Source organism: Scyliorhinus canicula, chromosome 17 (genome assembly GCF_902713615.1).
Source record: "Scyliorhinus canicula chromosome 17, sScyCan1.1, whole genome shotgun sequence".
Lineage (NCBI taxonomy): Eukaryota > Metazoa > Chordata > Chondrichthyes > Carcharhiniformes > Scyliorhinidae > Scyliorhinus > Scyliorhinus canicula.
The window spans coordinates 129,584,659-129,726,037 of record NC_052162.1 but is presented as its reverse complement, the minus strand read 5'-3'; the positions used below and the strand labels follow the sequence as shown (position 1 = coordinate 129,726,037).

Here is a 141,379-nt window from a genome sequence, read left to right as displayed (position 1 = left end):
CTACTCGCGTCCAGCAGCCGGGTGAGTCGATTGAGGACTTCTGGAGGGCCCTTATCCCTCTGGTACGAGACTGCGACTGCCGGGCCCTCACAGACACGGAACATTCTGATTTACTCATGCGCGATGCCTTTGTTACAGGCATTGCTTCGGACCCCATCCGGCAACGACTGCTGGAAGGGGCCGCCCTCGACCTCGCGGCCACAAAGACTCTGGCGCTTTCCATGACGGCCGCCTCCCGTAGTGCACGATCATACTCCGCTATCCGCTCGGCCCACCCGTCCTACCCCTCGTGGACCCCACAAACGGCCCCCCAGGTCCACCCGTCCTACCCCTCGTGGACCCGGCAAACGGCCCCCCGGGCCCACCCATCCTACCCCTCATGGACCTCGCAACCGGCCCCCCCCAGCAGCCGCCCCCGCGCACTACGCCTGCGCTGCGTGCCGCACCGCGCTCCTTGGGGGTCCCCACTGTTACTTCTGCGGTCAGCAGAAGCACCCTCGCCAGCGCTGCCCGGCCCGCACCGCGACCTGCAAAGTCTCGTACCAGAGGTATAAGTGGCAAGAAAGGCCGCTTTGCAGCGGTGTGTCAGTCTTGGATGGTTGCCACTATCGCGCCCCCGTTCCCCTCTCCTCAGCTGATCGCACAGTAGGCCCTGCCGTCCGCTTCTCCCGACCCCACGTGCGATCAGTGGACGCCGCCATGTGCATTCCATGGGTGCCGCCATTTTGTCCGCCGCCATCTTCTCCATCTTCTCCCACACAGGTACTCCAGATGCCGCCATTTTGTCCTCCCCTGGGACGGGACACGGGTCGCTACCGCTCCTCGTCGGACTCATCTGACTTGACTGCCGATCGCCCGCTACTTGCCTCCGTTACGCTTGACCAGTCGCGTCCTCGCAACCTGGCACCCTCTTCCACATTGGTGCTGGTCAACGGCCACGTGACCTCCTGCCTCATCGACTCCGGGAGCACCGAGAGCTTCGTTCACCCGGACACGGTAAGGCGCTATTCCCTTGCGGTCCATCCCGCCAACCGGCAGATCTCTCTCACCTCCGGGTCCCACTCTGTCCCAATCCGGGGTTTCTGCCTGGTTAAACTTACTGTACGTGGAATTCGACCGTTTCCGTCTGTACATTCTCCCCAACCTCTGCGCTTCACTCTTACTAGGCCTGGATTTCCAGTGCAATCTCCAGAGCCTCACCCTCAAATTCGGCGGACCCCCACTTCCCCTCACCGTTTGCGGCCTCACGACCCTCAAGGTCGAGCCCCCCTCACTCTTTGCCAATCTGACCGCAGATTGCAAGCCCGTTGCCACCAGGAGCAGACGGTACAGCACCCAGGACAAGGCCTTCATCAGGTCCGAAGTCCAGCGGCTGCTTCGGGAGGGTATCATCGAGGCCAGCAACAGCCCCTGGAGAGCCCAAGTGGTAGTGGTTAAGACCAGGGAGAAGCACAGGATGGTCGTGGACTACAGCCAGACCATCAACCGGTACACGCAGCTCAACGCGTACCCCCTCCCCCGCATTTCTGATATGGTCAATCAGATTGCACAGTACCGGGTCTTCTCTACTATTGACCTGAAATCGGCCTACCACCAGCTCCCCATCCATAAATCGGACCGTCCCTACACTGCCTTCGAGGCAGACGGTCGTCTGTACCAATTTCTTAGGGTTCCCTTCGGCATCACGAATGGAGTCTCGGTATTTCAGCGAGAAATGGACCGAATGGTTGACCGGTACGGACTGCAGGCCACCTTCCCGTACCTCGACAATGTCACCATCTGCAGCCATGACCAGCAGGACCATGATGCCAACCTTTATAAATTCCTCCACACCACATCTCTCCTTAATCTCACGTACAACAAGGAGAAGTGCGTGTTCCGCACAGACCGCTTAGCCATCCTCGGCTAGGTAGTCCAAAACGGACTACTGGGGCCCGATCCCGACCGCATGCGCCCCCTCATGGAGCTTCCACTCCCCACTGCCCCAAGGCCCTCAAACGCTGCCTTGGGTTCTTTTCTTATTACGCCCAGTGGGTCCCACAATACGCGGACAAGGCCCGCCCACTTATCCAGTCCACACATTTTCCCCTCTCGGCCAAGGCACAACAGGCCTTCGCCCGCATTCGATCTGACATAGCCAAGGCCGGGATGCACGCCGTAGACGAGACTCTGCCTTTCCAAGTAGAAAGCGATGCTTCAGATGTCGCACTTGCCGCCACGCTGAATCAGGCAGGCAGACCCGTGGCATTCTTTTCACGCACCCTCCACGCCTCCGAAATTCGACATTTCTCTGTTGAAAAGGAGGCCCAGGCAATCGTTGAAGCAGTGCGGCACTGGAGGCATTACCTGGCCGGCAGGAGATTCACTCTCCTCACTGACCAACGGTCGGTAGCCTTCATGTTCAACAACACGCAGCGGGGCAAGATCAAGAATGACAAAATCTTGCGGTGGAGAATTGAGCTCTCCACCTTTACGAGATCTTGTATCGCCCCGGCAAGCTCAACGAGCCCCCAGACGCCCTCTCCCGAGGTACATGTGCCAGCGCACAAGTGAACCAGCTCCGTGCCTTGCACGAGAGCCTTTGCCATCTGGGGGTCACTCGCTTGTACCATCTAATCAAAGCTCGCAATCTGCCCTACTCCGTCGAGGAAGTACGGACAGTCACCAGAGACTGCCAGGTCTGTGCCGAGTGCAAGCCGCACTTCTACCGGCCAGATCGCGCGCGCCTGGTGAAAGCGTCCCGCCCCTTTGAACGCCTCAGCGTGGACTTCAAAGGGCCCCCTCCCCTCCACCGACCGCAACACCTACATCCTTAGTGTGGTCGATGAATTCTCTAGGTTCCCCTTCGCCATCCCATGCCCTGATATGACGTCTGCCACCGTCATCAAGGCCCTGGATTCCATTTTTGCCCTGTTTGGTTTCCCCGACTACACAGTGACAGTGGATCCTCATTCATGAGCGATGAGCTGTGTCAATTCCTGCTCAGCAGGGGTATCGCCTCCAGCAGGACGACCAGCTACAACCCCCGGGGAAACGGGCAGGGCCGTCCAGCTGGCCCTACGGTCCAGGAACCTCCCAGCCACTCGCTGGCAGCAGGTCCTCCCTGACGCGCTACATTCCATTTGGTCACTACTGTGCACCACAACTAACAGTACACCCCATGAACGTGTTTTTGCCTTCCCTAGGAAGTCTACATCCGGGGTGTCGCTCCCGACATGGCTCACGACTCCGGGCCCAGTCCTTCTCCGTAGGCATGTCCGGCACCACAAGGCGGAACCCCTGGTGGACAAAGTACGCCTTCTCCACGCCAACCCTCAGTATGCCCTACGTGGAGTTCCCCGACGGCCGCCAGGACACAGTCTCGCTCCGGGACCTGGCTCCCTCAGGTGCCGATCCCATGCCCACGCCCCTTTTTCCCCCCGCGCCACCCTATTCGTCCCCACCAGGTCCATCCCTCGTCCCCCTGCCCACACTGGAGGACACGGAAGATTTTGGCTTGCTCTCGGAGTCATCCCGCCAGCACCAACACCGCCAGCACCTGCACCATTGTTGCCATCACCGCCTGGGCCGACGTCGCCACCACAGCTACGCCGATCACAGCAGAACGTTCGACCGCCGATTCGGTTCAACCTGTAACCTGCTAACCGATGGACTCTTGATTTTCCATGTTGGACCCTCTTGTAAATATATCACCCTTTGTATCATAGTTACACGTCACCCCCGCCGGACTCATTTTTACAGGGGGTGAATGTGGTGATAATCACTGTAGATATGCATAATTGCAGTAGGGGGATGTATGGCTGTACCTGTAATACAGGTTCCTCCGGTAAGCCCCTGCCGGCTAGCTCCGCCCACAGGGAGCTTGTGTATAAATATGCCTGTGAGTCACTCAGACCCTAGTCTACAGTTGCAGCCGGAGGAATAGCATCGCGCAGCAATAAAGCCTCGATTGAACTTGTCTCTCGCCTTTGAGTGCAATTGTTAGCGCCACAACAAGCTGCCTCAGCCATCTTTTGAAAACACCTTGGGGTGTTCTGTGTCCTGTCTCAGCAAAATATAAAACATACTGTCAGCAAAACGCTGCACAGCTGCATCATTGCTTACATTATACAACCTTCCAAAGGTCTATACAGAATTAAAGTAAAATATGGCTAAATATCCATCATGCTTTGCCAAGTGCCTATTCTTGTATAATCAAGCAGCTAGATAAAAATGAATACCCTCAGGTGGGCAACTAATTCACACCCTAAGTTCCCTTCCCTTCCCTTGGGTTCGATCCCGGCTCTGGGTCACTGTCTTGAGTGGAGTTTGCACGTTCTCTCTCCGTGTCTGCGTGGGTCTCACTCCCCACAACTCAAAGATGTGCAGGCTAGGTGGATTGGCCACCTCTGATCCACCTTCAAAATCTCATCCACAAGCCTCACTCCTCTCATTCCACCCGCTCCCTATGCACCGGAATCGAGGTTAATTTGCCCCTGTCGGCCGCCTTAAGTGCCCCCCATCACTCCCCCGCGTCATTCGGTCCACGTAACCTCGGATGACTGACCTCACCTTCTCGCGCACCCCGTCGTCTGCCAACCGGCCCACATCCGACCTCCACTGCGGCCGCTGGGCTTCTTCCTGAACCACCCACCGATCTTCCCTCACACCAACCTCATAAAGTCCACATCGTCCCAATACGGGACGTAGACATTCAGCAGGACCACAAATATCCTCTCCAGCTTCGCACTAACCTGCCCCCCCCCCCCCCAGGTCGGTTACAATACTGCCAACCGTGAAGGCCACTTTCTTGTTGACCAGCACCGCCCTGTCCAACCCCGAGTTCAACACCTGCCCCACCCACCCCTTCCTCAGCCACGTCAGATGTCCCAGCTTCCGCCGTGCCTCCTTCAAGCCCCTCAAGTGTGTGAAAACACCTGACTGTTTGACTGGCCCATTTAACCTCCATAGAATCAGCTTGGTCAGGGGTAGGGGCTCCCCACCCCTGCCGATCAGCCACATCCCTTTGTAAGCCAGCTTCCCGCCCCCGGTCTGCGTCTCGCACTTTACCAAGCCCGCCCAGGATGTCCGCCATCCTCCCTGCCTGATCAACCACACCCATGTCAACATCCCTCCTCCCATCTCCCCATTACCAAACAAAAAAAAACCCCCACTCCCTTCTGGCAAACCCCCCAATTTCACTCCCGTTAACTCACCCAACCAGCTAGCATGCTGGCCCGCACCCAATTGCCTCTGACTAACGGGGGGCTTTAAACTAGAATGGCAGGTGGGTGGGTACCGGAGCAATAGGTCAGAAGGTGAAAAAGTTGAGGGGGAACAGGGCCAGTATGGCTCTGAGGAAGAGCAGACAGGGAGATGTTGCTGAAAACAGCGGGACTGGTGGCCTGAAGTGCATATGATTTAATGCAAGAAGTATAACAGGTAAGGCAGATGAACTCAGAGCTTGGATTAGTACTTGGAACTATGATGTTGTTGCCATGACAGAGACCTGGTTGAGGGAAGGACAGGATTGGCAGCTAAACGTTCCAGGATTTAGATGTTTCAGGCGGGATAGAGGGGGGATGTAAAAGGGGTGGCGGAGTTTTGCTACTGGTTAGGGAGAATATCACAGGGAGTGTACTCAATAGGGAGAATGTACTGCGGGAGAACACCTCAGAGGGCAACGAGGCTATATGGGTAGAGATCAGGAATAAGAAGGGTGCAGTCACAATGTTGGGGGTTTACTACAGGCCTCCCGACAGCCAGCGGGAGATAGAGGAGCAGATAGGTAGACAGATTTTGGAAAGGAGTAAAAGCAACAGGGTTGTTGTGATGGGTGACTTTAACTTCCCCAATATTGACTGGGACTCGGGGCTTGGACAGGGCAGAGTTTGTAAGGAGCATCCAGGAGGGCTTCTTAAAACAATATGTAGATGGTCCAACTAGGGAAGGGGCTGTACTGGACCTGGTATTGGGGAATGAGCCCGGCCAGGCGGTAGAAGTTTCGGGAACGGTGACCACAATTCAATAAGTTTTAAAGTGCTGGTGGGCAAGGATAAGAGTGGTCTTCGGGTGAATGTGCTAAATTGGGAGAAGGCTAATTATAACAATATTCGGCGGGAACTGAAGAACCTAAATTGGGAGCGGATGTTTGAGGGTGAATCAACATCTGACATGTGGGAGGCTTTCAAATGTCAGTTGACAGGAATTCAGGACAGGCATGTTCCTGTGATGAAGAAGGATAAATATAGCAAATTTCAGGAACCTTGGATAACATAGATCATAGAATTTACAGTGCAGAAGGAGGCCATTCGGCCCATCGAGTCTGCACCGGGTTTTGGAAAGAGCGCCCTCCCCAAGCCCCTCCCCCCCTATCCCAATAACCCAGTAACCCCACCCAACACGAAGGGCAATTTTGGACACTAAGGGCAATTTAGCATGGCCAATGCACCTAATCTGCACATCTTTGGACTGTGGGAGGAAACCGGAGCACCCGGAGGAAACCCACGCACACACGGGGAGAATGTGCAGACTCCGCACAGACAGTGACCCAAGCCGGGAATCGAACCTAGGACCCTAGAGCTGTGAAGCAATTGTGCTATCCACAATGCTGCCTATGCTATGAGAGATATTGTAGGCCTTGCCAAAAAGAAAAAGGAGGCATTTGTCAGGGCTAGAAGGCTGGGAACAGACAAAGCTTGTGTGGAATATAAGGAAAGTAGGAAAGAACTTAAGCAAGGAGTCAGGAGGGCTAAAAGGGGTTACAAAAAGTAATTGGCAAGTAGGGTTAAGGAAAATCCCAAGGCTTTTTACATATACGTAAAGCCCTTACATATAGCCAGGGAAAGGGTTGGCCCACTGAAGGACAGGGGAGGGAATCTATGTGGAACCAGAGGAAATGGGCGAGGTACTAAATGAATACTTTGCATCAGTATTCACCAAAGAGAAGGAATTGGTGGATGTTGAGTCTGGAGAAGGGTGTGTAGATAGCCTGGGTCACATTGAGATCCAAAAAAACGAGGTGTTGGGCGTCTTGAAATATACCAAGGTGGTAAGTCCTCAGAGCATGATGGGATCTACCCCAGAATACTGAAGGAGGCAAGAGAGCAAATTACTGAGGCCTTGACAGAAATCTTTGGATCCTCAGTGTATTCAGGTGATGTTCCGGAGGACTGCAGAATAGAGAGGACTGTGAGGTAACATATTTTGGAAGGTCTAATACAGGTAGGGAATATACAGTGAATGGCAGAACCCTCAAGAGTATTAACAGTCAAGAGAGATAGAACATAGAACAGTACAGCACAGAACAGGCCCTTCGGCCCTCGATGTTGTGCCGAGCAATGATCACCCTACTTAAACCCACGTAACCCGTATACCCGTAACCCAACAATCCCCCCATTAACCTTACACTACGGGCAATTTAGCATGGCCAATCCACCTAACCCGCACATCTTTGGACATAGAGATCTTGGTGTACAGGTCCACAGGTCACTGAAAGGGGCAACACAGGTGGAGAAGGTAGTCAAGAAGGCATACGGCATGCTTGCCTTCATTGGCCGGGATATTGAGTATAAGAATTGGCAAGTCACGTTGCAGCTGTATAGAACCTTAGTTAGGCCACATTTGGAGTGTTCAATTCTGGTTGCCACACTACCAGAAGGATGTGGAGGCTTTAGAGAGGGTGCAGAAGAGATTTACCAGGATGTTGCCTGGTATGGAGGGCATTAGCTATGAGGAGAGGTTGAATAAACTCGGTTTGTTCTCACTGGAACGATGGAGGTTGAGGGGTGACCTCATAGAGGTCTACAAAATTATGAGGGGCATAGACAGAGTGGATAGTCAGAGGCTTTTCCCCAGGGTAGAGGGGTCAAATACTAGGGGGCATAGGTTTAAGGTGCGAGGGGCAAGTTTTAGAGGCGATGTACGAGGCAAGTTTTTTACACAGAGGGTAGTGGGTGCCTGGAACTCGCTGCCGGAGGAGGTGGTGGAAGCAGGGACGATAGTGACATTTAAGGGACATCTAGGGGCTGTTTAGCACAGGGCTAAATCGTTGGCTTTGAAAGCAGGCTAGCAGCACGGTTCAATTCCCGTACCAGCCTCCCCGAACAGGCGCCGGAATGTGGGGTCCAGGGGCTTTTCACAGTAACTTCATTTGAAGCCTACTCGTGACAATAAGCGATTTTCATTTCATGTCATTCATTTCATCTTGACAAATACATGAAGGGATGGGAAGTTTAGATGGGCAGCATGGTTGGCGCAGGCTTGGCAGGCAAAAGGGCCTGTTCCTATGCTGTATTTTTGTTTGTTCTAACCCTCACCCCCCCCCCCCCCCCCAATCTGCCCCTCAATCCTCATCCCTCCAAACAACGCACATACAAGGAAAACCAAAAGACACCCTCACCACTCCTCCCGTCGTGACCTTCGCCAATCCGCATTTTATACAAAACATCACTCCAAAGTTTAATGTCCTCATACGTCTCCCAGTCCCTCCCTTTACCTCCTCCGGCGAGTCAAAATAAAACTCTTCCTTCTGGTGGGTAACCCACAAACAGAACTCCAAACGTCAACCCCTTCTTGTAGAGGGTGGCCTTGATCTGATTGTCCCCGGCCCTCTGCTTGGCCAACTCCGCTCCCAGGTCCTGATAAGATAGGCAACTCGTTCTCCTCCCAAGTGCACCTCTTGGTCAGACTCGCCCACTTCAAGATCTTCTTGTCAAGGAACAGATGCAGCCTCACCACTACCTCGACGGCGCCCCCACCTGCAGCCTCCTCCTCAGCACCCTATGCACTCGAAGCACCCTGAGAGAAAGGTCTAAGACCCCCATCCCCCCATCAGCTTCTCCAGCATGCTCACCGTATGATTCCCAGCCTCTGACCTGACCTGTTAGCCACAGTATTAATATGGCTAGTCCAGTTTCCAATCAACACCCTGGGGGCTACCATTGATCAGAAACTGAACTGGACCCAGCCACATTAATACTGCGGCTACCAGAGTAGGTCAGAGGCTGGGAATCCTGCGGCGAGTAACTCACCTCCTGACTCCCCCCAAAGCCTGTCCACCATCTACAAGGCACAAGTCAGGAATGTGATGGGATATTCTCCACTTGCCTGGATGATTGCGGCTCCGACAACACTCGAGAAGCTCAACACCATCCAGGACAAAGCAGCCCCGCTTTGATCGGCACCCCATCCACAAACATTCACTCCCTCCACCACCGACGCACAGCGGCAGCAGTGTGTGTACCATCTACAAGATGCACCGCAGCCACTCACCAAGGCTCCTTCGACAGCACCTTCCAAACCCACCACCTCTACCATCTAGAAGGACAAGGGGGCAGCAGACACATGGGGAACTCCACCACCTGCAAGTTCCCCCCCTCCGAGCCCCACACTCACCATCCTGACTGGGAAATATATCGGCCGTTCCTTCACTGTCGCTGGGTCACAATCCTGGCCCTCCCTCCCTGACAGCACTGTGGGAGTGAGTGAGGAGGGAGGGTAAGTGTGGAGGGAGTGAGTGAGGAGGGAGGGAGTGAGGAGGGAGTGAGTGAGAAGGGAGGAAGTCAGTGAGAGGGCAGGGAGTGAGTAAGAGGAAGGGAGTGAGTGAGGAGGAAGGGAGGGAAGGAGGGAGTGAGTGAGGAGGGAGGGAGTGAGGAGAGAGGGAGTGAGTGAGGAGGAAGGGAGTGAGGAGGCAGGAAGGGGAGTGACTGAGGAGGGAGGGAGTGTGTGAGGAGGCAGGAAGGGAGTGAGTGAGGAGGCAGGAAGTGAGTGAGTGAGGAGGGAGGAAGTGAGTGAGGAGGCAGGAAGGGAGTGAGTGAGGAGGGAGGGAGTGAATGAGGAGGCAGGAAGGGAGTGAGTGAGGAGGGAGGGAGTGAGTGAGGAGGGAGGGAGTCAGTGGGGAGGGAGTGAGGAGGAAGGGAGTGAGTGTGGAGGGAGTGAGTGAGTGAGGGAGTAGGGAGGGAGGGAGTGAGTGAGGGGGGAGGTAGTGAGAGGAGGGAGTGAGTGAGGAGGGAGGGAGTGAGTGAGGAGGGAGGGAGTGTGAGGAGGCAAGAAATCAGTGAGTGAGGAGGCAGGAAGTGAGTGAGGAGGGAGGGAGTGAGTGAGGAGGCAGGAAAGGAGCGAGAGGAGAGAGGGAGTGAGTGAGGAGGGAGGGAGTGAGTGAGGAGGCAGGAAGGGAGTGAGAGGAGGGAGGGAGTGAGTGAGGAGGGGAGGGAGTTAGTGAGGAGGCAGGAAGGGAGTGAGTGAGGAGGGAGGGAGTGAATGAGGAGGCAGGAAGGGAGTGAGTGAGGAGGGAGGGAGTGAGTGAGGAGGGAGGAAGGGAGTGAGTGAGGAGGCAGGAAGGGAGTGAGTGAGGAGGGAGGGAGTCAGTGGGGAGAGAGGGAGGGAGTGAGGAGGAAGGGAGTGAGTGTGGAGGGAGGTAGTGAGTGAGGAGGGAGTGAGTGAGGAGGGGAGGGAGTGAGTGAGGAGGGAGGGAGTGAGAAGCGAGGGAGTGAGTAGGGAGGGAGGGAGTGAGTGAGGAGGGAGGTAGTGAGTGAAGAGGGAGTGAGTGAGGAGGGAGGGAGTGAGTGAGGAGGGAGTGAGGAGGGAGGGAGTGAGTAGGGAGGGAGGGAGTGAGTGAGGAGGGAGGGAGTGTGTGAGGAGGCAGGAAGGGAGTGAGTGAGGGAGGGAGTGAGTGAGGAGGCAGGAAGGGAGTGAGAGGAGGGAGGGAGTGAGTGAGGAGGGGAGGGAGTGAGTGAGGAGGGAGGGGAGTGAGTGAGGAGGGAGGGAGTGAGTGACAGGAGGAAGGGAGTGAGTGAGGAGGCAGGAAGGGAGTGAGTGAGGAGGGAGGGAGTGAGTGAGGAGGGAGGGAGTCAGTGGGGAGGGAGTGAGGAGGAAGGGAGTGAGTGTGGAGGGAGTGAGTGAGTGAGGGAGTAGGGAGGGAGGGAGTGAGTGAGGAGGGAGGTAGTGAGTGAGGAGGGAGTGAGTGAGGAGGGAGGGAGTGAGTGAGGAGGGAGGGAGTGTGAGGAGGCAAGAAGGGAGTGAGTGAGGAGGCAGGAAGTGAGTGAGGAGGGAGGGAGTGAGTGAGGAGGCAGGAAAGGAGCGAGAGGAGGGAGGGAGTGAGTGAGGAGGGAGGGGAGTGAGTGAGGAGGCAGGAAGGGAGTGAGAGGAGGGAGGGAGTGAGTGAGGAGGGAGGTAGTGAGTGAGGAGGGAGTGAGTGAGGAGGGAGGGAGTGAGTGAGGAGGGAGGGAGTGTGAGGAGGCAAGAAGGGAGTGAGTGAGGAGGCAGGAAGTGAGTGAGGGGGGAGGGAGTGAGTGAGGAGGCAGGAAAGGAGCGAGAGGAGGGAGGGAGTGAGTGAGGAGGGAGGGAGTGAGTGAGGAGGCAGGAAGGGAGTGAGAGGAGGGAGGGAGTGAGTGAGGAGGGGAGGGAGTTAGTGAGGAGGCAGGAAGGGAGTGAGTGAGGAGGGAGGGAGTGAATGAGGAGGCAGGAAGGGAGTGAGTGAGGAGGGAGGGAGTGAGCGAGGAGGGAGGAAGGGAGTGAGTGAGGAGGCAGGAAGGGAGTGAGTGAGGAGGGAGGGAGTCAGTGGGGGAGAGAGGGAGGGAGTGAGGAGGAAGGGAGTGAGTGTGGAGGGAGGTAGTGAGTGAGGAGGGAGTGAGTGAGGAGGGAGGGAGGTGAGTGAGGAGGGAGGGAGTGAGGAGGGAGTGAGTAGGGAGGGAGGGAGTGAGTGAGGAGGGAGGTAGTGAGTGAAGAGGGAGTGAGTGAGGAGGGAGGGAGTGAGTGAGGAGGGAGGGAGTGAGTAGGGAGGGAGGGAGTGAGTGAGGAGGGAGGGAGTGTGTGAGGAGGCAGGAAGGGAGTGAGTGAGGGAGGGAGTGAGTGAGGAGGCAGGAAGGGAGTGAGTGAGGAGGGAGGGAGTGAGTGAGGAGGGAGGGAGTCAGTGGGGAGGGAGTGAGGAGGAAGGGAGTGAGTGTGGAGGGAGTGAGTGAGTGAGGGAGTAGGGAGGGAGGGAGTGAGTGAGGAGGGAGGTAGTGAGTGAGGAGGGAGTGAGTGAGGAGGGAGGGAGTGAGTGAGGAGGGAGGGAGTGTGAGGAGGCAAGAAGGGAGTGAGTGAGGAGGCAGGAAGTGAGTGAGGAGGGAGGGAGTGAGTGAGGAGGCAGGAAAGGAGCGAGAGGAGGGAGAGAGTGAGTGAGGAGGGAGGGAGTGAGTGAGGAGGCAGGAAGGGAGTGAGAGGAGGGAGGGAGTGAGTGAGGAGGGAGGTAGTGAGTGAGGAGGGAGTGAGTGAGGAGGGAGGGAGTGAGTGAGGAGGGAGGGAGTGTGAGGAGGCAAGAAGGGAGTGAGTGAGGAGGCAGGAAGTGAGTGAGGAGGGAGGGAGTGAGTGAGGAGGCAGGAAAGGAGCGAGAGGAGGGAGGGAGTGAGTGAGGAGGGAGGGAGTGAGTGAGGAGGCAGGAAGGGAGTGAGAGGAGGGAGGGAGTGAGTGAGGAGGGGAGGGAGTTAGTGAGGAGGCAGGAAGGGAGTGAGTGAGGAGGGAGGGAGTGAATGAGGAGGCAGGAAGGGAGTGAGTGAGGAGGGAGGGAGTGAGCGAGGAGGGAGGAAGGGAGTGAGTGAGGAGGCAGGAAGGGAGTGAGTGAGGAGGGAGGGAGTCAGTGGGGAGAGAGGGAGGGAGTGAGGAGGAAGGGAGTGAGTGTGGAGGGAGGTAGTGAGTGAGGAGGGAGTGAGTGAGGAGGGAGGGAGTGAGTGAGGAGGGAGGGAGTGAGGAGGGAGTGAGTAGGGAGGGAGGGAGTGAGTGAGGAGGGAGGTAGTGAGTGAAGAGGGAGTGAGTGAGGAGGGAGGGAGTGAGTGAGGAGGGAGGGAGTGAGGAGGGAGGGAGTGAGTAGGGAGGGAGGGAGTGAGTGAGGAGGGAGGGAGTGTGTGAGGAGGCAGGAAGGGAGTGAGTGAGGGAGGGAGTGAGTGAGGAGGCAGGAAGGGAGTGAGAGGAGGGAGGGAGTGAGTGAGGAGGGAGGGGAGTGATGGAGGAGGGAGGGAGTGAGTGAGGAGGCAGGAAGGGAGTGAGGAGACAGGAAGAGAGCGAGAGGAGGGAGGAAGGGAGTGAGGAGGCAGGAAGGGAGTGAGAGGAGGGAGGGGAGTGAGTGAGGAGGGAGGCAGTGAGTGAGGAGGCAGGAAGGGAGTGAGAGGAGGGAGGGGAGTGAGTGAGGAGGGAGGGAGTGAGGAGGCAGGAAGGGAGTGAGAGGGAAGGGGTGAGTGAGGAGGGAGGGAGTGAGGGAGGCAGGGAGTGTGAGTGAGGAGGCAGGGAGTGAGTGAGGAGGCAGGGAGTGAGTGAGGGGAGGGAGTGAGTGAGGAGGGAGGCAGGGAGTGAGTGAGGAGGCAGGGAGTGAGTGAGTGAGGAGGCAGGAAGGGAGTGAGTGAGGAGGCAGGAAGGGAGTGAGAGGAGTGAGGGAGTGAGTGAGGAGGGAGGGAGTGAGGAGGCAGGGATTGACTGAGTGAGGAGGGAGTGAGTGAGGAGGCAGGAAGGGAGTGAGAGGAGTGAGGGAGTGAGTGAGGAGGGAGGGAGTGAGGAGGCAGGGAGGGAGTGAGAGGAGTGAGGGAGTGAGTGAGGAGGGAGGGAGTGAGGAGGCAGGGAGGGAGTGAGAGGAGGGAGGGAGGAGGCAGGAAGGGAGTGAGTGAGGAGGGAGGAGTGAGTGAGGAGGTAGGAAGGGAGTGAGTGAGGAGGCAGGAAGGGAGTGAGTGTGGAGGGAGGGAGTGAGTGAGGAGGTAGGAAGGGAGTGAGTGAGGAGGCAGGAAGGGAGTGAGTGTGGAGGCAGGGAGGGAGTGAGTGAGGAGGGAGGGAGTGAGTGAGGAGGCAGGAAGGGAGTGAGTGAGGAGGGAGGGAGTGAGTGAGGAGGGAGGGAGTGAGGAGGCAGGGAGGGAGTGAGAGGAGTGAGGGAGTGAGTGAGGAGGGAGGGAGTGAGGAGGCAGGGAGGGAGTGAGAGGAGGGAGGGAGGAGGCAGGAAGGGAGTGAGTGAGGAGGGAGGGAGTGAGTGAGGAGGTAGGAAGGGAGTGAGTGAGGAGGCAGGAAGGGAGTGAGTGTGGAGGGAGGGAGTGAGTGAGGAGGCAGGAAGGGAGTGAGGAGGCAGGAAGGGTGTGAGGAGGCAGGGAGGGAGTGAGGAGGGAGGGAGGGAGTGAGGAGGCAGGAAGGGAGTGAGGAGGCAGGAAGGGAGTGAGGAGGCAGGAAGGGAGCGAGTGAGGAGGGAGGGAGGGAGTGAGTGAGGAGGCAGGAAGGGAGTGAGTGAGGAGGCAGGAAGGGAGTGAGGAGGCAGGAAGGGAGTGAGTGAGGAGGGAGGGAGTGTGGAGACAGGAAGGGAGTGAGTGAGGAGGGAGGGAGTGAGTGAGGAGGGAGGGAGTGAGAGGAGGAGGAAGGGAGTGAGGAGGCAGGAAGGGAGTGAGTGAGGAGGGAGGGAGGGAGTGAGTGAGGAGGCAGGAAGGGAGTGAGTGAGGAGGCAGGAAGGGAGTGAGTGAGGAGGGAGGGAGGGAGTGAGTGAGGAGGCAGGAAGGGGTGGGAGGCAGGAAGGGAGTGAGGAGGCAGGAAGGGAGCGAGTGAGGAGGGAGGGAGGGAGTGAGTGAGGAGGCAGGAAGGGAGTGAGGAGGGAGGAAGGGAGTGAGAGGAGGGAGGCAGTGTGTGAGGAGGCAGGGAGGGAGTGAGAGGAGGGAGGGAGTGAGGAGGCAGGAAGGGAGTGAAGAGGCAGGAAGGGAGTGAGGAGGGCAGGAAGGGAGGGAGTGAGGAGGGAGGAAGGGAGTGAGGAGGCAGGAAGGTAGTGAGGAGGGAGGAAGGAGGGAGTGAGGAGGCAGGAAGGGAGCGAGTGAGGAGGGAGGGAGGGAGTGAGTGAGGAGGCAGGAAGGGAGTGAGTGAGGAGGCAGGAAGGGAGTGAGGAGGCAGGAAGGGAGTGAGTGAGGAGGGAGGGAGTGTGGAGACAGGAAGGGAGTGAGTGAGGAGGGAGGGAGTGAGTGAGAGGAGGGAGGGAGTGAGAGGAGGAAGGAAGGGAGTGAGGAGGCAGGAAGGGAGTGAGTGAGGAGGGAGGGAGGGAGTGAGTGAGGAGGCAGGAAGGGAGTGAGTGAGGAGGCAGGAAGGGAGTGAGTGAGGAGGGAGGGAGGGAGTGAGTGAGGAGGCAGGAAGGGTGTGAGGAGGCAGGAAGGGAGTGAGGAGGCAGGAAGGGAGCGAGTGAGGAGGGAGGGAGGGAGTGAGTGAGGAGGCAGGAAGGGAGTGAGGAGGGAGGAAGGGAGTGAGAGGAGGGAGGCAGTGTGTGAGGAGGCAGGGAGGGAGTGAGAGGAGGGAGGGAGTGAGGAGGCAGGAAGGGAGTGAAGAGGCAGGAAGGGAGTGAGGAGGCAGGAAGGGAGGGAGTGAGGAGGGAGGAAGGGAGTGAGGAGGCAGGAAGGTAGTGAGGAGGGAGGAAGGGAGGGAGTGAGGAGGCAGGAAGGTAGTGAGGAGGGAGGAAGGGAGGGAGTGAGGAGGCAAGAAGGTAGTGAGGAGGCAGGAAGGGAGGGAGTGAGGAGGCAGGAAGGGAGTGAGGAGGCAGGGAGGGAGTGAGGAGAGGCAGAAGGAGTGAGGAGAGGAAGGTAGGAGGAGGGCAGGCGGTAGTGAGGAGGCAGGAAGGTAGTCAGGAGGCAGGAAGGTAGTGAGGAGGGAGAAGGGAGGGAGTGAGGAGGCAGGAAGGTAGTGAGGAGGGAGGAAGGGAGGGAGTGAGGAGGCAGAAGGTAGTGAGGAGGGAGGAAGGGAGGGAGTGAGGAGGCAGGAAGGTAGTCAGGAGGCAGGAAGGTAGTGAGGAGGGAGGAAGGGAGGGAGTGAGGAGGCAGGAAGGTAGTGAGGAGGGAGGAAGGGAGGGAGTGAGGAGGCAGGAAGGTAGTGAGGAGGGAGGAAGGGAGGGAGTGAGGAGGCAGGAAGGGAGTGAGGAGGCAGGAAGGTAGTGAGGAGGGAGGAAGGGGAGGGAGTGAGGAGGCAGGAAGGTAGTGAGGAGGGAGGAAGGGAGGGAGTGAGGAGGCAGGAAGGTAGTGAGGAGGGAGGAAGGGAGTGCTGCAGCCACCGAGACACACACCCCGCTAAATTCAGCCCAAACTGGGCAGAGGTTTTATTTGCCCGTCTTGATGGGGCTCGGCCCTGTTCAAGTGCAGGGATGTACCCACTCCCTTTGCAAAAACATGATGTGGATTGTCTATCTATATGTTTCTGGAAGCCACCTCCCCATTCACCTGAGGAAAGAGCCGTGCTCCGAAAGCTCGTGTTTGAAACAAACCTGTTGGACATTAACCTGGTGTTGTAAGGCTTCTTACTGATAACAAAAACAGTCATTTATTGGTCCACGGGCTGTGAGCATTCGCTGAACAAGCCCCGCACTTATTCGTAGAATTTGCAGTGCAGAAGGAGGCCATTCGGCCCTTCAATTCTGCACCAAAAGTGCACCCTACTTAAGCCCACACCTCCACCCTATCCCAGTAACTCCACCTAACCTTTTTTGGACACCAAGGGCAATTTATCACGGCCAATTCACCTACCCTGGACGTCTTTGGACTGTGGGAGGAAACCGGAGCACCCTGTAGCCATCTAAAATGGACACCAGTACACAAAATGGAGAACTGCAAAGACTGCAGGGAAAAACGGACAGTAAAGAGCAAACAGCTTGCAGAAGCTTGCAGCATTCAGACATTTGCAAAAACCGGTTTCCCCACAGCTGCAGAGTCCAGGCAGCGATGTTAATGGGAAAACGATCTGCATACTAATGAGGTGATACTGGGATAGTCCCAGATACAATAGATACATTTAAGTATCTATCGATACTTTTCAATAGCTAAGCAGACAGGATGGCGCCAACGAAACCAGGACAATAAGCCCTAAGAACCGCCCCAGCCATCAAGGAACGACCCTAGGATAGGGGGGTTCGAATCATATCGATTGGGTCTTTCCCCAGCAGGTGAGAGAGCCCGCCCCCAGGGGCACGGACCTCTGGGGACCTATAAAAAGAAGGTCCCGCACATGGTTCGGCCTGTTTTGTCTCCGGCCTCCGACTCCAGCATCCAGATCCTGTCTTTTACATCAGCCGTCGAGCAGCAGCCATCGATCAGTAAGTGCCAAAAGGACGATCGCTACGTGACCCAGGCATTGCTTATACTCTTGCCGACTATTAGCGAACAGAAGTTGCAGACCAGAAAGGAACAAAGGCCTTGTTCCCTGACCTTGCTTGTTCCTACTTAGATAAGTATTAGTCGTTTAATAGTAGAAGTAAGTTAGTCTTTTAGCGTGTGCATGAGTATTTATTATAATTGTTATAATAAACCCTAATTATTTTGGACTTACTAATCGGTGTATGACTTTATTCACTTGAACTTGACCTAAGCACTTGTGACGGTGTCTCTTACGGCACCTGGCGACTCCAGAGCATAGAAATAAGAAACAGAGCCAAACGAGTGTTAAGCACACTGCCTCTATTGGAGGAGTGTTAAACACACTAACTTAGAACGACCAACAACCCGGAGGAAATCCACGCACACACGGGGAGAACGTGCTATCAGGGAGGGAGGTCCAGGATTGTGATCCATGCGACAGTGAAGGAACGGCCGATATATTTCCCAGTCAGGATGGTGACTGTGGGGCTCGGAGGGGGGGAACTTGCAGGTGGTGGAGTTCCCCATGTGTCTGCTGCCCCCTTGTCCTTCTAGATGGTAGAGGTGGTGGGTTTGGAAGGTGCTGCCGAAGGAGCCTTGGTGAGTCGCTGCGGTGCATCTTGTAGATCAGGGGTGGGCAAACTTTTCCATGCAAGGGCCACATTCAGAAATTCACAATTTTAAAGGGCCGCATAGTATATTAATTAATAGTCCCGGTTGTAACCAATTAGCGTGCAGCATATACCTCAGCGCTTCCCCCGGCGGCATCCTGCCTTTAGCCCTCTTTTTCTCTACTTTTCAAAAATGGTGATTCACCCGGTTATGATTCTGGGCGCCTCATATAGAACATAGAACAGTACAGCACAGAACAGGCCCTTCGGCCCTCGACGTTGTGCCGAGCAATGATCACCCTACTCAAGTCAACGTATCCACCCTATACCAGTAATCCAACAGCCCCCCCACATTAACCTTATTTTTTAAAAAAAATTTCAAACAAATTTTTTTTTTAATTTTTATGACTTGATCTTGGTGGGCCGCATAAATACCTTTGGCGGGCCGCATGCGGCCTACGGGCCGTAGTTTGCCCACCCCTGTTGTAGATGGTACACACACTGCTGCCGCTGTGCGTCGGTGGTGGAGGGAGTGAATGTTTGTGGATGGGGTGCCGATCAAAGCGGGGCTGCTTTGCCCTGGATGGTGTCGAGCTTCTCGAGTGTTGTTGGAGCCGCACTCACCCAGGCAAGTGGAGACTATCCCATCACATTCCCGTGCCTTGTCGATAGTGGACTGGCTTTGTGGGGAGTGAGGAGGTGTGTTCCTCGACACTGGATTCCCAGCCTTTGATCTGCTCTTGTAGCCGCAGTTGAGTTTCTGGTCAATGGTAACCCCCCCCCCCCCCCCCCCCCCCCCCCCCAGGGTGTCGATAGACGGTGGGGGGGGGGGGGGAGGGGGCGGGTAATATTGGAGAATGTCGAGGGTGATAGGGTTAGATCCTCCCTCATTCGAGATGTTCATCGTCCGGTAGTTGTGCAGGGCGATCATTGAGTCTGGATATTGTCCAGGTCTTGCTGCTAATGGACGTGTACTGCTTCAGTGAAGGGTGGGGGATGCAAACCAGGAGCCCTCAACACAATATTGTTCTCCCCGTGTCTGCGTGGGTTTCCTCCGGGTGCTCCGGTTTCCTCCCACAAGTCCCGAAAGACGTGCTGTTGGGTGAATTGGACATTCTGAATTCTCCCTCTGTGACCCGGACAGGCGCCGGAATGTGGCGACTGGGGGATTCTCACAGTAACTTCATTGCAGAGTTAATGTCAGCCTACTTGTGACACTAATAAAGATTATTGTTGTTGAGAAAAACAATGGAGAATTCAGGAGAGAGACCTCTGCACCCAGAGAGAGAGAGAGAGAGATAACGCGGAAATCGCGAACAACAGGATGTTGTTGACAGGAAGTGGAGAAGGGTGATGTGAAAACTCAGGAACTTCCACTGTTGCAGGCTGTGCCCGTAACGATCGCAAGCATCAGGAAATTTACCCATTTGCTGACGAGGTTGCTGAGTTCCTGAATCACTCGCACTTCCTGAATTGACTGGGCTGATTGCGAGAGCATCATCACTGGCGGAGAACGGAGCACCAATTCTGCAGCCCCCCCCCCCCAACCCCTCCCAGAAACAGTGGCAGCAGTGTGTGTACCATCTACAAGATGCACCGCAGCCACTCACCAAGGCTCCTTCGACAGCACCTTCCAAACCCACCACCTCTACCATCTAGAAGGACAAGGGGGCAGCAGACACAGGGGGAACTCCACCACCTGCAGGTTCCCCCTCCCCCGAGCCCCACACTCACCATCCTGACTGGGAAATATATCGGCCGTTCCTTCACTGTCGCTGGGTCACAATCCTGGCCCTCCCTCCCTGACAACACTGTGGGAGTGAGTGAGGAGGGAGGGAGTGAGTGAGGAGGCAGGGAGTGAGTGAGGAGGGAGTGATTGAGGAGGGAGGGAGTGAGGAGGGAGTGAGTGAGGAGGCAGGAAGGTAGTGAGGAGGCAGGAAGGGAGGGAGTGAGGAGGCAGGAAGGGAGTGAGTGAGGAGGCAGGAAGGGAGTGAGGAGGCAGGAAGGGAGTGAGGAGGCAGGAAGGGAGTGAGTGAGGAGGCAGGAAGGGAGTGAGGAGGCAGGAAGGGAGTGAGGAGGGAGGGAGTGAGTGAGGAGGCAGGAAGGGAGTGAGGAGGCAGGAAGGGAGTGAGGAGGCAGGAAGGGAGTGAGTAAGGCGGGAGGGGAGTGAGTGAGGAGGCAGGAAGGGAGTGAGGAGGCAGGAAGGGAGTGAGGAGGCAGGGAGGGAGTGAGGAGGGAGGGAGTGAGTGAGGAGGCAGGAAGGGAGTGAGGAGGCAGGAAGGGAGTGAGGAGGCAGGAAGGAGTGAGGAGGCAGGAAGGGAGTGAGGAGGCAGGAAGGGAGTGAGGAGGGAGGGGTGAGTGAGGAGGCAGGAAGGGAGTGAGGAGGCAGGAAGGGAGTGAGTGAGGAGGCAGGAAGGGAGTGAGTGAGGAGGGAGGAAGGGAGTGAGGAGGGAGGGAGTGAGTGAGGAGGCAGGAAGGGAGTGAGGAGGGAGGGAGTGAGTGAGGAGGGAGGAGTGAGGAGGGAGGGAGTGAGGAGGGAGGGAGTGAGGAGGCAGGAAGGGAGTGAGGAGGCAGGAAGGGAGTGAGGAGGGAGGGAGTGAGTGAGGAGGCAGGAAGGGAGTGAGGAGGGAGGAAGGGAGGGAGTGAGGAGGCAGGAAGGGAGTGAGTGAGGAGGCAGGAAGGGAGTGAGGAGGCAGGAAGGGAGTGAGGAGGCAGGAAGGGAGTGAGGAGGCAGGAAGGGAGTGAGGAGGGAGGAAGGGAGTGAGTGAGGAGGGAGGGAGTGAGTGAGGAGGCAGGAAGGGAGTGGGGAGGGAGGGAGTGAGGAGGCAGGAAGGAAGTGAGGAGGCAGGAAGGGAGTGAGGAGGCAGGAAGGAGTGAGTGAGGAGGGAGGGAGTGAGTGAGGAGGCAGGAAGGGAGTGAGGAGGGAGGGAGTGAGGAGGCAGGAAGGGAGTGAGGAGGCAGGAAGGGAGTGAGGAGGCAGGAAGGGAGTGAGGAGGCAGGAAGGGAGTGAGGAGGGAGGGAGTGAGGAGGCAGGAAGGTAGTGAGGAGGCAGGAAGGGAGTGAGGAGGCAGGAAGGGAGTGAGTGAGGAGGGAGGGAGTGAGTGAGGAGGCAGGGAGTGAGGAGGCAGGAAGGGAGTCAGGAGGCAGGAAGGGAGTGAGGAGGCAGGAAGGGAGTCAGGAGGCAGGAAGGGAGTGAGGAGGCAGGAAGGAAGTGAGGAGGCAGGAAGGAAGTGAGGAGGGAGGGAGTGAGTGAGGAGGCAGGAAGGGAGTGAGTGAGGAGGGAGGGAGTGAGTGAGGAGGCAGGGAGTGAGGAGGCAGGAAGGGAGTCAGGAGGCAGGAAGGGAGTGAGGAGGCAGGAAGGTAGTGAGGAGGGAGGAAGGGAATGCTGCAGCCACCGAGACACACCCCCCACTAAATTCACCCAAAACTGGGCAGAGATTTTATTTGCCCGTCTTTTCGAGACGGTGGGAGCCCTCTGCCAACCTTTCTGGAATGTTCTCTCCCACTCCACCAAAGGAAGCAGCCTCTTCCTGCAAGATTAGCCACGTTGTGCCCCGTCTCTTGCCAGCTAACAGCAACCGGTCGGACAACTATGTTGCCCAATCGGCCTGGCTATTGGTCACCTGACCCAGGATTGGCACCTCGCCTCCCAGCAGCACACTCACCAGCTTCCTGCATCACTACCTCGGAGGAACCCTCTCACTGCAGAAACCCCCAACAGGTCGGAATTTTATATTCTGGGCCCTCGGGGCTGTGTCCCCCCCCCCCCCCCCCCCCCGGGGACATTAACCTGGTGTTGTAAGACTTCTTACTGATAACAAAAACAGTCATTTATTGGTCCACGGGCTGTGAGCATTCGCTGACCAGGCCCCGCACTTATTCTTAGAATTTGCAGTGCAGAAGGAGGCCATTCGGCCCATCAATTCTGCACCAAAAGAGCACCCTACTTAAGCCCACACCTCCACCCTATCCCAGTAACCCCACCTAACCTTTTTTGGACACTAAGGGACAGTTTAGCATGGCCAATTCACCTACCCTGCACGTCTTTGGACTGTGGGAGGAAACCGGAGCACCCGGAAGAAACCCACGCAGACACGGGGAGAGCGTGCTGTCAGGGAGGGAGGTTCAGGATTGTGACCCAGCGACAGTGAAGGGACGGCCGATATATTTCCCAGTCAGGATGGTGAGTGTGGGGCTCGGAGGGGGGGAACTTGCAGGTGGTGGAGTTCCCCATGTGTCTGCTGCCCCCTTGCCCTTCTAGATGGTAGAGGTGGTGGGTTTGGAAGGTGCTGTGGAAGGAGCCTTGGTGAGTCGCTGCGGTGCATCTTGTAGATGATCGGTGGTGGAGGGAGTGAATGTTTGTGGATGGGGTGCCGATCAAAGCGGGGCTGCTTTGTCCTGGATGGTGTCGAGCTTCTCGAGTGTTGTCGGAGCCGCAATCATCCAGGCAAGTGGAGAGTATCCCATCACATTCCCGTGCCTTGTCGATAGTGGACAGGCTTTGGGGGGAGTCAGGAGGTGTGTTCCTCGACACTGGATTCCCAGCCTTTGATCTGCTCTTGTAGCCACAGTTGAGTTTCTGGTCAATGGTAACCCCCCCCAGGGTGTCGATAGACGGTGGGGGGGGGGAGGGGGGGGGGGGGGGGGGGGGGGTAATATTGGAGAATGTCGAGGGTGATAGGGTTAGATCCTCCCTCATTCGAGATGTTCATCGTCCGGTAGTTGTGCTGGGCGATCATTGAGTCTGGATATTGTCCAGGTCTTGCTGCTAATGGACGTGTACTGCTTCAGTGAGGGGTGGGGGATGCAAACCAGGAGCCCTCAACACAATATCGTTCTCCCCGTGTCTGCGTGGGTTTCCTCCGGGTGCTCCGGTTTCCTCCCACAAGTCCCGAAAGACGTGCTGTTGGGTGAATTGGACATTCTGAATTCTCCCTCTGTGACCCGGACAGGCGCCGGAATGTGGCGACTGGGGGATTCTCACAGTAACTTCATTGCAGTGTTAATGTCAGCCTACTTGTGACACTAATAAAGATTATTGTTGTTGAGAAAAACAACGGAGAATTCAGGAGAGAGACCTCTGCACCCAGAGAGAGAGAGAGAGAGATAACGCGGAAATCGCGAACAACAGGAAGTTGTTGACAGGAAGTGGAGAAGGGTGATGTGAAAACTCAGGAACTTCCACTGTTGCAGGCTGTGCCCGTAACGATCGCAAGCATCAGGAAATTTACCCATTTGCTGACGAGGTTGCTGAGATCCTGAATCACTCGCACTTCCTGAATTGACTGGGCTGATTGCGAGAGCATCATCACTGGCGGAGAACGGAGCACCAATTCTGCCCCCCAACCCTCCCAGAAACAGCCGGTGGGGTCCCAGTGAGAATCGGTGAGTCCTTTACCGTGCGCTTATCCCCTCCACCCCCAGTGCGCTCTCTCCTCCCCTTGCCAATATTAGAGCTGCTACGTCCCCAGGAATGGCCTGGGGTCCCCAGGGATTGAAGGTCGATCTCCCTCAGGCACTGCTCTGCGTGACCCCCCCCCCCCCCCCCCCCCCCCCACCCCCCTCTTTTTGGAAAATAACCTTTGGGACATTGCAAAAAATTGTCTATTCCTTGTCATTTTCTCTTCACCAGTTAGGAAAGAAATATTGAAGATTGAGGGAGAAAATGGAGCCATTTTGGGCGGCACGGTGGAGCAGTGGGTTAGCCCTGCTGCCTCCCGGCGCCGAGGTCCCGGGTTCGATCCCGGCTCTGGGTCACTGTCCGTGTGGAGTTTGCACATTCTCCCCGTGTCTGCGTGGGTTTCACCCCCACAACCCAAAGATGTGCCGGATAGGTGGATTGGCCACGCTAAATTGCCCCTTAATTGGAAAAAATAATTGGGTAATCTAAATTTATTTTAAAAAAGAAAAAGGAGCCATTTGACTGGCCTTTGCGCTTTTCAATGAGTGGCGGGGTGGCACAGTGGTTAGCACAGATGACTCACATCGCCAGGGACCCGGGTTCGATTGTAGCCTTGGGTTTCCTCCTACAGTCCAAAGATGTGCAGGTTAGGTGGTTTGGCCATGCTAAATTGTCCCTCAGTATCCAAATGTGGTGTTACCAGGATAGGGCAGGTGAGTGTGCCTACCTTGGGCGCTCTTTCGGAGGGTCCGTGGAGACCCGATGGGCCGAATGGCCTCCTGCGGCCCGTGGGGATTCTATGCATCCGATGGGCGCAGGAAGACAGAGGGCATCACAAGGATGGGTATCTTGGCCGGCTGGGTAATGTTACACTGAACTGATACCAGACACCAGTCCGACCTCAGCCGGAATATTGTGCACAGTTCTGGGGGCCGCACTATAGGAAGGATGTGAACACATTGGAGAGAGAGAGAGAGAGCGCAGAAGAGGTTTGCAAGGATGGTTCCAGGGATGAGAAACTTCAGTTATGGGGATAGATTGGAGAGGTTGGGACTGTTCTCCTTGGAGAGAAGGCGGCCGAGAGGGGATTTGATAGAGATGTTCCAAATCATGAGGTGGGGGGGGGGGTCTGGACAGAGTGGACGGGGAGAAACTGTTCCGGCTTCGTGATAGGATCGGGAACGAGAGGGCGCAGATTGGAAGCGATTTGTAAAAGAAGCCAATGTGATTTGAGAAAAACCCTTTTTCACACAGCGAGTGGTTGGGGTCTGGAATGCACTGTCTGGGAGTGTGGTGGAGGCAGGTTCAATCGGGGCGTCCGGGAGGGCGATGGACGGTTATCTGAATAGAGACAATGTGCGGGGGGAATCTCGGCCCATAAGTACAGTAAACTCAGAGTCTACTTCAACTATTTTCTTTTTCTTTACATTTTTTTAGTACCCAATTTATTTTTTCCAATTAAGGGGCAATTTAGCGTGGCCAATCCACCTACCCTGCACATCTTTTGGGTTGTGGGGGTGAGACCCACGCAGACACGGGGAGAATGTGCAAACTCCACACGGACAGAGACCCAGAGCCGGGATCGAACCCGGGGCCTTGGCGCCGTGAGGCAGCAATGCTAACCACTGTGCCACCGTGCTGCCCTAGTAAGCTCAGAGTGTATTTTTTTTAGAAAATATTTTATTGAGACATTTATAGTTTTAACATTTTTAACATTCTAAACAGAGTGTAAAATATAATATTCCTAGTTTTTGAACATAGAACAGTACAGCACAGAACAGGCCCTTCAGCCCTCGATGCTGTGCCGAGCAATGATCACCCTACCTAAATCCACGTAACCCGTATACCCATAACCCAACAATCCCCCCATTAACCTTACACTACGGGCAATTTAGCATGGCCAATCCACCTAACCCACACATCTTTGGACTGTGGGAGGAAACCGGAGCACCCGGAGGAAACCCACGCACACACGGGGAGGACTTGCAGACTCCACACAGACAGTGACCCAGCTGGGAATCGAACCTGGGACCCTGGAGCTGTGAAGTATTGACGCTAACCACCATGCTACCGTGAGGCCCCAAGTTTCTTATGAATTTAGAGTACCCAATTATTTTTTCCAATTGAGGGGCAATTTAGCGTGGCCAATCCACTTACCCTGCACATCTTTGGGTTGTGGGGGTGAAACCCACGCAGACACGGGGGGAACGTGCAAACTCCACACGGGCAGTGACCCAGGGCCGGGATTCGAACCCGGGTCTCAGCGCCGTAGGCAGCAATGCTAACCACTGTGCCACCGTGCTGCCCTTAATATTCATAGTTAACCTAATTCTATCTTGTTTAATTTGACTACGAGTAAAAGTATTGAAGAATCGCACTCACAAGTTCATTGATTAGTTACTCAATAAATTATTTGTGATCACTGGACGACTTTGAGTATTCATCATCATCAAAGTTAAGTTCAACTCGGCGTAATATGACACCCGGTGGGCGAGCAAAGCAAGGAAATAAACGTGAAGATATTGAGAGGGGAGAGGCCTTGGATTGCCGGACCACAGGTGGCAGGACAAGGCGGTCAAGAAAGCAGCTGCAGAGCTTTCTTTCCTGTGCTGGGCAAGGCGTTGAAGACAAAGCAGTGACGTCACTCTGCATCGGCATAAAATGGTGGTTAGGCCACATCTGCAGTTTTGTGCACAATTCTGGTCACCAATGTGGTGGTATGATTAACATAGCTGCCTTCCATTGGTGCAGAACACCGGCTTACCATTGGCCCTGGTCGGTCATGTGCCTCTCGACCGATTGGTTGAGACCAGTCATGTGACGGCTCCCCGATTGGTCGAGAGGCTGAGTAACCCCGCCTCCAGGGCGGGGTATAAATACCCAGCACGCCCGGTGGTCGTCCGTTTACTCTAGTCGACCGCAGGGCTAACGTCTAGCTTATTAAAGCCTTACTTTTGTACAGCAACTCGTCTCGCGTTCAATTGATGGTTCATCAACCACATCACAGGAAGGATGTAGTTGCTCTGGGGAGAGAGAGAGAGAGAGAGAGATGGAGTGCAGCGGAGCTTTAGAAGAATGTTGCCTGGGCTGGCAAATTAGAGCTATGAGGAGAGATTGGAGAGGCAAGGATTGTTTCTCTGAGATTGGAAGAGGCTGAGGAATGGCCTAATTGAGGTGTTCAAAGTTATGGAACATCGAACTGTACAGCACAGTACAGGCCCTTCAGCCCACGATGTGCCGAACTGGTCTGAAATCGAATCAACCGACTCCCAATCATTCTAGTGCACTCCATATGCCTGTCCAATAACCGCTTGAAAGTTCCTAAAGTGAGCGCAGCACGGTGGCGCAGTGGGTTAGCACTGCTGCCTCACGGCACCGAGGTCCCAGGTTCGATCCCGGCTGTGGGTCACTGTCCGTGTGGAGTTTGCACATTCTCCCCGTGTTTGCGTGGGTTTCGCCCCAAAAATGTGCAGAGTAGGTGGATTGGCCACGCTAAATTGCCCCTTATTTGGAAACAATGAATTGGGTACTCTAAATTTAAAAAAAAAGATAGTTCCGAAAGTGTCCAACTCCACTACCATAGCTGGGAGTGCATTCCACGCCACAACCACCCTCTGAGTAAAGAACCTACCTCTGACATCCCTCCTATATCTCCCACCATGAACCTTATAGTTATTCCCTACATCCACCCAACAAAATAGCCTCTGAGCGTCCACTCTATCTATCCCTCTCATCATCTTATAAACCTCTATTAAGCCGCCTCTCATCCTCCTCCGCTCCAAAGAGAAAAGCCCTAGCTCCCTCAACCTTTCCTCATAAGACCTACCATCCAATCCTGGCAGCACCCTCGTAAATCTCCTTTGCACCCTTTCCAATGCTTCCACATCCTTCCTATAATGAGGTGACTAGAACTGCACACAATACTCCAAATGTGGTCTAACCAAGGTCATGTATAGTTGCAGGATAACCTCACAGCTCTTAAACTCAATCCCTATGTTTGATGCACTGTCAATTATGACGAGACGAGAGTAGGATGTAATCGAGACTTTATTACACAGAGATGTGTGGCCTCCTACAGCAGCTGATGAAATGGCTGCTGTACGGGGAACACACATATTTATACTCCGCCTACTGGGCGGAGCCAGCAGGCAGGGATCTACCGCTGTACCTGTAGTACAGGGGTCTTACCGTAATACACATATATACAATATAATACAACTGTGGTGACTACCACAATGTTAATAAATGCTAACACACTATAGGCTTTCTTCACGGCTCTATCCACTTGGGTGGCAACTTTCAGAGGTCTGTGGACATGAACTCCGCGATCTCTCTGCTCCTCCACATTCTTCAGAACCCTGCCGTTAACCCTGTAATCCGCTTTCAAATTTGTCTGACCAAAATGAATCACCTCACACTTAACAGGGTTATTAGGGGCCGAGACAGGGTTGACAGGAAAAGCCTGTTTCCCCTGACAAAGGGGGACAATCAACAGGAGGTTTTAAGATTTTAATAAAAATTTAGAGCACCCAATTCTTTTTTTCAATAAAGAGGCAATTTAACGTGGCCAATCCACCTACGCTGCACATCTTTAGGTTGTGAGAGTGAACAAAGAACAAAGAAAAGTACAGCACAGGAACAGGCCCTTTGGCCTTCCAAGCTGTGGTAGTATGACTAGGGAGATTACGGTACCCTAGAACCAAGCTGCCATTGGTGCAGAAGAGTCGCTGCCCATTGGCCCAGGCAAGTCATGTGCCTCCCTGCCAATTGGCTGAGGCTAGTCATGTGACTCCCCGCCGATTGGCCGAGAGGTTGGTAGCTCCGCCTATGAGGCGGGGTATAAGAACCCGTACCGGCTGGCAGGTGGCCTTTCTCAGTACGTCTACTGCCGGGCACACATCTAGTGTATTAAAGCCTGTTGTTTGGAACTACTTCACGACTCGAGTCCAATTGATGGTGCATCACAAGCCCGTGCCGACCATGCTGCCCGTCTAACCTAAAATCTTCTACACTTCCAGAGTCCGTATCCCTCTATTCCCATTCTATTCATGTATTTGTCAAGATGCCCCTTAAATGTCACTACAGTAGTCCCCCTTTATAACGCGGGTGTTGGGGTCCAAGACAGCCACCCGCGTTGCATCCGAGCCGCGGATATCCACGATGGGGGTTTTAAATTTATTTTAAAATCTATGCTAGCGCTTCCCATTGAGAGTCTACGGGGGGGGCGGGGGGAGAGGTCAGACCCCCGTAGACTCACAATGGGAAGCGCTAGAATAGATTTTTAAATAAATTTAAAACCCCCATCGTGGATCTAATTAAAACAGTGTCAATTTCAGCGGCCGGCTCACTTTGATCCGGAGAGGGAAGCTGCTCTCTCACTGAAACAATCAGCCGGCCGCTGAAATTGACACTGCCCGCTGCTCTCTCCCTCCAATCCAACTTTTAAGTTTTAATGTTTCTGATTGGAGGGAGAGAGCAGCCGTCAGTGTCAATTTCAGCGGCCGGCTGATTGTTTCAGTGAGAGAGCAGCTTCCCTCTCCGGATCAAAGTGAGCCGGCTGCTGAAATTGACACAACTGACAGTTGGGGTCCATAAGCCCCCCCGCGGTATATCGCGAACCGCGGTATTGCGGAGCGCGGTATAACGGGGGACTACTGTATCGTCCCTGCTTCCACCACCTCCTCCGGCAGCGAGTTCCAGGCACCCACTACCCTCTGTGTAAAAAACTTACCTCGTACATCTCCTCTAAACCTTGCCCCTCGCACCTTAAACCTATGCCCCCTAGTAATTGACCCCTCTATCCTGGGGAAAAGCCTCTGACTATCCACTCTGTCTATGCCCCTCATAATTTTGTAGACCTCTATCAGGTCGCCCCTCAACCTCCTTCGTTCCAGTGAGAACAAACTCAAGTTTATTCAACCTCTCATTATAGCTAATGCCCTCCACACCAGGCAACATCCTGGTAAATCTCTTCTGCACCCTCTCTAAAGCCTCCACATCCTTCTGGTAGTGTGGGGCCAGAATTGAACACTATACTCCAAGTGTGGCCTAACTAAGGTTCTATACAGCTGCAACGTGACTTGCCAATTCTTATACTCAATGCCCCGGCCAATAAAGGCAAGCATGCTGTATGCCTTCTTGACTACCTTCTCCACCTGTGTTGCCCCTTTCAGTGACCTGTGGACCTGTACACCTAGATCTCTCTGACTGTCAATACTCTTGAGGGTTCTACCATTCACTGTATATTTCCTGAGACCCAGGCAGGCACGAGGAGAATGTGCAAACTCCACACGAACAGTGACCCAGGGCCTGGATCGAACCAGGAAGAGGGGATTTTAAGATAATTGGCCGAAGGATTAGTGGGGGACGTGAGGGAAAACCTTTCCCACCCAGAGGGCGGTGAGTGTCTGGAATTCACTGGCTCAGTCGGCGGTTCCGGCTAAAACGGTCGAATCATTTAAAAGGACCCTGGATCGTCATGTAAAGTGCTGGAACCTGCAAGGTCACGGACCGGGTGGGATTAAAATGAAGGGCCCGTTTCTTTCCTTTCCTGACCCAGCACAGGCCTGACGGGCATCACTGCCTCTTCCTGCACCGTCACGTTGCCATGGTTCTGTGCAGTGTCAGAGACTGGCTCCAGTTCTGGCGGGATCCTGAACCACGGTTTAACCCGTGCCCCGTCCCCTGAACGGCGGTGCATTTTTTATTCTTTTGCGAGGTGTGGGCAGCGCTGCCAAATCCATTTGTGGCTCATCTGTCATTGCCCCCCCCCCCCCCCCCCCCCCCGCCCCCCGAGCCCAGTGTGGTTTGTTCGGCCATTTTTGAAAGGAGGCGGTTAAGAATCAACCACATTGTTCGGTGGGGTGGGTGTCTGGGGTCACGTGTAGGCCAGACCGGGTAAGGACGGCAGATTTCCCTTCTCCTAAAGGGGGACGTTAGTGAACCAGGTGGTGGGCTTTTTTTTTAACTACAATCAATGATGGTTGTCACGGTCATCATTGCTGGGATTAGCGCCATAAATTCCAGATTTTATTCATTGAATTTCAATTCCACCAGCCTTGGAGGGATGTAAATCTGTATCCGCACGCTCCCCCCCCCCCCCCTCCCAGAGCATTAGCTAGGGGCCTCTGGATTATAGCCCAGTGACATTACTCCTACACTTCATCACTCCATCACTTCCTGATTGGTGGTTACCAGGGAAGCAATATTTGGGCTAACAGTGGGGGTGGGGTGGGGTCCCTTTGTGACCCGTCGGCACATGTGACAGGATGTTAGTCAACACGGTTTGTGACCTCACTTCTTCCCTTCGACCCTCCTGCTCCCCCACTCCACCCTCAATCCCCTACCCCCTCAAGGTTTTGCAAGGTTAGTCAGTTTGGGGGGTGACCGGCAAAGAGGAGGGTGATGGCAGGGGGCACCGGGGTCCTTCGGCTCACCGCCGCTCTACCTCGCTCGTGCAGCTGGGCCGTCCTTTAACTGGCCCCCTAGACGGGTGAGTGCAATGGGCCCTGCGAGGGGAGGGGTGGCTTGGGAGGGCCTGACCGATTCCTAGCAGCGCGTTGGCAACTGGCCGCTGTTGGACGCTCCTCCATCGGCAAGGCGAGCGGATTGGTCGACACGTCTTCTGGCGTTTCCCTGGCAACCTGTTGTCGCAGTCAGGTTACGTCTTCCTTGCAAACATCCCCTTCCCCAGCTTGAACATCAAGTGTCCTGGTAGCATCGGGCAGCACGGTAGTATGGTGGTTAGCATAAATGCTTCACAGCTCCAGGGTCCCAGGTTCGATTCCCGGCTGGGTCACTGTCTGTGTGGAGTCTGCACGTTCTCCCCCTGTGTGCGTGGGTTTCCTCCGGGTGCTCCGGTTTCCTCCCACAGTCCAAAGATGTGCGGGTTAGGTGGATTGGCCATGATAAATTGCCCGTAGTGTCCTAAAAAGTAAGGTTAAGGGGGGGGTTGTTGGGTTACGGGTATAGGGTGGATACATGGGTTTGAGTAGGGTGATCATGGCTCGGCACAACATCGAGGGCCGAAGGGCCTGTTCTGTGCTGTTCTATGTTCTATGTTCTATGGTGTCAAGCCCACTCCCTCGCAATATTTCCCCAAACCATCTTATTTCCCCTTCACCTTAAAATCCCCATTCACCCTGATCTTCAGTCATACCTCCTCTTCATTCTTCCCGGCTCCTCACCCTGACCACTCTCCCCCCCCCCCCCGAGTCACCACTCTCTCTGTAACCCCTCCCTCACTCTCTCTGTGTCCCTCCCTCACTCTCTCTGTGTCCCTCCCTCACTCGCTCTCTGTGTCTCTCCCTCACTCCCCTCCCTCACTCTCTGTGTGTCCCTCCCTCACTCCCCTCCTTCACTCTCTGTGTGTCCCTCCCTCACTCCCCTCCCTCACTCTCTCTGTGTCCCTCCCTCACTCTCTCTCTGTGTCCCTCCCTCACTCCCCTCACCCACTCTCTCTGTGTCCCTCCTTCACTCCCCTCCTCACTATCTGTGTGTCCCTCCCTCACTTCCCTCCCTCACTCACTCTGTGTCCCTCCCTCACTCTCTCTGTGTCCCTCCCTCACTCCCCTCCCTCACTCTCTCTGTGTCCCTCCCTCACTCTCTCTCTGTGTCCCTCCCTCACTCCCGTCCCACACTCTCTCTGTGTCCCTCCTTCACTCCCCTCCCTCACTCTCTCTGTGTCCCTCCCTCACTCTCTCTGTGACCCCTCCTTCACTCTCTCTGTGTCCCTCCCTCACTCTCTCTCTGTGTCCCTCCCTCACTCCTGTCCCTCACTCTCTCTGTGTCCCTCCTTCACTCCCCTCCCTCACTCTCTCTGTGTCCCTCCCTCACTCTCTCTGTGTCCCTCCCTCACTCTCTCTGTGTCCCTCCCTCACTCTCTCTGTGCCCCTCCCTCACTCTCTCTGTGTCCCTCCCTCACTCTCTCTGTGTCCCTCCCTCACTCTCTCTCTGTCCCTCCCTCACTCTCTCTGTGTCCCTCCCTCACTCTCTCTGTGTGTCCCTCCCTCACTCCCCTCCCTCACTCTCTGTGTGTCCCTCCCTCACTCCCCTCCCTCACTCTCTGTGTGTCCCTCCCTCACTCCCCTCCCTCACTCTCTCTGTGTCCCTCCCTCACTCTCTCTGTGTGTCCCACCCTCACTCCCCTCCCTCACTCTCTCTGTGTCCTTCCCTCACTCCCCTCCTCACTCTCTCTGTGTCTCCTTCCTCACTCTCTCTGTGTCCCTCCCTCACTCTCTCTGTGTCCCTCCCTCACTCCCCTCCCTCACTCTCTCTGTGTCCCTCCCTCACTCCCCTCCCTCACTCTCTCTGTGTCCCTCCCTCACTCCCCTCCCTCACTCTCTCTGTGTCCCTCCCTCACTCCCCTCCCTCACTCTCTCTGTGTCCCTCCCTCACTCCCCTCCCTCACTCTCTCTCTGTGTCCCTCCCTCACTCTCTCTGTGTCCCTCCCTCACTCTCTCTGTGTCTCTCCCTCACTCTCTCTCTGTGTCCCCTCCCTCACTCCCCTCCCTCACTGACTCTGTGTCCCTCCCTCACTCCCCTCCCTCACTCTCTCTGTTCCCCTCCCTCACTCCCCTCCTCACTCTCTCTGTTCCCCTCCCTCACTCCCCTCCTCACTCTCTCTGTGTATCCTTCCTCACTCTCTCTGTGTCCCTCCCTCACTCTCTCTGTGTCCCTCCCTCACTCTCTCTGTGTCCCTCCCTCACTCCCCTCCCTCACTCTCTGTGTCCCTCCCTTACTCTCTCTGTGTCCCTCCCTCACTCTCTCTCTCTGTGTCCCTCCCTCACTCTCTCTGTGTCCCTGCCTCACTCTCTCTGTGTCCTCCCTCACTCTCTGTGTGTCCCCTCCCTCACTCTCTCTGTGTCCCCTCCTTCACTCTCTCTGTGCCCCTCCCTCACTCTCCCTCACTCCCTGCCGTCACTCTCTCTGTGTCCCTCCCTCACTCTCCCTCACTCCCTGCCGTCACTCTCTCTGTGTCCCTCCCTCACTCTCTCTATGTCCCCTCCCTCACTCTCTCTGTGTCCCCCCTCACTCTCTCTGTGTCCCTCCCTCACTCTCTCTGTGTCTCCCTCCCTCACTCCCCTCCCTCACTCTCTCTGTGTCCCTCCCGCACTCTCTCTGTTCCCCTCCCTCACTCTCTCTGTGTCCCTCCCTCACTCTCTCTGTGTCACTCCCTCACTCCCCTCCTCACTCTCTCTGTGTCCCTCCCTCACTCTCCCTGTGTCCCCCCTCACTCTCTCTGTGTCCCCTCCCTCACTCCCCTCCTCACTCTCTCTGTGTCCCTCCCTCACTCTCTCTGTGCCCCTCCCTCACTCCCCTCCTCACTCTCTCTGTGTCCCTCCCTCACTCTCTCTGTGTCCCTCCCTCACTCTCTCTGTGTCCCTCCCTCACTCTCTGTGTCCCTCCCTCACTCTCTCTGTGTCCCTCCCTCACTCCCCTCCCTCACTCTCTCTGTGTCCCTCCCTCACTCCCCTCCCTCACTCTCTCTGTGTCCCTCCCTCACTCTCTCTGTGTCCCCTCCCTCACTCTCTCTGTCCCTCCCTCACTCTCTCTCTGTGTCTCTCCCTCACTCTCTCTGTGTCCCTCCCTCACTCCCCTCCCTCACTCTCTCTGTGTCCCTCCCTCACTCTCTCTGCGTTCCTCCCTCACTCTCTCTGTGTCCCTCCCTCACTCTCTCTGTGTCCCTCCCTCACTCTCTCTCTGTGTCTCTCCCTCACTCTCTCTGTGTGTCCCTCCCTCACTCCCCTCCCTCACTCTCTCTGTTTCCCTCCCTCACTCTCTCTGTGTCCCTCCCTCACTCTCTCTGTGTCCCTCCCTCACTCTCTGTGTGTGTCCCTCCCTCACTCCCCTCCCTCACTCTCTGTGTGTCCCTCCCTCACTCCCCTCCCTCACTCTCTCTGTGTCCCTCCCTCACTCCCCTCCCCTCCCTCACTCTCTCTGTGTCCCTCCCCTCTCTCACTCTCTCCCATTTTCCTTGGCTGCTCCACCCTCATTCACCCCCTCGCTCAGCCTCTGCGCCTTCACTCTCCGCTCTCTCAGTCTCCTCTTCCTCAATCTCCACTCCCTCCCCCTCCCCTCCCCCCTGCCTTTCCATCAGTTTCTCCCCCTCACCTTCCCCTTATTGCCCAACTAATAATAATAATAATCTGAAAGACTCTTTGGAGAGTAAAAGCTCAAACCTGGGCCCCTAACTCTGGAATCTCCTCAGCCCCCCTTCTCCCTCCGAGATCTCTGCACTCCTCCAAATGGGGCGGCACAGTGGTCAGCCCCGGTGCCTCATCGCGTCAGAGACCTGGGTTTGATTCCAGCCTTGGGTAACTGTCTATGTCGGTGTGGGTTCCCTCCCACAATCCAAAGATGTGCAGGTTAGATGGATTGGCCACGCTAAATTGCCCTGAAGGGGGTTATGGCGATAGGGTGAGGAGTGGGCCATGGTTAGGATGCTGTTCCAGAGGATCGGTGCATACCCGACGGGCCGAATGGCCTCCTGCTGTACTGTAGGGATTCTGTGATTCCAATTCCTGCCTGTTCAGCCCCCTTCCTGGATTTTCTATTTATTTTTAGAGTACCCAATTCATTTTTTTCCAATTAAGGGGCAATTTAGCGTGGCCAATCCACCTACCCTGCACATCTTTGGGTTGTGGGGGTGAAACCCACGCAGACACGGGGAGAATGTGCAAACTCCACACGGACAGTGACCCAGAGCCGGGATCGAACCTGGGACCTCGGCGCCGTGAGGCAGCAGGGATAACCCACTGTGCCACCGTGCTGCCCCTCCTTCCCAGATTGTAACCGTTTCGCCATTCCTGCCTTCATCACCCTGGGGCCTAGCTCAGGAATTCCCAACCCCAAACCTCCCTGCCTTTTCTATGTTCCTTTCAAGTTCCCCTTGGACCAAACCTCAAATCCGCCCCCCCCCCCCCCCCCCACCCACCAACCGTGCCCCGCCCCACCCCCGCCGCACCTCCCAACCATCTCCCTCATGTGGTCCGAGGTCGCATTTTGCTCTATGTTCGTCCCCAAAGCTTTGGGGCGATGTGCAATGTGAACGGCACTGACCCAATACAAACTGTGCAGGACCAGGAGGGAGGGACCAGGCTCCCCCCACCCCTCTGCCCTGAGAATCTGTGGGGGAGCCGGATAAGGCTGCAGGATCGGGATTGAGGAACAGGAAGGGCAAGGAGAGGAAGGGGGTACAGAGGTTGAGAGCGAGAGGGAGAGGCAGCTCCGTGGACATATCCATCGGCGGGACGTGGGGCGTTGATGGAGGGCCTAGCATTTATTGTCCATCCCTAATTGCCCTTGAACTGAATGGCTCACTGGGCCATCTCGGAGGGCACGTTTTCTAAGGGTCAAACCCTTAGAAAGGGGTAGCACGGTAGCACAGTGGATAGCACAATCGCTTCACAGCTCCAGGGTCCCAGGTTCGATTTCGGCTTGGGTCACTGTCTGTGCGGAGTCTGCACATCCTCCCCATGTGTGCGTGGGTTTCCTCCGGGTGCTCCGGTTTCCTCCCACAGTCCAAAGATGTGCAGGTTAGGTGGATTGGCCATGATAAATTGCCCCTTAGTGTCCAAAATTGCCCTTAGTGTTGGGTGGGGTTACTGGGTTATGGTGATAGGGTGGAGGTGTTAACCTTGGGTAGGGTGCTCTTTCCAGGAGCCGGTGCAGACTCGATGGGCCGAATGGCCTCCTTCTGCACTGTAAATTCTATGTAAAAAACCACATTGCTGTGGGTCTGGAGTCACATGTAGGCCAGACCAGGTAAGGACGGCACATTTCCATTTCCTCAAAAGGACATCAGTGAACCAGATGGGTTGTTCATATGACAATCGATCATGGTTTCACGGTCTTCGTTGGACATTTTATTCCAGATTTTGTAAAAAATTAATTCAAATTTCACCATCTGCCACAGTGGGATTGGAACCTGGGTCCCCGATTAATAGTCCAGTGACAATTCCACAATGCGTTGCCTCCCCCAGCTAATGTTGCTCCTCTGTTTTAGGTGAGCACAGTTTACTTGGCCAAAAACATGGCGACCATGGCGACCGAGCATGATGAAGGGACGCCCCTCAAGGTGAGCGAACATGCTCCACCCGCAACAGGTAAAAGATCATCACTATACATGGCGGGGTCAGGGATTGTGATGGGAAGGGTTTGGATGCATGGGACTGTGTACAATGGGAGTGAATGGAAAGGGATTTGGGTCCATTGGGATTATGTACAGTGGGAGTGAATGGGAAGGGGTTTGGGTCCATTGGGATTGTGTACAGTGGGAGTGAATGGGAAGGGGTTTGGGTCCATTGGGATTGTGTACAGTGGGAGTGAATGGGAAGGGGTTTGGGTCCATTGGGATTGTGTACAGTGGGAGTGAATGGGAAGGGGTTTGGGTCCATTGAGATTGTGCACAGTGGGAGAGAACGGGAAGGGGTTTGGGTCCATTGGGATTGTGTACAGTGGGAGTGAATGGGAAGAGGTTTGGGTCCATTGGGATTGTGTACAGTGGGAGTGAATGGGAAGGGGTTTGGGTCCATTGGGATTGTGTACAGTGGGAGTGAATGGGAAGGGATTTGGGTCCATTGGGATTGTGTACAATGGGAGTGAATGGGAAGGGGTTTGGGTCCATTGGGATTGTGTACAGTGGGAGTGAATGGGAAGGGGTTTGGCTCCATTGGGATTGTGTACAGTGGGAGTGAATGGGAAGGGGTTTGGCTCCATTGGGATTGTGTACAGTGGGAGTGAATGGGAAGGGGTTTGGGTCCATTGGGATTGTGTACAATGGGAGTGAATGGGAAGAGGTTTGTGTCCGTTAGGATTGTGTACAGTGGGAGTGAATGGGAAGGGATTTGGGTCCATTGGGATTGTGTACAATGGGAGTGAATGGGAAGGGGTTTGTGTCCATTAGGATTGTGTACAGTGGGAGTGAATGGGAAGGGGTTTGGGTCCATTGGGATTGTGTACAATGGGAGTGAATGGGAAGGGGTTTGGGTCCATTGGGATTGTGTACAGTGGGAGTGAATGGGAAGGGGTTTGGGCCCATTGGGATTGTGTACAGTGGGAGTGAATGGGAAGGGGTTTGGGCCCATTGGGATTGTGTACAGTGGGAGTGAATGGGAAGGGGTTTGGGCCCATTGGGATTGTGTACAGTGGAAGTTAATGGGAAGGGGATTGGGTCCATTGGAATTGTGCCAGCAGCTCGGTTCGATTCCCGTACCAGCCTCCCCGAACAGGCGCCGGAATGTGGCGACTAGGGGCTTTTCACAGTAACTTCATTGAAGCCTACTCATGACAATAAGCGATTTTCATTTCATTTTCATGCGCCCACACAAATCCCGTGATACTCCTGTTAACTCTCCTAAAAAAAGGCCTTCGGGATAAGGATTGGAAGGCACTGGAACAGAAACAAAAACCTCGGAAGCACCGTCATCTTGACGGACTGCACCCTCCCCGCCAGTGACAGCGGTAACATATCCCACCTCTTAAACTCCTCCTCCATCTGCTCCACCAACCTTGTGAGGTCGGCTGTGAGTTCTTGCAGGACGTTTATCAACGTGGGATTGTTACTCGACACAGATCAAGATCGAACGAAAGATTGATGAGCAGGAGTAGGCCATTTGGCCATTGGAACCTGCTCCTCCATTTGATCAGATCAAGAGAGATCTGTCTGTGGGCCTCACCTCCACTGTCCCCATCCTCCCTGAACTTCACCCGCTCCCCCCACCCCCCCCACCTCCACCCCCAAGTTTCCCCATAACCCCCGACTCCCTCCTCGATCAGAACTCTAATTCGGGCCTTGTATATATTCGGTGACCCGCAGCCTCCGCTGCTTCTCTGGGGGAGAGGACTCCACAGACCGACCTCCCTCTGAGAGAAGAAATTCCTCCTCATCCCCGTCTTCAATGGGAGACCACCTCATTTTGAAACTGTGCCCCTAACCCCCCCCGGTTCTAGATTCCCCCATGAGGAGGGGAAACATCCTCTCAGCTTCCACCCTGTAAAACCCCCTCCCCCCCCCTCAGAATCTGATCCGTGTCAATAAGATCTCCTCTGGTTCTTTCTAAACTCCAATGGGTACAGGCCCCGACCGGCCCAACCTTTCCTCATCGGACATACCCCTTCATCCCGGGAATCGGGCCCGTGGACCTTCTCTGAACTGGTACTAAGTCCATCGGCCCAGTGAGGAGGGGAGGGGAGTTGGGGGTCAGACCCCTCGGTGAGGAGGCGGTACGGGAATGCCAGTACATCTAATTTGGACCAGCCTCTAATCCCGGCAGGATACCAGGACTCGCCGCCCAGTTACAGCGAGAACGAGGGCATGTTCGCCCGCACCTTGGACGATACGACCATCCGCCGGTACTTCATTCGAAAGGTGAGCAGAAAGGTCCGGAAGGGCCGGGGGTGTGAGACATTGGGCGGGATTGGCCGAACAGCGGGTTTTCCAGCGGCGGAGGCAGCCCACCAGCAGCCCACCTACCGACCCGGCCGAACGGGATTTCCCGGTGACTGCACTCCGCTTCGCCGGGATACCAGCGCGCCGGCGGCAACAGCTGGTGCACACTGCCCTTTCATTCAGTATGAGTACGAGGCTGAAGCACATAATCGGGACAGTGGAGAGGGAGCTTTACTCTGTATCTAACCCCGTGCTGTACCTGTCCTGGGAGTGTTTGATGGGGGACAGTGTAGAGGGAGCTTTACTCTGTATCTAACCCCGTGCTGTACCTGTCCTGGGAGTGTTTGATGGGGACAGTGTAGAGGGAGCTTTACTCTGTATCTAACCCCGTGCTGTACCTGTCCTGGGAGTGTTTGATGGGGACAGTGTAGAGGGAGCTTTACTCTGTATCTAACCCCGTGCTGTACCTGTCCTGGGAGTGTTTGATGGGGACAGTGTAGAGGGAGCTTTACTCTGTATCTAACCCCGTGCTGTACCTGTCCTGGGAGTGTTTGATGGGGACAGTGCAGAGGGAGCTTTACTCTGTATCTAACCCCGTGCTGTCCCTGTCCTGGGAGTGTTTGATGGGGACAGTGTAGAGGGAGCTTTACTCTGTATCTAACCCCGTGCTGTACCTGTCCTGGGAGTGTTTGATAAGGGACAGTGTAGAGGGAGCTTTACTCTGTATCTAACCCCGTGCTGTCCCTGTCCTGGGAGTGTTTGATGGGGGACAGTGTAGAGGGAGCTTTACTCTGTATCTAACCCCGTGCTGTCCCTGTCCTGGGAGTGTTTGATGGGGGACAGTGTAGAGGGAGCTTTACTCTGTATCTAACCCCGTGCTGTCCCTGTCCTGGGAGTGTTTGATGGGGACAGTGTAGAGGGAGCTTTACTCTGTATCTAACCACGTGCTGTACCTGTCCTGGGAGTGTTTGATGGACACAGTGTAGAGGGAGCTTTACTCTGTATCTAACCCCGTGCTGTACCAGTCCTGGGAGTGTTTGATGGGGACAGTGTAGACAGAGCTTTACTCTGTATCTAACCCCGTGCTGTACCTGTCCTGGGAGTGTTTGATGGACACAGTGTAGAGGGAGCTTTACTCTGTATCTAACCCCGTGCTGTACCTGTCCTGGGAGTGTTTGATGGGGACAGTGTAGAGGGAGCTTTACTCTGTATCTAACCCCGTGCTGTACCTGTCCTGGGAGTGTTTGATGGGGACAGTGTACAGGGAGCTTTACTCTGTATCTAACCCCGTGCTGTACCTGTCCTGGGAGTGTTTGATGGACACAGTGTAGAGGGAGCTTTACTCTGTATCTAACCCCGTGCTGTACCTGTCCTGGGAGTGTTTGATGGACACAGTGTAGAGGGAGCTTTACTCTGTATCTAACCCCGTGCTGTACCTGTCCTGGGAGTGTTTGATGGGGACAGTGTAGAGGGAGCTTTACTCTGTATCTAACCCCGTGCTGTACCTGTCCTGGGAGTGTTTGATGGGGACAGTGTAGAGGGAGCTTTACTCTGTATCAAACCCCGTGCTGTACCTGTCCTGGGAGTGTTTGATGGGGACAGTGTAGAGGGAGCTTTACTCTGTATCTAACCCCGTGCTGTACCTGTCCTGGGAGCGTTTGATGGGGACAGTGTAGAGGGAGCTTTACTCTGTATCTAACCCCGTGCTGTCCCTGTCCTGGGAGTGTTTGATGGGGACAGTGTAGAGGGAGCTTTACTCTGTATCTAACCCCATGCTGTACCTGTCCTGGGAGTGTTTGATGGGGACAGTGTAGAGGGAGCTTTACTCTGTATCTAACCCCCGTGCTGTACCTGTCCTGGGAGTGTTTGATGGGGATAGTATAGAGGGAGCTTTACTCTGTATCTAACACCGTGCTGTACCTGTCCTGGGAGTGTTTGATGGGAACAGGGTAGAGGGAGCTTTACTCTGTATCTAACCCCGTGCTGTACCTGTCCTGGGAGTGTTTGATGGGAACAGGGTAGAGGGAGCTTTACTCTGTATCTAACCCCGTGCTGTACCTGTCCTGGGAGTGTTTGATGGGGACAGTGTAGAAGGAGCTTTACTCTGTATCTAACCCCGTGCTGTACCTGTCCTGGGAGTGTTTGATGGGGGCAGTGTAGAGGGAGGTTTACTCTGTATCTAACCCCGTGCTCTACCTGTCCTGAGGGTGTTTGATGGGGACAGTGTAGAAGGAGCTTTACTCTGTATCTAACCCCGTGCTGTACCTGTCCTGGGAGTGTTTGATGGGGACAGTGTAGAAGGAGCTTTACTCTGTATCTAACCCCGTGCTGTACCTGTCCTGGGAGTGTTTGATGGGGACAGTGTGGAGGGAGCTTTACTCTGTATCAAACCCCGTGCTGTACCTGTCCTGGGAGTGTTTGATGGGGACAGTGTAGAGGGAGCTTTACTCTGTATCTCACACCGTGCTGTACCTGTCCTGGGAGTGTTTGATGGGGACAGTGTAGAGGGAGCTTTACTCTGTATCTAACCCCGTGCTGTACCTGTCCTGGGAGCGTTTGATGGGGACAGTGTAGAGGGAGCTTTACTCTGTATCTAACCCCGTGCTGTCCCTGTCCTGGGAGTGTTTGATGGGGACAGTGTAGAGGGAGCTTTACTCTGTATCTAACCCCATGCTGTACCTGTCCTGGGAGTGTTTGATGGGGACAGTGTAGAAGGAGCTTTACTCTGTATCTAACCCCCGTGCTGTACCTGTCCTGGGAGTGTTTGATGGGGATAGTATAGAGGGAGCTTTACTCTGTATCTAACACCGTGCTGTACCTGTCCTGGGAGTGTTTGATGGGGACAGTGTAGAGGAAGCTTTACTCTGTATCTAACCCCCGTGCTGTACCTGTCCTGGGAGTGTTTGATGGGGACAGTATAGAGGGAGCTTTACTCTGTATCTAACACCGTGCTGTACCTGCCCTGGGAGTGTTTGATGGGGACAGTGTAGAGGGAGCTTTACTCTGTATCTAACCCCGTGCTGTACCTGTCCTGGGAGTGTTTGATGGGGACAGTGTAGAGGGAGCTTTACTCTGTATCTAACCCCGTGCTGTACCTGTCCTGGGAGTGTTTGATGGGGACAGTGTAGAGGGAGCTTTACTCTGTATCTAACCCCGTGCTGTCCCTGTCCTGGGAGTGTTTGATGGAGACAGTGTAGAGGGAGCTTCACTCTGTATCTAACCCCCGTGCTGTACCTGTCCTGGGAGTGTTTGATGGGGACAGTGTAGAGGGAGCTTTACTCTGTATCTAACCCCGTGCTGTACCTGTCCTGGGAGTGTTTGATGGGGACAGTATAGAGGGAGCTTTTCTCTGTATCTAACCCCGTGCTGTACCTGTCCTGGGAGTGTTTGATGGGGACAGTGTAGAGGGAGCTTTACTCTGTATCTAACCCTGTGCTGTACCTGTCCTGGGAGTGTTTGATGAGGACAGTGTAGAGGGAGCTTTACTCTGTATCTAACCCCGTGCTGTACCTGTCCTGGGAGTGTTTGATGGGGACAGTGTAGAGGGAGCTTTACTCTGTATCTAACCCCGTGCTGTACCTGTCCTGGGAGTGTTTGATGGGGACAGTGTAGAGGAAGCTTTACTCTGTATCAAACCCCGTGCTGTACCTGTCCTGGGAGTGTTTGATGGGGACAGTGTAGAGGGAGCTTTACTCTGTATCTCACACCGTGCTGTACCTGTCCTGGGAGTGTTTGATGGAGACAGTGTAGAGGGAGCTTTACTCTGTATCTAACCCCGTGCTGTACCTGTCCTGGGAGCGTTTGATGGGGACAGTGTAGAGGGAGCTTTACTCTGTATCTAACCCCGTGCTGTCCCTGTCCTGGGAGTGTTTGATGGGGACAGTGTAGAGGGAGCTTTACTCTGTATCTAACCCCATGCTGTACCTGTCCTGGGAGTGTTTGATGGGGACAGTGTAGAGGGAGCTTTACTCTGTATCTAACCCCCGTGCTGTACCTGTCCTGGGAGTGTTTGATGGGGACAGTATAGAGGGAGCTTTACTCTGTATCTAACACCGTGCTGTACCTGTCCTGGGAGTGTTTGATGGGGACAGTGTAGAGGAAGCTTTACTCTGTATCTAACCCCCGTGCTATACCTGTCCTGGGAGTGTTTGATGGGGACAGTATAGAGGGAGCTTTACACTGTATCTAACACCGTGCTCTACCTGCCCTGGGAGTGTTTGATGGAGACAGTGTAGAGGGAGCTTTACTCTGTATCTAACCCCGTGCTGTACCTGTCCTGGGAGTGTTTGATGGGGACAGTGTAGAGGGAGCTTTACTCTGTATCTAACCCCGTGCTGTACCTGTCCTGGGAGTGTTTGATGGAGACAGTGTAGAGGGAGCTTTACTCTGTATCTAACCCCGTGCTGTACCTGTCCTGGGAGCGTTTGATGGGGACAGTGTAGAGGGAGCTTTACTCTGTATCTAACCCCGTGCTGTCCCTGCCCTGGGAGTGTTTGAAGGGGACAGTGTAGAGGGAGCTTTACTCTGTATCTAACCCCGTGCTGTCCCTGTCCTGGGAGTGTTTGATGGGGACAGTGTAGAGGGAGCTTTACTCTGTATCTAACCCCATGCTGTACCTGTCCTGGGAGTGTTTGATGGGGACAGTGTAGAGGGAGCTTTACTCTGTATCTAACCCCGTGCTGTACCTGTCCTGGGAGTGTTTGATGGGGACAGTGTAGAGGGAGCTTTACTCTGTATCTAACCCCCGTGCTGTACCTGTCCTGGGAGTGTTTGATGGGGACAGTATAGAGGGAGCTTTTCTCTGTATCTAACCCCGTGCTGTACCTGTCCTGGGAGTGTTTGATGGGGACAGTGTAGAGGGAGCTTTACTCTGTATCTAACCCCGTGCTGTACCTGTCCTGGGAGTGTTTGATGAGGACAGTGTAGAGGGAGCTTTACTCTGTATCTAACCCCGTGCTGTACCTGTCCTGGGAGTGTTTGATGGGGACAGTGTAGAGGGAGCTTTACTCTGTATCTAACCCCGTGCTGTCCCTGTCCTGGGAGTGTTTGATGGGGACAGTGTAGAGGGAGCTTTACTCTGTATCTAACCCGGTGCTGTACCTGTCCTGGGAGTGTTTGATGGGGACAGTGTAGAGGGAGCTTTACTCTGTATCTAACCCCGTGCTGTACCTGGCCTGGGAGTGTTTGATGGGGACAGTGTAGAGGGAGCTTTACTCTGTATCTAACCCCGTGCTGTACCTGCCCTGGGAGTGTTTGATGGGGACAGTGTAGAGGGAGCTTTACTCTGTATCTAACCCGGTGCTGTACCTGTCCTGGGAATGTGTGATGGGGACAGTGTAGAGGGAGCTTTACTCTGTATCTATCCTCGTGCTGTACCTGTCCTGGGAGTGTTTGATGGGGACAGTGTAGGGGAGCTTTACTCTGTATCTAACCCCGTGCTGTACCTGTCCTGGGAGTGTTTGATGGGGACAGTGTAGAGGGAGCTTTACTCTGTATCTAACCCCGTGCTGTACCTGTCCTGGGAGTGTTTGATGGGGACAGTGTAGAGGGAGCTTTACTCTGTATCTAACCCCGTGCTGTACCTGTCGTGGGAGTGTTTGATGGGGACAGTGTAGAGGGAGCTTTACTCTGTATCTAACCCCGTGCTGTACCTGTCCTGGGAGTGTTTGATGGGGACAGTGTACAGGGAGCTTTACTCTGTATCTAACCCCGAGCTGTACAGTTTGAAGGGGACATAAGCTGTTCAGTTTTGTGCGTCAGTAACTGTGTTTCGTTCCTCAGGTGTTTGTGATCGTCGGCGTTCAGCTGCTGTTCACTTTCGGGATTGTCTGTGTCTTCACCTACTCCTCAGACATCAGGAACTTCACCCAGGCGACCCCGGCCTTCTTGTATTCCTCCTTTGGTATTTTCATCGTCATGCTGGTGGCCCTGAACTGCTGTGGGGACATTCGGAGGCAGTACCCCTGGAACATTCTCTGCATGGTGAGCTGAACCATTTGACCCCCAGTGGACACGACGCGGATGCCGAGCACGGGGCCTGCACTGGCCGCCTCTCGCCTCGGCCTTGTGAGCCCCAGCCTTGAACGTCCCAACACAGCCCGGCCTCTGCCAGCCTCCGGACACCTCAGGTCATCCGAAGGTTTGCTGCCCGTGTTGTAACTTGCGCCAAGTCGCATTCCTGCCCCCCCCCCATTGAACCCCTCCCCCCCTCCCAAACATCACCCTGTGCCCACTGACCCCAATCCTGCAATGACGTGATTTTAAACTTCTCATCCTTGCTGTCGAATCCAAGCATGGCCTCCCGCACTCCTTATCTCCCCCTACCTTTCCCAACTCTCGGAGGTCCATAGAATCCCGACATTGCAGCCGGAGGCCACCTGGGTCGGCACCGACCCTCCGAAAGAGCACCCGACCTGGGCCCACTTCCCTGGCCTATTCCTGTAACCACCCCGTGCATTGAGCACGGCCAATTCACCTCACCTGCGCGTCTTTGGACTGCGGGAGGAAACCGGAGCACCCGGAGGAAACCCACTCAGACAAGGTGGTGCACACTCCACACAGACAGTCACCCAAGGCCGGAATTGAACCCGGGTCCTGATCACTGCGAGGCAGCCGTGCTAACCACTGTGCCACCCTATGTGCCTCTTCAATTCCGGCCTGCCCATGCATTCCCCAACCCCCCCCTCCCCCGATGAACTTAACCGCGCAGTCATTGTCGGCCACGCCTTCAGAGGAATCCACTGCGCGGGGGGGGGGGGGGGGACAGAATGCCTTTCGACATGACGACCAGCCTTCCCGATGCCAGTCTCTGCTGCCTTCTCACTCTCTCCTCCACCCTCTCCTCCCCCATAGACCCTGCTGACACTCAGCCTCTCCTACATGGTTGGAGCCATTGCCTCCAACTACAACACCGCCTCGGTCATGATCGCTCTGGGATCCACGGTGGCTGTCTGCTTGGCAATCATCCTCTTTGCCAGCCAGGTAAGACAACCCCTGGGGTTTGCATGAGTGCGCGTGTGCGTGTGCGTGTGCGTGTGTGTGTGTGTGTGTGCACTCTCTGGGAGGAGTTCCATTGAGAGTAATGTCTGCTCTCTGTCTCTCTCTCTGGGAGGTGTCCCATTGAGAGTAATGTCTGCTCTCTGTCTCTCTCTCTGGGATGGTGTCCCATTGAGAGTAATGTCTGCTCTCTCTCTCTCTCTCTCTGGGATGGTGTCCCATTGAGAGTAATGTCTGCTCTCTGTCTCTCTCTCTGGGATGGTGTCCCATTGAGAGTAATGTCTGCTCTCTGTCTCTCTCTCTGGGATGGTGTCCCATTGAGAGTAATGTCTGCTCTCTGTCTCTCTCTCTGGGATGGTGTCCCATTGAGAGTAATGTCTGCTCTCTGTCTCTCTCTCTGGGATGGTGTCCCATTGAGAGTAATGTCTGCTCTCTGTCTCTCTCTCTGGGAGGTGTCCCATTGAGAGTAATGTCTGCTCTCTGTCTCTCTCTCTGGGAGGTGTCCCATTGAGAGTAATGTCTGCTCTCTGTCTCTCTCTCTGGGATGGTGTCCCATTGAGAGTAATGTCTGCTCTCTGTCTCTCTCTCTGGGAGGTGTCCCATTGAGAGTAATGTCTGCTCTCTGTCTCTCTCTCTCTGGGAGGTGTCCCATTGAGAGTAATGTCTGCTCTCTGTCTCTCTCTCTGGGAGATGCCCCATTGAGAGTAATGTCTGCTCTCTGTCTCTCTCTGGGATGGTGTCCCATTGAGAGTAATGTCTGCTCTCTGTCTCTCTCTCTGTGAGGTGTCCCATTGAGAGTAATGTCTGCTCTCTGTCTCTCTCTCTCTGGGAGGTGTCCCATTGAGAGTAATGTCTGCTCTCTGTCTCTCTCTCTGGGAGATGCCCCATTGAGAGTAATGTCTGCTCTCTCTCTCTCTCTGGGAGGTGTCCCATTGAGAGTAATGTCTGCTCTCTGTCTCTCTCTCTGGGATGGTGTCCCATTGAGAGTAATGTCTGCTCTCTGTCTCTCTCTCTGGGAGGTGTCCCATTGAGAGTAATGTCTGCTCTCTGTCTCTCTCTCTGGGAGGTGTCCCATTGAGAGTAATGTCTGCTCTCTCTCTCTCTCTGGGAGGTGTCCCATTGAGAGTAATGTCTGCTCTCTCTCTCTCTCTGGGAGGTGTCCCATTGAGAGTAATGTCTGCTCTCTGTCTCTCTCTCTGGGAGGTGTCCCATTGAGAGTAATGTCTGCTCTCTGTCTCTCTCTCTGGGATGGTGTCACATTGAGAGTAATGTCTGCTCTCTGTCTCTCTCTCTCTGGGATGGTGTCCCATTGAGAGTAATGTCTGCTCTCTGTCTCTCTCTCTCTGGGATGGTGTCCCATTGAGAGTAATGTCTGCTCTCTGTCTCTCTCTCTGGGAGATGCCCCATTGAGAGTAATGTCTGCTCTCTCTCTCTCTCTGGGAGGTGTCCCATTGAGAGTAATGTCTGCTCTCTGTCTCTCTCTCTGGGATGGTGTCCCATTGAGAGTAATGTCTGCTCTCTGTCTCTCTCTCTGGGATGGTGTCCCATTGAGAGTAATGTCTGCTCCCTGTCTCTCTCTGGGAGGTGTCCCATTGAGAGTAATGTCTGCTCTCTGTCTCTCTCTGGGAGGTGTCCCATTGAGAGTAATGTCTGCTCTCTGTCTCTCTCTCTCTGGGATGGTGTCCCATTGAGAGTAATGTCTGCTCTCTGTCTCTCTCTGGGAGGTGTCCCATTGAGAGTAATGTAATGCTCTCTGTCTCTCTCTCTGGGAGGTGTCCCATTGAGAGTAATGTCTGCTCTCTGTCTCTCTATCTGGGAGGTGTCCCATTGAGAGTAATGTCTGCTCTCTGTCTCTCTCTCTGCGATGGTGTCCCATTGAGAGTAATGTCTGCTCTCTGCTCTCTCTCTCTGGGATGGTGTCCCATTGAGAGTAATGTCTGCTCTCTGTCTCTCTCCTCTCTGGATGGTGTCCCATTGAGAGTAATGTCTGGCTCTCTGTCTCTCTCTCTCTCTGGGATGGGTCCCATTGAGAGTAATGTCTGCTCTCTGTCTCTCTCTCTGGGAGGTGCCCCATTGAGAGTAATGTCTGCTCTCTGTCTCTCTCTCTGGGAGATGCCCCATTGAGAGTAATGTCTGCTCTCTCTCTCTCTCTCTGGGATGGTGTCCCATTGAGAGTAATGTCTGCTCTCTCTCTCTCTCTGGGATGGTGTCCCATTGAGAGTAATGTCTGGTCTCTGTCTCTCTCTCTGGGATGGTGTCCCATTGAGAGTAATGTCTGCTCTCTCTCTCTCTCTCTGGGATGGTGTCCCATTGAGAGTAATGTCTGCTCTCTCTCTCTCTCTGGGATGGTGTCCATTGAGAGTAATGTCTGGTCTCTGTCTCTCTCCTCTCTCTGGGATGGTGTCCCATTGAGAGTAATGTCTGGTCTCTGTCTCTCTCTCTGGGATGGTGTCCCCATTGAGAGTAATGTCTGCTCTCTCTCTCTCTCTGGGATGGTGTCCCATTGAGAGTAATGTCTGCTCTCTGTCTCTCTCTCTCTCTGGGATGGTGTCCCATTGAGAGTAATGTCTGCTCTCTGTCTCTCTCTCTGGGAGGTGTCCCATTGAGAGTAATGTCTGCTCTCTCTCTCTCTCTGGGAGGTGTCCCATTGAGAGTAATGTCTGCTCTCTCTCTCTCTCTGGGATGGTGTCCCATTGAGAGTAATGTCTGGTCTCTGTCTCTCTCTCTGGGATGGTGTCCCATTAAGAGTAATGTCTGCTCTCTGTCTCTCTCTCTGGGATGGTGTCCCCCATTGAGAGTAATGTCTGCTCTCTCTCTCTCTCTCTGGGAGGTGTCCCATTGAGAGTAATGTCTGCTCTCTCTCTCTCTCTGGGATGGTGTCCCATTGAGATTAATGTCTGCTCTCTCTCTCTCTCTGGGATGGTGTCCCATTGAGAGGTTAAACACGTTGGCCAACGTATAAAGTGCATGGTTTTTATTAATTTAAAAAGACACAGCTCTACACTGCAATTTCTTTCCCAGTAGGCATCGTGCCTCCATGATCTCTTTATTCGGCCAGGCTGACTCATGGCGGAGGAATGTAAAATGAACCCTGGATGACGTTAATTAACAATGCCTCATCAGCAGACAGTCCCGGCTCGGAGCCCCCAGAAATCCGGTCTTGTGGACACCCACTGGGTGGGGGGGGGGGGGGGGGGGGGGGGGGGGGGGGGGGGAGGCGGATTCCCGCTCACCGTCTCTCCTCCGGAGTGGACGTTATTGTCAAAATACTGGTGGAAAAGGGAAGATTCAAGAAGTAAAATCCACTGTGTCCACTGCCATGATTATACTTAAGTGTATGTTGTCGCCTATTGTAGTCTTTCTTAATGTGTGTGTGTCTGTACTTTAAAGTCCATAACTATTTTTTCGTGACCGATAACAAGAAGACCCTTTCTCACTGGTTTGCATATCTTTTAGAATCATAGAATTTACAGTGCAGAAGGAGGCCATTCAGCCCATCGAGTCTGCACCGGTTCTTGGAAAGAGCACCCTACCCAAGGTCAACAACTCCACCCTATCCCCTTTATCCCCATAATCCCTCCTTACCTTTTTGGACACTAAGGGCAATTTAGCATGGCCAGTCCACCTAACCTGCACGTCTTTGGACTGTGGGAGGAAACCGGAGCACCCGGAGGAAACCCACGCACACACGGGGAGGATGTGCAGACTCCGCACAGACAGTGACCCCAGCCGGGAATCGAACCTGGGACCCTGGAGCCGTGAAGCAATTGTGCTGTCCACAATGCTACCGTGCTGCCCTTTTCTCACGTAATACCAAATTGAAAAATATAACCGTTACTGTTCCAAGTTAACCTTCTTGGGTTTCCGGACACACAAGCATTTAACGTCAGCAGGGTTGTGAACAGTATGTGCCTGTCCAAGGTGAACCTCCCAAGCCAGCCCTCCCCGTGGTGAAGCCTTCACCGCACCATCACTCACTCGCTCTCTCTCTCTCCCCACGTCTCCACAGACCCGGTTTGACTTCACCCTCTGCTATGGCTTCCTCCTAGTCGCCTCCATCGTCCTCTTGATGTTCGGCTTCTTCAGCATCTTCTTCTACAGTCGCATACTGCAAATCGTCTATGGCTCGCTGGGAGCCATGATCTTCTCCATTGTAAGTATAACGCCCCCAGCATCCTACGTTCATTCCCACGTCCTTGCTGAAGAGGAGAAGGTTGAGCCCTCAGAGAATCCCAGTGGGTTAATGACATCTGCAGTGCAGGATCAAGCCACACCCCCAAGGGCAGGGAGATTCAACAGAGCCAATCTCAGAGAGGTGGGGAAGGGGACATAGAGGAGCAGCAGTGAAGGGGGGGGGGGGGGGGGGTGGGGGGAGAGGTACATGAATGATCAGGAATAGAAAACAGGGCGATGAATGGGGTGGCCAACACATCACGTACCTGTCGCTATCTCTTGACTGATTCTGGGAAGAGTGAAGAGGACAGGTACAGCACGGGGTTAGATACAGAGTAAAGCTCCCTCTACACTGTCCCCATCAAACACTCCCAGGACAGGTACAGCACCGGGTTAGAAACAGAGTAAAGCTCCCTCTACACTGTCCCCATCAAACACTCCCAGGACAGGTACAGCACAGGGTTAGATACAGAGTAAAGCTCCCTCTACACTGTCCCCATCAAACACTCCCAGGACAGGTACAGCACGGGGTTAGATACAGAGTAAAGCTCCCTCTACTCTGTCCCCATCAAACACTCCCAGGACTGGTACAGCACGGGGTTAGATACAGAGTAAAGCTCCCTCTACACTGTCCCCATCAAACACTCCCAGGACAGGTACATAACGGGGTTAGATACAGAGTAAAGCTCCCTCTACACTGTCCCCATCAAACACTCCCAGGACAGGTACAGCACGGGGTTAGATACAGAGTAAAGCTCCCTCTACACTGTCCCCATCAAACACTCCCAGGACAGGTACAGCACGGGGTTAGATACAGAGTACCCCTCTACACTGTCCCCATTAAACACTCCCAGGACAGGTACAGCACGGGGTTAGATACAGAGTAAAGCTCCCTCTACACTGTCCCCATCAAACACTCCCAGGACAGGTACAGCACGGGGTTAGATACAGAGTAAAGCTCCCTCTACACTGTCCCCATCAAACACTCCCAGGACAGGTACAGCACGGGGATAGATACAGAGTAAAGCTCCCTCTACACTGTCCCCATCAAACACTCCCAGGACAGGTACAGCACGGGGTTAGATACAGAGTAAAGCTCCCTCTACACTGTCCCCATCAAACACTCCCAGGACAGGTACAGCACGGGGTTAGATACAGAGTAAAGCTCCCTCTACACTGTCCCCATCAAACACTCCAGGACAGGTACAGCACGGGGTTAGATACAGAGTAAAGCTCCCTCTACACTGTCCCCATCAAACACTCCCAGGACAGGTACAGCACGGGTTAGATACAGAGTTACGCTCCCTCTACACTGTCCCCATCAAACACTCCCAGGACAGGTACAGCACGGGGTTAGATACAGAGTTACGCTCCCTCTACACTGTCCCCATCAAACACTCCCAGGACAGGTACAGCACGGGGTAGATACAGAGTAAAGCTCCCTCTACACTGTCCCCATCAAACACTCCCAGGACAGGTACAGCACAGGGTTAGATACAGAGTAAAGCTCCCTCTACACTGTCCCCCATCAAACACTCCCAGGACAGGTACAGCACGGGGTTAGATACAGAGTAAAGCTCCCTCTACACTGTCCCCATCAAACCCTCCCAGGACAGGTACAGCACGGGGTTAGATACAGAGTAAAGCTCCCTCTACACTGTCCCCATCAAACACTCCCAGGACAGGGACAGCACGGGGTTAGATACAGAGTAAAGCTCCCTCTGCACTGTCCCCATCAAACACTCCCAGGACAGATACAGCACTGGGGTTAGATACAGAGTAAAGCTCCCTCTACACTGTCCCCATCAAACACTCCCAGGACAGGTACAGCACGGGGTTAGATACAGAGTAAAGCTCCCTCTGCACTGTCCCCCATCAAACACTCCCAGGGCAGGTACAGCACAGGGTTAGATACAGAGTAAAGCTCCCTCTACACTGTCCCCATCAAACACTCCCAGGACAGGTACAGCACGGGGTTAGATACAGAGTAAAGCTCCCTCTACACTGTCCCATCAAACACTCCCAGGGCAGGTACAGCACGGGGTTAGATACAGAGTAAAGCTCCCTCTACGCACTGTCCCCATCAAACACTCCCAGGACAGGTACAGCACGGGGTTAGATACAGAGTAAAGCTCCCTCTGTACCTGTCCCCATCAAACAGTCCCAGACTCTCCTGACGATTTTCCGTCTTGTTGTCTCTCGCAGTTCTTGGCCGCCGACATCCAGCTGATGCTGGCCAACCATCGCTATGGTCTGAGCCCCGAGGAGTACATCTTTGGCGCCCTGATTCTGTACCTGGACATCATCAACATCTTCCTCTACATGCTGATGATCTTCGGAGGCGATCGCTAGCTCCCCATCTCCCGGTCTCCCCCCCCCCCCCCCCCCCCCCCCTCGCTCCCCCAGCGTGCATCCGCTGGTGGGGGGGGAGGCGTGACCTCGTGCGCTCAACTGAATGATAAGGTGGGGACAACGTGGCAGGAGGGACTGATTTTGTCGTCGGCGTGGGCAGCCGTTAAACCCAGACGGCCAGCAAACCAAAAGGCGGCGGCCACGGTACAACACTGACCGGCGGCAAGGCTGTTGTGCCAAACTACAAACCCAGGCTGATCTGCTGACCGAACGTCGCCCTCCTTCTCTCACCACAGTCCCCCCCCCCCCCATGTCTCTGCCACCCGGCGTCCGCTAACACTTTCCGTCTCGTTCAGACTACCAGCTCAGCTACGAAAGAAAGACTTCCCCTGCACTCCCTCAGATTCTGTTCCCGTGCCATCGTGCCATGTCTTCAGGTTTCAGATTAACTCGCCCACTCGGACGTTCTCGCTGACATCTCGCAATAGGTTTTCTCCCAACTCCCATTCCCACCTCGACAAGTGCCATACTGTTAATAATAAAAGTATTTTGTGAATCTAAAGCAGCGTGGACAAGTATTTATTTGCCGTCGCGAGGTGACGCCAGAGTCCCTTGCGTACGTCAGGTCAAGAAGCCGCCGGAGAGGCAAGAGCCGGTATGGTCTGGCTGACTTCATGTGACAAGTGGCAGCCATCCATCTGAAACCAGAACCTTTCCCCCGCTCTCCTGCAACCCAAACCTTGATTCCTCAGACCCCGATTAGACGTTGCTCACTCCGTCGTACTCTGATTGGACAGCGCGTACTCTATCACTTCTCGCACCCTGATTGGACGTTGCTCACTCTCTCCCCTTGCACCCTGATTGGATGGTACTTACTCTCCTTGCACCCTGATTGGATGGTACTTACTCTCCTTGCACCCTTACTGGATGGTAATTATTCTCCTTGCACCCTGATTGGACAGCTCACTCTCTCTCTTCTCACAGCCTTATTGGTCGGTGCTCACTCTCTCTCCTTGCACCCTGATTGGATGGTACTTACTGTCCTTGCATCCTGATTGGATGGTACTTACTCTCCTTGAACCCTGATTGGATGGTACTTACTCTCCTTGCACCCTGATTGGATGGTACTTATTCTCCTTGCAGCCTGATTGGACAGTGCTCACTCTATCTTCTCACAGCCTGATTGGACGGTACTCACTCTATCTTCTCACAGCCTGATTGGACGGTGCTCACTCTCTCCCCTTGCACCCTGATTGGATGCTACTTACTCTCCTTGAACCCCGATTGGATGGTACTTACTCTCCTTGCACCCTGATTGAATGGTACTTAGTCTCCTTGCAGCCTGATTGGACAGTGCTCACTCTATCTTCTCACAGCCTGATTGGACGGTGCTCACTCTCTCCCCTTGCACCCTGATTGGATGATACCTACTCTCCTTGCACCCTGATTGGATGGTAATTAATTCTCCTTGCACCCGATTGGATGGTACTTACTCTCCTTGCACCCTGATTGGATGGTACTTAATTCTCCTTTCACTCTGATTGGATGGTACCTAATCTCCTTTCACCCTGATTGGATGGTACTTACTCTCCTTGCACCCTGATTGGATGGTACTTACTCTCCTTGCACCCTGATTGGATGCTACTTACTCTCCTTGCACCCTGATTGGATGGTACTTATTCTCCTTGCACCCTGATTGGATGGTACTTACTCTCCTTGCACCCTGATTGGATGGTACTTACTCTCCTTGCACCCTGATTGGATGGTACTTACTCTCCTTGCAGCCTGATTGGACAGTGCTCACTCACTCTCTCCTCCCACCCTGAGGGTACACTCACTTAAGAGGACTGAAAAGCATTTTAAAAAACTGTCGAGATGGGGGAAACCACGTGGTACGAGCACGGCATGAGCAAATTTCCTTGGGCTCTGGAGCTACTCACCTTTTAATCCTTTGTTTTATCCTGTTTACAAAGCACATGCTTGCCTAATCCGGGAGTTAATACTCTGTAGTATGACCCAAGATGATTTATTAGAGTCATAGAGTCAAAGGCACAGAAACAGGCCCTGCGGCCCACCGTATCTGTACCGACCCTCAAATACCATTTATGGTAATCGCTTCGCACTTAGTCCACAGCGGACTATGCCGTGGCGATTTAGATGTTTCTTTTTCATATTTTTATTAAGGTGTTTGCAAACATTTTTATAACAATAACATTGACATGGTAAAATAAACATTTCCCCACCCGACCCAATCTTCACACACGTCAACCATCTAACACCTATCCGGCCCCCCCCCAACCCCCTTTAGAATGCTGCTTCTGCTGACAGTTTAATTTTCCCCGAGAAAGTCGATGAACGGTTGCCACCTCCGAGAGAACCCCATCATAGACCCTCTTAAGGCAAACTTTATTTTCTCGAGACTGAGAAACCCAGCCATGTCACTAACCCAGGTCTCTACACTCGGGGGCTTCAAGTCTCTCCACATTAACAAGATCCGTCTCCGGGCTACCTGGGAGGCAAAGGCCAAGACGTCGGCCTCTTTCGCCCCCTGACCTCCCGGGCCTTCTGACACTCCAAAGATCGCGACCTCCGGACTCGGCACCACCCGAGTTTCTAGCACCTTGGACATTGCCTTTGCAAACCTCTGCCAAAACCCTCTAAGCTTCGGGCATGCCCAGAACATGTGGACATGATTTGCTGGGCTTCCCGCGCACCTCACACATCTATCTTCTACCCCGAGAAACTTTCTCATCCCAGCCACCGTCATGTGTGCCTGGTGGACAACCTTAAATTGTATCAGGCTAAGCCTGGCACATGAAGAGGAGGAATTGATTTTTGATTTGATTGGATTTGATTTATTATTGTCACATGTATTGTATACAGTGAAAAGTATTGTTTCTTGCATGCTGTACAAACAATGCATACCTTACATAGGGAAGGAAGGAGGCTGCAGAATGTAATGTTACAGTTATAGCAAGGTGTAGAGAAAAGATCAACTTAATACGAGGTAGGTCCATTCAAAGGTCTAATGGCAGCAGGGAAGAAGCTGTTCTCGCGTCGGTTGATACGTGACCTCAAACTTTTGTATCTTTTTCCTGACGGAAGAAGGTGGAAGAGAGTCTGTCCGGGGTGCGTGGGGTCCCACGCTGACCCTGCTTAGGGCGTCCGCCCATCGACCTGCCTCTAACTCTCCACCTAGCTCCTCCTCCCACTTGCCCTTCAGCTCCTCTACCGGGGTTTCCTCCGCCTCCAACAGCTCCTGCTAGATATCCGACAGATTTAGATGCTTCTTAAACGTTGTGTGAGTACATACCTCCACCACCTCCTCAGGCAGCTGGTTCCATGACCCCACTGGGTGAAAAAATGTTTCCTGAGGTTCCCCCTGAACCATTTGCTCCTCACCGTAATCCTGTGGTCTCGGACATGTCTGCCAGGGGAAACGATTGTCACCCTATCACTGCCTCGTAATTTTGTATTGGATCCCCCTCGATTCCAGCCTCTCCAGTCTCTCCTCGTAGCTGAAACTTTCCACCCCAGGCAACCTCCTGGTGAATCTGCTCTGCACCCCCTCCGGCGGAGTGACGCCCTTCCGATGGTGTGGCGACCAGGACAATATTTGGGGCAGCACGGTAGCATAGTGGTTAGCATCAATGCTTCACAGCTCCAGGGTCCCAAGTTCGGTTCCCGGCTGGGTCACTGTCTGTGCGGAGTCTGCACATCCTCCCCGTGTGTGCGTGGGTTTCCTCCGGGTGCTCCGGTTTCCTCCCACAGTCCAAAGATGTGTGGGTTAGGTGGATTGGCCATGATAAATTGCCCTTAGTGTCCTAAAAAGTAAGGTTAAGGGGGAGTTGTTGGGTTACGGGTATAGGGTGGATACGTGAGTTTGAGTAGGGTGATCATGGCTCGGCACAACATTGAGGGCCGAAGGGCCTGTTCTGTGCTGTACTGTTCTATTCCATCTGTGGCCTATCTCAATGTTTCATAAAGTTGAATCAAGGCCTCCCTGCTCCTATATTCTATGCCCCAACTAATGAAGGCAAGCATTCTGTATGCCTTTTTCACCACCCTATCTATGGGCGGCATGGTAGCGCGGTGGTTAGCACTGTTGCTTCACAGTGCCGGGGTTCCAGGTTCGATTCCCGACTTGGGTCTCTGTGCGGAGTCTGCACGTTCTCCCCGTGTCTGTGTGGGTTTCCTCCGGGTGCTCCGGTTTCCTCCCACAAGTCCCGAAAGACGTGCTGTTGGGTGAATTGGACATTCTGAATTCTCCCTCTGTGACCCGGATAGGCTCCGGAATGTGGCGACTGGGGGATTCTCACAGTAACTTCATTGCAGTGTTAATGTCAGCCTACTTGTGATAATAAAGATTATTAATATTACCACCTGTGCTGCCCCATTGCAGGAGCCATGGACTTTTCCACCAAAGTCCCTTTGTTCCTCACTGGGGACTGGGGACAATCAATGTTCCAGGCCCATAATCATTCTCTTTCATAACTTTTTTTTTATAAATGTTTTTTATTCAGTTTTCATGTTTTACATTGAACAAATTACAAATTGTTAGAGAGAGAGAAAAAAAAAAGAACACGCAAAAATTAACATATATATTTACAGGTAAGCATCTTCGTAATAATAACTGTGGCCACCCCCTTTAGCCAGCATACATATTTTACATTCCCCAATATGGCCAAGGCACATGTTTATTGGCATTTATTTAGTTTGGTTTTGGGCCTTAGCTAGCCATCAAACCCCCGTAACGAACCCGTAGCCCCCCCCCCCCCCCCCCCCCCGGCTACCTTCCCCCGACTATTCTTCCTCTTGTACGTTGGCCACAAACAGGTTCTGGAACAATTGCATGAATGGCTACCACGTTCTGTGGAAGCCGTCGTCTGACCCTCGGATGGCGAATTTGATTTTCTCCATTTGGAGAGATTCCGAGAGGTCGGACAGCCAGTCTGCAGCTCTGGGCGGTGCTGCTGACCGCCAGCCAAACAGGATTCTACGGTGGGCGATCAGGGAGGCAAAGGCAAGGGCGTCCGCCCTCCTCCCCAGGAATAGATCTGGCTGGTCTGAAACCCCGAAGACCGCCACTATCGGGCATGGCTCCACCCTCACCCCCACCACTTTGGACATAGCCTCGAAGAAGGCTGTCCAGTACTCCACAAGTCTGGGGCAAGACCAGAACATGTGGGCGTGGTTGGCCGGGCCTCTTTGGCACCGTTCACATCTGTCCTCCACCTCCGGGAAGAACCTACTCATACGGTTTCTTGTTAAGTGGGCTCTATGTACCACTTTTAGTTGCGTCAGGCTGAGCCTTGCGCACGTGGAGGTGGAGTTGACCCTATGCAGTGCTTCGCTCCAGAGTCCCCACCCTATCTCCATCCCCAGGTCGTCCTCCCATTTCCTTCTTGTTGCGTCCAGTACGGGGTTGTCCCTTTCTACCAGTCGGTCATACATGTCGCTACAGTTCTCTTTCATAACTTGGAAGATTTCCAGAAAGCTCCGGAGGCGGCGAGGTGTGGCGGGATCCGGCTCCGTTCTGGGGAGGGTGGTCTCATTTTTCCAGGACTTCTCGGCAGCAACACAGCTTTGATGAAGTTAGGAAACAGCTCAAGGCAGCTGGGGCGAATTAAGCTCTGCTTTATCCTGCGATGGGATGAAATCCGACGGCTCCGTCAAGATATTCGCTAAAACAGCCAGTACCTTGGCCTTTGTAAAGTCCATTGAAGGCGATAGTGCAGAGTAATAGCCTGCAGCTCATTGAAAGATCTGCTGGGCTTTCTCCGTCATAGTCTCATTCTATCTTATGTTACATGCATGTTTGCTGGGAGGTGTCAACAATGGAGCACGATCTGGGACTGGAGCACTGAGGATCCAGGTTTGACCCCGGCTCTGGGTCATTGTCCGTGTGGAGTTTGCACATTCTCCCCGTGTCTGCGTGGGTTTCGCCCCCACAACCCAAAGATGTGCAGGATAGGTGGATTGGCCACGCTAAATCTCCCCTTAATTGGAAAAGAATATATAACTGGGTACTCTAAAATTTAAAAAAATAAATAACTGAGCACTATACCGAATGTTTTATCTTTATTCCTCACTCGTGTTGAGGAATGTCCCCCAAGAAATATTGTCGCCGCGATTCCTTCTGTATTTGTATTGGGGTCTGTAAGGGCTGGATCCTGTAATGATCTATTATCCAAGAAAAGGGCATGATGTGAAATCTCTGGTGCAACTGGAAGGGGGCGGGGGAAGAGAGAGGTATGTTTTGGTGCATACCTGAACGTGGTGTGAAAATCCTGTCCTAATTTCCTTCTGCTGGTCTGTGCAAAGGCGATAGAGAATTTTAAACTATATTCCTGGAATGAGCGGGGTATTCACCATCCTGTCTTCTCTTGAGAAAGTTGACACAGCCTTGTCACAGGACACTCCAGTGAGTGACAGGCAGCAGTCAAAGTCAATTCCGGCCTGGTCGGTGTGGAGTTTGCTCGATCTCCCCGTGTCTGCGTGAGTTTCCTCCCACGAAGGTGTGCGGGTTAGGTGGCTTGGCCATGATCAATTGCCCTTTAGTGTCCAGGAATATGCGGTGTAGGTTGGGGTTACAGGGATAGGGCAACCCTGGTTTCAGGGGGTAAATGCAGACATGATGGGTCAAAGGGGCTTCTTCTGCACTGTAGGGATTCTAGGTTCTTTTCTATGCTGTAGCTAGTTGCCTGGCGGCAGCGCATACGAATGGTTATAGATCTGAGAATTTTAGCCTCCAGTGAGGGGCTAGGTAGAGTTACCCCTTTATTGTTTTGCATTATCTATAGACTCTTTGGGAGAGGCAATTAATTACACAGGATCCTTTGATCTTTAGGCTGCACAGCGCAGGGAAGCAGCAGGTCACGCTTTACACGGACGGTGTGCTGCCTGTTTGTATCTAAGCCGGACATCTCGGTTCCCGCTATTACCGGTGCGGTAGATAAGATTTAGCATTTTCTCTGGTGACAAAAAGTCAATTTTTTGAAGTCAGAGGCTGGGCCACTGGGTGGGCTGAGAGGAGACCCTTCACTAACTGCCTATTGGGTGGTGCCCCCCACCCCCACCTTGGGACCTCCCTACCTGGGAGTCGTACTTACCCCCTTCTTTAAAACAACTGTGTGGGGCAAATTCCACCCCCCCCCCCCACCCAACCGAGGTTGATTCGCTGATCCTCCCGACGATATCACGGCCGGGCAGGATCGCCTTGATCAAGGTGAGCGCGTTGCCTTGGGTTATTGTATCCCTTGCAGATGCTGCCAATCCTGAGGGCTAGGATATTATGAGCCATCGGATGGTTAGTTCATATGTACGATGGAACAAAAGGAAACCTCCTTTGAGGCTGGCTAAGTTGCACCTCCCAGGTTCCAAGGGGGTTCCGAGCATTAAAATGGACCAATCAGCCGCTCATCTTAGGCTTAGCAGCCCAGTCGGTGTGACCTTTACAGGCCCGGCTGTTCGACAGCGACCCCGAGTCCGGGCCTGCTAAGTGCGAGAATAGAATTCTATAATTATCAACACTCTTGGAGGATGGTTCGTCAATTGGAAGGGAGATCGAAACTGGCTTCCGCGCTCTCTCCCATCCAGGGAGGCCTGAATTTCCTGCCTTATGGACCACATGGATTCGATATTTGGAGGGGTAGAGGCATTTGCAGGCTGCGAGATATGTTCAGTGGTCCACCTCACCATCCTTTGAGCAGCTGTGCCAACAATTTGGCACTCCGAGACACTACTTTTTTAAAAGAAAAGAGACTTTAACCTGAATAAGATAACTATGCATCTCGACTCTTCTATTCCCCTAGTGGAAAATCGTCCCTACTTCTGCGGCGCTTAAACAATTAATTAGCAAGTCTTGTGACACTTAGTGTTGTAGATCCTGTGTGAGTACATTGGATACGTGGCAGTCTCGGGAAAGAGCCTTGTCAACTAATATTGATGAGGAGACATGGGGTAGTTGATGGAACCATCAATTCACCAGACACGTGTTTCCGATATGAATCTAGGCTTTAATCAACTTACTTCAGAGCCAGCCTGTTACCTGTTGATGAACTCTCGGTGAACTGCAGGCTGACTCTGGACAAGGGTATTTATACAGCAGCACAAGGGGGAGGAGTCATGGGTGGAGCCAAGGGTGAAGCCCTGTACATGCTCCTGAGCATTCCCAGAGCTACTCCCCCTAGTGATCGGGTAATGCTACTGCCTTTATAATAGTGTGAATTTACCATGTTATATTCACCACAGTAGTATGTGGGGTTATACCAAGAAAATCTCGGTATGTAATAGAATGAATGAGACTCCGTTGAAGATACTGCAACGTTTCCATATTACACCGGGTTTGAGACACAGGTTTGATCCTGCTATATTGTAAAGGTCATTCCTGTCTATTCCCCTTTCTTTTATTTTACTGCTCTTATTTAAATCCATGGATAATTAATGGACGTGCCTCTTTAAAGTAAGCAGCTTGTGTCTTTCATTCAAACAGAAAGATTCCAGAGGTTTAAGGAGAGATCACATGCCGGCTTAAACTGGACAGCAGACTTGTAAGGACTAGTGTGAGAGATGGGGTTGGGACCTCGGTTTGATCGATTGTGGTCATTGAATTGGCCCAAAAAGCTGTGCACTACCCTGTAACAGGTGGCGATCGGATCTTATCCCACTGATACGCTTTTCAGAGCAAGTTTTGATTCTGGCAGCACGGAGAAAAAGATCCAGCTAACTCTCTCCAGAAAGCCTGTGGGGGCTGTATTCCTGAAACTACAGAGGCCTGAATACAAACCAGGAACAGAAAGCAAGGTTTGAAGAGGAGTGAGCTGCCTCTCCAGGAAAGTGGAGAGTGCTGCATTTCTAAACCCCAGAGAACCTGCACGAACGAATGATTCTACAGAGACGGCCGGTTTCAACAGAGACTTTAACCTTCAAGCTTGTTGAAAGAAAAGGCGCAGAAAAACCATCATCTGAAACAAAGGCTCTTTTTACTATCGCTTATGACTTTTACCCTTTCCACCCCCTCTGTGTATATCTGGCTTGTGTGTGTATATTTAGAGTGGGAGTTAGGTATTATTTAATCATTAACCAACTGTACCTATTGCATATTCCGCGGGAGTTCTTGTTACAAATGAACAGTAATTGTGTTTAACCTTACAAACCCGGTGACTATAATTATTCGGTCGCCAAGGGCCAAAGACTTCGGATATTTTTTACAAGAATTATTGGTTAATTCACTTGTGTTGTGATTCCGGGGCATGTGGGGCTGGAATTGACTGCGCACTAGCCCAGGGTGGCGTAACAATACCCCCTTGGGTCTGGTAGTCGAGGGTGACTACATACACTGCGTGTGGCCCTGTGTCAAAATTCAATCCTATTGGTCTGGTGCAGATAAAGAGCTCGGGAGGATATTTAGTACGGCCATCAAATTTGATCCTTTGTTCCTGTTGATTCCCTTATTTCCTATTTCTTTAATTCTATCCAAGGTAAGAAGTCTGACAACACGAGGTTAAAGTCCAACAGGTTTGCTTGGTATCACTAGCTTTCGGAGCACAGCTCCTTCCTCAGGTGAATGAAGAGGTGGGTTCCAGAAACACATGTATAGAAAAATTCAATAATGCAAGATGGTACTTTGAATGCGAGTCTTTGCAGGCATAAAGTCTTTACAGGTCCAGACGGTGCTACTGGAGAGAGGGGTAATCACAGGGTCAAGAGATGTGAATTGTCTTAAGCCAGGACAGTTGGTAGGATTTCGCAAACCCAGGCCAGATGGTTGGGGCAGGGGGCTGAATGTAATGCAACATGATTTTGTCGTTATCGTTTTTGCGCCATGCATCTTTAATGGAGACATACCTTTAAGTTGAGCAGGGTGAGGAACTCAGAAGTTGCAAAATAGTTCACTGTGCTATGAGGCTTTTGATTTTGATCAGCAGAACCCAGACTTCATCGCACCCCAGAGTAGGGCAGCATGGTAGCATTGTGGTTAGCACAATTGCTTCACAGCTCCAGGGTCCCAGGTTCGATTCCCGACATGGGTCACTGTCTGTGCGGAGTCTGCACGTTCTCCCGATGTCTGGGTGGTGCTCCGGTTTCCTCCCACAGTCCAAAGATGTGCAGGTTAGGTGGATTGGCCACGCTAAATTGTCGTTAAGTGTCCAAAATTGCCCTTAGTGTTGGGTGGGGTAACTGGGTTATGGGGATAGGGTGGAGGTGTGGGCTTGGGTAAGGTGCTCTTTCCAAGAGCCGGTGCAGACTCGATGGGCCGAATGGCCTCCTTCTGCACTGTAAATCCTATGGAGGGATTTGGGTCGATTGGTTGGCTGGTGGCCTATGGATCGGCCAGGAACAGTATCCTGCCTGGCCACAGACAGCGACTGGGTCCTGCCAGGTGGAGCTTCCAGGGGACCCAGCAGGGAACTTGTGGACTCTGAAAGGGGAAGACTCAGGGGAAACTGTGATGCTCTCTATTTCTCTCAAACATTGGCTGCTTGCTGCTACTGTGATTATTCAGAGGAGCCACTGGACCCTCAAGGTGGAAACTGCTCCCTCTCCTGCTCTCCTCCCTAATGACTAAAGGCAGAAGTCGCTAGACTATGATGAGTCTACAGTGAAAACCATTACAGACTGAAAGCAAAGGTATCCAACTGGAGGCCTGGACTGAAGGAGTCTAACAGGAAGATGCCCACCTGAAACAGAGACTTTCATCCTTTTTAGTATTTTACACCTCTCTTTCTCCTCTGTGTTTGTCTGTCTTTTGTGTGTGTATATAGAGGAGGGAGCGAGTTAAGGCCAGGAATTAGAAATTAGATAATAGTTGTTAACCAGTTGTATTTGCTGCCTATTTAATTATAGTTATTGTTATTAATAAAAGTTAATTGTGTTTAAATTTACTAACCATATGAACCTATTGGGCAGCCAAATACCTCGGGTATTTTTTAAAAATGAAAGAGTCGATTTCAACAGTGTTGCGGCTCCGGGTCAAGTGGGGCTGGAATTGACCGCGCACTGGGTGTTGTAATTCGGGGTCTCCCAGAGGGGAGAATTATTGACGACAGGGAAAACATTCCGGATGTACGCTTTCAGAGTCTTCCCCTTTCAGAGTCCACAAGTTCCCTGCTGGGTCCCCTGGAAGCTCCACCTGGCAGGACCCAATCGCTGTCTGTGGCCAGGCAGGATACTGTTCCTGGCCGATCCATAGGCCACCAGCCAACCAATCGACCCAAATCCCTCCAATCACTGGGTGCCATAAAGTCTGGACTCTGCTGATCAAAATCTAAAACCACATGGCACAGGAAAAATATCCTCCACTCCTAGTTTAGCGACAAGCGTCCTTCGATTCAACACTTGGCATAAAATAGTCATGGAGCGTATTCCCCCTGGTGTTCCCGAGTCCTGTACTCCGTTCGGAATCAGATACATTCTGGAAAGTGTGCCCCCCCCCCCCCCCATTTCACATTTATAGGCTCCGCTGTGACAGATCCACTCCGACTAGGTTTTCCATAAATTGAGCAGGCCAGCCTTGAATTCGCTGTATGTAAAGGTGGGCATCTTTTTGTGTCATTTGACCATCTTTGTATCGCTTTACCCTCTTACACACCCCATTCCATTCTCTAGCAGACCCGCTGTATAGTTAGAGGCACTAAATGTTTTAAGAACCAATAGTTCCTGCCTTTTTTCTGTTTTTTTACATATGCAGGGGTAATTGTGGGCTGGCACAGTGGCCAGCACTGGGGTGGTGGGTATTGGCTGGAGGATTGGGCCACGGGTAGGGTGATCTTTCGGAGGGTCGTTGCTGACTGGATGGGCCCCCTTCTGCACCGTTGCGATTCTATGATTCTGGACTGTACCAGCTTGTTCTTGGAGGGCTTGTAGCGTTATTTGTAAAAGTGATAAAACTCTGATACGAACATACATCAAAGAAAAGACGGTCCAGACCTGTTCAGTAACGGTCCTGAGGAATGTAATTTCGTTGAAGGAATCGGGAGTGTAAAAAAAAAACATACAGCAACTTCCGAACATTATGTCAGGCATACAGTTTGGAGTTTCAAACAACTCGCATCAATCCAGACTTGACCACAGCCTCGTGCATGACGTGGGGGCCCACCACATTCGCCCTCCCGTAGGTCCCTCTGTGCCCAGTCAGACTCGTCCCATCACCCGTGATTGAGAAACACCAGCGAACCCCCCCCCCCCCCAATAGTGGCCAGCGGGCGGCTGCGAGGCCAATTCTCACAATGGAAGGTCTCACCTTCGGTCATGTCGGCTTAGGGACGAATGGTGGGCCCTGGGACACTGGGGGCATTCCCCCCTGCCCCCGCTGCCTTCCCTGCCACAAGCACATCCAAACTCTCCTTTCAGTCACCATCCTGGGATCCTTAAACATCCATTTGAATCCAGAGTGAGCGGGAGGCCCAGTAACGAACGAAAACGGCACGTCCCAAAATGAGCAGCGACGGGGCCAGGAGGGAAGGAGGGTCGCTTCATGGAATGCTTAGCGTATTTCCCTCCACGACCCCCCTCCCCAAACCATTTTTTTTTTGTTAAGGTTCAAGTCTTCCAAAAAGCCCTTCAAGGCCTCGGCTTTCTTAACGTCTCCCCCGGCCCCTCGCTCTCCCTTCCCCCCATCATTCTCCACCCCTCCCCATCATTCTCCACCCCCCCCACCCCTCCCCATCATTCTCCACCCCTCCCCATCATTCTCCACCCCTCCCCATCATTCTCCACCCCTCCCCATCATTCTCCACCCCCCCCCCACCCCTCCCCATCATTCTCCACCCCTCCCCATCATTCTCCACCCCTCCCCATCATTCTCCACCCCTCCCCATCATTCTCCACCCCTCCCCATCATTCACCACCCCTCCCCATCATTCTCCACCCCTCCCCATCATTCTCCACCCCTCCCCATCATTCTCCACCCCCCCCCATCATTCTCCACCCCCCCCCCACCATTCTCCACCCCTCCCCATCATTCTCCACCCCTCCCCATCATTCTCCACCCCTCCCCATCATTCTCCACCCCTCCCCATCATTCTCCACCCCCCCCACCCCTCCCCATCATTCTCCACCCCTCCCCATCATTCTCCACCCCCCCCCCACCCCTCCCCATCATTCACCACCCCTCCCCATCATTCTCCACCCCTCCCCATCATTCTCCACCCCTCCCCATCATTCTCCACCCCCCCCCACCCCTCCCCATCATTCTCCACCCCTCCCCATCATTCTCCACCCCTCCCCATCATTCTCCACCCCTCCCCATCATTCTCCACCCCTCCCCATCATTCTCCACCCCTCCCCATCATTCTCCACCCCTCCCCATCATTCACCACCCCTCCCCATCATTCTCCACCCCTCCCCATCATTCTCCACCCCCCCCACCCCTCCCCATCATTCTCCACCCCTCCCCATCATTCTCCACCCCTCCCCATCATTCTCCACCCCCCCCCCACCCCTCCCCATCATTCACCACCCCTCCCCATCATTCTCCACCCCTCCCCATCATTCTCCACCCCTCCCCATCATTCTCCACCCCCCCCACCCCTCCCCATCATTCTCCACCCCTCCCCATCATTCTCCACCCCTCCCCATCATTCTCCACCCCTCCCCATCATTCTCCACCCCTCCCCATCATTCTCCACCCCTCCCCATCATTCTCCACCCCTCCCCATCATTCTCCACCCCTCCCCATCATTCTCCACCCCTCCCCATCATTCTCCACCCCTCCCCATCATTCTCCACCCCTCCCCATCATTCTCCACCCCTCCCCATCATTCTCCACCCCTCCCCATCATTCTCCACCACCCCCCCCCCCCCCCCCCCCCCCCATCCCTCCAAGAAATGAATTAAGGCTCTTGACCGACTCTTTACCGATCTCTCAGCCACCAGTCCAGCCCTTTTCTATGTCTGTCCTGGGGTCTTGGCGCATCTGGGATGACGTCTTTACTGTTCAAAGGGAATGCAGGTTGTTGCTGTTGTAGCCGTGGTAACTGCACCCCAGCTCGCTCACCACAGGGAGGCGAAGTCGAACTGCACCTTGAGCAGGTATTTCATGTGGACCTGAGCGGGATTGTAGACGATATACTCGTTGTAGTTCAGGGTATAACCGTTCGGATTCTCCACTCCGGTCTCTGTGCCAGGGCCCATGGGAACCAGTGCACCGTTACTGTGGGGGGGAGAGAGAGAGAGAGATATATTGGGAGGTTGGGTGGTGAAGCGCAGACCAGGATTGGGAGACAGATATCGAGAGAGGGAGCGAGAGGTAGAGGGAGACAGAGAAAAAGAGATAGAGGGAGGCGCAACGAGTCAGATAGAGGGAGGGAGGGAGACACATCGAGCGAGAGAGAGAGGGAGGGAGACACATCGAGCGAGAGAGAGAGGGAGGGAGACACATCGAGCGAGAGAGAGAGGGAGGGAGACACATCAAGCGAGAGAGAGAGGGAGGGAGACATCGAGAGAGAGAGAGGGAGGGAGACATCGAGAGAGAGATAGAGGGAGGGAGACAACGAGAGAGAGATAGAGGGAGGGAGACATCGAGAGAGAGAGAGAGGGAGGGAGACATCGAGAGAGAGAGAGAGGGAGGGAGACATCGAGAGAGAGAGAGGGAGGGAGACATCGAGAGAGAGATAGAGGGAGGGAGACAACGAGAGAGAGAGAGAGGGAGGGAGACATCGAGAGAGAGAGAGAGGGAGGGAGACATCGAGAGAGAAATAGAGGGAGGGAGACAACGAGAGAGAGATAGAGGGAGGGAGACATCGAGAGAGAGAGAGAGGGAGGGAGACATCGAGAGAGAGATAGAGGGAGGGAAACATCGATAGAGAGAGAGAGGGAGGGAGACATCGAGAGAGAAATAGAGGGAGGGAGACAACGAGAGAGAGATAGAGGGAGGGAGACATCGAGAGAGAGAGAGAGGGAGGGAGACATCGAGAGAGGGAGGGAGACATAGAGAGGGAGGGAGAGACATCGAGCGAGAGAGAGAGAGACATCGAGCGAGAGAGAGAGGGAGGGAGAGACATCGAGCGAGAGAGAGAGGGAGGGAGAGACATCGAGCGAGAGAGAGAGGGAGGGAGACACATCGAGCGAGAGAGAGAGGGAGGGAGACACATCGAGCGAGAGAGAGAGGGAGGTAGACACATCGAGCGAGAGAGAGGGAGGGAGACACATCGAGCGAGAGATAGAGGGAGACAGAGAAAAAGAGATAGAGGGAGGCGCAACGAGTGAGAGATAGAGGGAGACAGAGAGAGAGAGTTAGAGGGAGGGAGACATCGAGAGAGAGAGAGAGGGAGGGAGACATCGAGAGAGAGAGAGAGGGAGGGAGACATCGAGAGAGAGAGAGAGAGGGAGGGAGACATCGAGAGAGAGAGAGAGGGAGGGAGACATCGAGAGAGAGAGAGAGGGAGGGAGACATCGAGAGAGAGAGAGAGGGAGGGAGACATCGAGAGAGGGAGGGAGACATCGAGAGAGGGAGGGAGACATCGAGAGAGGGAGGGAGACATCGAGAGAGGGAGGGAGACATCGAGAGAGGGAGGGAGACATCGAGAGAGGGAGGGAGACATCGAGAGAGGGAGGGAGACATCGAGAGAGGGAGGGAGACATCGAGAGAGGGATGGAGACATCGAGAGAGGGATGGAGACATCGAGAGAGGGATGGAGACATCGAGAGAGGGATGGAGACATCGAGAGAGGGATGGAGACATCGAGAGAGGGAGGGAGACATCGAGAGAAGGAGGGAGACATCGAGAGATAGAGGGAGGGAGACAACGAGAGAGAGATAGAGGGAGGGAGACATCGAGAGAGAGAGAGAGGGAGGGCGACATCGAGAGAGGGAGGGAGACATCGAGAGAGGGAGAGAGGGAGGGAGACATCGAGAGAGGGATAGAGGGAGGGAGAGATCGAGAGAGAGAGAGAGGGAGGGAGACATCGAGAGAGAGAGAGGGAGGGAGACATCGAGAGAGGGAGGGAGACATCGAGAGAGAGAGAGGGAGGGAGACATCGAGAGAGAAATAGAGGGAGGGAGACAACGAGAGAGAGATAGAGGGAGGGAGACATCGAGCGAGAGAGAGAGGGAGGGAGACACATCGAGCGAGAGAGAGAGGGAGGGAGAGACATCGAGCGAGAGAGAGAGGGAGGGGAGACACATCGAGCGAGAGAGAGAGGGAGGGAGACACATCGAGCGAGAGAGAGGGAGGGAGACACATCGAGCGAGAGATAGAGGGAGGGAGAGACATCGAGCGAGAGAGAGAGGGAGGGAGAGACATCGAGCGAGAGAGAGAGGGAGGGAGACACATCGAGCGAGAGATAGAGGGAGACAGAGAAAAAGAGATAGAGGGAGGCGCAACGGGTGAGAGATAGAGGGAGACAGAGAGAGAGAGATAGAGGGAGGGAGACATCGAGAGAGAGAGGGAGGGAGACATCGAGAGAGAGAGAGAGGGAGGGAGACATCGAGAGAGGGAGGGAGACATCGAGAGAGGGAGGGAGACATCGAGAGAGGGAGGGAGACATCGAGAGAGGGAGGGAGACATCGAGAGAGGGAGGGAGACATCGAGAGAGAGAGAGACATCGAGAGCGGGAGAGAGAGAGACATCGAGAGAGAGATAGAGGGAGGGAGACAACGAGAGAGAGATAGAGGGAGGGAGACATCGAGAGAGAGAGGGAGGGAGACATCGAGAGAGAGAGAGAGGGAGGGAGACATCGAGAGAGAGAGAGATCGAGACATCGAGAGAGAGAGAGAGAGAGGGAGGGAGACATAGAGAGAGAGAGAGAGGGAGGGAGACATCGAGAGAGAGGGAGGGAGACATCGAGAGAGAGAGAGAGAGGGAGGGAGACATCGAGAGAGAGAGAGAGGGAGGGAGACATCGAGAGAGGGAGGGAGACATCGAGAGAGGGAGGGAGACATCGAGAGAGAGAGGGAGAGAGATAGAAGCAGGGAGACATCGAGGGAGATTGGCAGGGGAGAGGAAGAGAGAACAAAATACGTTAAAAAATATTGGCAGGTGAACAGGAGCAGGGAATTCCAAATCTAGAACCTAACAAAACACAACAGCAGCAAATTTGAATATCTCCCTGATTGCTCCTTCAGCTGAGAGGTTTGCTCAGCTACCTCAGAGAGGTGGAGTCAGCCACATTGCTGTGTGCGTGGTGTCTGGAGACCCCCCCCCCCGCCAACCACCCCCAAGGCAACTGGATTACTTGTCCAGTGACCTTACCACCATTTCCCTGCACTGGGAGGAACAAACCAGTACTCCATCAAAGCGGCAGCCACAGGAACACATTAGAATTAGAACCATTTAATTCCTGCAGTGGGCAGGCTATTCGGCCCATCGAATCTTCACCCACTCTCTGAAAGAGCATCTACACCAGGCCCACTCCTCCGGAGCACCCGGAGGAAACCCACGTAGGTACGGGGTAAACGTGAAGACTCCACTCAATCGGCCAAGGCCGGAATCGAACTCGGGTCCCTGGCGCCATGAGGCAGCAGTGCTAACCACCGTGCCACCCAAGGTCCACCCGAAATCCGGCACCTCCGGAGCGGCTCAAACCCACCACCTTCTAACTCGAAGGCGCTCGAGTGCTCCCGACTGAGACACGTCCCACATCAAGGACGAGCTCGACCTGCGCTTCTTCCAGTAGGGGTGGTTGGACATCTCTCAGCCACTCCACAAGTACAGGCTGGGGCCCCGCAGGGAGGCTGGGGCCCCGCAGGGAGCAGACGCTGACTTCCCTGGTGGATGGTACGGAGGCTCGAACTCGGGGATACTCACAGCTGGACATCGCTGCCTGGTTTGGGACCGATCCTGCCTAGGCCCATGGTGCTATCCTTCCCCGGGGGCAGCTTGTCGGCTTCGTAGTCGGCAGAGAGCAACTTGTTACAGTTACCGAGGGCCACCTGAGGAGACAAACAGGTTAACAAAGGCCGAAGCCTCAGCGAAGGTACAAGTTCGATTGATATATACAATACCAGAAACCCGAGAGTGAGTTACAGACTGGAATCTAATCGAGGGGTTTGGGTGGTTTATATATAGAATAACAGATACCCGGGAGTGAGTTACAGACTGGAATCTAATCGAGGGGTTTGGGTGGTTTATATATAGAATAACAGATACCCGGGAGTGAGTTACAGACTGGAATCTAATCGAGGGGTTTGGGTGGTTTATATATAGAATAACAGAAACCCGGGAGTGAGTTACAGACTGGAATCTAATCGAGGGGTTAGGGTGGTTTATATATAGAATAACAGATACCCGGGAGTGAGTTACAGACTGGAATCTAATCGAGGGGTTTGGGTGGTTTATATATAGAATAACAGATACCCGGGAGTGAGTTCCAGACTGGAATCTAATCGACAGGTGTGGGTGGTTTATATATAGAATAACAGATACCCGGGAGTGAGTGACAGACTGGAATCTAATCGAGGGGTTTGGGTGATTTATATATAGAATAACAGATACCCGGGAGTGAGTTACAGACTGGAATCTAATCGAGGGGTTTGGGTGGTTTATATATAGAATAACAGAAACCCGGGAGTGAGTTACAGACAGGAATCTAATCGAGGGGTTCGGGTGGTTTATATATAGAATAACAGATACCCGGGAGTGAGTTACAGACTGGAATCTAATCGAGGGGTTAGGGTGGTTTATATATAGAATAACAGATACCCGGGAGTGAGTTCCAGACTGGAATCTAATCGACAGGTGTGGGTGGTTTATATATAGAATAACAGATACCCGGGAGTGAGTTACAGACTGGAATCTAATCGAGGGGTGTGGGTGGTTTATATATAGAATAACAGATACCCGGGAGTGAGTTACAGACTGGAATCTAATCGAGGGGTCTGGGTGGTTTATATATAGAATAACAGATACCCGGGAGTGAGTTACAGACTGGAATCTAATCGAGGGGTTTGGGTGGTTTATATATAGAATAACAGATACCCGGGAGTGAGTTACAGACTGGAATCTAATCGAGGGGTTTGGGTGGTTTATATATAGAATAACAGATACCCGGGAGTGAGTTACAGACAGGAATCTAATCGAGGGGTTCGGGTGGTTTATATATAGAATAACAGATACCCGGGAGTGAGTTACAGACTGGAATCTAATCGAGGGGTTTGGGTGGTTTATATATAGAATAACAGATACCTGGGAGGGAGTTACAGACTGGAATCTAATCGAGGGGTTCGGGTGGTTTATATATAGAATAACAGATACCCGGGAGTGAGTTACAGACTGGAATCTAATCGAGGGGTTTGGGTGGTTTATATATAGAATAACAGATACCCGGGAGTGAGTTACAGACTGGAATCTAATCGAGGGGTTTGGGTGGTTTATATATAGAATAACAGATACCCGGGAGTGAGTTACAGACTGGAATCTAATCGAGGGGTTTGGGTGGTTTATATATAGAATAACAGATACCCGGGAGTGAGTTCCAGACTGGAATCTAATCGAGGGGTTTGGGTGGTTTATATATAGAATAACAGATACTGAGGAGCGAGTTAAATTGAGGGGCACAGTAGGTTCCATGGACATTATCCATGGCCTCTCGCTCCTTACCTCACACAACAGCAGGAGTCCGACGTTTCGCTCACGGGTGGCAAAGCAATAATTGGCACTCTTGGAGGACATGTCTGCGAAGTATATTCCCTTTCCAAACTGTGAGGGGAGAATGGGAGGGGGAGAGAGAGAGAGAGAGTGAGAGGAAGAATGCACGACTGCTGTGGTTTTCTGTCACGTCACAGCAGCAGACAGTCAGTCCCCAGGGCAAACCCACATTAAACACATTGACCGAGGCACAAACACAATATCTGACAGTATACGGTCAGACCAATCGCTGCCCTCTTGTTCGATCACCAGGAAACGGTGCAGGAGTACAGGCTTTCGGCCCTACGGGCCTGTTCCTCCATTCCAGAATATGGCGGCTGATCTGATCGTAGGCCTCAACTCCACTTTCCAGTCTCCCCTCGACACCCTGTCGACCAGAAATCTCTGTAACTCGGGCCTTGAATATATTCCACAGACTGACCCACCCTCTGAGAGAAGAAATTCCTCCTCATCTCCATCTTCAATGGGAGACCTCCTCATTTTTAAACTGTGTCTCCCGCACTTCTAGATTCTACCCCCTCCACGAGGGGGAAACATCCTCTCAGCATCCACCCTACTAACCCCCTCCCTCAGAATCTCATCCGTTTCAGGGCAGCACGGTGGCGCAGTGGGTTAGCCCTGCAGCCTCACGGCGCCGAGGTCCCAGGTTCGATCCCGGTCCCGGGTCGCTGTCCGTGTGGAGTTTGCACATTCTCCCCGTGTCTGCGTGGGTTTCACCCCCACAACCCAAAGATGTGCAGGGTAGGTGGATTGGCCATGCTAAATTGCCCCTTAATTGGAAAAAATGAATTGGATACAAAAAAAATGAATCTGATCCATTTCAATAAGACCTTTTCTGGTTCTTTCTTTTTTTTTTAAAATTTAGAATACCCAATTCATTTTTCCAATTAAGGGGCAATTTAGTGCGGCCAATCCACCTACTCTGCACATCTTTTAGGTTGTGGGGGCGAAACCCACGCAGACACGGGGAGAATGTGCAAACTCCACACGCACAGTGACCCGGAGCCGGGTTTCGAACCTGGGACCTCAGCACTGTGAGGCAGCAATGCTAACCCACTGTGCCACCGTGCTGCCCTTCTGGTTCTTTCTAAACTCCAATGGGTACAGGCCCCGACCGGCCCAACCTTTCCTCATCGGACAAACCCCCTTCTTCCTGGGAATCGGCCATGTGAACCTTCTCTGAACGGCCTCCGATGCCGGTACGTCCCTCCGCACGCAAGGTGACCAGAAATTTACCCAGTGCTTCGGGTGCGGCCTCACCAAGGCCCGTACGGTTTCAGCTCCTCACCCCTGGCCTGGAGGCACCAGCAGCCTTCGGAGGGCCTGGGGACGTAGTCCGCAGCCTCTGTAAACCTACTGGGTGGTATCAGATGGGAGGGATTTTGGGGAGAGGGAGGGAGGAGAAGAAGAATGGCTTTGACGAGGGCTGGCAGAGGTGAGTAGGCCGGAACAGCTGTGCAGCTCCTTGAGCCTGCTCCACCATTCGAACAGCCCGTGGCCGATCTCCCTGCCTTGGTTCCATCACCCGAAACATCCCTCCCAAACATAAATCCACCAGTCTTCTCAGTTTTGGATGAACAGTCCGGCTCTCTATCTTCAAGGTCCACTTGCTCTGGCCTCTCTCCCAGAAAAAGACACGTTTTTCTCTCTCTGTTTACCACGCCGATTCCTTCCGCACCTCGGCTAATCGCTCCTCCATCGTCTGAACTCCGGGCGACGCAAGGTACGCAAACGGCCAAGCTGCCACCATGTCGCGCACGAGACGCACCTCGTCCCTGTCCACCTCAAGACACTCAGCAGTGGCCCCGACCATGGTGTGTGTCCAGGAGGATACCTGGTGTTTGCTGTGCCATCACCTCCCTAGCTCTGCATCGCTCGAGGTTACTTGCCCCTCTTAACGCCCTCCGCCACCCCGCTGAAGTTTTATGCTCTGCGCGGGGTTCAGTACCAACTCTATTAGCCAGAATAGTCTGAGACTGCTGTCCATCAGCACAAAACAGGCAAGCTTCATAGCAGGATGTGTGTGTGTGTGTCCGGTGCGGAAGGCATCGGTGTGGTGGATAAAGAGAAGAGAAAAAAGTGTCCTTATGTGGGAGATTGGCCACGTGCTGTTCGAATGGTGGAGCAGGTTCAAGGAGCTGAACAGCTCCCAGCTGTTCCGGCCTACTCGCCTTTACCAGCCCTTGTCGAAGCCATGCTTCTTCTCCCCCCTCCCTCCCAACCCCACCCCACCCCCCCCCCCATCTGATACCACCCAATAGGTATAGAGAGGCTGCGGGCTACGTCCCCAGGCCCTCCGAAGGCTGTTGGTGCCTCCAGGCCAAGGGTGAGGAGGTGAAACCGTACGGGCCTTGGTGAGGCCGCATCCGGAGCACTGGGTAAATTTCTGGTCTCCTTGCGTGCCGAGACTGTCAATCACCCCCCCCCCCCCCCCAAAACACACACACAATCCTCACTCCTCTGAACTCCAGTGGAAACACGCCAAACCTGTCAAACCTTTCCTCATCAGACAACCCGCTCATTCTAGGTATCCATTTTGTTTAAACCTCCTCTGAACCGCATCAGACACATTTACGCCCTTCCTTCAATAAGAAGACCAGGGCTGTGCATGGTATTCGAGATATGGCCTCCCCAGTGCCTCTTACAGAGGGTAACATCCTTACTTTTAGGTTAAATTCCTCCATTAGAGCGCTCCATTAGCTCTCTAACCGACCGTGACGAGGGTAAACTTTCACTCCTCCCCCTCTACCCATCCTTAGCTTTTGGCGGGGGCGACCACCCCCCCCCCCTCCGCTGGCATCCGGTCGGGTGGGACGGCTCTCGCCTGCCTTAGTGTCTCTATCATCTCTTCCGCGCACTCGACCCCCCCCCCCCCCCCCCCCCCCATTGGCAGCTGGACCCCAGGTTCAGGAATTCCATCCCTCCAATGAGACGCTCCTTAAAGCTGACCCTCTGTGACCGTGCTTTCTGTTCTCCTCCTCGTACCTCCTTCGTGGTTCAGTTCCAAGCTCAAGTTCCACAACCATCTTCTGAAGCACCTCTAGACGTTTATTTTTCGCACTGACGGAGCCATGCAAATGTGCATTGTTGTTGTTGTTGTGAGTGCTCCAGTTAGACCCCCGTGAGGGGAGATGCTCCTTTTGCAGCATGTGGGAGACCCGATGCGAGTGAATGTCCCTTTTCATAGAACATACAGTGCAGAAGGAGGCCATTTGGCCCATCGTGTCTGCACCGACCCACTTAAGCCCTCACTTCCCCCCCTATCCCCGTAACCCAATAACCCCTCCTAATCTTTTTGGTCACTAAGGGCAATTTAGCATGCCCAATCCACCTAACCTGCACGTCTTTGGACTGTGGGAGGAAACCGGAGCACCCGGAGGAAACCCACGCACACACGGGGAGGATGTGCAGACTCCGCACAGACAGTGACCCAGCCGGGAATCGAACCTGGGACCCTGGCGCTGTGAAGCCACAGTGCTAACCACTGTGCTGCCCAACTGAGGGGAGGCTGGCGTTGGGATATTGTCGCTGGACAGGTAATCCAGGGCACCCAGGCTAATGCTCTGGGACTTGGGGTCAAACCCCACCGCAGCAAAATGGAGAAACTCAAATTCAATAAAAAGTCTAGAAATAAAAGCCTTAATGATGACCGTGGATTGTCGTAAACACTCATCGGGTTCACGAATGCCCTTCAGGGAAGGAAATCTGCCATCCTTACCTGGTCTGGCCAACATGTGAGCATTACCCTGGGTCTCTGGAAGTCCAGTCCAGTTACAATATCATTACATAATTGTCTCCCCAATGTCCCTTTAAGAGAAAGTCTATCAGTTAGTCCCAGGTGAGAGAGAATGTCCCTTTAAGAGCAAATGCATCAGTTAGTCCCAGGTGAGAGAGAATGTCCCTTTAAGCAAAAGTCTATCAGTTAGTCCCAGTGAGAGAGAATGTCCCTTTAAGAGAAAGTCCATCAAACAGTCCCAGGTGCGACAGAATGTCCCTTTAAGAGTGAATGCATCAATTAGTCCCAGGGAAGTACGGTAGCATAGTGGTTAGCACAATTGCTTCACAGCTCCAGGTTCGATTCCGGCTTGGATCACTGTCTATGCGGAGTCTGCACGTTTTCCCCGTGTGTGCGTGGGTTTAATCCGGCTGCTCCAGTTTCCTCCCACAGTCCAAAGATGTGCAGGTTAGGTGGATTGGCTATGCTAAATTGCCTTTAGTGTCCAAAATTTCCCTTAGTGTTGGGTGGGGTTACTGGGTTATGGGGATAGGGTGGGGTGTGGGCTTGGGTAGGGTGCTCTTTCCAAGAGCCGGTGCAGACTCGATGGGCCGAATGGCTTTCCTCTGCACTGTAAATTCTATGTGAGAGAATGTCCCTTTAAGAGAAAGTCTATCAAATAGCCCCAGGAGAGAGAGAATGTCCCTTTAAGAGAAAGTCTATCAGTTAGCCCCGGTGAGAGAGAATGTCCCTTTAAGAGCAAATGTATCAATTGGTCGCAGGTGAGAGAGAATGTCCCTTTAAGAGAGTCTATCAGTTAGTCCCCGAGGTTTAGAGAATGTCCCTTTAAGAGCTAATGCGTAGGCCCAGTGGGAGACATCCCTGCTGTAATGGTGCAGACAGTGCGGGTGGTTCTGCTGCCGTCACTGCGACGCTCACTCACCATGTAGCCAGTCACAGGAGCCTCGGGAGGGGCGATTCTCAAACCCTGCTTCAGGATGCTCACCCAGTTGGTGAGACGGGAACCATGCCACAAGAGCTGTCTGCGAGAGAGAAGGTAAAGAGAGACAGTGGATCAGGGGTGAAGCCGAGGGGCACATGCAGAATCTGGGCGCAACCCATTGAGACCCCCGCCCACGGGCTGCTGCCGGAGGCTCCCCTGACACATCAGCTCCACGGCCGAAATCTCATTCCTACGCTCCCCGATCTCCCCCCCCCCTCCCCCACCTTTCGGCTCCCGCCAACCCCAAGACCCTCGCCCGCGTGACCCAGTCCCCCAACCAGTTGTGCTCATCTCTCACTGGTCACCCTCACATAAACGCCCATCAGAGAGCCAGCGGCCCAGCAGGACACCTGGAGGGAGCGTGACCTGAAACACACCCTGCAGATCGACACCTTACATTCAAGTCACTGAAGAGAGAGAAAGAGACGTATCACCAAAGCTTTTCGCCTTGGAGTCATCAGGACAAATCCAAGAACACAAAATTTCAAAGGCAACAAGGGGAAGGGAACACAGATTGGTTAAGGCGTTACCGTGGAAAACACACAGGGGAACGACATCGTGTTCCCTCACGCATTTATTCGAATAAAAAAGTGCAATGCCTGGACGTGTCCCTTTTACTTGCAGAGGACAGATCCGACGAGCCAATTTTTGTGAACAGCAATGCTCTTTTTAAAGAATTACTAAATGCCAGTACGATCAAGCTTACTCCAAAAAACTGGAAACGAAAGATTAAAAGAAGCGAGTCTGAGGTTGCTGAACACAAATCACCCTGAGAGAAAGGGGACTGAGAGACACCAGTCAGTGTACAGATATCACCCTGAGAGAGAGAGGACTGAGAGACACCAGTCAGTGTACAGATATCTCCCTGAGAGAGAGGGGACTGAGAGACACCAGTCAGTGTACAGATATCTCCCTGAGAGAGAGGGGACTGAGAGACACCAGTCAGTGTACAGATATCTCCCTGAGAGAGAGGGGACTGAGAGACACCAGTCAGTGTACAGATATCTCCCTGAGGGAGAGGGGACTGAGAGCCACCAGTCAGTGTACAGATATCTCCGAGAGATAGGAGACTGAGAGACACCAGTCAGTGTACAGATATCTCCCTGAGAGAGAGGGGACTGAGAGACACCAGTCAGTGTACAGATATCTCCCTGAGAGAGAGGGGACTGAGAGACACCAGTCAGTGTACAGATATCTCCCTGAGAGAGAGGGGACTGAGAGACACCAGTCAGTGTACAGATATCTCCCTGAGAGAGAGAGGGGGGATTGAGAGACACCAGTCAGTGTACAGATATCTCCCTGAGAGAGAGGGGACTGAGAGACACCAGTCAGTGTACAGACATCTCCCTGAGAGAGAGGGGGCTGAGAGACACCAGTCAGTGTACAGATATCTCCCTGAGAGAGGGGACTGAGTCAGTGTACAGATATCGCCCTGAGAGAGAGAGAGAGGGGACTGAGAGACACCAGTCAGTGTACAGATATCTCCCTGAGAGAGAGAGGGGACTGAGAGACACCAGTCAGTGTACAGATATCTCCCTGAGAGAGAGGGGACTGAGAGACACCAGTCAGTGTACAGATATCTCCCTGAGAGAGAGGGGACTGAGACACACCAGTCAGTGTACAGATATCTCCCTGAGAGAGAGAGGGGACTGAGAGACACCAGTCAGTGTACAGATATCTCCCTGAGAGAGAGAGGACTGAGAGACACCAGTCAGTGTACAGATATCTCCCTGTGGGAGAGAGGGGACAGAGAGACACCAGTCAGTGTACAGATATCTCCCTGAGAGAGAGGGGACTGAGAGACACCAGTCAGTGTACAGATATATCCCTGAGAGAGAAGGGACTGAGAGACACCAGTCAGTGTACAGATATCTCCCTGAGAGAGAGGGGACTGAGAGACACCAGTCAGTGTACAGATATATCCCTGAGAGAGGGGGGACTGAGAGACACCAGTCAGTGTACAGATATCTCCCTGAGAGAGGGGACTGAGAAGCACCAGTCTGTGTACAGATATCTCCCTGAGAGAGAGGGGCTGAGAGACACCAGTCAGTGTACAGATATCTCCCTGAGAGAGAGGGGACTGAGAGACACCAGTCAGTGTACAGATATCTCCCTGAGAGAGAGGGGACTGAGAGACACCAGTCAGTGTACAGATATCTCCCTGAGAGAGAGGGGACTGAGAGACACCAGTCAGTGTACAGATATCTCCCTGAGAGAGGGGACTGAGCGACACCAGTCAGTGTACAGATATCTCCCTGAGAGAGAGGGGACTGAGAGACACCAGTCAGTGTACAGATATCTCCCTGAGAGAGAGAGGACTGGTATATGGGTTCCCACTGTCTGACCTCAGTGATTCAGGTGTGTTACCCACCTGTTATCCAGGTCAGTGCGGAACAAATCGCCCTCTCCCTCCTTCTCCATGTCGAAGACCTCCAGCAGTTTCATGGTGTAGTCCTGGTGAGTGGAGGCATGGGTGGACTGCAGATATTTCTCGATGACCTGAGAAGGATTAGAGATTGGTGAGAGGTGAACAAATAGTGAGTTTGTCGGTAGCTGTAATTGACGGTCTCCCCCAACTCGAAAGAAATTTGTTGCAGAGGGAGCTTTACTCTGTATCTAACCCTGTGCTGTACCTGCCCTGGGAGTGTTTGATGAGGACAGTGTAGAGGGAGCTTTACTCTGTATCCAACCCCGTGCTGTACCTGTCCTGGGAGTGTTTGATGGGGACAGTGTAGAGGGAGCTTTACTCTGTATCTAACCCTGTGCTGTACCTGCCCTGGGAGTGTTTGATGAGGACAGTGTAGAGGGAGCTTTACTCTGTATCCAACCCCGTACTGTACCTGTCCTGGGAGTGTTTGATGGAGACAGTGTAGAGGGAGCTTTCCTCTGTATCTAACCCCGTGCTGTACGTCCTGGGAGTGTTTGATGGGGACAGTGTAGAGGGAGCTTTACTCTGTATATAACCCCGTGCTGTACCTGTCCTGGGAGTGTTTGATGGGGACAGTGTAGAGGGAGCTTTACTCTGTATCTAACCCCGTGTTGTACCTGTCCTGGGAGTGTTTGATGGGGACAGTGTGGAGGGAGCTTTACTCTGTATCTAACCCCGTGCTGTACCTGTCCTGGGAGTGTTTGATGGGGACAGTGTAGAGGGAGCTTTACTCTGTATCTAACCCCCTGCTGTACCTGTCCTGGGAGTGTTTAATGGGGACAGTGTAGAGGGAGCTTTACTCTGTATCTAACCCTGTGCTGTACCTGCCCTGGGAGTGTTTGATGAGGACAGTGTAGAGGGAGCTTTACTCTGTATCCAACCCCGTACTGTACCTGTCCTGGGAGTGTTTGATGGGGACAGTGTAGAGGGAGCTTTCCTCTGTATCTAACCCCGTGCTGTACGTCCTGGGAGTGTTTGATGGGGACAGTGTAGAGGGAGCTTTACTCTGTATATAACCCCGTGCTGTACCTGTCCTGGGAGTGTTTGATGGGGACAGTGTAGAGGGAGCTTTACTCTGTATCTAACCCCGTGTTGTACCTGTCCTGGGAGTGTTTGATGGGGACAGTGTGGAGGGAGCTTTACTCTGTATCTAACCCCGTGCTGTACCTGTCCTGGGAGTGTTTGATGGGGACAGTGTAGAGGGAGCTTTACTCTGTATCTAACCCCGTGCTGTACCTGTCCTGAGACTGTTTGATGGGGACAGTGTAGAGGGAGCTTTCCTCTGTATCTAACCCCGTGCTGTACGTCCTGGGAGTGTTTGATGGGGACAGTGTAGAGGGAGCTTTACTCTGTATATAACCCCGTGCTGTACCTGTCCTGGGAGTGTTTGATGGGGACAGTGTAGAGGGAGCTTTACTCTGTATCTAACCCCGTGTTGTACCTGTCCTGGGAGTGTTTGATGGGGACAGTGTGGAGGGAGCTTTACTCTGTATCTAACCCCGTGCTGTACCTGTCCTGGGAGTGTTTGATGGGGACAGTGTAGAGGGAGCTTTACTCTGTATCTAACCCCGTGCTGTACCTGTCCTGAGACTGTTTGATGGGGACAGTGTAGAGGGAGCTTTACTCTGTATCTAACCCCGTGCTGTACCTATCCTGGGAGTGTTTGATGGGGACAGTGTAGAGAGAGCTTTACTCTGTATCTAACCCTGTGCTGTACCTGTCCTGGGAGTGTTTGATGGGGGACAGTGTAGAGGGAGCTTTACTCTGCATCTAACCCCGTGCTGTACCTGCCCTGGGAGTGTTTGATGGGGACAGTGTAGAGGGAGCTTTACTCTGTATCTAACCCCGTGCTGTACCTGTCCTGGGAGTGTTTGATGGGGACAGTGTAGAGGGAGCTTTACTCTGTATCTAACCCCGTGCTGTACCTGTCCTGAGACTGTTTGATGGGGACAGTGTAGAGGGAGCTTTACTCTGTATCTAACCCCGTGCTGTACCTATCCTGGGAGTGTTTGATGGGGACAGTGTAGAGGGAGCTTTACTCTGTATCTAACCCTGTGCTGTACCTGTCCTGGGAGTGTTTGAGTGTTTTCTGTCTCAGTGTGTGAACATCCCCCCCTCCCTCAATACCTCTTCAAACATTCCACCTTTTCACAGGGGTTTGGGCCACAGACCTTGAATTGCTGTGCGGTGTGCTCCAGCGGCTGAAGGCTGCATTGCAGGGAGTGATACTGTCGGTCCAGTGGATTCTCTGTACTCTTCAGGTCCGATTTCACCACTTTGATGGCAACCTCAATGTCACTCAGCGCCTGAAAGCACAATGGAGGGAGGCGGGGGGAGACCATGACAAATAGGAAAGGATCCGGCCCTTCATCCCTTCGAGCCTGCTCCGCCATTTAATAAGACGTGGCTGATCTAACACACGCTCGCTCCACTGTCCTGATTTCTCTCCGGAGCCCTTCATCGCCCAATTGGTTAGAAACCTGTCGATCGCGGCCTCGAAGTTGTTCAAGGACTCAGCGTCCACAGCTTCCTAATGACAATAATCTTTATTTGTGTCACAAGTAGGCTGACATTAACACTGCAATGAAGTTACTGTGAGAATCCCCCAGTCGCCACATTCCGGCGCCTGTCCGGGTCACAGAGGGAGAATTCAGAATGTCCAATTCACCTCACAGCACGTCTTTCGGGACTTGTGGGAGGAAACCGGAGCACCCGGAGGAAACCCACGCAGACACGGGGAGAACGTGCAGACTCCACACAGACAGTGACCCAAGCCGGGAATCGAACCTGGGACCCTGGCGCTGTGAAGCCTCAGTGCTAACCACTGTGCCGCCGAAACATTCACTGCTCTTTGAGGGAGGAAATTCTTCCTGCAATCGTTCTTAAATGAGAGCCCCCTTATGGCAGACAGGGTTGGGGCGTGAGTGAAGGGAAGGAGGGAGGGAGGAAAGGAGGGAGGGAGGGAGGGGGGAGGGGGAGGGGAGAGAGGGCGGGAGGGAAGGGGAGAGGGCGGGAGGGAAAGGGAGAGGGCGGGAGGGAAGGGGAGAGGGCGGGAGGGAAGGGGAGAGGGCGGGAGGGAAGGGGAGAGGGCGGGAGGGAAGGGGAGAGGGCGGGAGGGAAGGGGAGAGGGCGGGAGGGAAGGGGAGAGGGCGGGAGGGAAGGGGAGAGGGCGGGAGGGAAGGGGAGAGGGCGGGAGGGAAGGGGAGAGGGCGGGAGGGAAGGGGAGAGGGCGGGAGGGAAGGGGAGAGGGCGGGAGGGAAGGGGAGAGGGCGGGAGGGAAGGGGAGAGGGCGGGAGGGAAGGGGAGAGGGCGGGAGGGAAGGGGAGAGGGCGGGAGGGAAGGGGAGAGGGCGGGAGGAAAGGGGAGAGGGCGGGAGGAAAGCGGAGAGGGCGGGAGGAAAGCGGAGAGGGAGGGAGGAAAGCGGAGAGGGAGGGAGGAAAGGGGAGAGGGAGGGAGGAAAGGGGAGAGGGCGGGAGGGAAGGATAGAGGGAGGGAAGGATGGGGGGGAGACACAGGCTGGCCGATGGGGAGGTAGAGACAGACAGAAAGCCCGGCAGAAAGAGGGAGGCAATCCGCTGGTGGTGGAACTGGTGGGTTGACATAGAATGGAGGATGGTTCACAGATCAATGGAGTAACAATAACAGTAGGCAGCCCTTATCCACTCTCCACGGTAGGAGAGATGATGCCTCCCTCCGATATCTGTCTCTCATCAATAATCCCCCCTGCCTCCCGCCCACCTGCTGTCACGCCACGAGCAGCGTCTTGTCCACTGTGGTGGACAAATAGTCCAGTAACTGTAAAGGTTACCTCCAGAAGTTCCATTTTCTCCTGCAGCTCCTTCTTGCTTTTGATCAAAGGAGGGGTCTTCAGCCTTTTGGGGCAAGGATGGAGAATACATTAATGATCAAGGGGTCTGTGGCATAGATCATTCACAGATACACAGAAGATAGGAGCAGGAGGAGGCCTTTTGGCCCTTCGAGCCTGCTCCGCCATTCATCACGATCATGGCTGATCAGCCAACTCAATAGCCTAATCCTGCTTTCTCCCCATAGCCTTTGATCCCATTCTCCCCAAGTGCTATATCCAGCCGCCTCTTGAATATATTCAACGTTTTAGCATCAACCACTTACTGCGGTAATGAATTCCAAAGGCTCACCACTCCGTGTGAAGAAATGTCTCCTTATCTCTGTCCGAAAGCATAGAATCTACGGTGCAGAGGGAGGCCATTCGACCCATCGAGTCTGCACCGGCTCTTGGAAAGAGCACCCTACCCAAGGTCAACACCCTATCCCGATAACCCAGTAACCCCACCCAACACGAAGGGCAATTTTGGTCCTGCATGTCTTTGGGCGGGGGGGGGTGAGACCCGGGGCAAATGGACAGTGACCCGGAGCTGGGATCGAACCGGGTCCTCGGTGTCGTGAGACGGCAGAGCTAACCACTGCGTCACCGTGCCACCCATTGTTGCCCATTCCTAACTTCCCTCTTGAACACAGTGTGGGCTCGCTCGGCTACATCAGAGAGGGGGGGGCAGTTGTTTAACATGAATTTAGAGTACCCAATTCATTTTTTCCAATTAAGGGGCAATTTAGCGTGGCCAATCCACCTACCCTGCACATCTCTGGGCTGTGAGAGCGTAACCCATGCAAACACGGGGAGGATGTGCAAACTCCACACGGACAGCGACCCCAGAGCCAGGATCGAATCTAGAACCTCAGCGCCTTGAGGCAGCAGGGCTAACCACTGCGCCACCATGCAGCCGGGTTTGGGGGGGGGGGGGGGGGGGGTGTGTAGTTAATAGTCAACCACATTGCTGCGTGGGGGGGGGGGGGGGGGGCAGACCGGGTACGGACATCAATGAACCAGGTTTGTTTTTTTTAACACAACAATTGATGATACACGTCATGGTCACCATTGTTGAGATTAGGGGCAATTGGTGGGATTTTCAACCAGTGATTGGTGGGATTTGAAAAATGAAAATCGCTTATTGTCACGAGTCGGCTTCAATGAAGTTACTGTGAAAAGCCCCGAGTCGCCACATTCCGCCGCCTGTTCGGGGAGGCTGGTACGGGAATCGAACCGTGCTGCTGGCCTGCCTTGGTTTGCTTTCAAAGCCAGTGATTTAGCCCAGTGTGCTAAACAGCCATATTGAACCAGTATTCCCACCCCCCCCCACCCCCCCACCGCTGTACATCATCTCCCATGAATAATAATACCACTCGAGGAGCACTGCGTGAGGGTGCATGGGCATTACTACATTTGTGTTGGCAGGCGAAAGTTGGATGCGGGGGTTTTCTGTGCCCGTGTGGACCAGTGCACATGGGTATCAGCGGTCACAATCCTGGCCCTCCCTCCCTGACAGCACTGTGGGTGTTACCCACACCACACAGGGACTGCAGCCGGTTCAAGATGGCGGCTCACCCACCACCTTCTCAAGGGGCAACAAATGTCGGGGCCATACCAGCAACGCAAATTGGCTGTCACGCCACACCCGCTGAGGGGCCTGGAATGAATATTGCAAAAGGCTTCTTTTGCTGCTCAACCATCCCGAGGAGTGACTCGAAGACCTCCCCTCCCGCCTTGTGCAGTGCCCTTACCCGAAGTCGTGAGGGATCCTGGTGTAGAACTCGTTACAAGCCTCAACCAAAGCTTTCCCGGTCATGTTGCGGTTAATACAGCTTTCGATCTTCTGCAGGGAGATGTAGCCAGCTTTAATCTGAGCAGTGGTCAGTTTACCTGCAGAGTGAGGTGCCAGAGGAAGACAAGACATCAAATTAGCCAAATAAATTGGGCCAAGCTAGGCTGGTGTTTATATAAATGACAGGCAATCTCACTGAAATGTATAGGTTTCTGATGGGTCTTGATAGGATGGACACTATCAACATCCTGGGGGCTACTATTGACCAGAAACTGAACTGGACCAGCCATATAAATACTGTGGCTGCAAGGGCAGGTCAGAGGCTGGGAATCCTACAGAGAGTAACTCCCCCCAAAGCCTGTCCACCATCTACAAGGCACAAGTCAGGAGTGTGATGGGATACTCTCCACTTACCTGGGTGAGTGCGGCTCCGACAACACTCGAGAAGCTCGACACCATCCAGGACAAAGCAGCCCCGCTTTGATCGGCACCCCATCCACAAACATTCACTCCCCCCACCACCGACGCACAGCGGCAGCAGTGTGTGTACCATCTACAAGATGCACCGCAGCCACTCACCAAGGCTCCTTCGACAGCACCTTCCAAACCCACCACCTCTACCATCTAGAAGGACAAGGGGGCAGCAGACACATGGGGAACTCCACCACCTGCAAGTTCCCCCCCCTCCGAGCCCCACACTCACCATCCTGACTGGGAAATATATCGGCCGTTCCTTCACTGTCGCTGGGTCACAATCCTGGCCCTCCCTCCCTGACAGCACTGCGGGTGTTACCCACACCACACAGGGACTGCAGCCGGTTCAAGATGGCGGCTCACCCCTCCACCTTCTCATGGGGCAATTAGGGACGGGCAACAAATGCTGAGCTCGGCCAGCGATGGCCCACCCCCCGGGGAAGAATCAAAGAAAAGATTGATTTCCCTGGTTGGGGAAATCTAAGACGTCACAGCATTCCCGACTTAAGTCACCGTCTGTGCAGAGTCTGCACGTTCTCTGTGTCTGCGTGGGTTTCCTCCGGGTGCTCCGGTTTCCTCCCACAAGTCCCGAAAGACGTGCTGTGAGGTGAATTGGACATTCTGAATTCTCTCTCTGTGACCCGGACAGGCTCCGGAATGTGGCGACTGGGGGGATTCTCACAGTAACTTCATTGCAGTGTTAATGTCAGCCTACTTGTGACAATAAAGATCATTATATTATACCAAATCATTACGGGGCAGGAGGCCATTTGGCCCATCCAGTCTGCACTGGCTGTCCAAACAAGCATCATGACTGAGTGCCGTTCCCATGCCTTGAACCCTGTAACCCCCCCCCACCAGCACATCGTTTATAATGAAGTTATAATGTTTGTAATAATGAAGAGGGCTAATGCCCTCTTGGAGGCAAGAGTCCCAGGATGTGGAGGCGGCCATTTTGGGAGCCAGCTGAGGAGAAATTTCTTCACTCAGAGGGTTGTGAATCTTTGGAATTCTCCACTCCAACAGGGTTGCGAACACTCCATTGTTGAAGGCTCTTCAAGGCCAGGACGAACAGATTTTCGGTCTCTCTTGGGGGGACCGAGGGATATGTGCAGCGGGCAGGAAAGAGGAGTTAATGCCAAAGGTCAACGAATGGCAGAGCAGGCTCGCTAGGCCACATGGCCTACCCCAGCTCCAACGGTGCATGCTCTTCGTCCTCGCCCTCCAGGGCCAGATCGCCCAGGGTTACCGCAAGTGGTATTACAGTCCCAGACCAGACCCCAACAGTGACTCGGATACTGGATAGAAACCTCAATAGTTTATTTTAATTTTGTAAGACTGTGGAAAGGATACCTCACTCCAGGAGTGATTACTCTAAGAAATAGGGATGTGGTTACATTAAAATCAACTTTATTACTGCCAAAGTATTAAAATACCTTGAACATCACACTAGAAAATAGCTTACACGTACCCCTTAAGCAATACTACTCAATACAATACTCTTAATTGCGATCTTTATTCCCACTTAAACATGAAGAAAATATAATATCTCAGCTCTCAATCCACCTTAAATACCCATGGCACAGAGGAATACTTGCCTTACAGTTATTCTTTGAGAAAGAGAAATCGCTTGACACTGCTTTAAAGACAAGGGCTGGGATTCTCCCCTACCTGGCGGGGTGGGGAATTCTGGCGTGTTGGAGTGGCGTCAACCACTCCGGCGTAGGGCCACCCCAAAGGTGCGGAGAATAAGCCCTCATCTTGAGGGGCTAGGCCCGTGCCGGAGTGGTTACCGCTCCGCCGGCTGGCGTGAAAGGCCTTTGGCACCACGCCAGTTGGGGCCAAAAGGACTTCGCCAGCCGGTGTAAGTCCGCACATGCGCCGGAGCGTCAGCGGACATCATCCCGGCGCATGCGCAGGGGAAGGGGTTCTCTTCCCCCTCCGCCATGGTGAAGGCCATGACGGAGGCGGAAGAAAAAGAATGCCCCCATGGCACAGGCCCACCAGCCGATCGGTGGGCCCCGATCGCGGGCCAGGCCACCGTGGGGGCACCGCCCCCCCCCCCCCAAAGTCAGTTCGCCCCGCGCCCCCCCCCCAAAGTCAGATCGCCCCGTGCGCCCCCCCCCCCCCCCCCAAGTCAGATCGCCCCCCCCCCCCCCCCCCCCCCGCCCCCCAGGACCCCGGAGCCTGCCTGTGGCGCCAATCCCGCCGGTCAGGTAGGTGATTTAAACCACGCTGGCGGGAGAGACCTGTCAGTGGCGGGACTTTGGGGGGAGGGATTCAGGACAGGGCAGGGGCGGGATTGACGTCGGCCCCGGGCGATTCTCCGACCCCCGGGGGGGGTTGGAGAATTCCACCCAAGATCTGACTCCTGTCAGACCTATGCAGAAACTCAGGCTGTGTGTCTTCAGGGTCCAGGGTCCCAGGTTCGATTCCCGGCTGGGTCACTGTCTGTGTGGAGTCTGCACGTCCTCCCTGTGTGTGCGTGGGTTTCCTCCGGGTGCTCCGGTTTCCTCCCACAGTCCAAAGATGTGCGGGTTAGGTGGATTGGCCATGCTAAATTGCCCGTAGTGTAAGGTTAATGGGGGGATTGTTGGGTTACGGGTATACAGGTTACGTGGGTTTAAGTAGGGTGATCATTGCTCGGCACAACATCGAGGGCCGAAGGGCCTGTTCTGTGCTGTACTGTTCTATGTTCTATGTTCTAAAAGCTGTTTCTCAGGTTGGTTTCAATTCCCCTCAAGTTTGCACTGCTTTAAAGACTCTTAATCTCTCTTTTTTTTTTAAATTAAGGGGCAATTTAGCTTGGTCAATCCACCTACCCTGCGCACCCCTGGGTCCTGGGGGTGAGACTCACGCAGACACGGGGAGAATGTGCAAAGTCCTCACGGACAGCGACCCGGGGCGCCGGGGATCGAACCCATGTCCTTGGCGCCGCGAGGCAGCAATGCTGACCTCTGCACCGCCCCTGCCGCCGTTAACCTCTTTATAACTAAACTGCAGAGAGCAAAACAGGACTTGCGATCCCAGCTTCATCCGGAACAGAACTGAAACCGAAAAATGTTTTCTCAAAAAGCCTTAGCTCCACCCAGCAATGACATCACCTCACCACACTGAAAACGGATCAACCCCCCCCCCCCCCCCCACCCCCAGGGAATCCCCTTAATTAAAACAAAACTGCGTAAGCTCAATCTTTGGACGATGGCTAATTACACCCCGACTTCTAAAATATGCTTGCCTCCCAAACTAGGATTTCTTTCAAAACAGAACTGCAGCAGTCAAACACACTGTGACACAGGCTACCTTACTGTGCTAAATACCTATAATGCATCGGAAATTCCCGACATTCACCACAGTGTAAACTTTCTCACCGCCAGACATGGGTTCGAGGGCAGCGGGTTGGGAGTATAGTCACAGCCTTGTTGAGACCTGGCCGACACCCCCACAGATCAGGGCGTCAAGGTCTGTCCCTCTTTCACGGGACTGGAAAAGAAACTCAAGCCCAGTCCCCCCCCCCCCCCCCTCCCCCCGTCAGGTGGCCGTAAAAGACCCTTCAAGCAGTTGGCGGAGAACAGGCAGCCCATTCCCACGCTCGTGTGCTGGGGTCAATACTTATGCCTCCACTTTATTTGCAAGTGACATTTGAACTGTATTGGGTTACTCAACTGGAGTTAGTCGCAGGTATAGATGGTAAGTTCACGTTTTTAACTTTTATTTAAGAACTGTTTAAATAACAGTATTTTCTTTCTACGTTAGTGTGGTTAATTCTGTGTTTGAATAGCTAAGGTGTGGTATTGTGCGAAGCAAATAATGGCATGATGGGAAAACTAGTCAAGTTCCTTGGGACAATTAAATTTAAACTGACTTCGCATAACCTAAGGCACAGATACAAGCAGCCAAGGTCAACTTGACCCGAGAACTGGCTGACTCTAAACTCGGATAAGGCGCGTTCGTCATGAGACCAGAGCAGTCTAAATATATACGATAAGCTAAAAACTTGTCTCTTTCGGTACCATAAAAAGTTTGCTCCATTTCTTAAAACATGCACCAAAAGACAAGATAATGATATGAGACCCCGAGTCCTCTAAAGGTCAGCAAGGTGACGCCATTGTAATGATTATTACTTATCTTTTACTTTTGATCAAATTCCTGACCAAGCTGTATTCATGTTATCTTGATCCTATAATGTATAAAAATCGTCTTATTCTTTTGTGATATCGCAGACTTGGAAGGGAACCAGCAGTTTGTACTTGACTGCCTTCCGACTTCAAGTCTCAGCCATACTGCTAGCAGTTGTAGTCCGTAAATAAAGCTTAGTTTTGCTTACCTAACGAATCATGTTTGAATCTTTCTATCACAGTCCAGAAGCGGGGAAAATATTGACTACGACAAAGGCTTTACTCTTTGGAGCGGAGGAGGATGCGGGGCGACTTAATAGAGGTTTATAAGATGATGAGGGGGATAGGTAGAGTGGACGCTCAGAGACTATTTCCTCGGGTGGATGTAGCTATTACAAGGGGGCAGAACTATAAGGTTTGGGGTGGGAGATATAGGAGGGATGTCCAAGATAGGTTCTTTACTCAGAGAGTGGTTAGAGTGTGGAATGGACTGCCTGCTGTGATAGTGAAGTCGGACACTTTAGGAACTTTCAAGCGGTTATTGGATAGGCACATGGAGCACACCAGAATGACAGGGAGTGGGCTAGCTTGATCTTGGTTTCAGACAAGGCTCGGCACAACATCGAGGGCCGAAGGGCCTGTTCTGTGCTATACTGTTCTATGTTGAACGTCATAAAATACAAACAGACCGCCCGGCCATTACTCTGTCGCTGCCCGCGGGAGTTCGCAGTGCGGAAAAATAGCCGGCACTTCAACAAAGTTGGCAGAAATTATTCCCTTGGCTGCAAAGCACTTTGGCTGCCCCGAGGCTGTTACAGGAGCTTACATATATCTCATTTCAGAACAGGAAGAGCAGGTCTGGCAGCTCCTGCGGACGGAGAAACAGGTCCACCAACCTGCAGAAAAAATGTTAGCTCAGATTTTGGCACTCGGGATCGGTCAAGGCCTGACAAACAATGGGATGATGTCCAACGGGACTGAATGGGAAGGGGTTTGGGTCCATTGGGATTGTGTACAGTGGGAGTGAATGGGAAGGGGTTTGGGTCCATTGGGATTGTGTGCAGTGGGAGTGAATGGGAAGGGGTTTGTGTCCATTGGGATTGTGTACAGTGGGAGTGAATGGGAAGGGGTTTGGGTCCATTGGGATTGTGTCCAGTGGGAGTGATTGGGAAGGGGTTTGGGTCCATTGGGATTGTGTACAGTGGGAGTGAATGGGAAGGGGTTTGGGTCCATTGGGATTGTGTCCAGTGGGAGTGAATGGGAAGGGGATTGGGTCCATTGGGATTGTGTACAGTGGGAGTGAATGGGAAGGGGTTTGGGTCTCTCAAGGCAAAAAATATTGATGACCCCATTCAGACAAGGCCAAGCACCTCTACGTGTGTCGCATTACATGCTGAGGTCCACATCCTCGCCCTTACCTAGTGGAGCCTTCTTGGTGTCATACTTCATCTGTAGCACCATCTCCTCCATTGCCTGAATGTTGCAGATCAGCTCCATGAGCTCCTGGACCTGACGGTCCAGCTTCGACTCCACGTTGGGGGCCTTGGCCGCTTCCCCAAGCTCCTGAAACGCAGACACATTCATCAGGTGTCAGTCAGTCGGCACAGCGAAACCCACACTGCTCCTTCGCGTCAGACTTGCAACGTGGGCCGGGAGAGCACTAAAACTGTCCGCATCGCTTCCTCCCATAATCACTCAGCAACTTTCAGAGTCAAAGGGGAGGCCATTCTGTCCCTCTCGTCCCATCCTGGCCCTCATGAGAGAGAAACCCCCGCCCATCACACAGCCCTGGGAACTTCCCCTTTTGGAAGCCTCGATTGAACCCGCCTCTCTCGCACCCACCAGGTAATCTCCTTGGCCTTCGTTGCTTCTTTTTCCCCCCAAACACCTTAAATCTGCCAAACCCCAGGATTCTCAACCCTTCCACCAATGCAAACGGTTTCCCCACTCTGTGTAAAAATCGCAGAAAGGATCCACTGGAATTGTACCGGGTTTGAGGAGCTTCATTTAAAAAAGGAGAGGTTGGATATAATGACAGGGAAGGCACAGAATGGAGGAAGGAGGTCCGATTGTTTAACTTTTGAGAGAAACAGGAAACAAACACTGAGCAAGAAAAAGTATGTGGGGAAATGTGGGAAGCATAATTTCTTTAAAAAATGTATTTACAAGAAGCTGGCTTTGTTGGCTATAGGAACCAGCATTTTTTCGTCTGTCCCTAATTTCCCCTTGAGGAGGTGGTGGGTGAGTCGCCATCTTGAACCGGCTGCAGTCCCTGTGTGGTGTGGGTAACACCCACAGTGCTGTCAGGGAGGGAGGGCCAGGATTGTGACCCAGCGACAGTGAAGGAATGGCCGATATATTTCCCAGTCAGGATGGTGAGTGTGGGGCTCGGAGGGGGAACTTGCAGGTGGTGGAGTTCCCCATGTGTCTGCTGCCCCCTTGTCCTTCTAGATGGTAGAGGTGGTGGGTTTGGAAGGTGCTGTGGAAGGAGCCTTAGATTTTCATAAAATTTACAGTGCAGAAGGAGGCCATTCGACCCAGCAAGTCTGCACCGGCTCTTAGAAAGAGCACCCTACTTAAGCTCACCCCTCCACCCTATCCCCGTAACCCCAACTCACCTTTTGGGACACTAAGGGCAATTTTGGACACTAAGGGCAATTTATCACGGCCAATCCACCTAACCTGCACGTCTTTGGACTGTGGGAGGAAACCGGAGCACCCGGAGGAAACCCACGCAGACACGGGGAGAATGCGCAGACTCCGGCACGTGCAGACCATGACCCAAGCCGAGAATCGAACCTGGGACCCTGGAGCCGTGAAGCAACCGTGCCAACCACTGTGCCACCGGGCTGCCTGGCTGAAAGAAGCCGCACGGCTGGAGTCTATTCAGAGGTACTATCGCAGAGGAAAAGAAGTTACTGACCACCGTCAAAGGCAGGCAGGCACTGCCGGACCTTTCCGCAGATGAGATCCTTCACCAATTAAAGGAGTATATAGTGCAACAGTTTGACTTATCCAAAACCTGTACAGAGATTGAGGAAAAGTACAGTACCCCCCAAAGGACAATGGTCCTTTGAAGATATTAAAAGAATCTGAGGGGGAAACTACCCGGATGAAAAACAAAGACCGAACCAAATGGTCCCGAGTCGTTATGGGTCAGGTTCGGCAGCCAAACAAAATTCCGAGTCAATCCCAACATGATCCCGCACTGACCGCTGCGAAAGAACAGTTGAAGGCAGTAAGCAAACAATTAAAAGGGGAAAAACTTAAATTGGAAAAGTTCGAAGTCGAAGTAAAAGATGTCAAGTCAGAAGTTAAGAAACTTGTATCAAACAGCAAGGCAATTCGGCGACAAACATTCTCCCCGTGTTTGCGTGGGTTTCGTCCCACCTCCCCGCCAACGCAAAGATGTGCAGGATAGGTGGATTGGCCACGCTACATTGCTCCTCAAATGGAAAAAATGAGTTGGGTACTCTAAATTTATTGGATAAAAAGACCAAGACAGAAGAAACCATCGACCCCATGGGTACAAGAACAACTAGAGCTAAACACGCCCAGTGTTTTCAGCATGTCCCCGTGGGAAAATTGACAAATGGTCTAAAGAATTGCCAAATCCCAAGAAAGTGGGAAGGATAATTTGGGAACAGTTATAACGTTTAAAAAGCATTCACACTCTCCACCCATTGGATGGAGTACAGATCCAGACGGTAACGGCACAGGAACAGGCCCTTTGGCTCTCCAAGCCTGTACCAGTCATATTACCACCCTTGGCCAAAACCCTGAAGAACGAAGAGCAAAACAGCACAGGACAGGGCCCTTCAAGCCGGGAAGAGATTGAGTCAAGAGGTTTGAATCGCACTTGGGGACGGTGATCAGGAATTACGGGCAGTTGTTTGTCACTATGACGATGGGCGATCAAGATGTAGACTGTCTCATGGACACGGGAGCTGAATTAACATGTTGACCCCCAAGCTACAAAAGCTCTTTACCTATAGATGGCTAGATACAAGTTGCCTATGGGGTTGAGAATTAAGCTCAACCCATGCCCATTGGACTTGGCCCACACAAATTGACCATATCTATGTGGGTGGGCCCAGTGGGACAAGCTCTCTTGGGAACGGATGTACCAACTCAATTGAATTCCTCAGTGCATTTTGAAGATGGCCAAGTCACATGCAGAAGGATGTTGAAAGACCACCCAATCTAGGCCAAAGATAAGAATGATTGCGGCCTACTCCAGATGGATCCGGCATCATTTACTGGGGCGGCACCACCGTGCACCAAACAGTATCCCATCAGCCCACCCACCATTGCTGGCATCTTGCCAGTTTCCCAACAGCTAGAGGAGCAAGGAGTCCCAGTAAAAACACACTGTTCCTCTAACAGCCCTGTAGGGGCAGTACGGAAACCCATGGAATTTGAAACTCAAACATGCAATAATGAGCACAGGAAGAAAACATCCCGTGTTCCAATTATTCCAACAATCATTCCAAGCCTACTTTGAGGATTGGGAGGGAAGAACACATTATGCATGCGGGCTGCACGGTAGCATTGTGGTTAGCACAATTGCTTCACAGCTCCAGGGTCCCAGGTTCGATTCCCGGCTTGGGTCACTGTCTGTGCGGAGTCTGCACGTCCTCCCCGTGTGTGCGTGGGTTTCCTCCGGGTGCTCCGGTTTCCTCCCACAGTCCAAAGATGTGCAGGTTAGGTGGATTGGCCGTGCTAAATTGCCCTTAGTGTCCAAAATTGCCCTTCGTGTTCGGTGGGGTTACTGGGTTATGGGGATAGGATGGGGATGTGGACCTTGGGTAGGGTGCTCTTTCCAAGAGCTGGTGCAGACTCGATGGGCCGAATGGCCTCCGTCTGCACTGTAAATTCTCTGCATCATATTGAAAGAAAAAACTTTGGGGTTCAAATAATCGTAAACCAATTCATTCCATAATTTCAGACACCTTTGCCTAATTAACATGGCTCTGATATTACACAGCATGTATTGCAAACAGGCACACGGTCATCTCATTATAGATGCTTGTTGTAAAAGGTCATTATAATACTGACAGTTACTTAGGCAACTAATGTTCCGCTTTCTAGGATCCTTAGCCAGTTTTGTGCTCGAATCGGTGTTGTTCAATATATTAGCTATGTGACTAATCGCATTTGCTTTGTAAAATTAAAAATTAATAAGCATTGCCTTTTGGCATGTACTCTCAATACTTATTTCACATGGTTCATGTTGGTGCACTTTGACCCTTCTGTCCAATTGTTGGTAAAATGGCGAATCGGAAAGCAGAATACGATTGTATTTTGATCATAGAAAATACGCCTGATATACAGTAACCTGCACAATATAGGTAAAGGTGTTTCCTACTAATAGTCAGTCATGTGACACCACTTAAGCACTGTCACCATGACAGCGGTTTTGACTGAACAACACTTCTAAATTAAGCTTGCCTGACAGAGCAATAACTGACGTAGACAAGAAGAGGCTACAATTCAGCAATAAGTTGAAATTAAATGAAATGTAAATCACTTATTGTCATGAGTAGGCGTCAATGAAGTTACTGTGAAAAGCCCCTAGTCGCCACATTCCGGCGCCTGTTCGGGGAGGCCGGTACGGGGAATTGAACCGTGCTGCTGGCCTGCCTTGGTCTGCTTTCAAAGCCAGCGATTTAGCCCTGTGGCAGAAAAACAGCAGGTCTTGATGGGGCCAAGGGAAATAAGTCAGCATCTTGCCCCTCAACCCTACACCATCAATCTGGTTGGCTGCTAGACTGGAATTGGAAGGAAATTAGGGCGGTCATTAGATTTGGAAGTTTGCTCCGGAAAGAATCAGTCCCTGCCGGAGAGACGGCAAAACTGGAGGAAAAGGTTCCAATCAGCCTTGCCTTCCTTCTTTAAGACATTGCTTAACCCTGCCTCTCTGACTAAGCTTGTGGTCCCTGCCCTAATATTTCCTTATATGGTTCAATGTCAAATCTGTTTGTTAATGCTACCACAAAGCCCCTTGAGACATTCTATTCTGAAACACCATCTCTGGTTTCAAATTATGTGAACTCTGAACCTTGCAGATGATACAAAGATATTGCAGATGATAGAAAGATCTGCTGCGGGACAGGTAGTGTTCAGGAAGCAGGGAGGCTGCAGAAGGACCTGGACAAGCAAGGACAGTGGGCAAAGAAGTGGCAGATGGAATACAACGTGCAAAAGTGTGAGGTTGCGCACTTTGGGAGGAAGAATGGAGGCATAGGCTATTTTCTAAATGGGAAAAGCTCAGGAAACCAGAAGCACAAAGGGACTTGGGTGCCCTTGTTCACGATTCTCTTAAGGTTAACGTGCAGGTTCAGTCGGCAGTTAGGAAGGCAAATGCAATTCATGTGAAAATGAAAATCGCTTATTGTCACGAGTAGGCTTCAATGAAGTTACTGTGAAAAGCCCCTAGTCGCCACATTCCGGCGCCTGTCCGGGGAGGCTGGTATGGGAATCGAACCGTGCTGCTGGCCTGCTTTAAAAGCCAGCGATTTAGCCTGGTGAGCTAATAGAGCATTCATGTCGAGAGGGTGAGAATACAATAGCAGGGATGTACTTCTGAGGCTATGTAAGGCTCTGGTCACACCCCATTTGGAGCATTGTGAGCAGTTTTGGGCCCCAAATCTAAGGAAGGATATGCTGGCCTTGGAAAGGGTCCAGGGGAGTTTCACAAGAATGATCCCTGGAATGAAGACCTTGTCATTCGAGGAACGGTTGAGGACTCTGGGTTTGTACTCGTTGGAGTTCAGAAGGATGAGGAGGGAATCTTAATGAAACTGACAGGATCCTGAGAGGCCTAGATGAGAGTGGACGCAGAGAGGATATTTCGACAAGAACCTCCGGCTGAAGGGACGATCCTTTAAAAATTAGATGAGGAGGAATTTCTTCAGCCAGAGGGTGGTGAATCTGTGGAAGTCTTTGCCGCAGTAGCTGTGGAGGCCAAATCACTGATTGTCTTGATTGATAGGGGGATCAGGGGCTATGGGGAGAAGGCAGGAGAATGGGGGTGGGAAACAGATCAGCCATGATTGAATAGCGAAGCAGACTCGATGGACCGAGTGGCCTAATTCTGCTCCTATGTCTTATGGTCTTATAGGTTATCCGCTTTGGTAATGAAAATAGGGAGGGAAATTATTATTTGAATGGGTGTAAATTGAGAGATGTGCATCAGTCGCTGAAAATAAGTGCGCAGGTACAGCAGGCAGTAAAGTGGGCAAATGGTATAAAATGAAATGAAATGAAAATCGCTTATTGTCACAAGTAGGCTTAGAACATAGAACATAGAACAGTACAGCACAGAACAGGCCCTTCGGCCCTCAATGTTGTGCCGAGCCATGATCACCCTACTCAAACCCACGTATCCACCCTGTACCCGTAACCCAACAACCCCCCCTTAACCTTACTTTTTTATTAGGACACTACGGGCAATTTAGCATGGCCAATCCACCTAACCCGCACATCTTTGGACTGTGGGAGGAAACCGGAGCACCCGGAGGAAACCCACGCACACAGGGGGAGGACGTGCAGACTCCACACAGACAGTGACCCAGCCGGGAACTGAACCTGGGACCCTGGAGCTGTGAAGCATTTATGCTAACCACCCATGCTACCCGGCTTCAAATGAAGTTACTGTGAAAAGCCCCTAGTCGCCACATTCCAGCACCTGTTCGGGGAGGCTGGTACGGGAATTGAACCGTGCTGCTGGCCTGCCTTGGTCTGCTTTCAAAGCCAGCGATTCAGCCCAGTGTGCTAAACCAGCCCCTGTTGGTCTTCATAGCGAGAAGATTTGAGTACAAGAATAGGGATGTTTTACTGTATTTGTAGGGCATTGGTGAGGCCACACCTGGAGTATTGTGAGCAGTTTTGGTGTCCTTATCTGAGGAAGGATGTTGTTGCTATGGAGGGAGTGCAGCAAAGGTTTGCCAGGCTGATTCCTGGGATGGTGGGACTGTCATATGAGGAGAGTCTAAGTCGGGTAGGATGGAGTTTAGAAGAGTGAGTTATAGAAACTGGGTATGGAGATAGTGGGAAGGACTCTGGATCGATGCACTAGACAGGGCGAACTCCACCTCCACGTGGGCAGGGCTGAGCCTAACGCAGCTAAAGGTGGTGCACAGGGCGCACTTAACCAGGACAAGAATGAACGGATTCTTCCTGGAGGCGGAGGATAAATGTGAACGATGCCCGGCCAACCACACCCACATGTTCTGGTCTTGTCAAGTACTGGACCGCCTTTTTTGAGGCCATGCCCAGGGTTGTGGGGATGAGGGTGGAGCCGTGCCCACTAGTGGTGGTCTTCAGGGTATCGGGAGAGCCAGAGCCTCTTCACAGGGAGAGGGACAGAAACCCGTGCCGTTGCCTCTCTGACCGCCCGCCAAAGACTCCTGCTCGGCTGGCGATCGGCAGCGCCATCCAAGGCTGCAGGCTGGCTGACTGATCGGGCAACGTTTAGGGGCTGGTTTAGCACACTCAGCTAAATCGCTGGCTTTTAAAGCAGGCCAGCAGCACGGTTCGATTCCCGTACCAGCCTCCCCGAACAGGCGCCGGAATGTGGCGACTAGGGGCTTTTCACAGTAACTTCATTGAAGCCTACTCGTGACAATAAGCGATTTTCATTTCATTTCATTTTCAAATTGGAGAAAATAAAATACACCATCCGTGGGATCAGCGGAAAGCTTCCACAACGCATGGAGGCTATTCACCAGCCTGTTCCGAGACGTGTTTATAGTTAACAGCCAATAAGCAAAGAAGGGGGGGGATGGAGAAACAAAATTCAATGGAAGGAAGATAGGAAGGGGGAAGAGAGGCCAAGGGGAACACAGGGCAAGCACAAAAGTGGAAATTGGAAGGGTCAAAGGGCAAGAGCGCAGCCGGCAGGGGCGACAACGGCGGGGCCATACCACGCCGAGCTGATGCCAAGCACCCCCCCCCCCCCCCCCCCATAGCTCTGCGTGAGTGGCTGCGGTGCATCTTGTAGATGGTACACACACTGCTGCCGCTGTGCGTCGGTGGTGGAGGGAGTGAATGTTTGTGGATGGGGTGCTGATCAAAGCGGGGCTGCTTTGTCCTGGATGGTGTCGAGCTTCTCGAGTGTTGTCGGAGCCGCACTCATCCAGGCAAGTGGAGACTATCCCATCACACCCCTGACTTGTGCCTTGGAGATGGGGGACAGGCTTTAGTGGAGTGAGGAGGTGACTGACTAGCCACAGGATTCCCAGCCTCTGGTCTACTTTGGTAACCACAGTATTTATGGCCCAGTTTGCTTCCTGGTCAACTTCCCACTTGTCAGCCAATGGGGATGCAGGTGGTGACTAGACAGCTTTCAAAGCGCGGGCACATCAGCAGGAGGAGCCGAATGGCCTCCTTCCTGTGCTGCATCACCCGCCAACTGATAAGAGACCCCATCGCCCCCAACCCACCAACGCGTTGGGAAACGCAGTGGAGATTGCAAACGTGCCGACACTATGTGCGGACAGTCGAACACCACAGCCACTCACCTTGTCGGCAGGAGCATCACCGCTGTAATCCCGGCTCAATATGTCATACTTGCCGGCAACTTTCTCAAAGAACGCTCTCATGGACCAATCGTTCTTCGTCTTGTCGAGGAATCTGAGGGGGACAAGAGGGGACAACAATTCAGCTGCGACACAGCTCAGCAGAAATACTCCCTTCCCCACCGCCCACCACACCGAGCCGGACGCCAGGCTCAGTGAGCAGCTTGGCCGTTCCTCCAGGTCGCATCACAACCTCTGGGGAGGTTCCTGTGGCAAAGGAGGATTGAGTTCTGAACCTGCCGTGGACCAACAGCTGGGACAGTGTAGAAAAGCTTTACTCTGTATCTAACCCCGTGCTGTACCTGTCCTGGGAGTGTTTGATGGGGACAGTGTAGAGGGAGCTTTACTCTGTATCTAACCCCGTGCTGTACCTGTCCTGGGAGTGTTTGATGGGGACAGTGTAGAGGGAGCTTTACTCTGTATCTAACCCCGTGCTGTACCTGTCCTGGGAGTGTTTGATGGGGACAGTGTAGAGGGAGCTTTACTCTGTATCTAACCCTGTGCTGTACCTGTCCTGGGAGTGTTTAATGGGGATAGTGCAGAGGGAGCTTTACTCTGTATCTAACCCCTTGCTGTACCTGTCCTGGGAGTGTTTGATGGGGACAGTGTAGAGGAAGCTTTACTCTGTATCTAACCCCGTGCTGTACCTGTCCTGGGAGTGTTTGATGGGGACAGTGTAGAGGGAGCTTTACTCTGTATCTAACCCCTTGCTGTACCTGTCCTGGGAGTGTTTGATGGGGACAGTGTAGAGGGAGCTTTACTCTGTATCTAACCCCGTGCTGTACCTGTCCTGGGAGTGTTTGATGGGGACAGTGTAGAGGGAGCTTTACTCTGTATCTAACCCCTTGCTGTACCTGTCCTGGGAGTGTTTGATGGGGACAGTGTAGAGGGAGCCAAGTTCTGTGCCAGGCCCAGGAGGGAGGTGTTTATTACTATCGCGACGTGGCTCCCGATCTTGGAGGCCACAGTGCGCTTACCGCCACGGATTTCAGCAAATTCTTGGCCACTTCTTAAAAACAATCAATTGAAAAGTAGCCTTATTTCACGTACTTCTTCTCAAAGATTTCCTTGGCTTTATCCAGATCAGTTCCACACGAGATCAGGTTGTTTTGTCCGGCCTTCCCAACTGAACAGGGAACAAGGTGAGAAAATATCAGCCTGAGAATGAGGCCTCTGATGGTATCGTGCCCCTTATTCCACCTTAAACCCCCCCCCCCCCCCATCAATCGATACCCCCCCACCCCACTCCCAGTTCTGGATTTCCCACAGGAGGAAACATCCTTTCCACGTCCATCTTGTCGCGACCGATCGGGATTTTATTTACTTCAACCACGTCATCCCTAGGGCCAAGATCATCTAACGCTTCCTTGTCAGACAACCCGCTCATCCCAGGTATTCATCTAGTTAAACATCCTCGGAACTGTCCCTGATGCATTTATCACCCTTCCTTAAATAAAGAGACCAGAACTGTGCATATTTAATACTTTATACACTTGATCAGGACCCTCCTTAACCCCCCCTCTCTGTCCCAGTTAATATTATATATCCTCAATCAGGACCCTCCTTAACCCCCTCTCTGTCCCAGTTAATATTTTATACCCTCGATCAGGACCCTCCTTAACCCCCCTCTCTGTCCCAGTTAATATTTTATACTCTCGATCGGGACCCTCCTTAACCCCCTCTCTGTCCCAGTTAATATTTTATACCCTCGATCAGGACCCTCCTTAACCCCCTCTCTGTCCCAGTTAATATGTTCCACCCTCGATCGGGACCCTCCTTAACCCCCCCCTCTGTCCCAGTTAATATTTTATATCCTCGATCAGGACCCTCCTTAACCCCCTCTCTGTCCCAGTTAATATTTTATACCCTCGATCGGGACCCTCCTTAACCCCCTCTCTGTCCCAGTTAATATTTTATTCCCTCGATCAGGACCCTCCTTAACCCCCTCTCTGTCCCAGTTAATATTTTATACCCTCGATCGGGACCCTCCTTAACCCCCCTCTCTGTCCCAGTTAATATTATATACCCTCGATCAGGACCCTCCTTAACCCCCGTCTCTGTCCCAGTTAATATTTTATACCCTCGATCGGGACCCTCCTTAACCCCCTTTCTGTCCCAGTTAATATTTTATACTCTCGATCGGGACCCTCCTTAACCCCCTCTCTGTCCCAGTTAATATTTTATACCCTCGATCAGGACCCTCCTTAACCCCCTCTCTGTCCCAGTTAATATTTTATACCCTCGATCGGGACCCTCCTTAACCTCCTCTCTTTCTCCCAGTTAATATTTTATACCCTCGATCGGGACCCTCCTTAACCCCCTCTCTGTCCCAGTTAATATTTTATACCCTCGATCAGGACCCTCCTTAACCCCCTCTCTGTCCCAGTTAATATTTTATACCCTCGATCGGGACCCTCCTTAACCCCCCTCTCTGTCCCAGTTAATATTTTATACCCTCGATCAGGACCCTCCTTAACCCCCTCTCTCTGCCCCAGTTAATATTTTATACCCTCGATCAGGACCCTCCTTAACCCTCCCTCTCTGTCCCAGTTAATATTTTATACCCTCGATCAGGACCCTCCTTAACCCCCCCCCCTCTCTGTCCCAGTTAATATTTTATACCCTCGATCAGGGCCCTCCTTAACCCCCCTCTCTGTCCCAGTTAATATTTTATACCCTCGATCGGGACCCTCATTAACCCCCTCTCTGTCCCAGTTAATATTTTATACCCTCGATCAGGGCCCTCCTTAACCCCCCTCTCTGTCCCAGTTAATATTTTATACCCTCGATCGGGACCCTCATTAACCCCCTCTCTGTCCCAGTTAATATTTTATACCCTCAATCGGGACCCTCCTTAACCCCCCTCTCTGTCCCAGTTAATATTTTATACCCTCGATCAGGACCCTCCTTAACCCTCCCTCTCTGTCCCAGTTAATATTTTATACCCTCGATCAGGACCCTCCTTAACCCCCTCTCTGTCCCAGTTAATATTTTATACTCTCGATCAGGACCCTCCTTAACCCCCTCTCTGCCCCAGTTAATATTTTATACCCTCGATCAGGACCCTCCTTAACCCCCTCTCTGTCCCAGTTAATATTTTATACCCTCGATCGGGACCCTCCTTAACCCCCCTCTCTGTCCCAGTTAATATTTTATACCCTCGATCAGGACCCTCCTTAACCCCCTCTCTCTGCCCCAGTTAATATTTTATACCCTCGATCAGGACCCTCCTTAACCCTCCCTCTCTGTCCCAGTTAATATTTTATACCCTCGATCAGGACCCTCCTTAACCCTCCCCCCTCTCTGTCCCAGTTAATATTTTATACCCTCGATCAGGGCCCTCCTTAACCCCCCTCTCTGTCCCAGTTAATATTTTATACCCTCGATCGGGACCCTCCTTAACCCCCCTCTCTGCCCCAGTTAATATTTTATACCCTCGATCAGGACCCTCCTTAACCCCCTCTCTGTCCCAGTTAATATTTTATACCCTCGATCAGGACCCTCCTTAACCCCCGTCTCTGTCCCAGTTAATATTTTATACCCTCGATCGGGACCCTCCTTAACCCCCTTTCTGTCCCAGTTAATATTTTATACTCTCGATCGGGACCCTCCTTAACCCCCTCTCTGTCCCAGTTAATATTTTATACCCTCGATCAGGACCCTCCTTAACCCCCTCTCTGTCCCAGTTAATATTTTATACCCTCGATCGGGACCCTCCTTAACCTCCTCTCTTTGTCCCAGTTAATATTTTATACCCTCGATCAGGACCCTCCTTAACCCCCTCTCTCTGCCCCAGTTAATATTTTATACCCTCGATCAGGACCCTCCTTAACCCCCCTCTCTGTCCCAGTTAATATTTTATACCCTCGATCGGGACCCTCATTAACCCCCTCTCTGTCCCAGTTAATATTTTATACCCTCGATCAGGGCCCTCCTTAACCCCCCTCTCTGTCCCAGTTAATATTTTATACCCTCGATCGGGACCCTCATTAACCCCCTCTCTGTCCCAGTTAATATTTTATACCCTCAATCGGGACCCTCCTTAACCCCCCTCTCTGTCCCAGTTAATATTTTATACCCTCGATCAGGACCCTCCTTAACCCTCCCTCTCTGTCCCAGTTAATATTTTATACCCTCGATCAGGACCCTCCTTAACCCCCTCTCTGTCCCAGTTAATATTTTATACTCTCGATCAGGACCCTCCTTAACCCCCTCTCTGCCCCAGTTAATATTTTATACCCTCGATCAGGACCCTCCTTAACCCCCTCTCTGTCCCAGTTAATATTTTATACCCTCGATCGGGACCCTCCTTAACCCCCCTCTCTGTCCCAGTTAATATTTTATACCCTCGATCAGGACCCTCCTTAACCCCCTCTCTCTGCCCCAGTTAATATTTTATACCCTCGATCGGGACCCTCCTTAACCCCCTCTCTGTCCCAGTTAATATTTTATACCCTGGATCAGGACCCTCCTTAACCCCCTCTCTGTCCCAGTTAATATTTTATACCCTCAATCAGGACCCTCCTTAACCCCCGTCTCTGTCCCAGTTAATATTTTATACCCTCGATCAGGACCCTCCTTAACCCCCTCTCTGTCCCAGTTAATATTTTATACCCTCAATCAGGACCCTCCTTAACCCCCTCTCTGTCCCAGTTAATATTTTATACCCTCAATCAGGACCCTCCTTAACCCCCTCTCTGTCCCAGTTAATATTTTATACCCTCGATCAGGACCCTCCTTAACCCCCCCCCCCCCTCTCTGTCCCAGTTAATATTTTATACCCTCGATCGGGACCCTCCTTAACCCCCCTCTCTGCCCCAGTTAATATTTTATACCCTCGATCGGGACCCTCCTTAACCCCCCTCTTTGCCCCAGTTAATATTTTATACCCTCGATCGGGACCCTCCTTAACCCCCTCTCTGTCCCAGTTAATAGGGGGGGGGGGGGAAAGAGAAGAGGTGCTCACCTCTGCCCCAGCGCAGCCAGACACTGAAATTTCTCTTTGCGTCATCTTCTAGTAGCTGAATGATGTAGTACTTGTTGTTGTTATGCTGCAGGTTCGTCTGCGGGAAGGAAGATGAGAGTACAGAATAACCGGCTCACCAGGCCTGGCATGGACCCATCATCGCCCGCCTTCCCTCCCCCGCATCCGGTGCTCGGCTGATCTACGCTGGCACCCAGTCCTGCCATCGTCTCCATTATAAAATTCATGTCCTCATTTGCAAATCCCTCTGCAGCTTCGCCCCACCCCCCGCCATACCTCCATCATCTCCTCCAGACCCTACCACCCTCCCGCTATCTCCGCGCCCTCCAATTCCGACTTCTCAAGCATCCTGCTCGAACCCCACCCCCCAGCTGAGGAATTTCCTTCCCTCTTCACCTCTATTTCTCTCTCCGCATTTTCCTTCAAGAGATTCAATAAAGCGAGCAACGAAGGTCTTGGGAGCGGGAACATGGAATTCCTACAGTGCAGAAGGAGGCTATTCGGCCCATCGAGTCTGCACCGATCCTCCAAAAGAGCAGCCCACCCTGGGTCACTCCCCCCCCCCCCCCCCCCCCCCCCCCCCCCCTCACCCTATCCCTGTAACCCCACCTGAGCTGCACATCTCTGGACTGTGGTAGGAAACCGGAGCACCCGGAGGAAACCCACGCACACACGGGGAGAAAGTAAAAATCGACAAAAGACAGTCACCCGAGGTCAGAATCGAAACCAGGTCCCTGGCGCTGTGAAGCAGCAGTGCTGACCACTGCGCTGCAGTCGCCTATTCAATCCCTCGCTGCAATCAGTGACCCGTAGCTACGTTCCCTGCACTGATTCGAAGCCTCACGATTCTCCAGCGTGATCGTCACTGACCCGACAACAAAGATTTGGCAAGAATGTGAGAAATACTGGCAGGCCTTGACCTTTCCAGCCCCTTGAGCCTGCTCTCCCGCCCCCCCCCCCCAATTCGATACAATCATGGCAGAACTGATCGCGGGCCTCAAGTCCACTTTGCCCCCTATCCCCGCCGCTAACCCCCGACTCCCTTGTCGATCAGAATTCTCTCTAACTCGGGCCTGGATTATACGCAGTCACCTGCAGCCTCTAGAGAGAAGATTCCAGACTGACCAACCCTCTGAGAGAAAGAATTCCTCCTCATCCCCGTCACGGCAGACCCCAACTCAACTCCAGTCCCTCCCACCAGGGAGATCCACCGAGGTGTTACAACGCTGCCACCATGTTACACCTACCTGGTTTAAGAGTGTGTCGTACACATCGTCCCCCTCACAGTACACGTGCGCCTGTAGGAGATGTGGAAGAGCGGTTACAGGTTGCACCTTTAACAAGCAGCCCTGTGCACAGGGTGGTACCGGCAAGGCTCTCTGCCGGCGAGGAAACGCCAGCGCCAAATCGCAGAATTGTTACTGCGCAGGAGACGGCCATTCAGCTCATCGGGTCTGCGTCGGCTGTCTGACTTGAGCGATTTGTTTACCGCCATTTCACCGTATGGACCCCGTGATCCTCCCCCCCGCATATGCTTCTGTTTCAGTCTGATTCCCTTCTGAACACTTGGATCAAACCCCCTCCCCGGCAGCACATTCGGACCCCTAACCACTCGCTGCGAGATCCCACCTGTGGCGTCGGCATCTTCCACTACCAACTCAATCCTTCCGCGAGTGGGAGTGGTCGCTCCCATGGAGGCCTTTCAGCCCTTCGAGCCTGTTCGTGACTGAGCTTGTGACCTGACTCCGCGGCCCCGCCTTTGCTCTCACAGCCTTCCAGACACTGTGGTTTGGATTTTATGCGTCCATCAGGCAGGCGCACTCTCAAACCGGGAAAGGGAAGCGTGACGTGATCCCAGCTACGTCGGCAATTTCACGCTGGCTGCCACCCATCCCCCCACCCCCTGGGAGGGAGAGAAAAAGGGGGGGGGGGATCAAAGCAAGAGATACACAGAGAGAGAGAGAGAGAGAGAGAGAGCGTGGGGGGCGGAAAATGAGTTCGGAGAGAGGGGGAGTGGAGGGGTCGGGGAGAGAGAGTGGGGCGTCAGGGGAGAGAGAGTGGGGGGGTCGGGAGAGAGAGAGAGATGAGGGGTCGGGAGAGAGAGAGAGATGAGGGGTCGGGGGAGAGAGAGAGAGATGAGGGGTCGGGGGAGAGAGAGAGATGAGGGGTCAGGAGAGAGAGAGAGATGAGGGGTCGGGAGAGAGAGAGAGATGAGGGGTCGGGAGAGAGAGAGAGAGAGATGAGGGGTCGGGAGAGAGAGAGAGAGATGAGGGGTCGAGAGAGAGATGAGGGGTCGAGAGAGAGAGAGATGAGGGGTCAAGAGAGAGAGAGATGAGGGGTCGAGAGAGAGAGAGATGAGGGGTCGAGAGAGAGAGAGATGAGGGGTCACGAGAGAGAGAGATGAGGGGTCGAGAGAGAGAGCGAGATGAGAGGTCGGGAGTGGGAAGGAGGGATGGAGGGAGAGCGGGAGAGAGAAAGGTAGAGTGACAGAGAGAAACAAAGAGACAGGCACACACAGAAATAGAGAGCCGGAGGAGATGAGAAGCCCCGGGGGGATGGGGGGGGTGGCATGGAGAGCCCAAGAAATGGAAGGAGGGGGAAAGAAAATGCAACATAAAGAAAGAGTGGGAGAGAGGGGTAGGGAGGTGTAAGGGAGGAAGCACGTGAGCAGGCAGGGACCACCGATTCACCCAGTAGCTCACAGAACGAGGAACACAGATGAACTCAATTTCCCAAACAACAGAGGGAAACCATCACAAGGGAGTCAGAGAGCGTATAGAGAAGGTATAACACAATGAGAGGGGCAGCAGAGAAGCTAGAGTCACCAAAATCAAAAGGAGAAAAGGGCGCACCGAGCGAGTGATGCAATGATACAGGGCGAGGCAAGCGAGTGACGTTACTGGAGCAGAGAACCAGGAGGCCAGGAATGACATGTGGGGGGACATTTGCAAGTTTATCTCACACCCTCCCATTGTTTCATCCCACCGAGGGGGGGGGCGTGTAGCCCTGGAGGTACCTTGCCCTGCTTCGCCTGACACTCCGAGTCCATGGCCGCCTTTCCTTTGACGATCACTGTCTTCACCGTTTCTGAGGAGACAAGATGGGAGGCGAGGGGTGAGGGACACTGACAAACGTCACCTGGACCATCGCTCCGCCACTGAAAGCACCCGCGCTTCAAACAATGTGACAGCACAAGAGGCTGCCATTCGGCCCATCCAGCCTATGGCGGCTCGCCGCGGAGCAACCCAGTCCGTCCCACACGCCCGCCATGTCGCCGTTCCCCTTGCCAAGTTTATTGCCCCTCGAGGGTCCGTCCCATTTCCTTCCGAAATTGTCTCGGCTTCCTGCACCCTCGTGGGCATCGAGCTCCGGGTCTCTACCACTCTACCCTCGCATTAACCCCACCTCTCAGCAAAACCTTAAATCTGCGCTCCGTCCTTGTACCGTCAACTCATGTCTTTGTCCCCCTGTCTAAAATCTGTCATAATCTTGTCCACCTCTATCAAATCGCCCTTCAACCTCCTTTGCTCCAAAGAGGACAACCCCAGCTCCGCTTACCCTGGCTGTCCCCTCCTGCCTGTTGACTGCTGCTGGCCTCGTTCTCCGACTGCTTCTTGGAGTTTTTACGCGGCTTCTTCGCGGTGGTAGATCCGCTGGCCGAAGAGGAAGCCTCAGCCGACACGGCAGCGGGCTGTGAGCCGCCTTTCGGTACCACCGCACCGGCGCCGTCTGCAAGAGGGTGGGACAGAGAGAAACAGTGAGGAGCGGTGCACTGACGCACAGCGAGACAAACACTCCTCCCAGACCTGGCTCCACGTCACTAAGCCCAATGGCTACATGATCGCCCCTCCCCCAAACTCTCCTGTACGGTGAAACCCGATGACCATGGGACATCCCCTCCCCCAAACTCTCCCGTACGGTGAAACCCAATCACCATGGGACACCCCCCTCCCCCAAACTCTCCTGTACGGTGAAACCCGATGACCATGGGACATCCCCTCCCCCAAACTCTCCCGTACAGTGAAACCCGATGACCATGGGACACCCCCCTCCCCCAAACTCTCCCGTACGGTGAAACCCGGTCACCATGGGACATTCCCTCCCCCAAACTCTCCCGTACGTGAAACCCGATGACCATGGGACATCCCCTCCCCCAAACTCTCCCGTACGGTGAAACCCGGTCACCATGGGACACCCCCTCCTCCAAACTCTCCCGTACGTGAAACCCGATGACCATGGGATATCCCCTCCCCCAAACTCTCCCGTACGGTGAAACCCGGTCACCATGGGACACCCCCCTCCCCCAAACTCTCCCGTACAGTGAAACCCGATCACCATGGGACATCCCCCTCCCCCAAACTCTCCCGTACAGTGAAACCCGGTCACCATGGGACACCCCCCTCCCCCAAACTCTCCCGTACAGTGAAACCCGATCACCATGGGACATCCCCCTCCCCCAAACTCTCCCGTACAGTGAAACCCGATCACCATGGGACATCCCCCTCCCCCAAACTCTCCCGGACGGTGAAACCCGATCACCATGGGACATCCCCTCGCCGCCCCAATGTCCCGCAGGGCGACGGACCCAACGGATGCCTTGCCTGACTGGACGCGGCTCATCTTCCGCTCGAACTTCGTCTTGCCGTTGACCTGCCTCATCCTCCCGATGTCCAGGGTGTAGCGGACCCGGCCGATGGCCAGGGTGGCGGTCCCCTCCCCCTTGATCCTCGCCCGCTCCAGATCGACGCACACGCTGGCGCTGTAGGGGTGCCAGAGGGCGTCGTCGTCCTGCCACTGCCAGACGAAATCTGGATGGAACGGCAGAAGGGGAGAGAGAGAGGCCGGCAATTCGGGTGGTCCAACAAACAAATTCATGTCTAAGCGCTGAATCCGACAAAGTGGACAGAGGGACTAACAGGGGCACTGGGATAAGTGAATCAGAGCGAACTGCAATTAGAGAGTGACGTGGGGATCAGAGCTGAGGGCCTCAACCATTTACAATCTATATACGAGCGGTTCGGATGAAGGGTCCCCTGCACCTTAGCCCATTTGCTACTCATGCAGCGAGAGGTGACAACGCAGGCTGTGTGTAAGATGCAAAGAGTGGGCAAAGGGACACAGATACGCGGAGTGAAAGGGCAAAAGAAAAGGTGGCAGATATGAGACTCATGTGCGGAAATGCGAAGGTGTCCACCTTGGCAGAAAGAATTGACAGGCAGACTGTGAGCGACATGGAGGGAGCCGGCAGGAGGCAGCTGTACAGAAGGGCTTGCAGGCCCTCATGCGCGCGTCGCATAAAAGGTTAACACGCAGGTGCAGCAAGTGATTACGAAGAGAAATGAAGTTTTGGCGACCTTTAATGCAAAGTGTATAAATGTTAGAGAAGTCTGGCTACAACCGTACGGGACCTTTGTGAGACCGGACCAGGAGTACTGGGTACAATTCCATTCTGCCCTTTAAGAAGGGACGTACCAGCACTGCAAGTGACTCGGAGAAGGTTCACCAGACAGGTACAGCACGGGGTTAGATACAGAGTAAAGCTCCCTCTACACTGTCCCCATCAAACACTCCCAGGACAGGTAGAGCACGGGGTTAGATACAGAGCAAAGCTCCCTCTACACTGTCCCCATCAAACACTCCCAGGACAGGTACAGCATGTGTTAGATACAGAGTAAAGCTCCCTCTACACTGTCCCCATCAAACACTCCCAGGACAGGTACAGCATGGGGTTAGATACAGAGTAAAGCTTCCTCTACACTGTCCCCATCAAACACTCCCAGGACAGGTACAGCACAGGGTTAGATACAGAGTAAAGCTTCCTCTACACTGTCCCCATCAAACACTCCCAGGACAGGTACAGCACGGGGTTAGATACAGAGTAAAGCTCCCTCTACACTGTCCCCATCAAACACTCCCAGGACATGTACAGCACGGGTTAGATACAGAGTAAAGCTCCCTCTACACTGTCCCCATCAAACACTCCCAGGACAGGTACAGCACGGGGTTAGATACAGAGTAAACTCCCTCTACACTGTCCCCATCAAACACTCCCAGGACAGGTACAGCACGGGGTTAGATACAGAGTAAAGCTCCCTCTACACTGTCCCCATCAAACACTCCCAGGACAGGTACAGCACGGCGTTAGATACAGAGTAAAGCTCCCTCTACACTGTCCCCATCAAACACTCCCAGGACAGGTACAGCACGGGGCTAGATACAGAGTAAAGCTCCCTCTACACTGTCCCCATCAAACACTCCCAGGACAGGTACAGCACGGGGTTAGATACAGAGTAAAGCTCCCTCTACACTGTCCCCATCAAACACTCCAAGGACAGGTACAGCACGGGGTTAGATACAAAGTAAAGCTCCCTCTACACTGTCCCCATCAAACACTCCCAGGACAGGTACGTACAGTCCTCCTGATCTTTCACAGCGTAGCGGATGCTCCTCTCAAAGCCCGTCTGGCTGTTCTTCTGAATCATCTTCTTCAGATCCACTTGCAAAGTGGTTTTGGCAGCGAGGGACAGCCGAACAGAGGTGTTCCCGGACCTGAGGGGAGACCGCGTGTGAAACGGTGTCAGCACAAATCGCATGGAAGCAATTGTTCTTTTTACAATTCTGTTGCAGGATGTGGCCGCTGCTGTTAAGGCCAGCACTTATTGCCCATCCCGAATTGCCCGCTGAGAAGGCGGTGGCAAATCTCCGTCTGCAGTCCGTGTGGCGTAGGTACGCCCACAGTGAGTCAGGGAGGGTGTCCCTGGTATCTGACCCAGCAACAGCGATGGAACGGCCAATGCCCCAAATCAAAGGTTGGTGCCTCACTTCCTTGCTCAGGACATCCCTCCCGAAACATCACCCCTCCTCTCTCTCTCTCTCCCATCCGTCGAGACACTTCAAATCTGTCTCTGATCAACCACTCAGTTACCCAACCCAAGATCGTGGGTGAATGCTCAGGTGAATGCTTTCGGAGCGCTGCTCCATCACCTGAGGAAGGAGCAGAGCTCCGAAAGCTAGTGTTTGAAACAAACCTGTTGGACTTTAACCTGGTGTTGTCAGGCTGCTTACTGTGCTCACCCCAGTCCAACGCCGGCATCTCCACATCATGGTCCAGCTTTAACAGGCTGGTTTAGCACACTGGGCTAAATTGCTGGCTTTGAAAGCAGACCAAGGCAGGCCAGCAGCACGGTTCAATTCCCGTACCAGCCTCCCCGAACAGGCGCCGGAATGTGGCGACTAGGGGCCTTTCACAGTAACTTCATTTGAAGCCTACTCGTGACAATAAGCGATTTTCATTTGATTTCATTAGCGTGAAAGACAACGACAGTGAGAGAGAAAGAGGTAGAAAGACAGAGAGAGAGAGAGAGAGAGACATGGTGAGCTAGCTAAAGCCGAGGAGATGGAAAAAGAGAGATCGTTATCGCCCGCCCCATGTCCTGGGAAGAGGGTGAGAGGTCAGTGAGAGATCTCGAAGGTACTCTAGAGACATGAAGAGGTTGAGGCCATGCACGGATTTGACAACAGGGATGTGAATTTTAAAGTTGCGGTGTTGCTGGACCGGGGAGGGGGGGGGAGGCAGATGGTGGGGGCGGGGGTGAGGCGAGCGGGATCCGGGGCATGCTCGAACTGGCAGAGCTTGGGACGAGATGAAGTCTACGGAAATAGATTGCGGGAGACAAGCCAGGAGGGCGTCGGAACAGCCGAGTCCAAAGGAGGCAAAGTCACGGGTGAGGGCTTCGGCAGCCGACGAGCCAAGACAAAGGGGGGCGAAGTTGAAGGTGGGGATTGGCGGTCCGAGGGATGGCGCACAGATGCACGGTCGGGATCTCACCCCGGGTGACGTTTAAGCGGCAGTTGTTCGGTTCGGGATGCTTCAGGTGACGGGCGGAACTGATTAGCACTGCTGTCTCAGAGCCTGGGCTCACGTCCGGTCTTTGTGACTGTCTGTGCGGAGTCTGCGCCTTCTCCCCGTGTCTGCGTGAGTTTCCTCCGGGTGCTCCGGTTTCCTCCCACAAGGCCCGAAAGATGTGCAGGTTAGGTGGATTGGTCATGTTAAAAAATTGCCCCTTAGCGTCCAAAAGATGTGCGGGTTAGGTGGGGTTACAGGGTCCGGGCAGTGGGGTGAACCTGGGTAGAGTGTCCTTTCAGAGAGAGTGAGAGGCAACTTGTTCGAAACCTCTAAGGTCTTGAGGGGGGTCTTGGAGAGGGTGGGTGTGGAGAGGATGTTTTCTCACGTGGGAGAATCGAGAACCGGGTTGGGGGGGGGGGGTTAAAAATAAGTGGCACCCATTTGAGACACAGAGGAGGAGAAATATTTTCTCTCAGAGAGATGCGAGTTGATGGAACTCTCTTCCTCAAATGGCAGTGGATATGTGAATATTTTAATTGGAATATTTTAAGCCAGAGCTAGATAGATTCGTGATAAGCAAGGAAGTGAAATGTCATCGAGGGGGAAAGTGGAGCTGTGGTTACAATCACATCAACTACGACCAATGTAGGAATTTCCGCATCCTGTATTATATGTATCTGGTGCAAGAATAGTCGAAGGTCTGGGTTAATGTGTGTATGTCTCTACTGCAGTAAGGGCTTTAAATATCCTGGTTTAAAAGGCAAACAGACACTAGGGTGACAGGACGGGTAATTAAAGCATCGTAAAAGGAAGATCATCATTCACTTCAACCATGTGCAATATTTACAGAAATGGGGCTGATGGAATTTTGTTTACAGAAAGAAGGCTCCCCAGGGTTTTGATCATTGACGGGTTGTGGTTAGCCTTTGTGCGATGGTCATAATCCAGTCAGTGGAATAGAGATGATGCAGTTAATAGGAGGAGCCAGGGGCCGAAGCAGTCAGGTGTTCAGTTTCAGTCTAGATTTTGCTGTGAACAGAATGGGAGCTTTTTTTGCCAAATGCTGGGAAGTCGAACAGTAGTTTGACGCAGGCAAGAAACTGCAGGCTGTTTTCTGAAGGGCCTCTCTCTCTCTCTCTCAAAGCAGTTTCTCCAACACATCTCCGTTAAGGTGAGTATTCACGTGTTTGTTAAATGCGTTTAAAAATGGATTGTGACCAGAGATGGGTTTTGCTTAATTGGAGATAAAAAGATAGCAGTTAGATTAAAGCGAGTTATTTTATTGTTAAGAATTGTTTAACTGGTATTTGTAAGCTGTTTTTTGCATGATGTCCAAGCTAGTTCAATACTGTGTCAATAATAATGTTTGTATTAATGTACCATAATCCCTATTCATGCATGGATTCAATCCTGGAGAGAAGTATCTTTTCCTCCCAGTCTTATAAATTAAATGAAATATTAGGTTTTCTGTTCAGTATGCGAGCTACTGTTGGGATATGGTCCGGGATCATAATACAACCCTGATTGTATTGAATGGCGGAGCAGACTCGGGGGACCAGTAGCATCTACCCCTGCTCAAAATTGTATGTTAATTTACGTTTTTAATGGGGTTTTTTGTTGAATGGACATTTTATTAATCTTGCATTGAAAATTCCCACCAGTGGATTCAAACACTTGCCCTTGCTGATCAAGAATCTATCTCAGCCTTAAATGAAACTTGGTGGGATATAGAAGATGTAAGTAAGGGGAGGAGCCAGGTCTGTCTGTAGTTTTGCAGTCTGCTAGAATATTTTAAGTTGAACAGTCTGGTCGTCTGGATTACAAGTCCAGCAACATTATTACTATGCCACTGTCTCCCCATAGTTCACAACGGGTGCAAAGGAAAGGCAGGAGAGGGTTGTGTTCGGATACCGAACCACCTATGCAGCAGTGTGCGTTCCATCTACAAGATGCACTGCAGCGACTCACCAAGGCTCCTTCGACAGCACCTTCCAAACCCACCACCTCTACCATCTAGAAGGACAAGGGGGCAGCAGACACATGGGGAACTCCACCACCTGCAAGTTCCCCTCCGAGCCCCACACTCACCATCCTGACTGGGAAATATATCGGCCGTTCCTTCACTGTCGCTGGGTCACAATCCTGGCCCTCCCTCCCTGACAGCACTGTGGGTGTTACCCACACCACACAGGGACTGCAGCCGGTTCAAGATGGCGGCTCACCCACCACCTCCTCAAGGGGCAATTAGGGACGGGCAACAAATGCTGGGCCACGGCCAGCGACACCCTACATCCCGAGAATAAACATCAATTGCGCAGTCAAATCCATCTGACTGGCACCACTGTGACTAACGGTGATAGGTTTGCCAGCTCTCACCCCTTTTGTGATCAAAATTGGCTCCGGTGTTGTGAAAAGTGCTACATAAATGCAGGTGTGGGGGGGTGGGGGAGACAACGCCCTTTCCGAAGAGGAGGCGGGCTGGGCTCGGAGCTCCAATTCCTTTGTTTCCGAGCTGAGTTTTTCCACAGAGTCACACAGGGCAGAAGAGGAGCCACGGCCCATCAAGTCTGCACCAACGCATGAAAGAAAATCCACCCGACTACCTACCTAATGCCATTTGGCAACACTTGGCCCATAGCCTTGAATGTTATGCTGTGCCAAATGTTCATCCGGATACTTTTTAAAGGATGTGAGGCAACCCGCCTCTACCGCCCTCCCAGGCAGTGCATTTCAGACTGCCCCCTGGGAAAAAAGGTTTTTCCTCAAATTCCCCCTAAACATCCTGCCCCTCACCTTGAACTTGTGTCCCCTGGTAACTGACCCTTCAACTCGGGGGAGCAGCTGCTCCCTATCCACCCTGTCCATGCCCCTCATAATCTTGTACCCCTCGATCGCCCCTCAGTCTTCTCTGCTGCAGGGGAAAACAACCCAAGTCTATCCAACCTCTCTTCGTAACTTAAATGTTCCATTCAAGGCAACATCCTGGTGAATCGCCTCTGCAGCCCCTCCAGTGCAATCCCATCCTTTTCCGGCACTTTCTGTTTTAATTTTGGATCTCCGGCGCCTGTGGTATTTTGCTTTGGAGAGATCTCAGGAGGGTAGGTGAGGCTGGATGTTATCTCAGAGATTGAGGGGGGTGGGGAGGCGGGTGTTGAACAGTGGAGGCATCGAAGGATAACAGCTTTTTACACATGGGTTCACTCCGGCCAAAACACCACCGGCGGCACTTTTGCACACTCACCACAAGGCCTGCGAGATATCCTGCGCGTGCTCGTCGGAATAAACGTTCCACACACCGCCGTCGCCTTCCCATTCCCAGCGGCAGGCCAGTTCGTCGAGTTCCCCCTCCTCCTCCCCATCCTTCTCCGCAATCTTCCGTTTCCGGCCTAGGAAAGGACCACAGTTAGCGACACCTCGAAAAACCGGGCCTCGACCACACCCGGAGGGGCTGGGTGCCAGATCTGGGCACTGCCCCTCGGGAACCCTCGGGGAAAGGCAGATTGGCCCCCAGAACTAGGCATGGCAGAGATTTGCCAAGGTTTAAATTACAAGGAGAGGCCGCGCAAATCCGGGGCTGGAATTCTCCGTGGGATTCAGAAGGTTGAGCACCCCACCCTGAGCCATTCCCCCCCGTCCTATCCCCATAACTCCACCGAACCTGCACATCTTTGGACACTAAGGGGCCAACTTCGCATGGCCAATCCACCTAACCACTATGGGAGGAAACTGGAGCCCCCAGAGGAAACCCACGCAGACACGGGGTGAAAAGTGCAAAGTCCACACGGACAATTACCCAAGGCCGGAATTGAACCGAGGTCTCTGGCACTGTGAGGCACCGGTACTAACCACCGTGCCACCCAGATCAGTCACGATCTTATTAAATGGTGGAGCAGGCTTGAGGGGCTGAATAGCCTTCTCTTGCTCCTGTTCACGCATGGCTGGTCAGGTTTCTGATCAACAGCAACCTATAAATAAAGAACCTTTAATTCCAATATTTTAGGGGCAGCACGGAGGCGCAGTGGTTAGCCCTGCTACCTCACAGCACTGAGGTGCCAGGTTCAATTCCGGCTCTGGCTCACCATCCGTATGGAGTTTGCCCATTCTCCCAGTGTTCGCGTGGGTTTCGCCCCCACACCTGAAGATGTGCAGGGTAGGTAGATTGAACACACTAAATTGCCTTTTAATTGGAAAAAAATGAATTGGGTTCTCTGAATGTATAAAAAAAATAATTTAAATACTTTTAAACCGGTATTCCCGGCAATTACTTATTCGTTAGCATACATTGCGTGTTCAAACAGCACCTGCACCCCCCTCCCCTCCTGTAGCACGTCTTCACCTGCAATGCTCTACTCTTCCGATGCCTCGACCTTTCTTTTCGGATTTCCAAGTCTCCCTTCAACCGAACCCTGCCCCGATTAATAAAGTCTAGGAGACGGAATGTTTTATTAATCGATCTCTCCACCTGCCATTGATTTTTGCACATATAATGCCCAGGTCCCTCTGTTCCTGTCCCCAACCCCCTTATTTTTTAACTCATCTCTCCACATCGTCCCGACCAAAATGACTCACTTCCCACTCTACCGCACTGAAACTGCGTCTGCCACCTGCCCGCCCAATCCGCCAGCTTTGAATCCTCCTCGCAGTTCACAATGCTTCCCACGTTTCGCATTATCGCTGAGCTGTTACGGGGCGGCCCATGGTGTCCGCACCGTCTCTCCAAACGAGCATTCGTTCTCGTCCCCTGCCTTTTCCCCTTTGCACAGTTTCTGTTCAGATAATCGTCCATCGCCCTGATTGAACCTGCCTCCACCACACTCCCGGACAGTGCATTCCAGACCCCAACCACTCGCTGTGTTGAAAAAGTATTTGTCGCAAATCACCGCTTATTTTCATACTGTGGCCCAGTCCTCCCCATTGAACGCCGTCTGCCACCTGCCTGCCCACCCCACCTCCGGACAGTTTGCTGCAACTTGTGCCATCTGCAAACTTGGCTGAATTTGTCCCCCCTCCTAATGTGTTTTTAAATAAACAATGGGAGGGGCAATTGTTGCACTGATTTCATAATTCACTCCCCAAGTTACTTCTTGCACACAAGCAGCCTCTCACCAGCCGGCTCCTCGGCCCGTCTGCCTCTTGCCATCACTTCAAGCCAAGAGAGGGGGGCAAACACTCTGCTCACGCACTGAAGTTGCGGCAGTCCCGCCTCCGGCGCCGATTGGCCAGTATCCCCACGTCAATCAGTCGCCGCATCGGGCAACTTGCGCCGCTGATTGGCCAAGGGCCGCGCCAATCAGCCAGCTACTCCCGCCCTCTGGCGCTGATTGGCGCTTTCCCCACGTCAATCAGAACGCCCATTCCCTGCCTCCGCCGCTGATTGGTTGGGTGGCCAATACTGCTTCCGCCCCGCCCCGGCCCCCTCCACTTCCGGACTTCCCGTGGGCGCCAGAAAGCGACCCTCGTGCGCGCGCGCTCCGACAGGGCCCGCTCCTGATTGGCGGCCGAGGGGAGGGGCGAGGCCGGCACTCGTCCCCGACGTTTATTGGATGCCATGGCTGTCAATCATACTCCCTTCCAATTGTCAGTTATAGCAGGGCGATCCTCTGATTGGTCTGCCTGACAGCTGGGTCCCCGCCCTGATTTTAACTGCCCTGGGAGGCGGGAGCCGGTTGCCATGGGAGTGTAGGGTCTCCGGTTGCCATGAGAGTGCGGGGTCCCCGGTTGCCATGGGAGTGTGGGGTCCCCGGTTGCCATGGGAGTGTGGGGTCTCCAGTTGCCATGGGAGTGTAGGGTCTCCAGTTGCCATGAGAGTGTGGGGTCCCCGGTTGCCATGGGAGTGTGGGGTCCCCGGTTGCCATGGGAGTGTGGGGTTCCCAGTTGCCATGGAAGTGTGGGGTCCCCGGTTACCATGGGAGTGTGGGGTCCCCGGTTGCCATGAGAGTGTGGGGTCTCCGGTTGCCATGGGAGTGTAAGGTCCCCGGTTGCCATGGGAGTGTGGGGTCCCCGGTTGCCATGGGAGTGTGGGGTCCCCGGTTGCCATGAGAGTGTGGGGTCTCCAGTTGTCATGGGAGTGTGGGATCCCCGGTTGCCATGGGAGTGTGGGGTCCCCGGTTGCCATGAGAGTGTGGGGTCCCCGGTTGCCATGGGAGTGTGGGGTCCCCGGTTGCCATGAGAGTGTGGGGTCTCCAGTTGTCATGGGAGTGTGGGGTCCCCGGTTGCCATGAGAGTGTAGGGTCTCCAGTTGCCATGGGAGTGTGGGGTCCCCGGTTGCCATGAGAGTGTGGGGTCTCCGGTTGCCATGGGACTGTAAGGTCCCCGGTTGCCATGAGAGTGTGGGGTCTCCAGTTGTCATGGGAGTGTGGGGTCCCCGGTTGCCATGAGAGTGATGTCTCCAGTTGCCATGGGAGTGTGGGGTCCCCGGTTGCCATGAGAGTGTGGGGTCTCCAGTTGCCATGGTGGCTTCTCAGTTGTCATGGGGGCTGGTGTGTCCGGGTTACTATGGGGTGCCCTGGTTGCCAAAGCAGTGTCCCAATTGCCAAAGGGGGTGCCCCGGTTACCAATGGAGGGGAAGGGGGGGGGGGGGGGGGGGGTTGATGTTGGGTCAAGGGTCTGGGTGAAAAGAAATTGACCAACCCTTGATTTCTTTAAATAGCAATTACTAATTATTATTTTTTAATAATTTCTTCAAGTGATTCATTTTGGTATGAAGGACATGGCGAGCTAATTTAAAATCAAAGTGGCAGAGGATATATTGTACTTAAATCATTGCGGGAGGCGGGACATATTGCGAGCGGGGTCAGTAAAGCATACTGTTTGCTGGGCTTTATTAATAGCAGATGGTAGCAGTAAAGAGGCAGAAAGGAACACAAAATGTGAGAAAAAAGCTTTAACACACACCGGAGTAGTTTGGTCCCAGAATACACTGCCTCACCGTGTGGCAAAGGCAGGTTCGATTGAGACATTCAATAGTTAGAGGTTTTTTTAGCACAGAAAGAATCCCTTCGGCCCATCTGTGTCAGCCATCAAGCACCTATCTATTCTAAGAGGGCATAGAGGAAAGTGGATATCACTGCTGCCTCACAGCACCAGGGACCTGGGTTCATTCCGGCCTTGGGTGACTGTTGGTGTGGAGTTTGCAAGTTCTCCTTGCGTCTGTGTGGGTTTCCTCCGGGTGCTCTGTTTCTTCCCGCTGTGCAAAAGACCTGGTTAGGAGAATTGGCTATGCTAGAATTGCCTATTCGTGTCCAGGGATGTTCCGGGGAATGAGGGGAGGGTTTCGGAGGGTCGGTGCAGACACAATGGGCCGAACGGCCTCCTTCATCACTGTAGGTATTCTGTGGATTCTAGAATGATGATCGTTTGAATGGAAACAATGTGCAGCGAGATGGAAAAAGGGAGGGCCTTGCCAAAAATAGGTCCAGCCAGCGGACATAGAACAGCGCAGAAGGAGGCCATTCGGCCCACCGAGTCTGCACCGACCCACTTAAGCCCTCACTTCCACATTGTCCCCGTAACTCAATAACCCCTCCTAACCTTTTTGGTCACGAAGGGTAATTTATCATGCCCAATCCACCTAACCTGCATGTCTTCTTTGGACTGTGGAAGGAAAACGGAGCACCCAGAGGAAACCCACGCAGACACGGGGAGAACGTGCAGACTCCGCACAGACAGTGACCCAGCGGGGAATCGAACCTGGGATCCTGGCGCTGTGAAGCCACAGTGCTATCTACTTGTGCTACCGTGCTCCCAACCAAAAGGGGTCATTCAATCTGACTGTCCCTCTTCCTCGGCTGGGTGTCCCTGAAGAGGGAGAATGTGGCGCACACGGGCACCATTGAGGCCTTCCATGCCGGGTGGTCACCGCAGGTTCTGTTTTTTTATTCACCCTTTCAATCACATTTCAGTTGGATATTTTAAGTTTCATTTGCGATTTGTTTTTGGTTTAAGTATCCCTTTAAGGGGCTGCATCTTTTAATTTGTCCCTCACCTTGTTTAATTTAGTTTACTTGTTCAATCTAAATAGTTGAAAAAAAGCAGGGGAATGGTGGCGGGTCACGATGCTCGTTCAGAGAGACGTCAGTGACAAGAAGGCTTGGATGGCCTTCGACTGCGCTGTGACGATCCAGTGCGCCGTGACCTTCCTGTGCCCGGACATGATCCAGTACGTCCTGACAGTCAGGCGCCCTGTGACGATGTGGTATACCCTGGCGGTCCGGTGTGCCCTGGCAGCCTGGTACGTCCTTACGGACCAGTATGGTGGCGCAGTGGTTAGTGCTGCTGCCTCACGGCACCAAGGTCCCAGGTTCAGTCCCGGCCCTGGGTCACTGTTCGTGTGGAGTTTGCACATTCTCCCCGTGTTTGCGTGGGTCTCGCCCCCACAACCGTAAAGATGTGCAGGGTAGGTGAATTGGCTATGCTAGATTGCCCCTTAATTGGAAAAAATGAATTGGATACTCTAAATTTAAAAAAAATGACAGTCCTGTATGTCCTGATGGTCCAGCATGCCATGATGGTCCTGTATGTCCTGATGGTCCAGCATGCCATGATGGTCCAATATGTCTTGCAGTCCGATACGTCCAGAAGGTGCGGTGTGCCATGACCGTCCGGTATGTCGCTTGCTGTGCCCTGCATGCCGGCCTCTTGTGATCTCGCCGTTCAAGATGGCGCTGGAGCGTGGCGACTCTCTCACACAGATCCTCTTTCTACATCAGTGGTGCAGTGGATTAGCCCTACGGCCTCACGGCGCGATGGTCCCAGGTTCGATCCCGGCTCTGGGTCACTGTCCGTGTGGAGTTTGGAGCAGCACGGTAGCACAAGTGGTGAGCACTGTGGCTTCACAGCGCCAGGGTCCCAAATTCGATTCCCCGCTGGGTCACTGTGCGGAGTCTGCACGCTCTCCCCGTGTCTGCGTGGGTTTCCTCCGGGTGCTCCGGTTTGCACCCACAGTCCAAAGGCGTGCAGGTTAGGTGGACTGGCCATGATAAATTGCCCCTTAGTGTCCAAAAAAAGGATAGATGGGGTTATTGGGTTACGGGGCTAGGGTGGAAGCGAGGGCTTAAGTGGGTCGGTGCGGACTCGATGGGCCGATTGGCCTCCTTCTGCTCTGTCTATGTATCGCCTTGCAACGTATTTTCTTTTGATGCACTAAATGATCTGTTTTGAGCTGCACATGCAGAAAAATACATTTCACTGTACCTCGGGACCACATCATAGAATTTACAGTGCAGAAGGAGGCCATTCAGCCGATTGAGTTTGCATCGGCTCTTACCCACGCCCACACCCCCACCCTATCCCCATAACCCAGTAACCCCACCCAACCCTAAGGGCAATTTTGGACACTTGGGCAATTTATCGCGGCCAATCCACCTAACCTGCACATCTTTGGACTGTGGGAGGAAACCGGAGCACCCGGAGGAAACCCACGCACACACAGGGAGGATGTGCAGACTGCGCACAGACAGTGACCCAAGCCGGGAATCAAACCTGGGACCCTGGAGCTGTGAAGGAACAGTGCTAACAACTGTGCTACCGTGCTGCCCAATGACAATAAACAAATCCAATCCAACTCATGCAGTGGACCGTTCTGCTTTGGGACAGGGCAGAGGCAGCATCAGGTCTCCCCCCACTCCCCGGAACCTTTGCCCAGGGGTTGGTGAGGCGGGGGCAGGATTCCGAGGTGACGCACGGTTACCATGGCGGCGGCCCCAGGTCGATTTAGGATGTGCGGCCTAGTGCGGGTAAGGTCGCCGCCCCGGGGGCTGCATTTCCCGCTGTTTCCATCCCCAACCCCCGGTATGTTTGTTTAGTCTGACTCGCTCTCTTTATTGTTATCATTTGCAGCGTTTCGGCAGCAGCAGCCCGGCCCGGGAGGAGGCCCCACGCCTCCCGGAGCAGCAGCAGCTCCCGCACCGCCGGCACCCGGGGATCGGCCACCTGAAGACCATCCGCCTGCCCGAGGAGCTCTTGCAAGGGGTTCGCCTGCTGTCGGAGCGTAAGGAGTTTGGGGGGTGGGGGGGATCCAGCTGGGATGGAGGCGCTGCCTGCCCGTGTCTGCAGGTCCTCCGGGCCGCCGGGTGGCGCTGCGGGCGGACTCCTCCCCGCCGCGGGGGCACTATTCCACCGAGTGGCGCTGCGGGGCCGGCGGACTCCTCCCGCGGCGCAGGCGCGCACGAATCCCCCTTGGTCACCGTGTCCGCGGGCCGACAGCTCCTCCCCGCCGCCAGGTGGCGCTGCGGGGCCGGCGGACTCCTGCCGCGGCGCAGGCGCGCACGAATCCCCCTGGGCCACCCTGTCCGCGGGCTGACAGCCCCTCCCCGCCGCCGGGTGGCGCTGCGGGGCCGGCTTACTCCTCCCGGGGCGCAGGCGCGCACGAATCCCCCTGGGCCACCCTGTCCGCGGGCTGACACCTCCTTTTCGCCGCCGGGTGGCGCTGCGGGGTCGGCGGACCCTTCCCGGGGCGCAGGCGCGCACGAATCCCCCTGGGCCACCCTGTCCGCGGGCTGACAGCTCCTCCCCGCCGCCGGGTGGCGCTGTGGGGCTGGAGGCGCGCTCCCACCTTGAATCCCCGATTTGTGTTGGAGCCCAACAAGGTCAAGGAGGCTATTCTTGCTCTTCCATTGGGCATTATAGCCACGTTCCGCACACACGAGTGCGGCCTCAACCGGGACCTGGGATTCATGTCGCATTACATTCATCCGGCACCATCCGGCCTGGGCTTGCGAAATCCTACCACCTGGCTTGCGACAATTCACACCTCTTTAACCTGGGGCTACCCTAATCTCTGGCTCTGTAAAGATTTCATTACCTGCAAATGCTCACATTCAAAGCATTGTCTGGCATCTTTGAATTTGTCTATATATATATATATGTTTCTGGAATATCCATCTTCATTCACCTGAGGAAGGAGCAGTGCTCCGAAAGCTAGTGATTTGAAACAAACCGGTTGGACTTTAACCTGGTGTTGTAAGACTCATTACTGACGGGCAATAAATGCTGGGCCCGGCCAGGGACGCCCACATCCCAGAAAAGATTGTGTGGAAAATCGTGTCAGGCCACTGCAATGATCTTCTCTGCAGCTTAGAACTGTATCACAGCTTTTCTTAGAGAGGCCCCTTTGCTTCACATCAAACTCTGCTTTCAGTTCGCCGGTTATTTCCAGGCCTCTGCCTTTTGTTATGGGCCAGGGTTTAGAGAACCCCAAAGTGCATCATAAAGTTCACCTGACCCCCCCCCCCCCCCCCACTTTTACTAGATTGTGGTATGGGGAGCACACGGCCCACTCTACAGGTGTGGTACAGCAGAAATGGAAAAGTATTTTTTAAAAGCAAAACAATGTTTATTCTATGAACTCAAGGTATGGAGGGCGCTAGCTATGAAGAGAGGTTGAGTAGATTAGGATTATTTTCATTAGAAAGATGGAGGTTGAGGGGGGACCTCATTGAGGTCTGCAAAATCATGAGAGGTGTAGACAGGGTGGATAGCAAGAAGCTTTTTCCCAGAGTGGGGGATTCAATTACTAGGGGTCACAAGTTCAAGGTGAGAGGGGGAAAGTTTAAGGGAGATATGCGTGGAAAGTTTTTTACGCAGAGGGTAGTGGGTGCCTGGAACTCATTGCCGGCAGAGGTGGTAGTGGCGGACACGATAGCATAATTTAAGATGCATCTAGACAGATACATGAATGGGCGGGAAACAGAGGGATACAGATCCTTAGAAAAAAGGTGACAGTTTTAGATAGAGAATCTGGATCGACGAAGGCTTGGAGGGCCGAAGGGCCTGTCCTGTGCTGTAATTTTTCTTTGTTCTTTGTTCTTAACCTTTTTAAAACATACAGTGAGCATCTTGGCAACCATCAATTCAAATACATCCCCCAAAGAATACAACACTAAGTAATCCTTAAACTTTCCTTTTAACATCCATAAGACTTAAAAAAAACACCTTTTAACAGAAAGACATCAGGCTTAACTTCACTACTGAGAACAGTTACCACGTTGAAATCAGCAAATGGACATTCATAAGCTTGCAGAGATTCACACACACATCCTGCTGTGATTGCAGCTTCTCCAAAACTAAAATGAAACCAAACCCACCCTACAGCAAAAAGCCTAAAGCGAAAGTAAAAAGCTGACAGACAACCCAGTTCCACCCACTCTCTGACATCACTGCAGTAATAAACACCCATTTCTTAAAGGTACTCTCACTACAGCTATTTATATACACACCCATTTATAAGCACCCATTTCTTAAAGGTACTCTCACTACAGCTATTTATATACACACTGATTTATAAACACCCTTTTCTTAAAGGTACTCCCATATGACACTTTTCTGCAGAGAGCTGGTCGGTTGTAGACTCTGCACAGCCTGTAATGATTCTTCTGTACATAGATTCATACAGGCTCCCTGCCAGTTCAAAAACACAGCCTTTACTGGAGATAACAGAGAGGAGATAGTTCAGCAGTCCTTCCTTGGGCCTGCCAGGAGTCAAACTGAATCCAAAAACACAACCGTTGAAACTCCGAAGAATTCCAGCAGACTCCGATCCAATCACTACCTGTTACCAGGCACAGCACAGCCCTTTGGGCCAAATCATCACTGATGCTGGCCAATCTCTGTTATCGGGGCTGGTCCATCTGCAATCACCAATTTAAATTGGATCCTTCTGTTTGAATTAAAAGCATAGGCCGCTTCGCCTTAAAGTCACAGGTCCATTGAACATCCATGGATCAAAACTGCAACGGCCAAAATAAAAGAAAGCGGGAATAAACAGGAACAAACAGGGAGGAGCCTTACAATAGTCCCTCTGTTTCCTTGTGTTTGGAGAGGGAGTGGGGTGAAGCATGGTTCCATGTTGGTAACCCGGTTTGTTTCTCTGGTCCTTGCCCTCCGACCCACAGAGACCCCCATCAGACGGATGGAAGAAAGCGCCCGGGAGCTGACCAACTTTCTGTGGAGCCGCAAGAGGGCAGTGGAGGCCCGGGAACTCCAAACCCGGGCCCAACGCCTGTGGGAAAAGGTAGCCGGGAGTGCAGAGCGCGGTCCGACAGGTAATGGAGCAACATCGTTGGCTAGAGTGTGCTTCCTCATGTTGGGGGGGGGGGGGGGGTGATTGTGAGGAGGGACAGGTTTGATTCATGTCATGTCTCATCTCCCGTCTTCCCTTGCGTCTTCTCTGAACTCATTCCTGTCCATGTGACCCACCTCGTGTCCGTCTATCCTATCTCCATTAAACTATGGACCACCAAATGACCTCCTCCAGGTCCCCTATGTTAGCCGGTACTCTTAACGGTTCTCTGCCTTCAGGTGTCTTATCCTTCTCCTCTGTTACTGTTAAAGAGTGTTCTTAGTAGCCGATATCCTATGTAGTTGTTTTACTGGCATCTGTTGAGAGTTCTCAGCATGTGCGAGCCTTGGGCGGGCTTTTGCAGCCTACAAGAAGGTGACCTGTAAGCAAGACTTGTTTTACTCGAGCTCCTGTTTTCATAATTATTACTGTTCTGCTGATTACTGTCATTGTTAAACTTCGCTATTTATTTATATAAAGAAGTTCCTTCTTCGAAACAACGCGTTCGACTACATTCTTTGTCGTATCGAGTCACCATAGTTGCCATGACCACCAATCCCAACACCTGCCAATTAAAACACCTACCGTTGACCCCTCTCTCACTCAAACTACCGTTCCATTTCCAATCTCCCTTTCCTCTCCGAGCTCCCTGGACGCATCGTCTCCTCCCAAATCCGTTCCCGCCTTTCCCAGAACTCCGTATTCGAATCCCTCCAATCAGATTCCCGCCCTCTGCCGCGGTATTCAAACGGATCTTCTCGAAGTCCCCGACCGCATCCCACGTGGCCGTGACAAGAGGGTAAACATTCCCTCCGCGTACGTTCTTGCCCCCCCCCCCCTTCCGCAGCCTTTGACGGGGCGGACCGCAGCATCCTCCTCCGACGCCTCTCCGCTGTTGTCCGGATGGGCTGCACCGGTCTCGGCCTGCTTCTGTTCTTGCCCATCTCATCATTGCCAGAGAATGGCTTCTTTTCCTGCTCACTTGCCTCTAGTGTCCCCTGAGAATTCATCCTTGCTCCCCCCCCCCCCCCCCCCCCCTCACCCCCACTCCTATATCCAAACCACCCAAGTTGGGTGGGAGGGTGAGCTGTGAGGAGGATGCAGAGATCCTTCAGTGTGATTTGGACAGGCTGAGTGAGGGGGTGGGCACATGAATGGCAGATACAGTATCATTTGGAGAAATGCGTGGTTATCCACTTGGGCAGCAAAAAGAGGAGGGCAGACTATTTTCTGAGTGGTCATCCATTAGGAGGGAAATGTGCAATGGGTGTCCTCCTACACCATACCGGTGCAGCAGGCAGTAGCAGGGGCTGGTTTAACTCACTCGGCTAAATCGCTGGCTTTTAAAGCAGACCAAGCAGGCCAGCAGCACGGTTCGATTCCCGTACCAGCCTCCCCGGACAGGCGCTGGAATGTGGTGACTAGGGGCTTTTCACAGTAACTTCATTGAAGCCTACTCGTGACAATAAGCCATTTTCACTTTTCATTTTTTCTGAAGGCAGATGGTTTGCGCAGCAGCCTTTTATGCCGCCCCTTATCGAGTGCCTGAAGCCACCGCATCTCCTGGTTCCCCTTTAATCCACCCTGTTGCTCCGCCATCCAAGAACGGCGGTACATTTGTGGAAGACGATTTCCCTTTCACAAAGCCACGTTGACTCCACCTCATTGCATTCTGATTTTCCAAAGCTTCCTGCTATTACTTCAATACTGGAATTTTCCCCCAAGGACAGATTGTCCGACTAATGGGCCAATAGGTTTCCTGCTTCCTGTCTCCCTCCTTCCACGTTGCATTTAGACCATTAAGGTATAGGAGCAGGGGGCAGCACGGTGGTGCAGTGGGTTAGCCCTATTGCCTCACGGCGCCGAGGTCCCAGGTTCGATCCCGGCCCTGGGTCACTGTCCGTGTGGAGTTTGTACATTCTCCCCGTGTTTGTGTGGGTTTCACCCCCCCACAACCCAAAGATGTTCTGGCTAGGTGGATTGGCCACGTTAAATTGCCCCTTAATTGGAAAAAATGAATTAGGTACTCTAAATTTATTTTAAAAAAAGATATAGGAACAGAATTAGGCCACTCGGCCCATCGAATCTGCTCCGCCATTGAATCATGGCTGATATTTTTCTCATCCCCATTCTCCTGCCTCCCCCTGCCCCCCCATATCCCCTCATTAATCAAGACCCTATCCATCTCTGTCTTGAAGTCACTCAGTGACTTGGCCTCCACACCCTTCTGCGGCATAGAGTGCCACAGATTCACCTCCATCTGGCTGAAGAAATTCCTCATCTCTGTTTCATAGTATCGCCCCTTCTGTCTGAGGCTGTGTGGTTTTCCAATCCACTGGGACCTTTCCCGAATCTAGGGAATTTTAGAATATACAAATCCCCACAGAGCAGAAGCAGGCCATTCGGCCCATCGAATCTGCACTGACCCTCCGAAAGGGCACCCCCACAAGGACCTCCTTTCCCGCCCTATCCCCGTAACCCCGCGTATTGATCAAGGCCAATCCACCTAACCTGCACATCTTTGGACTGTGCGAGGAAACCGGAGCACCCGGAGGAAACCCACGCAGACACGGGGAGAACGTGCAGACTCCGAACAGACAATGACCCAAGCCAGGGAATCGAACCTGGGACCCTGGCGCTGTGAGGCAGCAGTGCTAACTGTGCCGCCCTTGGAAAATTGAAACCAGTTTCTTTCGAAAACTAAAAGGCGCCATTTTTGATGAAGTCCATCAGGACTCGGGGGAACTTGTCAACCTTTAGTTCAAATAATTCTCTCAGTACCCTTTCCCTGGTGATTGTTATTGTTTTAAGTTCCTCTTGCACCCCCTCTTTCACCTTTTGATATCCCAGCATTTCAGAGATGTTATTTGTGTCTACTACAGTGAAGACAGACACAAATATCTGCTCAACGCATCAACCGAATACTTATTCCCCATTGTTAATTCCCCCAGACTCGTGCTGTAAACGACCCACAATCACTTCAGCTACATTCTTCCTTTTTAAATACCTGTAGAATCTCTTACTGTCTGTTTTTATATTTCTAGCAAGCTCTCTCTCGTACTCTAATTTCGTCCTCTTTATTTTGTTCTCAATCATTCAATGACTCAACCTCAATCAATCATAAGGTGGGCACCACGGTAGCATGGTGGTTAGCATCAATGCTTCCCAGCTCCAGGGTCCCAGGTTCGATTCCCGGCTGGGTCACTGTCTGTGTGGAGTCTGCACGTCCTCCCCGTGTGTGCGTGGGTTTCCTCCGGGTGCTCCGGTTTCCTCCCACAGTCCAAAGATGTGCGGGTTAGGTGGATTGGCCAGGCTAAATTGCTCTTAGTGTCCTAAAAAATAATGTTAATGGGGGTTGTTGGGTTACTGGTATAGGGTGGATACGTGGGCTTGAGTAGGGTGATCATTGCTCGGCACAACATTGAGGGCCGAAGGGCCTGTTCTGTGCTGTACTGTTCTAATTCTAATTCTAATTCTTTGCTGGTTTATAAGTGAAGACCACAAGACGTAGGAGCTGAAGGAGGCCCATTTAGCCCCCCCCCCCTCCCCCCTCCCCCGAGCCTGCTCCGCCCACTCAATGAGATTGTGACCGATCTGATGTGATCATTCTCAACTCCACTTTCCTGCCTTGTCCCCATAAACCCTCGATTCCCTCACAATGTTGGGGGTTTATTACAGGCCCCCCAACTGCCAGCGAGAGATAGAGGAGCAGATAGAGACATTTTGGAGAGGTGCAAAAGTAACAGGGTTGTTGTGGTAGGGGATTTTAACTTCCCCGATATTGACTGGGACTCACTTAATGCTGGGGGTTTAGATGGGGCAGAGTTTGTAAGGTGTATCCAGGAAGCCTTCTAGATGCAATATGTAGATAGTCCAACTAGGGAAGGGGCAGTACTGGATCTGGTATTGGGGAATGAGCCTGGACAGGTGGTTGAGGTTTCAGTAGGAGAACATTTTGGGAGTAGTGACCACAATTCCATAAGCTTTAGGATATTTTTGGACAGGGATGAGGGTACCCCTCGTGTTAAGGTGCTATACTGGGGAAAGGCAAATTACGAAAACATTAGACAGAAATTGAAGAATTTGGATTGGGTGCAGCTGTTGGAGGGTAAATCAACATCGGACATGCGGGAGTCTTTCAAGCGATCGTGGGTTAGGATTCAGGAAAGTCACGTTCCTGAGAGAATGAAGGATAAGTATGGGAAGTTTAGGGAGCCTTGGATAACGAGGGATATTGTGAACCTCGTCAAAACACGGCTTGGGTCACTGTCTGTACGGAGTCTGCACGTTCTCCCCGTGTCTGCGTGGGTTTCCTCCGGGTGCTCCGGTCTCTTCCCACAAGTCCCGAAAGATGTGCTGTTAGGTGATTTGGACATTCTGAATTCTCCCTCTGTGACCCGGACAGGCGCCGGAATGTGGCGACTGGGGGATTCTCACAGTAACTTCATTGCAGTGTTAATGTCAGCCTACTTGTGACAATAAAGATTATTATTATTTTTTAAAAAGAAAAAGGAGACTTTTGTAAGGTTTAGAAGGGTGGGGACAGTCGGAGCCCTTGAGATGTACGAAGAAAGCAGGAAGGTACTTAAACGGGAAATTAGGAGGGCGAGGAGGGGTCATGAAAAGTCCATGGCAAGTAGGATTGAGGTGAATCCCAAAGCAAAAGGGTGGCCAGGGAAAGGATTGCACCACTTAAGGACAGTGGGGGGAATCTATGTGTGGAGCCAGAGAAAATGGACAGGGTACTAAATGAATACTTTGCATCAGTGTTCCCTAAAGAAAGGGACTTTGTGGAAGATGATTCTTGGGAAGGGTGTGTGGACATATTGGGTCTTTTAAAAGATATTAAGGTAGATAAGTCTCCTGAGCCGGATGGGATTTATCCCGAATACTGAGAGAACCAAGGGAGGAAGTTGCCGGGGCCTTGACTGACATCTTTGTATCATTAGCTACAGGAGAGATCCCAGAGGACTGGAGAATAGCTAACGTGGTACCTCTGATTAAGAAAGGTAGCAGGGATAATCTTGGAAACTATAGGCCGGTGAGCCTCAGCTTCGGTAGTAGATAAATTATTGGAGAGAATTCTCAGGGACAGGATTTATACCCATTTGGAAACAAATGGACTCATTAGCGATAGACAGCATGGTTTTGTGAAGGGGAGGTCGTGCTTCACTAACATGATTGAGTTTTTTGAGGAGGTGACAAAGGTGATTGATGAGGGGAGGGTGGTGGATGTTGTTTACATGGACTTCAATAAAGCCTTTGACAAGGTGCCTCATGGCCGACTGGTATAAAAGGTGAAGTCACACGGGATCAGAGGTGAGGTGGTAAGATGGATACAGGACTGGCTGGGTCACAGAAGGCAAAGGGTAACAGGAGAAGGGTGTCTTTCTGAACACAAACGACAACCCCAGCCCCCCGCAACTCTCTGAGACCTCCGCACTCTTCCAATTCCGGTCTCTCAGGCATCCCCTTAGTTCTGTCATTCGGACGACGTGCCTTCAGCTGCCTGGGCTCCGAGCTCTGGAAATCCCTCCCCCTAAACCTGACCTCGCCTCTCGTTCCTCTCTTTCTCTCTCTCTCTCTCTGTCTCGCCCTTCCCTCCCTCCTCACCCCCTCCCCTCCCTCCTCGCGCTCTCTCTCTCTCTGATTAAAAACGCAGCAGATTCATGCACCGGCCTGCGTCTTAATTGCTTCCCGTCCGCTGCTCCAGAATCGGCCTCCGACGCCCACGGGGACCAGCAGAGATGGGAGGAGCGACTACGGGGGCGCGTGCTCGCTGAGCTGCGACAGACCACCCACCGCTGGAAGCCAGTCAGGTGAGAGTTGGGGGGGATCCTATCAGCCGTGAGGTGAAACACGGCCACAGTGAATCAGGGGAAGGCTGCGGCGTATCTGAAATGCCACCAGGTCGGTAATCCAGAGGGCCCCTGGCTGGCGCTCTGGGGGAGGCGGGGGCGGGTGGGCGGACGGATAGCTGGTGGAATTCAAATTCAATTAATTAAATAAATGGGGGATTCTAAAGCCAGGCCTGTTGGCACTGAGAAAGAGTGGGTACGGGGCTGGCGTTGCTGACCTGGGCTGTCAGTGGGGAGGACAGGCACGGCAATGGCGGAACTGTCTCAGGCAGCTACTGATCTGTAAAATAAACAAATAAATATAAATAGTGGTTGCAAAAGCTATGCAAGGGCTGTTCCGGCAGCAGCAACGTATTCAAACGCAAACCTCAGTGCCCCAGGCACCATTTTAAACTTCATCCCACCTGGGAGCGAGGTTGGAGCGAAAACATCAAAGGCCACCTGGTCATTCGGTACCCCCCCCCAGCACCCACTTACAATTGCGCTCAATTGGGGCTGGTGTAGCACACTGGGCTAAATCTCTGGCTTTGAAAGCAGACCAAGGCAGGCCAGCAGCTCGGTTCGATTCCCGTACCAGCCTCCCCGGACAGGCGCCGGAATGTGGCGACTAGGGGCTTTTCACAGTAACTTCATTGAAGCCTACTCGTGACAATAAGCGATTTTCATTTCATTTCATTTCAATTGGCCCCTTAATGGACCCAACTTCACTTCCTGATCGTCGGCGGCCGCGTGGAGGTGTCAGGACGCGCCTCCCACGCAATTTCGCCCGCTTTCAGATCAGGCGCCCAGCAACGGACAATCCTGACCCTATTCCCGGTAATGATGACCCTGACAATCGCGTGTTGCCCCCTTTAGGGAAGGGGAAAATCTGCTGTTGGTTCCCGGTCTGGCCTACATGCGATTTCGGACCGCCACTAATTCTCTTTCCCCCCCCCTACCCCCCCCCAACACACAGCAATGTGGTTGACTCTTCACCGCCCTCTTGCCCCCTCCTCCAAAATGGCCGAGCGAGTCGCCCTCAGCTCAAAGACGAGGACGGGAGCCGGGGGTAATAGATGCTGGGGAGCCACCAGCGATCCCTGCTTCCCTAGAAGGAATGGAAGGTAAACGTTAAACATGGCCCACTCAGCCCCAGCAACAAGGCCGGCCGAGGTGCCTGCACCCCGTCAAACATTTCTTTTTCAAACCGTGTCGTACCCATTTGCAGTTATACCACTGCCTGGAAAGGCCCAGAGATTCAACAGCCGGGTTGTGTCGGCTGGATGTTCGACTGCAGTGTCGTCACAGTGGGCCCCCCACTCCCCTCTTTCCCAACCCCATCAGAAAACAGGAGACCTTGATCAGGGTTGGATTTCACTCCCCGCGGTGATAGGGGTGTTTTGGGGGGGGGGGTTCTAATTTCTCAGTGCTGCGTTTCTGATCGGGATTTCTCTACCAAACTCTTCATCTTTTCACTTTCCTTGTCCTCCATCAGTTACGACGCACGTCTGAGTCAGGTTTACGTGGCGGCAAGACTCGATGGTGGATACGCAGCGGTAACGAGAGTAATGCACGAGGCGAGTCTGCCCTTAACCCTGTGCTGTACCTGTCCTGGGGGTGTTTGATGGGGACAGTGTAGAGGGAGCTTTACTCTGTATCTAACCCCGTGCTGTACCTGTCCTGGGAGTGTTTGATGGGGACAGTGAAGAGGGAGCTTTACTCTGTATCTAACCCTGTGCTGTACCTGTCCTGGGAGTGTTTGATGGGGACAGTGTAGAGGGAGCTTTACTCTGTATCTAACCCTGTGCTGTACCTGTCCTGGGAGTGTTTGATGGGGACAGTGTAGAGGGAGCTTTACTCTGTATCTAACCCCGTGCTGTACCTGTCCTGGGAGTGTTTGATGGGGACAGTGTAGAGGGAGCTTTACTCTGTATCTAACCCCGTGCTGTACCTGTCCTGGGAGTGTTTGATGGGGACAGTGCAGAGGGAGCTTTACTCTGTATCTAACCCCGTGCTGTACCTGTCCTGGGAGTGTTTGATGGGGACAGTGTAGAGGGAGCTTTACTCTGTATCTAACCCCGTGCTGTACCTGTCCTGGGAGTGTTTGATGGGGGACAGTGTAGAGGGAGCTTTACTCTGTATCTAACCCCGTGCTGTACCTGGCCTGGGAGTGTTTAATGGGACAGTGTAGAGGGAGCTTTACTCTGTATCTAACCCCGTGCTGTACCTGTCCTGGGAGTGTTTGATGGGGACAGTGTAGAGGGAGCTTTACTCTGTATCTAACCCCGTGCTGTACCTGTCCTGGGAGTGTTTGATGGGGGACAGTGTAGAGGGAGCTTTACTCTGTATCTAACCCCGTGCTGTACCTGTCCTGGGAGTGTTTGATGGGGGACAGTGTAGAGGGAGCTTTACTCTGTATCTAACCCCGTGCTGTACCTGGCCTGGGAGTGTTTAATGGGACAGTGTAGAGGGAGCTTTACTCTGTATCTAACCCCGTGCTGTACCTGTCCTGGGAGTGTTTGATGGGGACAGTGTAGAGGGAGCTTTACTCTGTATCTAACCCCGTGCTGTAGCTGTCCTGGGAGTGTTTAATGGGACAGTGTAGAGGGAGCTTTACTCTGTATCTAACCCCGTGCTGTACCTGTCCTGGGAGTGTTTGATGGGGACAGTGTAGAGGGAGCTTTACTCTGTATCTAACCCCGTGCTGTACCTGTCCTGGGAGTGTTTGATGGGGACAGTGTAGCGGATGCTTTACTCTGTATCTAACCCCGTGCTGTACCTGTCCTGGGAGTGTTTGATGGGGACAGTGTAGAGGGAGCTTTACTCTGTATCTAACCCCCGTGCTGTACCTGTCCTGGGAGTGTTTGATGGGGACAGTGTAGAGGGAGCTTTACTCTGTATCTAACCCCGTGCTGTACCTGTCCTGGGAGTGTTTGATGGGGACAGTGTAGAGGGAGCTTTACTCTGTATCTAACCCCGTGCTGTACCTGTCCTGGGAGTGTTTGATGGGGACAGTGTAGAGGGAGCTTTACTCTGTATCTAACCCCGTGCTGTAGCTGTCCTGGGAGTGTTTGATGGGAACAGTTTAGAGGGAGCTTTACTCTGTATCTAACCCCGTGCTGTACCTGTCCTGGGAGTGTTTGATGGGGACAGTGTAGAGGGAGCTTTACTCTGTATCTAACCCCGTGCTGTACCTGTCCTGGGAGTGTTTGATGGGGACAGTGTAGAGGGAGCTTTACTCTGTATCTAACCCCGTGCTGTACCTGTCCTGGGAGTGTTTTGATGGGGACAGTGTAGAGGGAGCTTTACTCTGTATCTAACCCCGTGCTGTACCTGTCCTGGGAGTGTTTGATGGGGACAGTGTAGAGGGAGCTTTACTCTATATCTAACCCTGTGCTGTACCTGTCCTGGGAGTGTTTGATGGGGACAGTGTAGAGGGAGCTTTACTCTGTATCTAACCCCGTGCTGTTCCTGTCCTGGGAGTGTTTGATGGGGACAGTGGAGAGGGAGCTTTACTCTGTATCTAACCCCGTGCTGTTCCTGTCCGGGGAGTGTTTGATGGGGACAGTGTAGAGGGGGCTTTACTCTGTATCTAACCCCGTGCTGTACCTGTCCTGGGAGTGTTTGATGGGGACAGTGTAGAGGGAGCTTTACTCTGTATCTAACCCCATGCTGTATCTGTCCTGGGAGTGTTTGATGGGGACAGTGTAGAGGGAGCTTTACTCTGTATCTAACCACGTGCTGTATCTGTCCTGGGAGTGTTTGATGGGGACAGTGTAGAGGGAGCTTTACTCTGTATCTAACCCCGTGCTGTATCTGTCCTGGGAGTGTTTGATGGGGACAGTGTAGAGGGAGCTTTACTCTGTATCTAACCCCGTGCTGTATCTGTCCTGGGAGTGTTTGATGGGGACAGTGTAGAGGGAGCTTTACTCTGGATCTAACCCCGTGCTGTATCTGTCCTGGGAGTGTTTGATGGGGACAGTGTAGAGGGAGCTTTACTCTGTATCTAACCCCGTGCTGTACCTGTCCTGGGAGTGTTTGATGGGGACGGTGTAGAGGGAGCTTTACTGTGTATCTAACCCCGTGCTGTCCCTGTCCTGGGAGTGTTTGATGGGGACAGTGTAGAGGGAGCTTTACTCTGTATCTAACCCCGTGCTGTATCTGTCCTGGGAGTGTTTGATGGGGACAGTGTAGAGGGAGCTTTACTCTGTATCTAACCCGGTGCTGTACCTGTCCTGGGAGTGTTTGATGGGGACAGTGTAGAGGGAGCTTTACTCTGTATCTAACCCCGTGCTGTACCTGTCCTGGGAGTGTTTGATGGGGACGGTGTAGAGGGAGCTTTACTGTGTAGGGATATGTATTCTCTATGCCCTGCGCCTGCGACATTAACGTTCTTCCTCCTGGTAACAGATTAAGAAGCGTGTCCCTGAGTTTCAGCCTCGTACACTGTTGGACTTTGGATCTGGCACAGGTACTGTAACTTGGTGAGTGTTGCTGACCCCATTGCTGCCTTCCCACCTCCTGCCGGCAGCAGCATTTCTTGCTTGTTGTATTTACAGTGGGTTTCTGACCTTTGCCCCCGAGCCCTGGCGTTCTGACGGAAATGCTGGCTCCTCGCAGCCTGTGGGAGGGGCAGAGCTGTGTCACCCACACGTGCGCTCATTAAAGCACACATCACACAAAATGTATTGCATTCCATTGGGTCATATGTGACAGAGAAGGACGCTATTCGGCCCATCAGGACCATGCCAGCTCTCTGCAACAAGCCTGTCTCCCCCCCCCCCCTTAGACCCAGCCCAGTTCTATGTCTCAAGTACCCATCCCGTCTCCTTTTAAAATTGTTCATCGTCTCTCCTTCCACCACACCTTTATTTCACGGTGGATGTGGGGTATCGCCCAGCATTTGTTGCCCGTCCCTAATTGCCCCTTGAGAAGGTGGTGGGTGAGCCGCCATCTTGAACCGGCTGCAGTCCCTGTGTGGTGTGGGTAACACCCACAGTGCTGTCAGGGAGGGAGGGCCAGGATTGTGACCCAGCGACAGTGAAGGAACGGCCGATATATTTCCCAGTCAGGATGGTGAGTGTGGGGCTCGGAGGGGGGGAACTTGCAGGTGGTGGAGTTCCCCATGTGTCTGCTGCCCCCTTGTCCTTCTAGATGGTAGAGGTGGTGGGTTTGGAAGGTGCTGTGGAAGGAGCCTTGGTGAGTGGCTGCGGTGCATCTTGTAGATGGTACACACACTGCTGCCGCTGTGCGTCGGTGGTGGAGGGAGTGAATGTTTGTGGATGGTGTGCCGATCAAAGCGGGGCTGGTTTGTCCTGGATGGTGTTGAGCGGGATGGGAGTCAGTGATGTCCGGAGAAATGTATGGACTGGGATCGGACGTTCTGAAGCAGAGCTGGGAGAGGGAGTGTGTATTTTCATCCCGGTTTGTGTCTGTCAACAGGGCGAGTCGTATGGCCTGGGGAACGTCGCTCCGGGAGTACCTGTGCGTGGACTGCTCAGCAGCAATGCACCAGGTTGCAGAGTTCCTGATGAGAGGTGAGGCCTTTGCAACCCCCCCCCCCCCCCCCCGGGACAGTGTTCGTTATTTATTCTTTCCCCGGGTGTGGGCATCGCTGGCGAGGGCACTGGCACTCGTTGGATCATCCTTTGAACCGAGTGTGGCTGGCTCAGCCATTTCAGAGAGAGAGGGGGTTAAGTGTCTACCACATCGCTGTGGGTGGGGGATAATCTGGGGTCACATGTAGGCCAGACCGGGTAGGGACGGCTGATTTCCGTTCCCCTAACGGAGGGCGTTTTCACAATAATCAACGACACATGTCACGGTCACCATTACCAAGATTAGCGCCATGTGTTCCAGATTTATGTTCTGAACCCACGACCTCTGCCCTCCAGAAGGTCAAGGGGCAACAGACACACTCACCATCCTGACTGGGAAATATATTCCTTCACTGTCGCTGGCTCACAATCCTGGCGCTCCCTCCCTGACAGCACTGTGGGTGTTACCCACACCACACAGGGACTGCAGCTGGTTCAAGATGGCGGCTCACCCACCACTTTCTCAAGGGGTAATTAGGGACGGGCAATAAATACTGGACCCAGCCAGCAACAGTCAAATCTTATAAATTAATTAAAAAATAAATGTATTAGTTGGCTTTATACCAGCTGCTGTGGCAGAGCATTCCTTCACTCGGATGACAATGACATTTAAGGGATATGGGGAGAGTGTGGGAAGATGGCATTGAGATCCGTCTTGATCTTTGTGAATGGCAGGAGTAGGCTTGAAGGGTTGAAATCAAGGCCACAGGAACAGGAGGAGGCCCATTCAGCCCCTTCTCCGGCCTGTAACACAGGAACAGGAGGAGGCCCATTCAGCCCCTTCTCCAGCCTGTTACACAGGAACAGGAGGAGGCCCATTCACCCCCTTCTCCAGCCTGTTACACAGGAACAGGAGGAGGCCCATTCAGCCCCTTCTCCAGCCTGTTACACAGGAACAGGAGGAGGCTCATTCAGCCCCTTCTCCAGCCTGTTACACAGGAACAGGAGGAGGCCCATTCAGCCCCTTCTCCAGCCTGTTACACAGGGAACAGGAGGAGGCCCATTCAGCCCCTTCTCCAGCCTGTTACACAGGAACAGAAGGAGGCCCATTCAGCCCCTTCTCCAGCCTGTTACACAGGAACAGGAGGAGGCCCATTCAGCCCCTTCGGCCTGTAACACAGGAACAGGAGGAGGCCCATTCAGCCCCTTCTCCAGCCTGTTACACAGGAACAGGAGGAGGCCCATTCACCCCCTTCTCCAGCCTGTTACACAGGAACAGGAGGAGGCCCATTCAGCCCCTTCTCCAGCCTGTTACACAGGAACAGGAGGAGGCCCATTCAGCCCCTTCTCCAGCCTGTTACACAGGAACAGGAGGAGGCCCATTCAGCCCCTTCTCCAGCCTGTTACACAGGAACAGGAGGAGGGCCATTCAGCCCCTTCTCCAGCCTGTGACACAGGAACAGGAGGAGGCCCATTCAGCCCCTTCTCCAGCCTGTTACACAGGAACAGGAGGAGGCCCATTCAGCCCCTTCTCCAGTCTGTTACACAGGAACAGGAGGAGGCCCATTCAGCCCCTTCTCCAGCCTGTTACACAGGAACAGGAGGAGGCCCATTCAGCCCCTTCTCCAGCCTGTTACACAGGAACAGGAGGAGGCCCATTCACCCCCTTCTCCAGCCTGTTACACAGGAACAGGAGGAGGCCCATTCAGCCCCTTCTCCAGCCTGTTACACAGGAACAGGAGGAGGCTCATTCAGCCCCTTCTCCAGCCTGTTACACAGGAACAGGAGGAGGCCCATTCAGCCCCTTCTCCAGCCTGTTACACAGGAACAGGAGGAGGGCCATTCAGCCCCTTCTCCAGCCTGTGACACAGGAACAGGAGGAGGCCCATTCAGCCCCTTCTCCAGCCTGTTACACAGGAACAGGAGGAGGCCCATTCAGCCCCTTCTCCAGCCTGTTACACAGGAACAGGAGGAGGCCCATTCAGCCCCTTCCCCAGCCTCTTACACAGGGAGCAGGAGGAGGCCATTCAGCCCCTTTTCCAGCCTGTTACACAGGAACAGGAGGAGGCCCATTCAGCCCCTTCTCCAGCCTGTTACACAGGAACAGGAGGAGGCCCATTCAGCCCCTTCTCCAGCCTGTTACACAGGAACAGGAGGGGGCCCATTCAGCCCCTTCTCCAGCCTGTTACACAGGAACAGGAGGAGGCCATTCAGCCCCTCAAGTCTGTTGTGCCATTCAGTCAGTTAATGGCTCCTCTGGACCTTGCACCCATCTACCTGTGCCATAGTACCCGTCACCAAACCTTTCAAATTGAGTGATTGTCTTGTTTCCTCTTGTGCACCCATTAGGAGGGAGCGACGCGGACACCGAAAACGTCAGTGGAGTTTACTTCAGACACTTCCTCCCCGTTTCACCAAAGGTTTGTGTGCGATATTTAATTTCTGTAAGTGGAGTGATAGGGAGGGCAAGCAGGGCAAAAAACTGGACACCCCTCGGTCTATGTGGGTAAGTGGGCAGCACGGTAGCACAAGTGGCTAGCACTGTGGCTTCACAGTGCCAGGGTCCCAGGTTCGATTCCCCGCTGGGTCACTGTCTGTGCGGAGTCTGCACGTTCTCCCCGTGTGTGCGTGGGTTTCCTCCGGGTGCTCCGGTTTCCTCCCACAGTCCAAAGACGTGCAGGTTAGGTGGATTGGCCATGCTAAATTGCCCTTAGTGTCAAAAAAAATATGCAGTTTTATGGGAATGGGGCGGGGAGGTGGGCTTCGGTTTCAGAGGGTCGGTGCTGACCTGGTGGGCCGAATGGCCTCCTTCTGCACCGTGGGGGTTCTCAGCGCTTGGGTGTCAAGCTTGAAGACGTCGGCCGCAGAGCTGTCTGCGCTGCGCTCTGCTCAAACGGCAGTAAGTGAAACTGGGCCTCACGATCAACGTTTCCCTTGGAGGCGTGTCACAGCACCCGGCCTCCACCCCGTTGGTCAGGGTGAAATTCCGGCTGTTTCTCCTCTTCTCTTCCACTCTCTCAGGTAAAGTTTGAGGTGGTGGTTTCGGCGTTCTCGTTGTCTGAGCTGCCCTCCCTGGCTGAACGCCTGCGCGTGGTCGAGACCCTGTGGAGAAAAACCGAGAGCTTTTTGGTGAGTTGTGCGACGGACCTGGTTGTTGGGGGGGGGGGGGGGGGGGGTTGTGCTCTTCAGTTGAGGGAAGGTGGGCAGAGGGATGGGGGGGGGGGGGGTCCCTGTGTACGGTTCACCTTTCATTCTTTCTATGCGGGCAAGACCCCAGCATATGTTGCCCTCACCGTACATCCCCCCCCCCCGTGAACTGCACGTTGACTTGCTGGGCCAGTTCCGAGAGGTGTGAAGAGTCGACCCCACTTTACCGTGTGTGGGGAGGGTTCTGGAGTCACCTGTCGGCCAGACGGGGTAAGGATGGGAGATTTCTCCCTCCACTAAAAGGGGGGATGTTAGGGAACCAGATGGGTTTTTTTTTTTACAACAATGGTTGATGCTTGTTACGGTCATCATTCCCGGGATTAGTGCCACATATTCCAGATTTTATTAATTGTTGTGCTGGGATTTGAACCCGTGACCCCGGAACATTAAGCTTGGGTTTCTGGATCACCAATCCAGCGACACGGCTACTACACCATCGCCTCAACACTCTCACACGCGAGCTTGCACACACTCACTGACACACGTACTCACATGCACACATGTCCTCATTGACACGCTGGCATATGCTCTCACTCACGCACAGTCTGTAAGACGTAGAAGCAGAAGGAGGCCCATTCGGCCCATCGAGTCTGCTCTGCCCATTCATAATAATAATCTTTATTGTCACAAGCAGGCTTACATTAACAGTGCAATGAAGTTACTGTGAAAAGCCCATTCAATGAGATTGTGACTGATCCGATGTGATAATCCTCCACTCCACTTTCCCCCCTTTTCCCCATAAACCCTTGATTCCCTCACCGATTAAAAATCTGTCTGTCTCGGCCTTGAACATACTTAACGGCCCAGCCTCTCCAGCTCTCTGCGGGAAAGAATTCCACACATTCCCCACCCTCCGAGAAGGGAAATTCCTCCTCATCTCTGTCTGAAATGGGGCGGCCCCCTTACTCTGAGATTCTGCCCTCTGGTCCTAGACTCTCCCACAAGAGGAAACATCCTCTCAGCATCGACCCTGTCGAGCCCCCTGAGAATCCTGTCTGTCTCAATAAGGTCGCCTCTCATTCTGCTAAACTCCAATGAGGACAGGCCCCAACCTACTCAACCTCTCCTCGTAAGGAAATCCCTCCCTACCCGGGATCAACCGAGTGAACCTTCTCGGGACAGCCTCCAATGCCGGGATAGCGTCCCTTAGACAATAGGGGAGAAAAACTGTTCTCTCACACACCCAGACACACTCCTCTGACAGTCCTCATCGCTATCTGCAATTCCACTTATCTGCGTAGTCTGCAAACTTCCTAATCAGACCAGTTACATTTTCCTCCAAATCATTTATATATACTACGAACAGCAAAGGTCCCAGCACTGATCCCTGCGGAACACCACTAGTCACAGCCCTCCAATTAGAAAAGCACCCTTCCATTGCTACTCTCTGCCTTCTATGACCTAGCCAGTTCTGTATCCACCTTGCCAGCTCACCCCTGATCCCGTGGGACTTCACCTTTTGCACCAGTCCACCATGAGGGACCTGTCGAAGGCCTTACTGAAATCCATATCGACAACTCAAAGCCTTCCTGAAGTCCATATAGACAACACACTCACTCTCTCAAATGCGCACACACTCGCGCCCACACATTGACTCTCTGATGCGAACACAAGCTCATTCTCTCACATGTGAACACATCTACAGACACTCACATACACGCACACTTTCTCACATGCGTGCATGCACACACACACACGCAGTCACAAGCACACTTGCACACTCACTCACATTTCTCTCTCATGCACATGCTCACACACTCTTTCAAACACACTAACACACTCACTCACTCTTTCAAACTTTTACACACTCTCACGCACACTCCCTCACACTCTCACTTCCCCTCTCTCACACACACCACTCGTGCTTTCGCTTGTTCTCTCTCTCGTGCTCTCGCGCTGGCTCTCTGTCTTGTGCTCTCGCGTCGGCTCTCTCTCTCTCGTGCTCTCGCGCTGTCTCTCTCTCTCTCTCTCGTGCTCTCGCGTCGGCTCTCTCTCTCTCGTGCTCTCGCGCTGGCTCTCTCTCTCTCTCTCTCGTGCTCTCGCGCCGGCTCTCTCTGTCTCTCTCTCTCTCTCGTGCTCTCGCGCCGGCTCTCTCTCTCTCGTGCTCTCGCGCTGGCTCTCTCTGTCTGTCTCTCTCTCTCTCTCGTGCTCTCGTGCTGGCTCTCTCTGTCTCTCTCTCTCTCTCGTGCTCTCGCGCCGGCTCTCTCTCTCTCGTGCTCTCGCGCTGGCTCTCTCTGTCTGTCTCTCTCTCTCTCTCTCTCGTGCTCTCGTGCTGGCTCTCTCTGTCTCTCTCTCTCTCTCGTGCTCTCGCGCTGGCTCTCTCTCTCTCTCTCGTGCTCTCGCGCCGGCTCTCTCTCTCTCGT

At 53.2% G+C, this 141,379-nt stretch overlaps 3 protein-coding genes across 4 annotated transcripts in view; 2 read left to right on the top strand and 1 right to left on the bottom strand.

The window, feature by feature from the left end:
- The first annotated feature begins 22,877 nt into the window (after positions 1–22,877).
- Positions 22,878–52,564, top strand: si:ch211-284o19.8 (protein lifeguard 1). 2 transcript variants are annotated; one of them, XM_038776135.1, is made up of 7 exons: positions 22,878–23,074; positions 36,097–36,196; positions 38,366–38,460; positions 44,263–44,463; positions 45,334–45,462; positions 49,487–49,630; positions 51,856–52,564. In XM_038776135.1, exons 2-7 carry the CDS (start codon positions 36,124–36,126, stop codon positions 52,000–52,002), a joined length of 789 nt encoding a protein of 262 aa, XP_038632063.1. In that variant the 5' UTR covers positions 22,878–23,074; positions 36,097–36,123; the 3' UTR covers positions 52,003–52,564. The 2 variants fall into 2 exon arrangements, with proteins under 2 accessions (XP_038632063.1, XP_038632061.1); XM_038776133.1 differs by lacking the exon at positions 22,878–23,074 and adding an exon at positions 30,429–30,582.
- A 13,254-nt stretch (positions 52,565–65,818) lies between these two features.
- On the bottom strand, positions 65,819–116,638 carry parp2 (poly (ADP-ribose) polymerase 2). Its single transcript, XM_038775644.1, has 19 exons — positions 116,485–116,638; positions 114,620–114,764; positions 109,945–110,081; positions 108,134–108,340; positions 107,091–107,261; positions 106,549–106,619; positions 104,780–104,830; positions 103,515–103,611; positions 99,599–99,674; positions 98,492–98,603; positions 90,386–90,530; positions 84,335–84,473; positions 82,545–82,608; positions 80,908–81,042; positions 78,680–78,807; positions 76,249–76,348; positions 71,543–71,641; positions 69,752–69,876; positions 65,819–66,157 (listed from the first exon to the last, which is right to left on the bottom strand). Exons 1-19 carry the CDS (start codon positions 116,516–116,518, stop codon positions 65,998–66,000), a joined length of 2,196 nt encoding a protein of 731 aa, XP_038631572.1. The 5' UTR covers positions 116,519–116,638; the 3' UTR covers positions 65,819–65,997.
- Positions 116,639–120,941: 4,303 nt separating this feature from the next.
- The window catches only part of mettl17 (methyltransferase like 17), a 43,824-nt gene continuing 23,386 nt past the window's right edge, over positions 120,942–141,379 (top strand). Inside the window, exons 1-9 of the mRNA XM_038774805.1 lie at positions 120,942–121,112; positions 121,216–121,366; positions 124,269–124,418; positions 130,149–130,254; positions 131,768–131,849; positions 134,683–134,756; positions 135,715–135,809; positions 138,159–138,229; positions 138,831–138,959. Coding sequence (XP_038630733.1) covers positions 121,068–121,112; positions 121,216–121,366; positions 124,269–124,418; positions 130,149–130,254; positions 131,768–131,849; positions 134,683–134,756; positions 135,715–135,809; positions 138,159–138,229; positions 138,831–138,959 — 903 coding nt within the window. The 5' untranslated portion in view covers positions 120,942–121,067. The remainder of the gene's footprint in view (positions 121,113–121,215; positions 121,367–124,268; positions 124,419–130,148; positions 130,255–131,767; positions 131,850–134,682; positions 134,757–135,714; positions 135,810–138,158; positions 138,230–138,830; positions 138,960–141,379) is intronic.

Bases quoted from the DNA above. Each gene is read 5' to 3' on its own strand.
- si:ch211-284o19.8 (XM_038776135.1), top strand. From the start codon at position 36,124: ATGGCGACCATGGCGACCGAGCATGATGAAGGGACGCCCCTCAAGGTG. The intron at 36,197-38,365 runs GTAAAAGATCAT...TAATCCCGGCAG, and splicing joins ACATGCTCCACCCGCAACAG to GATACCAGGACTCGCCGCCC. The intron at 38,461-44,262 runs GTGAGCAGAAAG...TTCGTTCCTCAG, and splicing joins GCCGGTACTTCATTCGAAAG to GTGTTTGTGATCGTCGGCGT.
- parp2 (XM_038775644.1), bottom strand. From the start codon at position 116,518: ATGGCAAGAGGCAGACGGGCCGAGGAGCCGGCTG. The intron at 84,474-90,385 runs GTAAGGGCGAGG...CTCACTCTGCAG, and splicing joins CACCAAGAAGGCTCCACTAG to GTAAACTGACCACTGCTCAG. The intron at 71,642-76,248 runs GTGAGTGAGCGT...CTCCCCTCACAG, and splicing joins CTCCTGTGACTGGCTACATG to TTTGGAAAGGGAATATACTT.